Genomic DNA, 144,179 nt, shown 5'->3' on the forward strand with positions numbered 1-144,179 from the left:
AACTCAAAATGTTCCTACTGTTGTCTGAGGATTGTAATCAGTCTATTCCAAATTGCAAGAAGTCCCAGCTTCTTTACTAGTCTGGTTCTGCACTTACAATCCTTTGGTTTAAGTGGGGAGCTACGACATACACAATGATAGAGCGGAAGCCAGGTTTAAAGCTGCATACGTTGCATGTCACAGTTTTCAAGGTGTCATTAACATAGCAATCCTCTTGAAACATGTAAAGGATTTATGGAAAAATTTATTTAAGAAAACTTACAGTCAAAAAAGCAAAGACAGAAAAATACAACCCACCCTACATTTCATTATGTTTGCATCGAAAACAGTTTTAAAAATGCAATAATTTAAAGCAATATTTACAAAAGTTCATATACATAAAACATTACATTTTGTACATCATTAAATGTAGTTACCTCACTGTACCTCACTATAATAGGGTAGGTAATTACCTACGAGTAACAAGACTATTGTGACATCTACAGGTTCAGATTGCATATTATATCACATTTATACTATGCAAGGGGAAGGGTCCAGCATAATTATTGTACATCACTATACTGATTTATTCTTTATCAATATCCCCCATGGGCCCTGCTAAAACCTAAATAAAAGTTTATGTACGGAGTTGAAAGTCCAATACCGTGCTCTCTCCAGCTTCTCATTTGCGGATTTATAAAAGGGTAATCATTTGTATGCAGTAGTTTGCTGACAATCCAGGTTCAACAAAAAACTAAACAGCGGATTGGTAGAGATTGTTTCTGAAGGAAAGCAAAAAACACGCCCATGTCACTTAGATTCACCCTGAACACCAACCTCTCCCTCAAAGAACACATTGCCAAAAAAACCTTGAGGACAGCCAGGTACAAGCACTTTCTTCTAATGAAAGTAAAACTGTTTCTTTTAGAAAGCAACTTCTGAATTTCTGTTCACAAACCCGTCCCCTTGCATTTAGATGAGGGTGGTGGTTGAAAAGCCCTGCTACTAGGCCTTCCAGACTCCATATTGGCAACCCTTGAAAGCATCCTACATGCAACATCAAGTTTGACTCAGGATCGGAAATAATATGATCACATCGCCCCAATCATGTGGAACCCCATTGGCTCCGTTTGTTGGCCTGCACCATCTTCTGAAACCACTAGCATCATTTACAAAACCATCACAACCAACACCGGGCCGCATATTCTGCAGACAAGCTCACCATTGCTGGTGGTTTTCAGTACACTCACTGCAAGTACACCACCATCAGAATACAGACTTAGAATTGTAAAACAGAAACAACAAGGCAGCAGCCGTTTCAACTTATTCACCCAGAATATGAAACAAAATCATTGTGTCCATTACAACATTGCTTCAATTTAGGAAAGAGTTTAAGTTGAAGACCCATCTCCTTAAATAACATTACATAAAAATGCAGTAACGGTCTGCTTCTTCTCCCAGTCCCCAGCTACCTCTCCTTTCACACTATGACTGTATGCATGCCTTTGACCCTGTACAGCGCTTTGCTGCCTTTAGTCTAGGTTCATGCTACACAAATAATACATACATACATACAGATTGTGTCTCAGTGATAGACTTAGGATGCATCTCAGCCAATTAGTAAGCTCATTGAGCTCTCGTGTTACTGAACGCAATGCTCAACTTGGGAGTTAAAAGCAGCCAAGGAAATGGTTCATTCCAGCCCATCGTATTGAGTGGGTATAGAAAATTAGTATGTCTATTACTGGGAGGATTTGGGTGACGTAGTATATGTCTATATGAAAACTGTGTGCATTTGCTCAGGACTGCATGCGAGGCTGCTTAGCAGATGATGACTCAATCCCTTCCCCTAGAAACAGCACCCTGGTCCTCTGCTTTCTGTCCCATAGTAAAATATAGACAGATGCGTTACCATTGGAGTTAAAATAAACTGCCAGCAGTAAATGAACTACCACCTGTGGTAAGTGCCAGGTAGTTTTATTAGCAGAACAAATATATCCCTGAACTAGTGGTAATTGTTAAGAAACAATAAGATAAGTGCTGAACTGTTCTGATAAAGGGATACAATGAAAATCAGCTAATGCTACCATCAGTGTAGGTAAGGTGTGATCACCAAGTATTCAGGTAGTTGTCAGGGGTCTTTTTATAACAGGGCGCCTGTTGTTGTCCCTGCCATTAACACATGCAGCCTGATTCATCAAGGTACCGTTTTGCAAGTCTCTAATAGCGATTCATAGCGAATCGCTATTGAGGACTCGCAAAACGATATTCATGTAGGAATTGCTAAATCAATAGCGATTCCTACATATTCTCTATTTGCGAGTAGCAAATTGCTACTCGCAAATAAGGAATAATTCCCCATTCATTCCTATGGGCCAAAAGGCCCATAGGAATGAATGGGGAGTATCCCTTATTTGCGAGTAGCAATTTGCTACTCGCAAATAAGATAGCGATTTTAAGGGTGCCAGGGGTGTCCAAAGGACACCCTGTAGCACCCCTGAAATGCTAATTGAAACAGGTGTTGCGCACACACATGTCCAAGGGACATGTGTGTGTGCAACATGCAACTTAGAAAAATGCTTTTAAAAGCATTTTTCTAAGGTTTTGCTATTTACCGAGAGGTCTGACCTCTCGGTAAATAGCGGCCCAAAATTGCTAATTCGCAATTTTTAAATGTGTCATGAATAGCATTTAAGGAATCTCTAATATAGATTCCTTAAATGCTAATCCTCGCATATTTGCTAATTCTTTATTAGCGATTTTTGCATTTGGGATGATGAATCCCAAATGCAAAAATTGCACTCGCAAAGGGCCAGATTCTGAGAATCTGGCCCTTTTGCGAGCGCATTTACCTTCATGAATCAGGCTGATGGTGTTTGGCAGGCTCGTGATAAATGTTGAGCTCCAGCAATCTTTATTTAGCTTCCTGAATTTGTGGCAGTTGCACAAAACAATACTGTTCTCCTAGTGATAATTTTACCACCATCAGTATTTATCCCGGTGGTAATGCCACGCTGCTGGTCATTTTGCACATTTATACTGCCTCTTAGTGACCATCAAAGGAGAGTTATTCTCAATAAATTGATCATTTATTGACAGTGGTATAGTTTCAGTAGACCACCATTTCTGATATTTTTGGGATGTCATCAAGGCCTATCTGCCTCTTTTGATGGCAACTGGCACAGTTGGATAGAAAGTACTTCTGGGGGCTTTAATTAATTTTTATGTCGTGTATTTACTGAGGATAAATCACTGAACGATACCCTTATGTAAATGTAGATGCATGGCTTCCTGACTTTGGTGATTGTTTATCTAGCAAACTTGCTTCAAGCCTTCTACAAAAAAGTGATGAGGGGGTATACAAATGAAAAAAAAGCAGAGGTTGGGCTTTTTACATTGCATGTTTGGGTAACATTATTTCTGCAATAGAAGTGGTTTTAAATCAGTTATGACACCAAACCCATGTATTACGATAAATAATTGACGGGTCTAGTATCATTGCTGTGAATTGCTGATGTTTAGCCAAGTAAATTCCTAAAATAAAGATACAATTAGTTAAAAAATACATGGAAGCTCATGATAAAATCTCAAGATTTCAGTGACCTTTATAAATGAATCTGCCTCGCAGTTTATCATCTCTTGTGTTACCCGAACCCCTATATATATATATATATATATATATATATATATATATATATATATATATATATACGCGTTATGCCTGCAATCTTCTTGAATAAAAAGAACTTTGTCAAGTCTGATGGTGTGGTCTGTGTAGCGTGCTGAATGGCGCACGTTTCCTTGGTTGGATACATATATATATATACACATATATATATATACACACATATATATACATATATATATATACACATATATATATACACACATACATATATATATACACACACTGTTACTTATAAACGTATCCAATACATTATTGTGTGAAATAATTTGTGTGACAGCTATCTTTTGGAACAATCAGAAATAAGATGTGGATCAGTACATGATTAACTGCCCATAACTTTCTTGCTCCTGGACGGAAAAAGCATGATGCAAAACAGGCAGTGGTAGTCATCAGACCTCTGATAACACTTTCGATGCATTAGAATAATTTGGTGGGTCACTTCAGCAATAGGGTATCAATAGCTACAACTATTTCCTCATAACCATAAAGAGTTGCAGAATCATGGAGCCATTTAGTTTTGTGAAATTTCTGCTGATTAGTAAATGAAACACAAAGTGAAGTCCCATCTCCAGGTATCACACATTTAACACATGACTGTGCATTATGTTACATTTTTCTTGCTCTATCTTTAAATGGTGAGAACATATATGGAATGTTCTGGATCTCTTGTCCTTTCAACTTTCCACATGTAACTAACATTTTGGAAAGTGGCATTATTTGCAATGAATCTCTCCCCACCATAGTTGCCCCATAGTTGTCCTACTTTATCAATGACATCTGTCTTGCACCATGGCTTTTTAACCATCACTGCTCAAGATTCCGTGACTTGTAGAATTGCTTGTTATAAGTTTGGGCCGATCGGTCATTGGGTGAACACGTGTTGTAATCTCTTCAATACATTTTGGCAAGTTTAAACCCTGCATCTACTGCACTTGGCATTATACTGGTCTTTCAAGATAGTTCCATAGCCAGCAAGGTTCCCAGCTATCTAGTTTTATGGGTGCATCAAAGTACTTTCATGCTTCTTTCTTCAGTTTCCTGCTCTGATCTTGTTCCTGGTCTGCTCCGTACATCGATTAAGCAGGAGGTCTTTGCTCGGTCTGGGTGGTATGGTTGGCTGGCTCTTGGATTTATTCTCCACCTCCTTGATCATCTCTAGAAAATCAACCACAAAAGAACAATGAGGAAAAACTTTCAACCACAACAAAATATCTCAAATATGTTACTTAGGATTCACCAATGAACCTTCCTGTTAAAAAATGTACCATTAAATCCTTCTGCAAAATCAAAAGTAGATTCTAGTTTGGTGAATAATACTCACTAATAGATCATTCCATTAAAAACATTCATCAGTAGCAACAACATTTCCAAGTAAGTTATTTAGGTTTCATAGAGGGATCATTCTGTTAAAACTCACTCAAAGTATCCACTAATGGAAAAGGAGGAGAAGAGGTCGGATTTATTGTTAGAATACAGCCAATGTCTTTCTCGCGAATGGATTATTGATTTGAACAACCAAGAGAGTAAAAGCGGATTTTCACTTAGATTACTTAAAGATTTTTTTTTAATGCAGAAAATAGGAAACGCTGCAGCAATCAGCCCTTCCTTTGTAAATGTAAATGTATTGCAACTTAAATAGCGCACGTATCACCCAAAGGCATCAAGGCGCTTGCTTAGGGAACCCGTCCTGGTATTCCCCTGTGAGATACCCCGGCAGGGTATCCACAAGGTGAAAGCCAGGCATCCCACCACGAGGGGCCGTAGTGAATGTATCAGGAATTTGACCTCCACCAAGATATTCACAAAAAAATTGGATTTCAATTTTGGGAGATTAACAGAATTAAAAAGCATTGAGCTACACTTGGTAAAAGTAAAAAAATGCAGATTGCGCATGACTCGACATCACTGATATAATCTCTTGAAGATATCTAAAAGAAAAAAAACTACTTCTTTGTAAGATCTTTATCAAAGGCTCGCCCAAAGCAGACTTAACTTTCAATAAAACATTAATAGCAGAATCACATTCAGAAACCTACCAAGATTTTTGGGATTTCCATTCTCCACTTTTAAGAGGTTGTCTCGGGACTTGCGCTGCTGGAGATACCGCATGCTGTTCCTCCGGTACGTTTCTTGGTTTAACTGTTTGCGCCCTTTCATATGGATACTCTTGGCATTGCGGATGGTGGATCTGATGACAAAAATTTATATTATTTCCTTCACAAATAAAAGGAAATTGTACAGTGCTGTTGTTGAAAAAGAAAATTCATTCATTCTTGCTGTGGCTGACAACCTTTAATTAAGCCTTGAAGCACTAAGACATCTGCAGGAGAGAAACTGAAGCAAAAGATGTAACACAGATTAGCCGAAGATCATATATGTTTACATGGCTGAATATATCTCAATTCAGTACTAACATATTTTTTTCAAGTACTTTACATAGCACTAGCATATCACATTGCAACCATTTAGTGCTCTGGGTTCCATCTAAGCTCGCGCTGTGGGTTGGTTAGTCATGCTTTACAGTTGGTAAGTCGTGGTTAGGGCTAAGCCGATATCATAATTCACCCATAGTATCCATATGTGTAAGATCATTAGATGGACAGGTGGAATGTTAAAGAGGGTACAACTAATTCTTCAGGTAAAGGTAGATTAAGTCAGGTCTGGCAGGGATACGAGTCTTTTGGCTTTTTTTGATTTCCTGCATTATCAGATTTTGTGCTTCTGTTATACTATAATTAAAATCTAGCAATGGTGCAAAGTTGGCCTTGTATCCCACTAACACTACATCTCTTTGAACCTGGTGCACACGGGCAATGTAGAATGATGGACTATAATATGGGTGCGGTTGGAGTTGGTGTGCAGTTCATCCATGAGAAGTGTAAGATGGTTAAATTGTGACTGGTTCACTCTGTTGAAGACTTCCTGAACAAATCAATGGTAAAGGGTTTTGGAAGAGAAGGTGACTCGTTCTGCTCTCAGCATTGTATTGCGACTTGGCCTGTGGGCACTCAAGAGCTTTAGATGTTTTAAGCTTGGGGACCTGCCTCTGAGTTTGCCACCTAGTATTTGGTTGCCAGATTGCATATACTTCCACCACTAGGACTGGGATCCATGCGAACGCCTGAAATGTTTTATTATCAACTCCAGTGTGTTACTCTGTGAGCCTTGGGGGAGGAAAGATCTTGTTCAAATGGAAGCTCATAATTTATTTTTACAGCACCATTTTCAGAGTATGTAGGCAAAAAGCCAGTAGGTTTAAAAGCAGTGCAGAAGAGAATCTGCGGACAATAATCGGTCTCTCCCTTCCCCGTGGTACCGGAGCATACTGGGGATTGGAGCCAGCTGCCGTGTGTGGACTCCGACATCGGCCGTCGATTGCGCGGTTCAAGTCCATACGTCATACCTGGCGGGCTGCGGTGCTCCTAATCGGGACTGGCCTGCCGGGTGGTGGTCCGGGCCAGCCTGCTGTGGCACGGCTCTGTATGGGCCGTGGTGCAGACTGCGGAGGCTTCTGGGGCCTACACGTCATTCCTGGGGGCACAGGAGTGCTTCCTGTTGCGCCTGCACCCCGGCGGCTACTGGGGGCAGGCGCGTGTGGAATACCCCGCAGTGGGTGAAGATATTCGGCGCTGCCCTGTGCACCGAACGGAGGTACCTGGCGCTGCGGGCCTCTGCCCGAGGTCTCTGAAGTGTAGGGTGGGGGAGTAGTGAGGGGGGGTTTGTGAATGGTTTTCCCTGTATGTTGTTCTATTTTGCATTGGTTTCTGTTTCGGCTATCACGGAATGCCACAACTTACCGGTGGGAGGGGTGTGTGTCCCCCCACAGTAGGCAATCGCATGCATCACCTTAGGCTCCCAGGCGTGACTGTACGCTCCAAGCCATGTGCTCCGCCTAGGCCAAGAGCAGTCTACCATGACAGATAACACCTCCCCTACGGGATCTCTCCAAGTGTTGTCGTGGAATGTCAACCTTCCGCTAGACTGTCACAAACGTACAACGGTTTTAAGGTACGCGCAGCGTCTCCACGTAGACACCCTCATGCTTCAAGAAACGCACCTCCTAGGTAACTGCTGCCCCTTCTTGGCTCATTGCGGCTATGACAGGGTAGGGCACTCTGGCTTTTCCAGGGGTTCGCAAGGGGTTGCAATTCTCCTAAGGCGTACACTGCCCTTTGTCATCTCCCAAGTGGTGCATGACCCCCCCAAGGTTCATTTGTGACTGTTTGTGGGTCGTTAGCTGGTACACCCCTCACTCTCATGTCGATATATGCCCCTTCCTCCTTGCTTGCGTCCACTTTGGCACATACAGCTTCTTTGCTACACAACATGCCCACAGGCAACATGGTAATTGCGGGAGACTTCAATGCAGTCTTAGCCCCTGCCCTCGATACATCGGGAACCCTTTCGGCTGCTCGGGCGGCGAGTGCGAAACAACTGCGAAAATGGTCCGAGTCTCTGGGTATTTGTGATGGGTGGCGCACTTGGCACCCGCGCAGCATCCAATTCACGCACACATCCGTGGCCCACCACACCCAAACGCGCATAGATAAGATCTTTAACCTCGTGCCCGATTGTTCACTGATTGTCGATGTCCGTATCCTCCCCAGAGGCATTTCCAACCACTTCCCGATACTCCTCAGTTCAGGGCCCCCCCCCTCCCGTGGCCCGCCAAACATGGAGGATGAATGCCTGGTTTCTCCACGATAAAGATTTCAAGAAAGAGATAGGGGAAGAGCTTAAACGATACTTTGATACCAATGAGGGTTCAGTGGCGTCCCCGGGTAGTCTGTGGGAGGCGGGGAAGGCGACCATCAGAGGATTCGCAAAGCGGTAGCTTTAAATCCAGAGGCAAGCACAGCTGCAGGAGATCTCTTCCAAGGAGGCGCAGGCGATTCGCTTAGAACTGCTCCTATCCACGTCAGAGGATGCCGCTCAGACTCGGCAATTGGCCCTTATTCGAGACGATATTAAGCAATTATCCCTGGATGCAGCCAAGCTCTTCTGGAGGTCTTCGGTGGCAAGCGTTTACGGCTGGGTAGACAAGAACGGTACGATCTTGCACAGGTTGGCCACATGTCCCAGGGAGAACCGTATCATTCCGGAGGCGGTCGACACAGCAGAGTGGTGCACCATACTCCCATGGCATACTCCCATGGCAATACCGCACACGCTACCGGGCTGACCGTTGCTGCTCTCCTTGATCGGCGCGGGGTGCGTCTTCCTACGTTGGAACCAGCGGCCCAGAAGGATCTGGAGCGCCCCATCTCCTTGAAAGACATTGAGGAGGCGATCACTCTGGTCTCCCCGGGTAAGACTCCGGGTCCGGATGGCCTGCCACAGGAATATTATGCGGCCTACCAAGGCAATCTAGAGCCCCACCTAGCAAATTTAGTTAAGGAAGCCGTGGACAGAGGTTTGTTTCCGCGGAAATGGATATCGCCACCATTGTGGTTCTCCCGAAATCCCAGCCTCCCTCCCGATTGTGTGCAGAGTACCGCCCCATATCCCAACTTACCACCGAAATTAAACTATATGCCACCATTCTGGCCCAGCGGCTGAAACCCTATCTGGCTTCATTGGTGCACCCGGATAAATGTGGGTTCATGCCTCAGCGGGGGACCTGCCACTGCCTTCGAAGACTGCAGTTGGCTCTGGCATATCGGCAGCTGCTTACCCCTTACTTGGCACTCCTGTCCATAGACTTTGAAAAAGCCTTCGATTCTGTGGACTGGGCAAATCTACAGGGCGTGCTGGCAGAGATGAGGTTCTGGCCCCACTTCTGTTCTCTGATCCGGGTCCTGTATGCCCGCCTGAGAGCACGAGTCATGGTTAACGGAGTACTGTCGGAGGCCTTTCCCAACACCAGGGGCACTAGGCAGGGATGTCCCCTTTCTCCTTTGCTATTCGCCCTGGCGATGGAGCCCTTGGTGTCCCTGGTGCGGGCTGAGGACCCCCTCCATGGATGGGAATGGCCAAATACGGACAAGATCGCGTTATAAGCGGATGATGTGCTTGTCTTCCTGTCCGACCCCGCCTCCTCCGGGCCACAGTGCCTCCGGATGCTGCATGCTTTCGAGCAGGCCTCAGGGTTGCGGCTTAACCCCAGGAAGTCTGTGTTGGTCCCCCTTCATCTCTCTAAATAGTGCTTTGATTGGTAGTCCACCATACCGCTCCAGAGGCAGTCCTTTAAATATCTGGAAATCTGGATCGGCCTTCTTCCCGAACTGGGCTGGTCTCTCAACGTGGCCCTCTTGGTTAAGAAGGCTAAGGAGAACCTCCTCAAATGGAAAACGCTGCCTCTGAACCCCCTGGGGAGTGTAGCCCTGTTTAAAATTATGATCCTCCCCAGGTTCCTTTACGTCCTGCAGATTACCCCCTTCTGGTTTTCAAGGGCCTGGTTTAGGGAAATGGACAGTCTAATCACTAAGTTTCTCCGGAGTGGAGGACTGGCCCGGGTGGCTCGGTCTGCTTGTCAGATTCCCTCTTACGACGGCGGCATGGGGATGACGCACCTGTATCTGTATTTTCTGGCAGTAGGCCTATTAGTGGTCCACGATTGGTTTAGTAGGGGCTGGTCGGACCCAGCCTATAGGCTTGCATTGAGCGAACTGAGGATTACGGACATCTAAGCCATGCTATATGGGGAGCCCATTCCGAACCGACCACCTGATGTGACGCGATCGGTGTTGCTGGCATGGCGGGCCTCGCTCCGACACGGGGTGGTCGGGGAAGCTAACCCAGTGTACTCCCCTATGGCAGGGGGCTTGGCTTTGGGAGGTTAGTGGGTTGCGGGGATTTAAAACTTGGGACCTTATTGGTATCTCCCAGCTAGGGGACGTGTGGGCAAGGGGTCAGATGTTGTCCTTCCAGGAGCTCCAAACTCGCTACTCCCTACATTCATCCCAGTTCTATAAATATCTGCAGTTGAGACATGCCCTCCTCAAACACATCGTGAGCGATACGAGGCTCACGAATACAGCTCCACCGAGGCTAAGACGCTGTTGGAAGACTTGGGTACGGGGGGTCTCCCGAATTTACAGCACCCTAGAAAATAACACTCCCACATCCCTAGACAAGTTGAGGGACCAATGGGTGGACTGGGTGGGCGACCCCTTGATGATGTAGACTGACGCAATGCCCTTATGGCCCCCAGATTAGTCACTGTCTCCGCCAAACTCAAGCTGATTCAGTTATATTATTTACACTCTGCGTACCTCACTCCCCTGCGACTGCAGCGAGCGGGTTTGTGCCCAGACGTGTCTTGTGCAATATGTAAGCATGACCCAGCCGACTTCCTCCATATGGTTTGGTCATGCCCCCGCTTGGGGCAGTTCTGGGGATCCATTGAAGTGGAGCTAAAGGAGGTATTGGGCTGGGAGGTTCCTCACGACCCACGTCACTCCTTACTGGGGATCACTGACGGGCAGGATGGGTCCAGGAATGATAAGCTGTTCATCAACATAACTATGAGGGTGGCCAAGCGGGACATTGCGGCGGCATGGATAAGCCCTGCTCCTCCTACTCTGGAGAGGTGGCGAAGAGGGGTGGACTTGTGTGCAACCCAAGAAAAAGCCCTGTATAAAGCTAAGGGGCGTGTCAAGCAATATTGTAGAGTGTGGGGGGAAATGGCTGGGGGCTGTTGAGGGTCCTGATTAATCGGACTCAAGTTTTGCCTAGGTAATTGTATGGGGATCGTGATTGGGGGTATAGTGATGGTGTGAATGAACTTACATTTGTGATTTCCGTGCAATGGCTGATTCGTTTCTATGTTTTTAAAACAATACAAATTTGCTTATCAATAAAAAAGAACACTGGGCATGCAATTGAAATGACAGACCTCTGCCATTTGCAGCCCTGGCTGGATAGATTGGAGGAAGAGGTTTTGACATTTGGCCTCTGGAACTAGATCATGGCCCCACTAAAGTTTAAGATCTGCATTCCTCATTGCAGACAGGACTAAAATTCAGGGGAGACATCTGTAGCTCAAAAGTAGACCATTTGACCAACCCCAAACTTCAAAGGCACACTACAGTATAACTACTGGTGCCATACTTTAGCAGGGCAGTGATACTCTTGTGGGGACGTGGGACCAAGGAGCCGGGAACTGCATGGTACACACTTCCAGAGGAATTTGTTGTGCACAAGGAGGATTACTGCCATTGAAAGGGACCAGGTGCCCTTCCTAAATAGTGGCTTGTTGACTTGCCTTCTGTTCTTTCAGAGGTCTCGGGGACATCAAAGATCTCCTTCGAGGGACCCACACTGTCTACCTGTGAACCTGAAGAGTGGTGCCCTCTCAAGTGCCCCCATTGACTGCTGGATCCCAACTGGAAGTGCGGTGTGAAGCTAAGAATTCTGCATGGAGACCAGATTGCCTGGTGCAAAGCCTTGCCCGCATCTCAGGCATGTGACCACCGCATCGTGGGAACCTTAGCACACAAATGTGTCTTGTTGGTGGTGAGCGGAGTCGCTGGTTGTGGGTTCCAGCGCGTCCAACTTAGTCGATCGTGCCGCATACTTTTCATGCGACACACCAACTGCATGCGGTATCCGTTTCACAGGTTGTGACCCTCGGAGATAGGGGTGTAACCATATTAGTGCCTCATTCTACCTTGTGAGGTATTGCTGAACTTAGGTGTGTGGCCTTAACTGTCTGGTGGGCCCAATATCAACTTGCACCGGATGTGACGGGGTTTCTCCTTCTTGTGGGAAGCTCCCCTTCTTCTTTCTCCATTCATCGACTGTTCCCTTTTTGGCCCTCATGTGGCAGACAAGTGCCCTTTCCTGACGACATCGTGTTGCCAGGTAGTATTGCCCACAGCTTGGGCCTGGGTGGTGAGAGTGATTGACTGGGCTGGAGGAACGCTTCTGAGAACAATTGGAAGCGGGTCAAAAGACTGCATGACCCCCTGTGCTTCGAAGGGCCGAGCTTATGCCGGAAGGCCCTTGTGGACCCCTTTGGTATGACTGACTATTGCCCGTTTCTGCTCCGCATCCTGTAGGTGAACTTCTCGATGGCCGCCCAACCCCCTTTGACGACTGCTTTCTAGATAGTCCTGCTACAAACTCCCCACCTGCTTCCATGGAACCCTGACTCAGAGTTCAGTGACCTTGGCCGCGTATGGTCTAGTGCCTGAGGGAGGGGGTCCAGGTGGTTGACATTTTATCTCCAATCTGTGGGGGTAGGACAGTCGGGGGGAGTTGGAGTTGTGGAGGAGGGCTTGGGGCCATGGGTCTGCAGTGTTTTATCAGTTGACCTGCTGGGTATCAGTGTATCGCATTAGGGTGCTGAGTAGTGCATATGTGTGTGTGAGCACGTTCAGTACGGACCTCCCTGATATCTTTTGCACCGTGTGTCAGTGCGAAGTGTGTGTGTGTGTGTGTGTGTGTGTGTCAGTGCGAGTGCGAGTGCGTGCGTGTGTTTTACACGTTGATTTCTTGCCAGAAGATGGACATTGATTTTACCTGCACAGCCTCAGCCCGCAGTGCTGATAAAAAATGGTGTTATTCCATGTATGTACATATTTCTGATATTGTTGTGACTGAGTTGCACCCTCTGAGTGCTATTGAATTATAAGAATCGCTAGGGTGGGCCTGGAATGGACAACGTGTTGCACCACATAAAGGTGCTGGTGGGGTGTAGAATAGGATCTTTCCCAAGTGTGCATATGGCTGGAGTCATTTGAGCACGGCTAGTAATAATTCTAAATGTGATTTATGCCCAGAAGTAAATGAGGTTCAGGTTGTGTTGACTATTGTATTCAACACACAAAAGTGTGTGTTGAATACAAATGTTATCTACATACATCACGTATGAAGTCTCTTTTGTGAAGTACAAGGTATTTATCATGAGTGAGTGTTGTGCCAATGCTTTACACATTGCCTCTGCTAAGCCTGGCTGCTCAGTACCTAGTTACCCACGGGTGAGCGCAGGTTATACAGTGTGTGTAATCACCCGCGCTGACAGGAGTGGTAGGTTCTGCCTGGCTGGGGCATCACCTCAGCCAACCAGAAAATACCATTTCCAACATGAGCATATGCAAATAACTCAAACATGAAATTGGTATTATTTTGTTAAGAACGTAGAGCCGGGTTTTTGGGAAGCTCCCGAGAGATCAACGCATAGCCACACTGCTAGCCATACCTAAAGAAGGGTAACCCAAAGAGCTGTGTACATCTTATAGAACGATATCGTTATTAAATGCTGAACCCAAAATCCTCGCGAAACTCCTCGCAAATAGGATAAAGCCGATAATTACTAAACTGATCCACCCGGGCAAATCGGGATTTATGCCGCACAGAAATACTGCGCTCAACCAGCGTCGACTCCACGGAGTATTAGGACGCTGCCACACGATCCAGGAAGACGCGGTCTCGTTGGATGCCGCTATGGCATTTGACACGCTTGAATGGTCTTATATGATAGCGGTTCTTAAGAAGATGGGGTCGGTCCTAACTTTATTGGGTGGGTGCACCTTCTCCACACTGAGCCATTGGCCTAGGTGGTTGTTAACAACAAGATCTCAGAGATATTTCCACTAGAAAGAGGGTCACTACAGGGCTGCCCCCTCTCACCCCTGCTGTTCGCCCTCTCCCTGGAACCTCTTGCGGCCTGGATACGTCAAGACCGTTCATTACGGGGGCTCAAATGGGCAGAGAGGTGGGACGACCGGATTTCGCTATGATATCGTCCTGTACCTCACCTCCCCCTAAGAGTTGCCCAAGACATCCTCACCAGTTTTGGGAAAAATTCAGGCTACAGCGTCAACTGAGGGAAATCACTACTATACGTCCTACACACCGCCCCCTCCTCCCCCCGTCAATACCACGTGACTGCCCGATCGGGATCGCCACGGAGGGGTTCAAATATCTTGGAATTTTTATCTCAAGGATCGAGGCGATCGGTATGAGAAGAATCTCCTACAACCCCTGCAGAGATTCAAACGAGACACCGCCGTTTGGAAACGGCTCCCGCTGTCCCTACTGTCCCTCGGGCGGCTTTATTTAAGATGATGGCGCTTCCACGGTTTTTGTATGCCCTCCAGAACTATCCTGACTTAGTTCCCCATAAATATTTTACAGAGACTGAAGTAACTCAGAGAGGCTTGTTGTGGAATGGAACGCCGCGCATATCGCTCCAGGAACTTACCCTGGGTTGGTACGACGGGGGTATAGCACTCCCAGACATCCGAAAGTACTACTGGGCAGCACACCTCGCGGCCGTTAATCAGGGCACGTACAGTGGTGGAGACGATCCCGGTTTTGGGATGGACAGGTGGCTCCTCCCGGGAGGGAATTCAGAGTCTGCGCTCTACTCTAAATCTAACAAATATTCCCTCACAGGACCGACAAGGCACTCTGTCCAATTATGGCATATTGTCATCCATACACTGGGGTGGGCAGACAGACTCACGTTGGCTACCCCGCTCTGGGTTTCCGAAAAACTGGGCACACTGGGACGTACAAAGGGTTCCGCAAGTGGGATTTGATAGGGCTCTCCCGTATAAAAGACCTATGGGGACCCAAGGGAATGGTGACATTTGCCTCACTACAGCAAACATACGACTTAGCGCACACGGAGTACTTTCGCTATATACAGATCAGACACTCACTCCAGTCAAACATTTCAATTGGAATGACACTCCCGGAGGCCTCCCCTCTAGAGGACCGACTGCTAGATGGCAATCTGCCGGAGAGGGCTATCTCCATCACATATAAAAAACTCATACACCACACCCCTGGCCCCCTGATCACACTCAGGAGAAAGTGGGAGACTGACGGCCTGGAGATTGACGATGAGGAATGGAGAGAGGCACTTTCCTCCCCTAAGGAAGTAGCAATATCAGCAAAACTAAGGTTGATACAACGTAAAATATTGCACCGGACTTACATCTCGGGCACACGGCTAGTACTAATGGGCAGGAGCGAGGACGGGCTCTGTAGGAGACGGTGTGGGGAAGTGGGGACGTTCCTTCATATATTATGGGAATGCCCCCTGATACAACACTTTTGGAAGCAGGTACACAACTGTATGCGTACTGTCTGGGGGGGTCGAAGTTAAGAGGTGCATCTTGAACATTTGGGAGCCCACGGACTTGTCTGCAAAAGGTAGAATATCAGTGAAACTTGGACAGGTAATTGCTAAACACAGCACGTCTATGGGGAGCAGCTACGTCGCCAAAGATAAGTGCATGGAAGAACGACATGGACAGGTGCAAGTTGCAAGAGAAGACAGTCTATGTGGCCCGGGGGTGTCCTAGGAAGTGGGTGGCAATATGGTCAAAATGGAACGAATACCGTGGGAACTTGTGTGAACCCCCTGAGATCCCCTCCCATGACGAACCTCTAACGCCGTAATGATCAATGTACCACTACCACCTTATATATGATGATGTATGGGAAAGTATACTTGTATAGAAGTCTGTGAATGCAACACTGTAATGACTGTGAATCTAGATGTGTAATGGCCAACTTTTTCTTTTTTGCAAATAAAAAGAGTTAAAAAAAACAGAACGTAGAGCTAATTATGGATGATCTGATGTACAATTATGACATTATTTTAAAATGATTTGCTAAAGTGATGATTTACATAAAACAATAATATTTCACTTTATGGTTTATTTATATAGATCATACAATAAAAAACATTTTTTTTTATAAAAATACTACCAATGAGTATATATGAGTTATTTAAAGTATTTAAGGCGGTAGTGAGTGACTGACTTAGTTTATTGTCCAAGAACGGGCATGTTCCTTTTACTTAGCAGTGACATTTGATGAAAAGAATGCATCCAATATAAGGAGAGAGTTTCAGCATGTCTAAATTTCAATTTCTCCTACCTTCGAGGTGGGGCACCCTTGTTCCTCAGTTGGGATTTCTCTGTGGAGGGTTCTTCGCCAGACTTTTGTAGAAACATGGATGGGTAGTAGCCAGTCACATCACCTTTCCTGCAAAACATTAGCATTCGCTGTGATCACCTATGGTATATCATGATGCTATGTTTTTGGCTAAAGTATTCTTAAGTGTTTACAAGAAGTTTCAGAGTTGGGGCCTAATTTAGAGTTCTGCGGATAGGACACTCCATCACAAATGTAACAGCATCCCGTCTACTGTATTACAAGTTCCATAGGTGATAATACATTTGTGATACAACGAACGGGATATTCGTAACTTTTGTGATTGAGTATCCCATCTGCCAAACTCTTAATTACGCCCAGGGAGCCACATGTATAATTATTTGAAATAGCGATTACCTAATGTGATATTTTGTGAATCGCAAATTAGGTCATCACTATTTGTGAATGTGTTACCACCTACTTGAAGTAGGTGCTAAAATGCTAATGTTTTGCGACCGCATTTCGATCGCTAAACATTCTTCCATATCGCTGCGATTCGGTATCAGGAAGGGACGCCTTAAACATGTCTCTTCCTAATACCGAATCTGTATGTATTCAGCAATTCCAAATTGTGATTCGGTAAGATGTTACCTTATTGCAAATTGGAATTCATACATACCAAAATGCATTTTACGGGGTGCAAAAGGCACAATTCTGCTAATCAGACCCTTTACGACCATGAAAATGCATGATACATTAGTGTTTAAGTCTCAATCAAAGTTGTGTATTTGGTAATGTCTAGACTCCACAATTTTGAGAAGCTAATTGATTGATCATTCTTTGGTGGTAAGTAGGAGTTGTGCTCCGACATATTTTTGTGGTGATTGAAAGATCTCCTGTAAATTCTCCTAGCTTCCAATATCCTCTTAAGTGTCAGTAAAGTAGTGTTGCGCCAACATCTTCAGTATAAAACAGTACAGTACGATAGAGTTGCTTAAAAATCCCCCATTACACAGACCTCAATGTATAACGGTGAGTACTAACAAGCTGTCCCAGGGTCGGACAATATATGGATGCCCCTCTGCTCCAAATACAACGACCAACGGAACAACATCAACCAGCAGAAGGAAAGTGCACACTAGAAACCAACAAGCCACTTCCCTCCATATATCAAACAAGACTGTCCAGACACAGAGGAAAGGTGCACAACTATTCAAGAAACCTACATTTCATGATCGCTGTAAGAAACCCGATACTGAACTTTTAACTGCATTCCTGAGGCAAAGATCCACCCAAGAATATGTACCGCTGTCAGTTAAAAAAAAAAAAAAAAGCTTGATCACATGCTAGGCCATTTAATATCTTACAAGATCTTCTCCATGAGACTTTACGTTTTTGGACTTCGCTGTAGTAATATATTTTGTTTAAACAGAGGCAGGTGACCTCAGCCAACATAACATAAGTTTTCAATTTATAAAGGCCAATGTAGAGCTGTGCTAATTTAATTTATGTTTTATTTTAATGATAAAAATAAAGCTCCGCCTATTGGGACAAAAGCATCTGGTTTAAGATAAAATTAAAGGAGACAGAAATAAAAGATAAAGTCATAAACAAATACGAACAAGAGAATGCTAAAGAGAATAAACAGGTCTTTCATTGACCTGGAATAGTTGCAAATCCAGTTCACACCAAAGGTACATAACTAGAGTGCTCTACAATTCTCATATTGCACTTAAAACTGCCAATTCATCCAGGACTAGTGCAATACCCTACGCCTGTTGTGATGGACAACATCCGTAAAGAACCTAATGACGTAAGCTGAATCTCTCTAGCAAACTATGCTGGCGTATAAATAACAGTGCAAAACAATGTTTTTGTTATTTATCAAAGTGGAGGGAGGTAGAAGTTGAGATCCATTCAGCTTCCAAGCTTAATACACAAAAATATTTTTTCTGAGTTGATTCAAAGAATTTTAATTCACATTTTTTGAGCACTTTATCTATCTGGACACTACTACTTATCTAATGGTTACCTCCTGGTGGAGGCTAGCATATGACAAAAAAGACCCTATGATGATGCACTAACGCAGCGTATAGTGGCGGAGAACCAAGATATACCGCCCAAACCATCTACGTGCGTGTATGAGTGTTTTTCATGGAAGTCAATGAGTACCAAAAAAACCCTGGCTACGAAGTTTCAAGTGATCCATTCACCCCAATTGATTTTTGAGGGAAAAACAATGGACAGGTCTTCCAGGGAAACTACAGTATTTACTGGCACTGCATCAAAAACTTGACCTTCATCTAGTCCTGATTTTACAGTCAACAGCTTAAGCTTGCAGGAACTGGTAGGCCATGGGGATGAATGAAACTACAAGTCCCACCATGCTTAGTTCCGTCCACCTGAAAACTAAGGGTAGCTGACAGTCTCTTTAATGACCCTGGCTCAGTTCATTAAAAACCATTAACACGATGGCATGAACTAATGTGGTTAGGTCTAGTACCAACTGCAGAGGAGGTAATAGTATCAGCATTGTTAGTATACAATATATATAAAAGGGAACTAAATCGTATTGTTCATCATACTAAATTGTGCTGGGCACAAAATCATGTGAAAGATTGCTGCAAGAGTAGAAAGATTATGCACAAAAGTGGAGAAATGCCCACAGCAATTCCTGAATCACAAGCCATACCGTTGAGCAAATAATTTGACGTTGGAGCATTGGAAATCTTATTGCATGATTCACAGGTATTTCCCACATATAACAGTTTCACGTCCATGTGTATGGTGTTCAGATCAGTGCATGGATTTTCCCAAAGGAAGGGCAAAAACATGGTTTTGGAGATGTGCTGAATGCTAGAAAGTCGTAGCATCATGCGTTTTCAAAAACATTCCCAATATCTTTTAAAACTAAAGTTGCAACCTTGACATTAAAGGTAATAAATGCATCACCTACTGTGACGTTTTGCGTCGCCTACTGAAAACACATTTCACAGTTTAGTAACAGTATATGAATCACCTCCTCTGAAGTTGATCCTATCATACAGTCTTGTTCCTGCTTAATTTGTCCTTACTTGGAAAACTCCATGGAGCATAAAAGTGGATCTTTACGTCAGTTTATAGCAACATAGAGAAGTGGACGGTGGAATTGTTGCGCTGATGTGAGGTGCACACTGTAGGAGAAATCTATGTGCCAGATGTACCACGTGTTTTTTGCAATCTCAAAGCCAATTAACATTGTGCTAATGTGGCAATCCAAGTTTCATATGTCTTTTTTTTCTTGCAATGTCAGGATTGCATGTCCTTGCTAGCTGCAATCCAAATAGGATAGTAAATGGCATTCCCTTTCCTGGTGACTGGCAAAGAAAAGCACAAATGATTTGTGACGGTTCCTTTGGTTGCAAACCTTTTCAAACTGATTGGCTGACCAGGGCAGATACTAACTATTCACATCCATGAGATAAAGTTCTACTGTGCAAGTGGCGGCTTCAGGGATGAGAAGGAGCAACCAGCGGTCCCAAAGATCTCTCCGATGTCTCTTCCTCACTGTGTCATTGCACACTGCATCTCCAATTCCTTTATGGACCATTGCGCAGTGATTGGTAACATTAAATATTACAGAGATTTCTCTATGTGCTCTAAAAAAAAGAATGAAGGCACTACGTGAAAATGATTCAGATTGAGGTTGATGTCCTACACTTGTCATGGGACCCAAGAAAGTAAGATGGCCTGGGTTTAAGTTACACCTGCAGGTCTGAGCTAGAGGCCCCCAGAGCTCAAGCCTTTTATCCCAGGTTGGAAGTGAGGCCATCTATATCTTACTTGGGAATCAGAGTCATGTACACGATCAGGGATAATGAAGAGTTGATGATCATTTTCCCTGGTTTGTCGTCCCACACACGCATGATGACGCTTAAGCCCAGATTCTCAAAAGTGTCACCCAACGCAATGCAGCACATACTATGGTTATTGAATCTTGAGGCAACCGTTCACTATATAAAAGTTAAGAAGAATGATGTTGCCAATAATTTATCTTGTAGTACACAGGACAAAAGAAATCAGCAGTTCTCAGATTTTAGTCCTTATTCCTTTTAATCATTTGGCTTCTTCACTTTAAAGCACTGTTGGATCAATCCCTCTGAATTGGCCCAATAAATTCCCTGCTAGCTAGAACACATCTCGTCCCATCAAAATGCAATGGTTTTACAGAAGACAAGTATTCTAAGACAAAGAGACCATCACTTTAAACAGAAAGGAGCAGAGGTTCAGGAGTAGGGTAATACAATCTGTATGTAAACTGTTATAAAGACAGCAAAGGTGGTGTAGGCGCAGCTAGTACAAAATTTACCAAACTTGACGGTCGAGAATAGGACAGCCCTGGAAAAGCTAGAGCGCATGCAAGGTCTATAAGTCAAGGGTAGGCAAATTGGAAGGGACCAGCAGTTAGTGTCTACTGTCAAATTCAATATGCCCGATTCACCACACTTTTATTCCATGAGTAGATTCTTCCTACTCCTGTAAATTCAGGATTACTTTGCACCTAAAGCAGAAGTAAATGACGTTTCCAAAAGTGATCATTGTTTACGTGGGTAACGGTGAGGCAAAATAAGCTGCTGATACTCTATACATACCCAAATTGTTCCCACCCAAATGTTTGTAACTGACAGTCATGGTCTTAATATCTTCAGACATTTTAATTTCTTTTAAGAATTCAGGTTCTGTTTTTGCTGAGAATGTACTAACTCTCTTTACATGTCCTACCGTCATCCTTGCTATGACTCTCTGTCCATTTACAGTGTATTTCTTGATACAGGGAAGCATTCAGCACCGGACCCTGGAGTATGCTTGGCGTGGCTTACCTGACAACCCACCAGCCGTCAAGAAGTTTATGAATAACGTCAATGGTCTCTCCTTCATCCAAGGTCATCTCATCATCCTCGTCGGCCGTGTAGCCTTTGGTAGTGATGTACGGCTCACCTATGGAGGCAACAACAGGCAGTGGGCACTCAGGATTGAACATGCATCTTGTTAGTACTGAAGCCGGAACTGTTTGTTATGGGAAATCTAACTTAGAGATCAAGAGGCCCATATAACGGATCAAGCTATCTCTCACATGTAGTAGAGATCCTGGAAAGAAGGGTTAGGCCAATGCAGCTTGCTTCTGAATTTAGCAGTAGAGCTCAAAAGTTCACAGAGGATTTAGTCCTTCCACCAACCGAGAGTCAATGATGATGGCCATCCTGGGTAATATACATCTAGAGCCTGAAAAGGGCCACGTTGGGGCACTGAAATTATTTGATTGGTCTTTGGCCTGCAATACCATGGATCACTGTACAATGACGCCCCCACCCCCACCCTCCGAACAAACTATATGATTCAGGGCGAATCACTTTATCTCCCTTTCCTCAGTTGAAATATCTGCAGAATCTGGCGGTGCTAACATAAAAGGCCACACCCCGTGTACTGTTCTGTACGGAGTCAGTGATGGTTGACATTTCCATCCTGTCTGTTCAACTTCAGACCAAGGGACTTTTTTTCTTCTTCACTTTTGTGAGGACATTTTAAACATGTATAAATACAAATTTCATTAAAATAAGATAAAATATGCTAAAATGTCATAGTTACATTCACCAAAGGATTAGTTTTGTGGCAGCGGTAGTGTAAATTTGTTGTTTAGAAAATGTTGCTACTACAACAACCAGATTTCTCAGCAAAGTTTAAAAGTGAGCCCCATGTTTCAATATAATGTTTTTGGTCGTGTACCTTTACAATTTTAGATTTGTTTCCAAAAGGGGATATGCAACATTGAAATGCGTGTTTTCAACATGTTTTTCAACGTACCTGTGCAATCAAAGGAAGGGAAGGCTCCTCTGGATGCTGAGAAATACACCCACAAGCAGAGACAGAACTTGGTTCGTGTCAAACTAGGGCATGATTCTCCTGCTCCTTAGGATAGGATGTGAAATGCATTAGCTTCCAGCGAGCTGAAAGTTGGTCTTAAGGTCCGTGGCATGGTACGTAAAGTACTCAGATCAAATATCCATTTTAGATATGCAGCAAAATGGTTTTCTAGTTGCCTCGGACAAGGCGCAATTTTTAGTTTGCTTCTTTTATTCAAATTGCAATAATGATTTGTACACCTTAATGGGGCAGTTTACAAACTTAAGTGTCTCCAGGTGCTCAAATGCGTTACGATATTTTATGATTGTACTCAAATGTACTCCAATCACCTGCTTCAGCGACCTTGTGGTCAGTCTGTTAGTCGCTCACGCACAGACACGCCCAATCAATCAATCAGGGTTTTTGTAAAGGGCGACTAATCACCCATTAGGGTCTCAAGGGGCTGGGGGAGGAAGGTTCTGCAGTTCAGTCGAAGAGCCAGGTCTTAAGGTCCTTCCTGAATTGAAGCAGTGATGGTGATTGCCTGAGATGCAGAGAGAGAGGGAGTTCCAGGTCTTCACGGCGAGGTAGGAGGTGTCTGGTGGGAGTGTGGAAAGAAAGGCAGTGGTTGAGGTATGCAGGTCCGGTGTTGTGGAGGGCTTTGTAAGCGTGCGTGAGGAGCTTGAAGGTGGTTCTTTAGTTGATTGTAAGCCAGTGAAGGTTTCTCCGGTGACTGGAGATGGGGCTGCGGCGAGGGAAGTCCAGGATAAGTGTAGCGGAGACGTTATGCATGTGCTGCAGTTTCTTTAGGAGTTTTTGGGTGGTGCCGGCGTAGAGCATGTTGCCGTAGTCGAGCTTGTTGCTGACAAGCTCCTAGGTGACAATTCTCCTGGGTTCGGTGGGGCCCACTTGAAGTTCTTCCGATATATGCGCAGTGTGTTTAAGCAGGAGGATGAGCCGGTGTTGATTTGGCAGTTCTTTGACAGCGAGGAGTCGTGGAGGATGCCGTGGTTACATGCATAGCTGTTGGGTGTGGGGGGATCCAAGCGCTGTGGCACCAGGAGTCATCCCAGTTGGAGGGGGTGGTGCCTAGGATGAAGAATTCGTTTTTGTCGGAGTTGAGTTTGATGCAGCTCTCATTGATTCAAGCAGCTACTGTCTTCATCCCATTATCAAAGTTGTTCTTAGCTGCTGTTGGTTCGTTGGTGAGGGAGAGAATCAGCTGGGTGTCGTAGGTCATTTCTTTAGTTTCTAATTCCTTCCTCTGCGTCAGGAACAGCCCATAGGAGGCTGCTGAGTTGCCAAGGGTTAGGCATGGGGTTTATCCTGTGATGTCACTGGGTGACAAAGGGTGAGCAATGTCTATTCAACTGCCACTGGCATTTTGATGAAGTGATGTCAATGGGGGCATAGTGTGTAGATTTGTAATAATGAACCCTACAAAAAATAATCTTTCCTTAAGCATAGCATGGGTAACTTTTTTTTATTATTTAGTTTTATTAACCAGCTTGCAATATGAAATACACAACCCCAACACGGGACCCAGCAAATGAGAAATGTCAGATATTAATACAAGCATTTTCCAGTGAATTAAGAGAAGACAAAAGGAAATAACACTTCCCCCAACCCAAACACCTCTCCACCCCAAAACTCGGCACTATAAGAATGAATTGAACCAGTCATCACAGAGAATTAGAAATATGGAACAGCTTTCACTGGCTGCCTCCAACCCACCACCCTAAAACAAGTAATGCGTCAGTACGACGCCTACTGTAAATCAGGATTGCCTAGCAGATATCCAGTGAGCGGGGCCCAAAAGTCTTTGGGCCGCGAGGCTTCAGGCAGTTCTTCTACATAAATTCTCAGCTGGTCCCTGCAATATAACAAGTCTTGGTTCCACCTTTTCACTGTTGGAAGAGTTTTAGACCCACAGCATTGCACAACTGCTCGCTTAGCAAACAAAGTAGAAATAGCCACCAGCCTCCGATTGCATGGTTTGAGACTCTTTACACAACCTAGTATGCACACATCAGGCTCACACGTCACAGTCTCCAGCACCACCTCCGTAAGCACATTCGCAACCTTAATCCAGAAGGCCTGTATGCCAGCACAGCCCCACGCAAGATGTAAAAAGTCTGCATCATCCTGTCCACACCGCACACAACAAGCATTGTCCCGTAACCCGAAACAACACAGTTGAACAGGTGTGTAATATAGCTGATGCAAGAATTTGAAGTGTATGATTCGGAGGTTACAGTTTGCCGTTAGGCAACCAGTCAGTGTGCAGCAAAATTTCCAAGCATCCAGGGAAAGAGCATCCCCCAGAGCCATGTTCCATTTGTTGTATGAGGGATTGTCTAGGGGGTCCCGCTTCCTTAGGGAAGCATTATATAATTTAGTTATCAAACTCTTACGTGAGTTGTTTGCTAACACCGCCTACAGTGCCAGAAGCGTTCGCGGCTCCGTTGGATATAGCGCACGGACAGCCTGCCGCCCACGTACGTTAAGTGAAACCCAGCATCAGGTCATGTCCCCGCCCTGCCGGTACGTCTGAGAGTGGGCGGAACTAGCTCAGCCGATAGCGGTCGCCCATTTTAACCAGCCCCGCGTTTTTCAGTGTGTGTAGTGCAGCCCGCTCCTGTGTCACAGAGATGTCTGGATGTGCCGCAATCGGTAGCACTGGGACATAGAGGTACCCCAACTGTGCCTTTTCTGCAAGTGTCTTCAATGCCCATGCCGTGCAGAGAATTGGATTAATTTCAGCCATTGGTCCGCCATGGCCACTCAGCAAGGCGGCCGCCACCCGCGGTACTGGCAGTATCGAATCTGCCTCAACTGCTATATGCGGCTGGAGGGAATACCAAAAGTGCACAAACTGCGCTTGAGCACATAAATAGAGTCTCATGTCAAGGGCTTCAAAGCCATCTCTCTTGAACGGCTGCGCCAGTACCTCCCAACGACAACGGGGTTTCTTACCTCCCCACACAAAGGAGAGCAGAGCTGATTGCAGCATATTAAATAGGGCCATGTTCAGTCGAATCGGGATATTGATTAACAGATAGATAAGCTTTGGCAGAATCGTCATTTTGACGACTGCTATTTGATCTGCTAAGGAAAGCGGCAGTTTAGCCCATCTTGCTGCCTGGTCTGTGATTTTGGTGATGACATGGACGCAGTTCGTGTAGATAACCACCTCAGGGTCCCTGCGTAGCTATATGCCCAGGTAACAAAACAGGGTTAGTGGACCACACAAGGGGAAAGTCCAATTCCACCTCACGCGTGCCGGCCGTCAGTGGGAACACCGTCGACTTTGTCCAGTTAATGCCCAGGCCCGAATACCGTTCAAACTTCATGTATTCGCGGAGCAGTTCTGATAAATAAATAGCCGGTTCGCAGACATACAGTAGCATATCATCCACGTACAACAAAACCACCAACAGACGTTGGTGTAATTGCAATGCTGCTTGAGCATGCCTCTGGCGCACTTTACATGCTAAAGGTTCTAGCGCAAATGCAAAAAGTATGGGTGACAGGGGGCAACCTTACCGCGTACCTCTGTTTCGTCAGTATCGGAAAGGCTTTAGACACCCAGCCATTCACGCAAACTCGAGCCATCGGCTTAAAATAGAGCAGATGAATCCATTTAATTGAATTGGTAACTTGACCTCTAAAATTTCAGTCCTTGAACAAACACCTGTTGGTCTGGAATTGGAATTCCAAGTAACAAAGTTTACCGCACCCAGTAATTACAGTGTGCTATAAACACACCCCCCCACATTTTTTCACAAAGCAATTATGGCCAGGCAGAACTGCCTAAATTTGATAAGGGTGGGAGGTGGGGAGGAGTAATACTAGGATACGTTGATCTTTACAATATTGGGACCAAATAAGAAGACTTGGAAGTGAACCAATACATTTTTCACATGATTTTTCTGCCCATCTATGAGCATGCAACCGCAGGATGCAAAACCATGGTTAATGCTTCAAATTGCATATTTACTAACTATTCAATTCAATTCAATAAAGCTTTATTCGAGGTATATACTCATAAAAGCACAAACATGCATTTAAAATACATATTAATTAAAATCAATATTTCATACATGTAAATACTTTTAAAACAGTTGTGCAAGCTTTGACAATAAAAAGGTTAATTAAACTTTAAAACAAATATCAGGTTACATTAACAGATATAGCCCTCCGCCTGATGGACCATGCCCACCCCAAATACTTTGCTGTTCCCAAAACAATAGGCATGTCAGTGGATGTACAGATGATTCTTAGCCCCTCAACACCACTAGATGCCCCAAGGTTTCGACAAACTGGGGACAACCATACTCTCCTAGGAATAGCATAGGCCTCACACAAAAATAAAAAGTGGCCTATGCTTTCATTGGTTGCACCACACACCGGGCAGCATGAGGTATTCGAGCTCCGCCATCTACCCGTCAGGGATCTCAGGGGAAGGGAACCAGACCTTAACTGGAAAAATAACTTCCTGTCCATTGGGACAGTAATACTGTCCCAATACGGTTCTAATACAGGACTCATTTTAATTTCCAGAAATCTCCCTCCCATTGTGTCAAATTTTGTACTTCTCCAGAGTCTACCATCTGTGTATTCCCAATACCGGGTCTTAATGATGTTTTTACTTGGAAATACTTCCCCAGATGGGTTATCCCAGAGATTAGGGAGGCCAAGCTCACCCAAAACAACCCTAAGATTCATCAACCATGGTATTTTGTGGAAGGTGTCAGCTTTAATTAAGGCTAGAAACCCGTCGGCATAATGCTGAATCTCAGGGGTGGTCCAGAGGCGTCTCCAGTAAAGAATAGGCCGTAGTTGAGCTAACTATATCCTCCTTGTATCCTACTTGAAGGTCAAAAAGCTCACTGACTGCAGTCTTCTTCTTTTCCCAATAAGGATTTGTTATTTGTATATTGAATGAAATGTACTTTTACGTTTATTTTATTTGAGCCCCATATTTCCATTTTGGAGTCACTTACATTTGATATAAAAGCTTCTCACGTGTTCTTTATCTCATTTATTGATTTAAAATTTGCCAACTTGATGTGAAAGGCCACTTAAAGGGCTGCAAAATATAGTTAATGGTGAGTGTTTCCATGCAGGGAGGGTGGTGTGCATCCATCTTATCCTGCGGTCCAGTATTAGGTCTCTACAAGTAAGAGTCATCCTGAGTCTGGATAGTAGGACCATACTCCTCCTTAGGGTGATCCTGGCTCTGGAACCGAAGACCTTCCTGGACAGGGTGTTCGGTGCCAATAATCTGGGAAATGGCCTGGGTCCAAGGTCCATGTCTGTACAGAGGAGAGTGCCCTGGACTCTTAAAAGCTTCCTACCATGGCTCCTGTTTATGAATTGGGATTGGTTAAGCACACTGCATTCAGGCCCAAGGTGAACCCTAAGACTCTGCAAACAATGAGTAGAACATTAAATGTGATACTTTGCTCCATTTGGAGCCTGAGGATCTCTTGATGGGCTAGTGAGATGTGGTCTGATGGCCTCAGATGAAGGCAGAGCGTGGCCATTATGTGTCTCGTTAGACTCTGTTTCAATAGACAAGACATGACAGCACTTGAGTTATTGTGAAATCAATCCTGTCTCTAGGAGCTGATTGACTCTTCGGAGTTCCATGACATGAGCTGGTGATGCTAGTCACCACTCTTTGGAACTACTGCTTCAAACAGAGATCCAGGTGGTGTGATTTGTTTTAGTTTCCTTACTGGTGAATGGGTTGCTTCTGTTTCAAGTGGTAAATCGACTGGTGAGGTGGACACATCAGTGGTCCACTTTGTTAGAATATCGGGCTTCAGCCCTTTCAGACACATGAAGATCGTATTTATCCACAAGATTTTCCTTACTTACCCAGAAACAAGTGTGTGTGTCTGGGAGTGCCAATCTCAGCTGATAACGGGTATGAAAAAGAATACTGCCAGTGCAAATCAATCCAATAAGGAGCAATTATATGGAGTTTAACTGTTGGGTCATATAGATAACTTATGTCAACTCACCACATGCCTCAATACTCGCACCACAGCCTTCTGAGATCTATCATTGCATCATGGTGCTGTCCAGCCATCTTGTACTAGGGCAAGAGATGTAGGTGGATTCATACCCTGGCATGATCAGGGAATAGCTTTAGACTGAGCCAATTTGCTGTTTTGTCACTTTTTGAATGTGAGAGTTTGAACTAATAATATGTTTCTTCAACCTAGTGTATGTGTGGGCAAGCCACTAGCTGCCCAACAATGTCTTTGGTCTTGGACTTACGCCCTCTACGTTGTCACCATATGCGCTGCTAACTGTCCCGAAAGGGAGCATTTACAGATAAAATACTTCAATTTACAGCGCTAGTAATAACAGATCCTATAATGCATTATACATATTTCTGAAATATATAATCCATGACACAAAGAGGTGGCTACCTTCTCTAATAAGTTCGCAGGAAGGATGACATTAGTCCTTGGTCGACAGCAGGGTCGGCAAAATAAATTTAGCGAAATTAAGCTACACGAATTGTTCAAATTCACTATTCAGGCGAACCTGAGAAATGGAGGGATTTTGTGAATCTGGCAGTTCTTCGATTCTCCCTGGTAAACGTATTGCCAGACTGCCCATGAACGGTGCAGCTCATGTGGTTCCCACTGGTCTTCATTTTGCTGGTAAGAATCACTTCCACCGTCCCTAGTGGACAACAGCCTAGGCCTTGGCGTCATGATCGAACTGGTTGAAGATATCATACCAGGGGCCCAAACCTCTACTTGAGGCCTGTTTTGAGGCTCTGGCATATCATGGCCTTCTAGCACAGTGAGGAAAGAGATGGTTTGTAAATGAGGGTTAAATCTGAAATGTTCCAACACACATATATTGTATATACGGGATCAAAGGAGAAGTTTGTTAAAACCAATCTTATTGAAATATAGTATTATTTCTCACCTGCAAATTAGGAGCTTTTTATTTACCATGCAGTTTTAGACGTGGCATGGTGAGTTTGGAGGCAGTGGGCAAAATACAATAGGATACAAAAACTGTAATTGAACAACTCGAGCTGGAGATGGGATTAGTAAGGTGCTTCAAGACATGGTCAGCGGGAAGCAGGGTGGGAGGGTCACCTGAAAGTCGATAAAGTGTACAATACATGAAGCACAGTGCTGGCTACCTACTGAAGTTTAGGCAAAGTCTGAATGATTATGATAATGATCGGGTAACCCCTTATGTCAATTTTCTAATAAAAAGTTTTGATCCTAAAAGAATCCTCATTTATTGATCTTTACCTTCATAGTTAGGCTCGCCTTCTTCCGATTCATCGGCACCGTCCAGAGGTTCTAGGTAGGCAGCTGGCACCCACCCACGCCTGTTCTTTTTTTGACAGAACCACCATCCTGTTCCAAAAAAAGAAATGTTACTCAGATTGAAAAGTTCGTACAATATGAATGTTACCAACCTTTGTAATAGGCGAAAAGATGATGTGGTATAATTTCAGTTGTCATCTTGCCGGTTGAACACATTGAAAAAAGGTCTCAGTGTGACGTGGCTACAATGGCCTTAGACCCATCAGGTGTACAACAAAATCATTGGCACTTGGGACGGGGAGGGTTAACCAACCTGAAAGGTGCTGAGGTGATACGACTCAATCAGGTTGTATTGGTGGTGGACTTACGGTGAAGGGGGGAGAAATACTAGCGGTAAGTAGGACTTAGCAGAAAGGGAGAGATATGAGTGAGGCCAAAGGAGGAATACTGGGTAGGTAGAAGAGAACAAACATATTTTGGGAAATAGGATACATTGGTTGACTGAATAAAGTATTTGGGAAGTGTGAAAAGAACAATGAGAGAAAATAGTGGAAAATTAGAATTAACAGAGAGATCCAACAAAAGGGGGGTACAATATTGAACACTAGCGAGAACTGTGTAGCAAACATCTGGGCAGCTGGGAGAGGAAACATGAGAGAAATCGGGACACAACTTTGGGGTTGAGGGTTTGACAGGAAACTGATTGCATGCAGAGAAAAAACAAGTGGTAAGTTGGAAGAATACTCCTGCGCACACAGGAAACCCTGAAACAATGCAGGCTAAAACTTGGTAGAGTTGATAAGAAAAAAAGGCAGGAATTGAGCCGCACTGAATTGCAAAGTATTATCCTTATACATGGAGGATTCTAATGTTTCACCTCAGCATAGCCACTTTTACACTGAGGGGAACATAAAAGTGCTGCTTCTGTTGTATTTTATATTATTCAATGGTAAGTCAAATTGAGCCATCTAAATTTAGTAGCCAATGATTGATTTTTTCTGGTTTCCATCTAAGTTAGTATAATTTTTTTAAGTCACTACGTTTCTATACTGATTCCCTGTAGGATCTTCAAACATGTAAAGAAAAAGTCACGCATGCCATATGGTCTCTGTTCTTCGTTATATGAAACCAGATTAAGAAAGGCCAGACCACATAGTTACACTGACACCTAAATTCTGCATCCTGAGGCACTGGAGGAAACCCTGTACGAAGAATAGTTGACTGATGTGGCGAATAATTGACTGTGAACCTATTATATACAGAACCAATGATCAGCTGCCTTTTATTCCCGGACCCCAGAATTAGACCACCGCTACATCCCATCTTGACTCATGGCAGATCAGAGTGGCACACTGTGTCATCCGATTGACCTCTATACAATAAAGCGCAGGGTCCTTTGGCAGCCACAGCCGGTCCCCACATAGGGTTGCTCCCCAGTTGGATGGATAGTACAGTAAGTGATCTTGCTCAGGTGCATGGGGTTTATTGGGCGGCAATTTATTGGGATGGCTGAGAGGAGCCGTGGGTTGACACGCCTATAGATGTGCTTTTGGGGCCAATATCTGAATTGTTATTGGGGTTCCCCACCCCTGAATTTCAGTATATGTTTTCCGGAATGGGGTGCGAAGTCCTGCGTTCTGCGTTAACCCCTTACAGTGCTTTGGTGCCTTGCTGTGATGATACAGTTATACTCGTATAAAGAGGGTTATTGGTGTGGATTGTACCACACTTAAGGTTCATCTTGTCAAACCATTCTGTGCAACTGTCTGTCTTTAAAAAACAATAAGGATTTACTGCAAAAAGAGCATCAAGGAATACATTAGCAAAACATATTTTGCTCCTATACAGATTCTAGATTCATCTCATAAATATAGCAGAAATGTTCTATTGGAATATTTACTTGAATATTCTCTTTTTTTATGTATTGTTTTTATTTACCTGTAAGGTACAACCTGCACGCAGCATCAATAATTCTTATAGATAATCACATATGTCACTGTATTTCCATGTTCCTGTTTCCTTCACTGGTTGCCTTTAGAAACCTATATTTGCTTTAAAGGTACTGTAACATTTATAAGGGTGTTTTATTAAAAAGCCAGCCGCTATTCCCATTGGATGGAAACGAGGGGGACTAGACTTAATCCAGTCCTTTGAAGTACTTTACAAACTGTCTGAGCATAGATAGCTGTTTTTTTAAGTAAAACACAGTATAAGTGCTCCTCCAGGTTCCTTGTCCAAAGAGGAGTGCACAGTGACTGCATATGTCTTCTAGGCAGGTCAGCAACGTAGTGCCAAGTGCACAGCAAATATTGTCTGTCACCCAGAATGGCGCAATAAAAACCACGATCATGCCCCTATGAGTTACAGTCACTATACTGTACATTTGCATACTTAATTTAGACATGGAACCTTATGTACCCAGGGTTACCATACATCCAAAACTTTGAAATATAATCAGGAGGTCACTACAAATCTGCTTAATGTGCTGCTTAGAAGTTGATATGTACTGAGACCTCTTAACATCCTTTTCCCTAATAAACAAAATGATCAATAAACAAACCCTAGAGATGTTCTATCTATATACGTTTTAATAATTTGCTGATATTTCGAAATATAAAATAAGAGGCTATTATAATCTACTCAATGTCTCACCTAAAATATGATATGACAACCAATTTTGAAGGTCACCGAATCTGTAATAATACATTTAGTAAGAGCCAACAAAAAGAAAAATTCGTCACCATCCAATTTGGAATTCATTGATTTGGGCGTTATAGATAATAAAAAAGTATTCAACCATTATTCAGATCCAAGTAGCGAATATGTTAGATAAACATTGATCAATTTAAATATAACTTGTTAGATATCTCCTTGTTTACATTTAGAAAGGAGAAAACACACCCAGATTGTGCGTGATTTCCACCAATACCGCCTTCTGTATACATCAAAGTAACCAATAGCGTGGTCGTATTGTGCGCGATTTTCACCAATACCGCCGTGTGTATACATTGAAGTAACCAATAGTGTGGGCGCGCCAAACAAACATCCAATCATGTGTGAGCTTACAAAACTCCGCTGGCCCTAACCTTAAAACTCCTCAAACTTCGCGCCTAAGAGCCGAGAAAAAAACAAATAAAGAACAGGTGCAAGTAGTCTCAGACAATCAGGTGACTACGTGAACTCTAATATAAACGCCTACCAACGAGCAGTCGATCACCATTATTTGCCGCGCTCAGCATCCGACGAGACGTACCGCCCGCCACCGGACATAGGGAGCCCTGCTAATCGTTACCAGGTAAGACTCTGACACAAAAAAACCTCGAAAAATTCAGCATTAGGAAGCAGGACTAGTAAACTATACTATCCGCCATTTAATCATACCCTCCCTCTTATTGCAGGCAGGGAGATCTTTTAATCACTTGAACTCAGCACCATAGAGGATCAAGAAACCTTTTTCTGAAACCGGTAAAGAGAAGCACCTACATTTTAAGTAAGACCTGTGGTCATATTAGAAGAGACCGTACTTATATAAAATAATTAAGAGATAGCGGTTCGTTGAATATATGTTTGATATGTTTCCTCTAAAGGGCTCATGACGGTATCACAAAGGAAAGAATAGACCGAGAAACCACAAGTCAAATCGACCATTCTTAGAGAAACGAATAGAATACAATGGGTAAGAGTAACATAGCCACCATGAGTAATGCAGAACCCCAACCGTCCTATGTATCGTAAATGTCTTTGAACTTTTGAATCAAGAGAAGCATAAACAAATAGATATTAAACATCCCTTTACCTCTCTCCTCCCCGCCAGAACAAAGATCCTAAATCTAGATCATCAAGGACAATCCTTACCAAGCACCTACCTACGCTAAAGGGTTCCGGTTGGCGGGCGTAGATTCTTATAAACCTATACAATCAGGTAACAACAGTGACAACTGGTACTATTGATTAAAGAAATGGACAGCTATCCCTGTACACTAATAAGTACTTATGTTACTGTACCTATTTTTATCCTTAGTCGTATCATAACCGACATCGAAAGGATTCCAAAAAGAAAGAATCTGAATATCTATTTTTAAAACAACTATCTTCTGCTAACCTTCTGCTAATATTACCATTTAGTAAGTATCAGATCAATGCTAAAAGACGAATGGCTTTTGTTGTGCCAGATTGAAATATTATAACTTTATTTATAAAGACTCTTGGCCCAGAATATGCCAATGTTACCTCTTTATCCAAGTCCCCTAATCTCTTGTGGCAATTACAGTATATATCGTACATCAAAGCATGGCCAAATAATTGGAACTGGGAAACTCTTTTGATAAATTAACAGACACCTGCCCATTATTGGTACCTATTTTTGACATCATTCCCAAAGAAAAATTCGATTCTCCCTTCGCATTGAAATAAATAAATCCAATTCTCATAAGGAAATGACAATAAAATATGATAAGATAAATGCAATTCTTAATGTCACTTCTATTTATCTACAGCTGCTGCCTAAATTGTTTCTTTAATTTCATTTTTGTTAAATAAAATGCATAACAGTTAGTTACATGTTTTATGAGTAAGAATCGATATAACTGTATATATCTTCACCTTTAGATATTGTGTGGCTGCTCCAGGAAGAAGGCGCTGGCCGCCGAAACGCGCGTAGAGATCGAACTTTCATGCCACCCATCTAATATAATTTTTAATGTTCATAAAGTGTTAATTTGTGTTTTTCAATTGTACCTTATGGAACTTTTTTATTGTTATTTTAATGTGATATAATGAACCCTCATTTTTACTTGTGTTAATTAACTAATAAAAACATGTTTTTTAAGCAGCTGTAGTCCATCGCTACATATCTTTCGATTTTGTGGAGATTTATTGTGTTCAATTGCCTAGGCTGTTACTTCTCAAATAGCAATAAAAACCACTGGCACTTCACATTGAACCCTACAGTAATGTCAAATGTAATGTGACTGCTTGATAGGAACCCTACTGGAAAACATTGTGCCCATCTAGAGGGACTGCATTGTACTGCATCCTGCTTAACAGTAAAAATGTTTCAGAGTTAAGAACAAACCAGTCCTTACCATTTTCGCTTTTCTCCACCACATCTACTATGTCACTTATGCTGAGGGACAGTTCGGTTTTGGAGTTAGTCTCGTAGTCGGCGATAGCCCGGTAGGTCTGTAAGATGATGGGTCCAGTGATATCTGGTGTAAACAAAGAAAATTATGTTGCTATGAAAACATTTACTGCTTTTTCTTTGTGGCTGTACACAGTAGCAGTCTTTTTCTAATTAGGATATATCTAATTTTCTAATGGAGGCTGTAGGAAGCTGACTCGTTGTATGGTATACCAAAAAGAAGTATACAGTGAAAAGAGTCCAGGTATTTCCATACTAGAAAACAGGGGCTTGTTCTACCCATCCCATGCTCTTTTAGAAGGAAGTGTGGTCGAGCTGCCTTAGGCTTATTAGAGAGGAGTGTTAGACATCTGCTAATACACACAAAAGTAATTAAATTATAAACACGACTCAATAAGGAGATCCACACCAATTTATAAAAATAACACGCATCTTCATATTACTCTAGCCACCAAGATCATCAAAATCAGGTAAGCAATTTTTAGAATAGCAGGGTTTGAAGAAAACAGTTTTTTGATAAATGCTGCATACAGTCACTTAACAACGACTTATGACACCCTCCCCCGGGACTTAAGGTGAGTATGGGGCAACGTCCAAGGCCAATGGGCATCTTACCACCGGGGTCACAATACCCCCGGGGGTATATTCTGGGGAAAGTGGGCATAACACTTCCCAGAGATCCTAAATAGCCATCACCAAGATGGTCACTTCTGAAAAGTCACATCCACTTCAGATAGCCCAGTTTAGGGGTTGTACTCGTCTGAGGGTAGACACACTCGTCTTGCGTAACTAATTTTCCCGCCTGTCTAGATGCCAAAGGGTTCTGGACAAAAGGGGGTTGGTTTCCTTTCCTATTAGATAAGCCAGATTCGCATAGGAAGAGGTGTGGGGCAACGGCCAGGGCGGCTGACGCCGGAACACAGGAGCTCAAGGTTCGATTCCCGGCGCCGGTGGCAGGTTAGTCCAGCACCATGCAACTCTGGGCAATAGCTCGCTTAATGTCCCCGACGGCCCTCAGCGCCGGGACACCTCGCCGAAGGTAGCTGCGCACTCTACAAATGCTTGCTATTATTATTAGTGCTTGCACAAAAAAAATTGATTTTGTGCGATGCTATGTGTTGCAAAACATCACAAAGGCAGGCAAGCAAGCAATGTCTCTGTGTCCTCGACACTCTCCAGTTCAAATAACTATTTGCAAACAAGTGTCTATGGGGAGAACATCTAATCACATAATACGTTTAGTATCTTGGAAATTACAATTGCAGTTAAATAACACAATTTTGATTTTGCCTACCTTTGCTCTTACTTTCATTTGGTGCTACAACTTCATGCAAAGTGAAGTCCTGCAACTTAATAGGTCTGGCTCTGCGATAACTCTACAGTGGGTTTGTGGTGATCCCACCCATACAGAATGTCCACTTTGCACACATTAACAAGGGTTGCGCGATATCTTCAGAGCAAAAACTCTTGTGCCTTCAAAGGTTGACTGACGCTCCTGCGGCTTTGCCTGGCCCAAAATAATTCTAAATATTGCTGCAGATTTCAAGCCCGAGTTTTCCCTTTACTAATCATTACTTTCAAGGGTGTTCTTCTGATCGGTTGAATTGCCAAATGAAAATCTAGGACTGGAAACATGGTTGCCTGCTGACCTTGAGGTATTGGCAACTTCACAATGTTGGCTATAAACAGTTAACTAAGACTGACGCAGTCACATGCTTGATCATCCAGACACAGTGAGATGGGAACACAATGACAGAACCCCTACTCTACTCAACCAAGTCCCCGGTGGTTGGACATGCAACGGTGGAAAATCAGAAAAGCAGCACCTCAACAGTGGCACATGCCCTGGGGCCAAACATACAGCTCTACAGACAGGCGACAACAAGCACATTTTGGCCACAGGATGTGGACATGTCATGTGGTCTATTCCCTGGAAGCAAGGACTAGGGCTGACCATGGCACCCAAGAGATGGGAAGTGGTGGGGACTGGGTTGATGCTGTCATTTTTATGGTGCAACTCCATGCCAACTGCGGTAGGCCGTGCGGAGCATTGGTGCAGTCCATGCTCACCTGTGAGGGCAAGGGCATTGTCAACCACCCGCTATACCAGCTTAAGAGGGTGGGGGTGCTACTGAGGCAGATTAATTTGTTTTATGGCTCTTCTTAGCATCTATCTTTTGCTCACAGATCATCCCAAGTCACAAGTTAAAACTAATAAACTCCACAAAAATAAACTATTATAACACAGGTATGGGGGGGGGCAAAAGAAAACCTTAAAGCAGCCTAAAACGGGGACATCGAGAAAGACAAACTATTAAAATGACAAAAAAAGAAAGTTAGATGCAGGAATATATAGGAGGAATATGGCGTAGAAAAAAGAAAAGCAAAGATCAAAGAAGTAATAGAGAAAAAAATGAAACTAACGAGGTAAAGCAGAAAAAATGTATGAAACAACAAAGATGAAATGTGAGATGAAAGAAGGGGTGAGTGGAGGAAAGAAGAGAAAAAAGAATTAACCGATGGAAAGAATACAAAAAGAAAAGATGCAAAGAATGTCTGAAAGAAAGCCAGGAGATAAATAAGATTAAAAAGCTAGAAAGCAGGATAGAAAGCTAGAAAAAAAAGACTGATGGAATGAGAGTAGACTAGACAGAAGGAGAGAACGAATGGAATGCACATAAAAGAAAATAAGATGGTGGAAAGAAGCATACACATAAAGAAAGAAGAGGAACATGATAAATACTAGAAATAGGTGAATACAGGTATATGTGTAGTTTTTGGGCAAATTCCTTGAATATCATGCTATAATATTCATCATTTTGCATCATTTTCTATCAAGTTTCCCGAGGACTACAATTCACATGCACTTTATAGGAAGGATTGGAATTGCTCACTTTACTAATGCACTTACATGGGTGAAAATGGGGCGTATTTTGTTTTTCTAGCTACTCCCTTGTGTGAGGACATTTCTTGATTCACAGATATTTTCATCTTGATTGTGGAGATCAATTATGCCATGATGGCCAAATTGAGTTTAATTATGGGTGCATTCGCTGCTGACGTCAGTGAATTTCCTTGTGCAATTTGTGACTAATTGTACAAGTTTACTGCACAATCAAAAGCTTTCTTGAAGCACTAATATGAATCCATCTTCAGTGAGGCACTCTTGCTCCTATAATGCATAGTTCTCGTCTCGCTCCTATAATGCATAGTACTCGTCTTGCTCCTAGAATGCAGTTCTCGTCAATCTTTACCATTTTCCAGAAGAAAAAAATGCCTGATTCTGTTGCTTTTCTCGTTAATATATCTCATTGTCTTAAAAATTAAAAACATAATTTTGTTGCATGTCTCAGTAAAACATGAGGGTAACAAAGCCACCAGTTTGCTTCAGTCATGTTTATGCATTTCTTTCTTATGAGGTACCTGCTCAGAAACCTTGTGTGCCTCAACTCCTACGAAGAAAGATGGAAGTAACTACGAAGAGCATTTCACATTGCTATTGGGTAAGACAGCATTTCACAGCGGCTGCAAGCTTCTGCCAATAGTTTCCCATCAGCACAGGACATGTTGCCCAACCATATTGCACCACATACCGGCCCACGAGGAATCAGAGACCAAATGCCAGCAGCAGGAGCGTTGAGGGTTGTGACAATAGCCTTACTTCCCCCTTCCCTTGGTTTCTGTCCTTCCTGCCACATGGGGGCACTATGATGTGCTTCTACAAACGAAGCTGTACGTGATCTTTCGGGCGTGTGTGTTAAACGTTTTTCCTACTCTGTCTCTGAGTGGAAATGTGGTGATACATGAGGGCCAGTCTTCTTTGACGGAAAGCCACTGTAGCCTGGCGTGGCAAAAAAGGGACCTACTAAGCCATGTTTCATCCTGCCCATCCGACTGGAGATCAGTCGTTTCAGACCGCTGATTATCAAGACAGTGACCCTTTTAGATATATAATCAACAATATATCAGAACAATCTTAAAAAACTCATTAACACCGGCGCGGTGGGTGACAAACGTGCCGCCACCCCTCAAGGATGCATCCTTCCTTTGTCCTATTTTTGTATCCATGCTCCATGTAAGCATCTGGTTATTAGTGCGCATTCTACAGCCCAGTGACCCGGACACACCCTTCGCGGTGACACTGCTCACCTGGCCAAATCTTTTTCCTTGCTTTGGCGCTACCTCTATCGTGCCTTGCGGAGACCAAATTTTGGCCCAATTAGTATGGCACTTGAGAGGGTGCTCGCTTACCTTCAGCAATGTACAGTTTCAACCGATCTGCCATCGAGCAGCTTTTCAGCTCATTAAAGTAAACGAGTTTATTTTGTTTACTCCCTTATGAACATGTTTCCCAGGGTCTCATTTCCACTTTTTTCTTAGACATCACGGGACAGATTTATGAGAGGCTTGCGTCGCATTTGCACCATGCATAGTGGCACATGCGTGATGCATGCCTCTAAGTCAGATTTATAGTCACTAAAAGCTACTTTGCATGGCTTTGAATGACTTCTCAAATCTGGAGTGAGGCAACTCAGTGCAAATCACTAAGTTGCCTCACTGTGCAAAGGAGGCATTCCATGGGTGTTCCCAACCAACTTCCATGGTTTTTGACACATTCCCAGAATTAAGAGGACTTGTAAACCTGGGAATCCGCCAAAAAGATACACCTTCCCAGGAAAGGCATAACAAGGAGAAATAGCTTTATTTATCCTCTCTTTTTCCTTGATTCTGTGTGCTGCATTCTGCACCAATAAAAGCTTTGAAGGGCAAGAGAGCATATCCATAAATCAGAAGATTTGGAATGCTTCTTTTCAGGTCGCCTAAAAAAATGCACACAGCAATTGACAGGTCAAAACATTGGAGGGCTGCTCACCAAATGTCCTAGGGCAAATTTGGTCCCAACTACCCCGACTGTGGGAATTCAATTATAAGTCAAACCGATCCCTTGTACTTCAGCCCGCTTCAGACCCGGTCAGCTATAGAGATCTTGTCATTTTCAGGTCACACACTTGTTTATATCCACCCCAGGAATGCCTTCATGAGGAATTGTAAGGATCTGGAAGTTCGTCAACTGTCTATGCGAACAAATTGCTTATTTGACTGTTGCTGCAAGGTGTTGAATGCCCACTTCACTCATACTCCTTTGTCATTAGCTCACCTATCGGCATAACACATTTGCAAAGAAGCGGCCCACTCTCCCCACAGAGTTAAGTCGAGGCAGCGTGGTTAATAGTGCTATCAAGTTCTATAAAACGTTAGTTTTGTGTGTTCAATCCAGCACCTTTAATGAGCACCACATTCCCAACAGCCAATGGGGGCAGTGCAGATCTCCTCAATAATATGAGATACAGACAGACCCTTAGATACAGCACACAGCTGGCTCTTATTTCTATTTCACAAGCGCCTTTCCAGCCACATCTTGAATGCACCTTAGGACGACAACTATACAAAACACTGCTGCAACTGCCACTAGCAAATGTTGAGAGTATTTAAAAGCACCTGCTTCATTCTTGGGGGCAAAGTGCAGAACTTACCTGCTGCATTTTTGGTGGAGTTGTCCTTTGGCAACAAAAATGTTTCAGGTTTTCTAATTCTATAATAAAGAAAGAACAATACTAGTTAGTAAATATTACATTCCTTTCTACACTTGTATATATGAGTGCTAGATCAATACTTTATGGGAGAAGTAGCGGTGACCTTCTCAGGTTTTACTTGTCAACTTGCTTTGGTCACGCAATAAAGTATGCAAATCATTGGGAATGGCCGAATTACTCATAGAATACCAACTGTGTGAAATGGAGGGTTATTGGCATTCAATCCATAGTGGAAAATATGTATTTACTCTTGGATTTAGTGTCTATTATTATTTTTTTTGTATTGTATATACACCTGTAGCGCTCCGGTGCAGACAATCTGATGTAAAGTTTAGTAAGAGACACCTGTTCATAATTGTTTTTGAATTTTTTATATCTGTATTTTGATTTTCTGTTAACTTTTTTCTGTGAGACAGTCCCTGACTTTCTCCTGATCCAGACTAAGTCAGGCATGGCCAATAGAATTATCAGCTTAGCCACATTGGTCGGTAAATACACTGTAATCTCATAAAGTTCAGAAGCACAGAAGAGAGAGGACCCTTCACACCAAGTCATTGTTGCAGAGGCATGTCTCAAATGTTTAGTGATTCCCTGCAAAGTACTGTGTGAGACCACGTGATCCCAGACACCTGTGACCTAACATATGGCTCAACACCACAAAAACATAAAACACTTTGCTTTAACAACTGTGGCTTTACCAATAAATAATTTGTTTTCAAATGTCATTAATACATTTGCAATAAGGTTTAGCAGCTGCCATTTGCCAGGCCACGTTGATAAAGGTTGATAAGATTTAAAGACCACTTTCCTAAAGCGGTGGTTCTCTTCCTGAGGGTGGCGTGGAAGGATTAGTAGTGACATGGAACAATAAGGGTACTCTAAAAGATGATTTTTAGAAAATGATTGCAAAAGAGTGCTCTGTGAAGCACATTTGGGAGCAACATTAGTAAAAATATGACAGGATTTAGAGAGCACTTTACAGAACTGATTGGAAGTCATCACATGGTTCGGTAAAGTATATACTGCCAGTCTCCTCGGGCCCAGAAATAGGTAAAGCAAAATTCTACATGCCCGCAAGAGCCGGTAGTACCATTGCCCACATGCTTCCATGAAGAGGCATTGCTAGACTTCATAAGCCTGCAATAATAATAACTATCCTATCACATCAGCTCTTACCTGCTGTGGCATCTGGTGGCTGACTGGCAATGGGGTGTGGCATGTTTAGTGCCTTGGGTCTCCCAGCTTCTAAGAACTGTTTACAGAAGTGAGGATGTTGCTGCTTTTGTTGATACCATCACACTCTGCAGGTAGCCAACACCATTTGAGGTCTGTGCAGCAGCCAACTAAACTGCCACTAAAACCAAGAATGATGGGCGACTATTGGTTCCATTCTCAAACCCAACAGCAGGTGCCTCTGACCGAAAAAGGCAAGGAGGCAGGGACAGGTAAATGCAGCAGCAGCAGAGGTAAGAAACGTTAGCACTTCTGCTTCCGAGAATCTGAAACATTAAGTATCAGATACTGGCCCAGCTCTTGAGGTGGCGCCGAGCTTCCAGGTGCTGCCTGAACCCATAAGGAAAAGGAACCCGTATTACTGACATTGGCATTACAAATGTATCAGAATTTCTTAAGGCTCAACAAGGTGCAGAAACTGTTTTCAGTGAGGTTAAAAATGAAAAACTCATTTATAATAATTCAGAACTATGAAAAATTGAAAATTTGTGAAGCTACTTAAGGTGTATGAGTTGTGATTCCGTTTAATGTGGATGAATTGGTCCCACCATGGAAGGCAACAGAAGAGCAGCTCCAACCATTCATCTCCAAGTCTTCAGGACACCCGAGGAAGACAAAGACCCCTATCCTGGTGCCTTTAACGTTTTAGGTGGCAATACATTCATATACACATAAGCAATGGTTTAGAAGCAGCTGTTCAATACTCACTGGCTGTCGAGGGCCAGGTTGAGGTCATCAGATCTAACTTTGAAGAAGGTCAGAACATGAGAGCAGCGGGATATCTTGTTGGGGAGATTCAACAAGGTATGGCAGTAATCGGCCAACGTGCTTTGCCTGTTCTCTGTAGATTTGAGGCCATCGAACCACTTTGGTGCTGAAAGAAGAACATCAACAAAGTAAAGTTAGATTTTGTACAATAGCTGTTGCTCGTTATGATCTAATTTTTAGTCAGTGGTAGTGATTTGAAGCTGTTAGAGTGGTGATTTTAAAATGTACAAACCCACTATAAATAATGTGAAAGCTTAAGTTCATAAAAAGAAAAGTCAAGTAGTACGTTTCCCCAGCACTATTAGGTTAACACGCCTCTGCTTTTCTGGAAGACATCAACCCAGTGATGGACCCAGAAAATGTGAAAGAAAGAAGCATGTTTGGAGAGAAGGGGGTTTCCCTTTTATCGGCCACTTCCAGTTTACTGCAAGGTCTTCACAGGTGACGACTGTGTTTTTTAGCAGGAAGGAGATATCAAGTGGAGTTAGATTGCATTTTTGGTTCAGGTTTCTATTCGACGAGTAAGGACTGAGTTGAAAGAAGGAACGAGGAGGCATAGGTCTATGATTAGCATAGTGAGGAAACAAATGACTAAATTCTGAAACTCTTTTTGAATATGAATCTTAGGATTATTACAATGCTCATTGTAGTAGGACATGTTGAGCAAGCAAGGCCTTTAACAGGTCGATCCCTAAGGAATTCTAGTGCTGAGGCGGGATTTCAACTAGGAAGAATAGGTTTCTCCTCCTTACACCACTTTGAAAACGGCGTCACCCACAGATCCTTATGGTCGGTGGGTAGCGACTCTGCTGTATACAGTGGACTAGTTTCTTTGAAATGCTTTTCTTCTGCGAGAACAACCCTACGGTCCAGGAAAGACCTGGCCTGGCAGTTCAGGCTGGACTGTTCCCATGAGAGGCAGGGTCAAGACGGATTTCCATAATGCTGTGTACAAACTGAGGTGACATCGTGAGCAAAAGAACGATGGATTAAACCCAGATCTCTTGACGGGGGGTGAGTGCTTGAAAGGTTTAAGCACCCCATCCGTCATCTTGTTGTATTTGCTAAGTTTGCCCTAAGTGGCCAAGGTATGCCCAGACATGGGTCCCTTGCTCACTGTGTCACTGGAGTCAAGTTAGCCTGGCTGATGACGGGTGATACCGCGAACCCAGGATGCTTGTTTCCGGTCCAGGGACGACCTGGCCTGGCAGTTCCGTCTGGACTGTCCCATGAGGAACAGGGTCGAGACTGATTTGCATATGGCTGGGTCCACACTGGAGTGGCAGAGTGAGCAAAACAACCATGGATTAAACCCAGATCTCTTGACTGTGGGTGAGTGGTTGGAAGAGTTTCACTCCGACCACCATCTTGTGGTGTTTGCTAAAGTCAAAGAGACTCTGTTTTTTGCGCCAATATCCATCTGTACGTCATTCCTCTGTGGGATCATTTTCAATATATACTTTTAAGTGTTCTTCTGTGCTACTTTAACATCTACATAGATTGGATACAATTGGTAAAATTTGTTGGAGCTTTCTGATGGTTAAGCACCCTCTGAAAAGGATTTTTATTAAGCGTCAAAATGATTGTAAAAATCTAGTAATCGGTGTTAAAAAAGATCCGTTGGACTAAATAACGTGTACATTTGTGTGCTGGCTCAGGCATTGATTTCGAGGCTTTCCTTGACTTGATCTATGAGTTCCATAATAATTACTGCCATCAGAGGCCTTCAAGATTTTCTCAGTAGAGAAACTAATTTCGGTTTTCTTTCTGGCTGTTTGAATTTTCATCATGCCCTCCAGCCCCCCTCCACGGTTACACAGGTGCTGACCTGTACCTGTAGGATTGACTGATGAACACACAGTCATGGTCTCCATCCTAACGCATGAAGTCCATTGGGATCCAATGTGCATTTGGACCAACAGTTTCAGCTCTAGAATGGGGGGGGAGTAAGGCGCAGTGGATCTTCAGCCGTACTAGCTGTGAGGAGCTTGCCAATTTTTTCATAGAAAAAACTAAAAACATCGAATACGAAATACAATCTAGGAATTCCCCTCCTCTAACTACCCACCATTAACCTACATTTTACTCCGAGATCAAGAATCAGGATAGTACACCAACATGAACCCCAAAGAACAGCGCCTCTTTTTCTTTCATTTTAATTATTGCTTGTCTCTTCGACACTCATGGTTTGACATTTTTGGCAAATTGCACTTTCAAGACTATTCTACAGAATCCCAACACAATGTTTCCATTTTGTGGGGACAATAGCGGATTTCCCCTGTTTTAATTGCTGGTTTTCATTGCACATTTACATTTTCAGTTTTTCTTCCTTCGCTCTTTAGCTATAACATTCTCAGAATAAAAGCGGCCCGCGCCGAGAAACGGATTACTTTATTTAAACTGAAGCACTTATTGATCTGTCGTTCTGCACGTCCCCATCCCTTTTCATGGAGAAGGGGAGGTGTACAGCGAAACATCGTGTTTAACACACAAGGAGGCACATGCATCAATATTGCATTTTGCGATTCCTTAAATGCGAAAAATAAGGAATCGCAATTAAGGAATTGCAAACTGCAATGCATCAAGAAATTGCTAAAAAAAATAGCGATTTCTTAAAATTCCTTAATTGCGATTCTCTAATTGAGAATCGCAATTAAGGAATACCTCCCCATCCATTCCTATGGGCCTAAAGGCCCATAGGAATGAATGGAAAGACATTCTTAATTTGCAATTCACCATTAGAAATTCGCAAATTAAGAATACAATTTCAAGGGTGCAGGGGTGTCCAAAGGACACCCTGTTGCACCCCTGAAATCTGCTTAGAAGTACATTTTGCACACTCACATGCCCCAAGGGCATGTGTGTGTGTAAAATGGAACTTTGAAAAAAGCACTTTAGTGCATTTTTCAAAGTTTTCGCAAATTACCATGAAGGACAACTTCATGGTAATTTGCTCCCCTTATTTGGGAATTCGCAAATTTTTAAAGTTTGCTGCATTGCATTTAAGGAATCTCAATTTGAGATTCCTTAAATGCAATCGCAATTTAAGAAATCGCAATTTTGCGATTTCTTAAATTGCGAAAATTAAAAAAATATTAATGCATCCCAAAAAAGGGAATTGCTTTCGCAAACGGCCGAATTTTGCGATTCGCACCATTTGCGAATGCAATTTCCATTGATGCATGTGCCCCTACGTGCACTCAAGGTGAACAGGGGCAGTGTACTCAAGGTGCACCGGGGCAGTGTACTCAAGGTGCACAGGGGCAGTGTACTCAAGGTGCACAGGGGCAGTGTACTCAAGGTGCACAGGGGCAGTGTACTCAAGGTGCACAGGGGCAGTGTACTCAAGGTGCACAGGGGCAGTGTACTCAAGGTGCACAGGGACAGTGTACTCAAGGTGCACAGGGACAGTGTACTCAAGGTGCACAGGGGCAGTGTACTCTAGGTGCACCAGGGCAGTGTACTCACGGTGCACAGGGGCAGTGTACTCACGGTGCACAGGGGCAGTGTACTCAAGGTGCACAGGGGCAGTGTACTCAAGGAGCACCGAGTCATTTGCCCAGAATCCCAAGATGCTGAGCCAACACAGAGGCTCGAACCCGGTTCCACAGCTTCAAGTTTGGCAGCTCTATCCGTAGGCTAGATCCTCTCCCTGCTTTCTGCCTTTGTCGCCGTTTTCCTTCTTTCCCCTTTTTGATTTTTTTCTCTCCCTCAACGTTTGCGGAGGAAAAATATGTGGTGGTTCCCAAAAATGAGTGCCTTTGGGCGCCATCACAAACAAGCATTTACAATGCAATGGTTTCGCCTTTGGAAAAGTTAGAGCTATTGGCATTGCTCATGACATTTTTTATTTTTTTTACTTATAAATAAATGGCATTGTTATTTACATTGCCAACAGCTCTCTCAGCCCACACAGCTCTCTCAGCCCACACAGCTCTCTCAGCCCTCACAGCCCACACAGCCCACACAGCCCACACAGCCCACACAGCTCTCACAGCCCTCACAGTCCACACAGCTCTCACAGCCCACACAGCTCTCACAGCCCACACAGCCCACACAGCTCTCACAGCCCACACAGCTCTCACAGCCCACACAGCTCTCACAGCCCATACAGCTCTCACAGCCGACACAGCTCTCACAGCCGACACAGCTCTCACAGCTCTCACAGCCCACACAGCTCTCACAGCCCACACAGCTCTCACAGCCCACACAGCTCTCACAGCCCACACAGCTCTCACAGCCCACACAGCTCTCACAGCCCACACAGCCCACACAGCCCACACAGCCCACACAGCTCTCACAGCCCACACAGCTCTCACAGCCCACACAGCTCTCACAGCCCACACAGCTCTCACAGCCCTCACAGCCCACACAGCTCTCACAGCCCACACAGCTCTCACAGCCCGCACAGCTCTCACAGCCCTTACGGTACCTGTCAATCAATGTCCAATAGCTTAACAGGAGCACTCAAAGCAAAACTCTTCTTAAAGCACCAGGAGAAATTCGGTTTCAAGTGGCCCTCTGCAGGAGGTGTGTGCAGGTTAAATGGATAGGTCAATAGTATATATATCAGCATGAATACTAATCAACAAAAAGCGAGAGTTGACTTCGGCCTCAGCTACCTTTTAGATACAATATATCAAAACATGTCACTTCATCATACAGCCCGAAAACCAGATAAACCATTTCATCGTACGTAATGCAGAAAAAGTCGAATTTATGGGCTAGAAACTCATCTCTCTTTTCAACTGCCTACAAAAAAGATTAAAGTCCCAAACGCTTGGCAGGGCAGTATAACAAGACCTGCGTATAAGACAGCGCGAAAAAACCTCCCCAGCGATCACAAAACCATGCTCCTCGGTACTGCTGTGGAAATATTTACAAAACACAGTCTTTGTAGCTCGCGGGACTGAGCACACAGAAATCTCCTGCCCTCACTTCACTATGTGGTAAGAGTGGATTTGACACTGCATTCAACAGACAGAATAGAGTGGCCAAAGTTAAAGAAACAAATTCGGACACTGAAGCCTTTCCAACCGCTTTAAAAAGATTATGATTCAACAACACATAGGTACTTGGGGAGTACGAGCAAGTTAGTGCTTGAAATCAGGGCAATTAAATGCCTAGCCTATTGCTCTATGCAGGAGAATGTTTGTAAATGTGCCGTCATAACCGTTTTATGTTATTATGACAACGATTTCACATGTCAAGTCTTAAAGGTTATGGAAAGTAAACTACGGAAATGTTTCAGCAAAAATGTCATTGTTGGCGGTTGTAGTTACTAAGGCTTGAATTTGGTTTTGAAAGACTAGTTCGTAAAATTAAAGAAGCTTTTTTTAGACTGTGATAAGGATTTAGGAAAGGTGAACCTCTCACCTGCTTCATCTTTTGTTAACGTAAGCTAACAACATCCTAGCAGACACAGGCCAAGCACGCTCCGTTATCAGTGGGGTAAATATCAGTGAAAATAAACTGCTTAGCCATAAACTATCCCCGCTCTCTCCACTTTCCCTGGAGGGGTCCGCTCTGAATTCTGCCCATTCAGTTAATAACTCTCTACGAAAACATGGCTAGTGAATTGTGCCGAAGGGAGCATAAGGGGAACAAAGCGGGCATGGACTGCTAGACAGATGGGTGAGGGGTGTACACAGTGTAGGAGAGAGAGTACAGGAAGATAGTGTGAAAAGGAAGAGTGAGTGAGAGCCACAATGGTGGTGGGACTGATTCATTAGATGCATTGTGTGTGCCTATGTTGGCTATTTGACTACGTTCTGCGACCTCGCGGCTGTGTGAGATGCAACGGCAAAATAAAGAACAAATGGGGCCGGGGCCGGAGACACGGACAGCGGGAGGGGGGTGGGGCGGGAACGGGCATAAGGACAGCGGGAGGGGAGCTGGAACGGGCATACGGTACAGGAAGAGAGTGTGAAAAGGAAGAGTGAGTGAGAGCCACAATGGCGGTAGGACTGATTAATTAGATGCATTGTGTGTGCCTATGTTGGCTATTTGACTACGTTCTGCGACCTCGCGGCTGTGTGAAATGAATAAGTAGGAAATAGACAATGACAGGATAAACTCACCATGTCTCAGGCGTGTGAGATGCAACAGCAAAATAAAGAACAAGTGGGGCTGGGGCCGGAGACACAGACAGCGGGAGGGGGGTGGGGCGGGAACGGGCATAAGGACAGCGGGAGGGGGGCTGGAACGGGCATACGGACAGCAGGAGGGGGGGCGGGAACGGGCACACGGACAGCGGGAGGGGAGCACTCACCAGGACTTCTTCCGGTGGCGGTCGGCCGCGGAATGAGCAAATGCAACCTCGACGACCCAAAAAATAAACCCCGCCCACCGCCGCACTGACATCCTAAAAGGGGCTGGATGAGAAAAACATCCCAGGAACGCCCACGAATCGCCTCCCTGAATGACGGACACCTCTGTCTTCCAATGGCTAGCCTCCATTTATGGAGCTAGCCAATGGAAGAAGGGGCGGATTCAAGTCCCCCATACTGTAAACAAAAGTTTTCGCCTGGGCGGAGCACTGCTTTGTAGTGCTACGGCCCAGGCAAAACCTAAAAACTTGCTCAAATTAAGCACTCCATAGCTCATACATACTCCACCTGTCCTTCTTTTCGGGGAAGGGAAACCGAATTTAAAACAAGTTTAGCGCTTTCTTTTGTTGTTTTCAGTCATTATTGATATATTCTTTTGCCGCATCCACCTTGCATTTAGCAGGAAGTGGGCGCAGATCCGAATTTGCGATTGTAAAGTCTGGATCCCCACTCCCCAGTGCACAGGCACCCAATTACACCGCACTCTGCATTGTGACAGGCGAGGGTGGCAGAGTAGCGCACCCCCATCTCTGCGTCTCACAATGGACTGCTCTTCCTGCCCTGTGTATGGAATAGAATGTACCCATCTGTTGAGTATAAGCGGTCACTCTCGAGCACCTCACACTCTGCTTGTGCAGTCTGACGGCTGCAGGAATAGCAGGCAGGGCCAGGGTCCCATTGGATGACGCAGGCTTACGAGCTGCCTGTGTGTGTCCCATTAATGCGCGGGGCTTGCAAAGACGACACATTGCAGATTGAAATGCTCAGGCAGAGGCGAGCTGTGCCAGCCAGGCCCGCCGTTGGCTGGTGAGTGCTTATGAGGAGCAAAGACAATACCCACCATAGTGATATTAACGAGGTGGGAAGGGTGTGCCTCCTGCGCACAGTACCTTTCCATAGGCAAATAAGTGAATCCTTCGATGTGCAAGGCTTGAGCTGCACAGCAGAATCAGTATCAACATGTATTGCTTAGTTAATTAAAACCATAACAATCATTTATCTCAATAAAACATAAAACACGATAAAAGGAATTCATTATCACTAGAAGGTTAGCAATATTAAAACCATGTGCGAGAGTAGTCCAGACAATATGTAAGTGACTTGAAGCTGATAGTGGTTAAATCAGCTAGCTTCATTATCAGCAATGAATACAACTTTAAACAGGAAATTAAGAGTGTCAGCTCAGATTGGTTCCTTTTTTTTTTTTTTTGGAGTGTCTCTTTATCAGATCCTTATGGCAAAAAGGATGATGTGATTATTTGATTAGCCAGTCTAGTTGTTCTGTCCATCCGAATGGCTTGTGCAAACAGAAATAATAGGCTCAAGTATAAAGCGTTTAAAATCTGTGCTGGTTTGTTAGTGTTTGAGATCCAGAGACCTGCACTGCGATAAGCCCAGTGCTTACTTTGAGCCGGTGGTTTCCGGTGCTCGCACCAGCACTTAATTTTAACACTGGCACTTATGACAGTCTGCCACATGGTGGCGCAGCCTATCTGATTTAGAAACGAGGACAACAGTTGTTTATTCATTCAATATACATTAAAAACACTAATACCTGTCGCCCAAGCCATTGTTATAGCTTTGGGGGCCTGGCATAGTCTGAATTCTCACACATCTGGGAGTGTGTTGGTTAGTAATTGTGTTTGTGGTGTCATTAGTAGCACTGGTAGAGGGCCCTGGCATTTTAAAAATTAAGCACTGGACCAGCCTCTTCTAAACTCTCACTGTGAAGCAAAAGCCTGGTCTCTCTATGATGAAAAGTTATTTTTACTTTTCAAGCATCAAATATTACTCATATATAAATGCAGAAGTGTGAGCAGAAAGGTCTGGGGTTTGGGAAATTCCCAGCTAGATGGCGCCTCCTCTGCACCTGCACAAGTCAAATGACTTCTGCAGATGGACTTTCCTACATTCTATGGTAAAATATCAGATGTGCAACACAACAGTGTTGCTTAATGTCACTATTTACATCACTTTTTTTAAACCTCTGTTTTTGAAAGGCTAGAGACCCACCCACTTCACCCAATCACGAACTTTTCTGTCGTAATTGCTTCTGGCCCTAAGTCTCTATTCCCCTTGTTTACTTGTTTTTGTGTGTTTTTTTCAACTTCTATCCCAGCATAGTTATGCTGGATAAAAGTTTATTTTAATTAAGAAAACTGCCTGACACCAAGGCCAGACAGTAAATGAACCAGCTTGTTCTGTAAAATATATTCAACCCAACCCACACTGCAGGAGGCCACCACTGGAATGGGGCAAAGGGCTCTTGATTGGTACATGGCAGCCTACCCTGCCCCAAGAGGAGCCTTCTCTTAGCATGCAGCCAGTTGCATATCAAAATGTCAATGCCAACAAATATTGCGGGATCAAGATACTGAGGCCCCAAAATCGAGGACCAAAATATCATGAAGATATGTATATTTACATAAGCATAGGTGTACTGTACTTGACTTCTCATCTATGGTCTTTGAAGATATATATCATTAGGGTACATGTAAGTGCAGTCAGGTATAGTACACCTATACTTACTTATACATTCTTAACTTTAACAATAATTAGGCGTCAACCTTTTTGCCCTACAATATTTTTGCAGTTGATATTCTGATGAAATACCCCGTGCCCTCCCAGGAAAATGTCAGAGTGGCCAGTCCGGCCGTTCTGTACACGCCAATTTCAGTTTTCACTTTCAATGTTTTTCATAATCAATGTTTTTTCCCTTCAATGTTTTAAGATTTTGCAGGGTTCCACGTGAAGAATCTGGGAGCATAATCATGGATGCAAACAGAGAAGTGCCATTCCAAGAGGGGACATCATGTAGGAATTAATATTTTGGAAGTTAATAGCGTGGCTGTGTGCTGGCAGTGATGTCAGTTGTTACCAGAAATGTTGCTTTCCTGTCTCCAACTTCATGCATGTTTTGCAGCCTGGTGAGCAAACTACTGCTGCCTGACACTGTAAACTAGAGCCAATGCAGAGCCCTTGCCTCAACCTATTGTTATCAATTGTTTGTCCCTCAAGGTTGCGCGGTTCCTCTGGGAATCCCTAATCATGACCATGGACATGATTAGGGATTCCCAGAGGCACCCGCGCAACCCCGGGCTTACTAATGGTACCCCTGGCACTGCCCTTACTACCCCTGCTGCCATGGGTCATGAAGGCCTCCACTATGAGTGCTCTTCTTACTTCCCGTGCCTATCACTTATTGCTCACCCCCAAGCAACAAACAGTAAGCTGTTGAGTAGTTGCGGGTGGGACAAAGGGGTCACCTGGAGGTCAAAGGGTGTGTGATGCCACTTCCACCACTCCTGGCCTTTTAGTCACTCACCGTCCACGTGACAGCATCTTCAGTGCCAGAACTTGTGTGCACAAGCCTTACCGAGGAGGCCATCATGATGTCAGAGCCCGCGATCTTCTTTTCATAAAGAAAATGAGTTTTTTTCAGTCCACAAACAGCTCAATATGTATATTGTCTAGTGAGTTTGTTGCTTGGTAACATTTTGTGGGGTCTACTGTGCAGATTTCAAAAGCTTACAAATCACCTTTCAGTTTTAAATTATGCTATCGTTGGCACTGAATTCAACAACTGTGTACAGCGGATACTAGAATCAGACGTTTGCATTTTTCTGAGCTCTTAGGAAGTACAAGAGAGGAGGTCCTTCTCTTTTTCTCTTTCCTGTGGTCGCCAGCAGACCTACTTCCACAGTCTGCTGCTTGGGGAATACCCATATTTTCAATGAGCTGTGGAAGTACAGATGAGCAAAATCGGGGTCTTGCGTAGGAGAAAGAAATGAAACCACACATTCGACGTTTGACAGTTTTCATTCTAAGCCGCAGCGAAAGATTCTTAGTTCGCCTCGTGTAGGTTATAGAACCCTTTCCTTTAAGGAAAACGGGCTGCAATTCAAAATTAAAAAAACAAAACATTTATTTAAAAAGCAGTCCCAGACATGGTGGTCTGCTGACCCCAGCAGGCCACCATCCCTGTGAGTGATAACCATTCCCAATGAGTCGCAAATTGCGACCTGCCTCGTGAATATTAATGAGGCCGGTCCCTTGCGACCCATTGGGAATCGCAAACAGTTAAAAACACACTGCTGTACATAGCTGTTTGCGATTTCCTAATACGATTCGCAAAAAAACACTATTAGGAAATCTCAAACAGAAGCCTTTGTACATCAGGCCCTTGTTTTCTCTAGAGGTATCTTTATTACATTAGATACTCAAATGTCAGGATTACAGAACAGAGTTATGACGTCAATCGGTCACATCACAACCCTGGAAATTCACAGATGGCTTTTCAATGTCAAAGAAGGCAGAACTTACAATTGGCTGTCGGTGGTATGAGGATTGATAACTGGTTGGCACAGATGTGAACAAGGCAAGACCATCAAGTGGTGCACTGGGATAGGTATGACCAAGAATGACAACAACGATGGCCAAACTAGTGGGGGGCAGAAAAAGAGGAAGGACCGCCCTGGGGCCAAAGGCTGAGGGCTGTGGTAGAACAGTCAATATGCCAATAAGAAGGGGTGTAGCAATCAATGGCGCAGCAGGAGAAGTGACACAAGGCATACGTTTTTGAAGGAAGCCACTGCACTCTTACAGCCATGTTTTACTACCAAATAAGGAGTGGAGGCTAATTTTCCTTTCTTGTAATAGGGCACGTGGCACCTTTGATATGTCAGAGAACCATTGACCGCCTTCCGAACAGCACAATGAAAGCTATTTTGAATGATATACATGTGGACACATTTTGCAAAGGATGAAAAAAAAAGACATAAAATGACCACTAGGAAATAAAAAATGGAACAGAGGAAGAAAATCCGTAAAATAGCATTGATATTGCAATGGCTTTGCAGAATTAGCCCAAAGGGGGTACATTTTAGTTGCTCCTCGTTGTTACATTCTTGCGCTCACATGTTCAACGAAGATGCACAGAATGCACCTTCCATATTGTTTATGATTACCCATAAAGGAAAGGTCTGAGTTTGCTGGTATTCACCAGATTTTCAATGTACACACCAGGACCCCTCCACTATAAATAGATAGGCTCCTTCCCAAAGTCTTAATCTGCAAAAGGCCCTCCATACTAGTGAATTTCTCGAGGTCCTAGGTTTCAGGACTGGGTACAAATTTCCATAGATACTGGTTTACAAATCATGCTCTGATTTTGCACCTATACATTGACACTCCGACACCATCACTTTGTAATGAAAGAATTTGAGAATCGGACCTTAAATGTGTAAGATGCAGAGTATGCTACTTTACGCCACTGCCCCAAATACACACTGCTGATGGAACAGGCATCTTATTTGTTTTTGCATGGACACCACAGCCCACATTTTGTACCTGTGCAGGAATCGTGTATTAGGGTAATCTTTATAAGCCTTGTTCTACCACAATTCACTGCTTGTGACCTCACACATGGCAACCCAGATTATGTCAGAGATAACACTAAGAGTGGCATCCCTAATGATATTAAATCCTAATATTTTTAAGTCTATTTCTTGTCTGTGAATACACTACAGCCAGGCGCGGTATTAGAGAACGGGCAAGATACAATTGCTGAATCCTTACTGGCAGTTTTATTATGTGGACAAATTGTTCTCTTTAAAATGTTTACTCTAAAAATTCTGAAGATGAACATTGGTTCTAATCTTTGGTTGGTCAGGATAGTGTTGCTCAAGGAGCCCCATAAGAGAACTATGAGAACTCTTATTAAGAGTAAGATACAGCATTCCATCTTTCAATGAAAACTGGCTGTGATAGTTGTATGCTTTAGTGAATTGGACGAGGGGTGTTTAACAGGACTGAGACATGAAATACTGGTCACATTCCAGGATGTCACCCCTCTTTTGCACTTGCAACAGAATGTTTTAGGGCTGTGCTACAGATGGTTAAAAATGTGCTTTTGCATGCAACATAAGGTAACGAGGTGATCCAAACTGAAAAACATTTAACAAAATAATTTAGAGTAAGGCCAAGTACTAAAGCAGGGTTCTCCAAAAAAGGTTCTAGAGGGCCGGCTCCCTGCCTAATTTTTAAGACAAATACATATATCTAAATGGGGATATGCTAAACATCTGCCATGGATCCAGCCCTCCAGGATCGACTATGGAGAACCCTGTACTGAAGTACAATAAAAATTCTAATTGTCAATGTACAAGTTCCTCAAGAGGGATAGTAGGCGGTATAAATACTTGACAATATCAGTTTGCTATCTCTTGATTAGAAAGAACTTTGTCCACATAGTCACGCACCTGGAAGATAAGGGATGATCCTGTTTTCAACGCTGATCTCTCCGGCTTCAATCGGGAACATCTCTTTCAGAGTTTTCTGTAGCAACAAAAAAACAAAGTGCACCATAAACCAACTCAACATATAGATAGGGGTCTGACTTTTAGATTATACATTACGTTTTATACAGTAGCAAGAACAGTATAGGTTTTCAGAAATCAATGAAGCCTATGGTACAGAATGTGTCACAAACAAATAGTGTAATAGGGGTCGCAGAGATAGATGTATAATGCTTGCCACTAGGTACCCATATGGACTTGGACCTTTAGCTGACTTGCTTATTTTGAAGTAGAGGGAAGAGTTATCCTCAGTCCCTGCACCTTTGAGTAACTGGGATCGAAAGTAGTTCAATATTCTTGGAGCTGATCTATGAAAACCATGGACACATGAATCTAAAGTTCATAAGAGCCTTATATCTACCCAAGAGTGAGGCCTCGTTGATATTTCTTCTAGGTTGTTTCTCACACTGACTCCAACCAAGACTGAAACTAAAGTGGGCCAATTTGTCATTCCATGTTGTAATGATGCCCTATTTGATAGAACATGGCAGAGATGTGGGCCATTGACTGGATAGTTATCTGCGTAGCCACAAGACCACAGTTCTAGCCCCAAGTTTTCCTACCAGACCATATCTCAGCCATAGCAATTTATCTTCCCGTACCACTGTTCCAATTGTTGGAAAAATATAGAGTGTCTAGAAGCAAGATGACCGCAATTATTTTGACATTATATCAAATAGATACTGACTTCCTTCCCCACCAGAAGCATTTCTTCTGGTGGGGAATTTTCTTTCCCTTCTTTGCTCTTTTCTGCTTTGCTCTTCTCCTCTTCTTAACCACCCCCTTAGCATCTGTTTCTATGTCCTGTTTAAAGACTGCCACTCCTCCCCCAGGTTTGTTTTGAAGGTTGCACCCAATATAATGATGGCCTTTCTTCTCATCATTTAGAGTGATACTTCCTATACATACATTCCGGTGAAACGTAGACACTCAGACAAATACAATATGATGATTTTAGTGAGGTGTAAATGGATCAATAGGATTTCCCATCCCAAGACCATACGACTCATTAACCACTAGTTTAAAGACAGGAGTTGATGTTCTATTAACGCCTTAAGAACTCTTCCTAATGTATATATCACTATGAACAAGTTCATTCAAAATGAAATAAATCTGACATGCAGGATTACTCACATGGAATTCATAGATCTCTGTAAATTTTCTGTAAACCACCTTTTCTGTTAAATCTTGCCATTTCACCAGTAACATGTAAACCTAAATAAAACAGAACACACACATGAGGCAATTGGAAAACAAATAAATTGGTCTTGCATTGCAAGTTCGACACAAGCATTTGTGTGCCATGTTTTAGCTAGAGGAGTGTTGTGAATGTGTGCAATCTACAGACAGACGGTACTTTTCTTTTTCTCTTTCCATTGGCCTTCTGCTAACTAATTTCCACAGTCTACTGCTTGGGAAATACACTTTTTCTATGAGCTGCGGAAATACAGTTGGGTAAACTCAGGGTGTTGCATAAGAAGAAAGAAATGAAACCACACATTCAGCGTTAGAGCGTTTCCACACTAAGCCACAGTAAATGCTTCTTTGTTCCTCTTGTGCATGCTACAGAACAGTTGCCAAGAAGATTTGGGTTCTACAAGATTATCTTTATTAGATTAAGAAGCTGCCAATGTGGGGTTTATAAAGAGTGCAATTATGTCACCAAGGGCCAGATGTAGGTAGGCTATTACCGGTCGGTAACGGCCGAATTCAGCAGTTACCGACCGGTAATAGACTTTTCCTATGTAGGGGCCAGATATAGGAGCCCTAATACCGGTCGGAAACGGCAGATTTTGGCCGTTTCCGACCGGTATTAGGGTTTTCAGATGTAGGGCATGCATTTACAGAATCGGTATTTTACCGATTCTGTATTTACCGATTCGGTAAAATTACCGAATCGGTAAATACAGACTCGGTAAAATACCGATTCTGTAAATGCAGATGTAGCTGGCACATGTCAGAGTGCCACAGGGCATTAAGAATCGGTATTTTACCACCCAATCCAATTGGGTGGTAAAATACCGAATCCAGGTGTGCATGCACATGTGTGCATGCACACCTGTGCCATGTGACACACAGACATGCCCTTAGGGCATGTCTGTGTGCCACATGGCGCACATGCCTATTTTTGGGGTGCCAGAGGGTGTCAAAGTGACACCCCCTGCACCCTTGCTGAAATCGGTATTTACCGAATCTGTAAATACCGATTCGGTAATGCCCATTGATTCCTATGGGCTTCAATGCCCATAGGAATCAATGGGCATTACCGAATCGGTATTTACAGAATCGGTAAATACCGAATCTTAACGATTCGGTATTTACCGAATCTGAAATACCTACATCTCCCCTCCTCTTTTTTACCACTTCTTAAATACCGATTCGGTATGAATCGGTAGTTAAGAAGTGGTAAAAAAGATTTACCTACATCGGGCCCTAGGAGGCTTTTTTACCGATTCGGTAAATAACGAATCGGTATTTACCGATTACGTATTTACGGAATCATCATAATGAGATGTAGGAAGTACTGTAAACAGTGCTTCTGGGCTTTAAGGATTCGTTATTTACCACCAACTATTTGTTGGTGGTACATAACAAATTCCTATGTAAATGCAAATATGTGCATTTACACCTGTGCCATGTGACAGACATACATGCCCTTAGGGCATGTATGTGTGCCACATATGCACACAAGCACTAATCAGGGGTGCAGCAGGGTGTCAAAGTGACACCCTGCCACCCTTGACTTTTTTCCAATTTTACCGAATCGGTAATTACCGATTCGTTAATTGACATTCATTCCTATGGGCCTCCAGGCCCATAGGAATGAATGGCAAATACCGAATCGGTAATTACCGATTCAGTAAATACCGAATCTTAACGATTCGGTATTTTTTACCGAATAATTACCTACATTGCATTTACCGATTCGAAAATACCGAATCGGTATTTTTCTGTATTTTCGAATTGGTAAATCTAAATTACCTACATCTAGCCCCAAGTCACATCACAGAACAGTATTCAGCTCTCGTAATTCATAGGCTGTAGTTCCAATCATTGATTCAATTTATGAAGACATGGAATTCTTACATGCCTTTTCAAAGACATAGAACTTACAGTTGGCAAAGGGTTGCATGAAAGCGGATTGTTAAGTAGTCGGCATATGTCTGGACTTGGCAAGACTGTCAAGTGGCAGAGCGCGAGGTGTGAAGTATAAGAGCTACGCAATCTCCTACATCTGGAAACCCAACTGGTTCGTAGAATACAGCAATCACCTGTTGACCTATCCTTCTCTTCCCTTGTCTCGTCTTCCAACCTTTCCTTCCCTTGGGAATAATGTAGTATACCGTTCTGCCCTTTGTATCATGATGTGCCACAACACAGTGTGTACTTTCCACAAAGATGCCAGCCACTGCCACTGACCACTGCAGAGGCACAACAATGTAAATTAGGCAGAAGCTGAACTGCACCTGTGGTTATGGGACTGGGTATTTTTTAAGCACAGTTATTGCCACAGCATGGCTTCTTGGCACAAGAAGGACTACTTGTGACAGGGAATAATCTGCAAGAGTAGAAGATTAGATCAATGATTGGTTAAAAGACGAGATATTTCTTGGACTGATAACAGTCTTCAATATAGCACAAAGTGGGATGAAGAGCATTCAAGCGATGAGGCACCAGGACCTGCAGCAGGTGGTCACGTAAGCAAGACTAATGGAATTTAGACAGGATGGGCTATAATGGATCCCATTGATGTAAGAATCCTGGCTGTTGGCAGTTTTCCTGTAAGACATTCTGAAGATTGCTGATGAAAGTCGTGAAAAACAGCCTCTTTCTACTGGAAGGTAATGCAGGGAATATGGTGGCAAGAAAATATGGGCTCAGGGCTTACAACTTCAGAGTAGGGGAGACCGCTGCTTTCTGAAGCCACTGCAGGCATGTTAGCAGATACCCTGTTAGATCTGCACAGAGGTCCTCATGCTGCTGAAGCCTAAATAGCATCGCGGCTGCCCCTTGGTGGAATGCACAATACCGAAAGATAAACCACAGCATCACGAGATCACAACTCTCTCTTTCATCGTGTGGAATCACAATGAAGTGATGTTCATGGGGAACAACAAGTACTGAGAGGACGGAGTCCCAGTGTGTGTGAAAATTATTATTATACAATCAAAACAAATAATCAGCAACACATTGACTGCGTCCACATTGTTTTAATCACAACGGGACTGGGTATATTAAATATACACAAGAATAAATCAATAGGTACAATTGGTTGTACAGTGCCCCGGGAAGGATAGGGAGAGGTGGTGGTGAGTGATCAGGTGAGGATGAGGTAGTGAGGAAAATTAAGTGACAATAAAATCAATGAATCAAGGAGACTGTATTTGTAAGTCGTATACAGTACAATAGACAATTAGTTCATGACAATTGGTTCAGGGAATCATACTTCACATTGAACAGTAAATGAAACAAATGATGGCGTGAAGTTGAAAAACAAATGGACGGTTGTCGACGTTTCGACCCTCTAAAGAATGGCGGGGTTAGTTGATCCCTCGCTGTAGGGTCTTCATCAGGACAAGAGATCGGGGCAGGCAACCTTGGTATATGGTATGGAATTACGAGGTCTCAAGCCATCAATCGGTTAGATCCTGTCTTGCAGGTGAAATCCTATGGTAATTGTTGGAACCTTCACTAGGTTGGAGCGAAGGGATAATGAGGAGACTGTGGTTCCCGGTAATGGGAGAACGCGGCGGAGAACAACAGCATTTTTCACAGCGACTATTAGTTCTAGGTAAAGGTCAAGTGCTTAATCGAAGACCACGGATCCCAGAATTTTTCCATTGCTCATTTTTTGAGCTATTGATGGGAAAATGATGATTATATACAAGTCAAGTGCATTTTGATAGCAGATGCAACCAGCCGACTTAGTAAGAGGCTCTAAATGGGACATGAAAACAAAAGAGTGATATCACTGTTGTGGTAACAAAGACTGGCTTGACTTCTCTTTCACCTCTACATATGTACTCTAATGGTTGGTGATGTGGGCGACAAACGTCCACTTCTTGCATGTTGGAAGAGTGTACTTGGTTCCTATTTGTGTGCAGTTAGGTTATGGGCCTCCTGCCCCACCTTTATATCCATCTTCTGTAATGCCATTATCTAGTTGAGGCTCTTTGCCAACATCACCACATTCCTCTACTTCTGGCTGTGTGGGGTGTTCTTTTGGGGGACTTTATGTCTCTCTGAGGTGGTTATGGACTGTTTTCAGTTACAGACTTTCACAACTATTTGCAGCTTTACACAGAGAGTAAACGCATACTCCAAATAATTAACTGCCTAATACTCTTTTGAATTTTACATTCTGCTCTAAACTAGCATAGAGCTAATAACACATCTTTAGCCAATCCCGGTACAGTATAAGGCCAGAATCTGTTGCAGAGTTAATATGTATCTGCATTGATTGTTCAACATATCATGGTTACACCCTCTCTGAACAATTTCACAAACTCAGAATCAGATGTTGGATGTCAGCAGATCAAGGTGTAAGATCAGACCCTTGCAGCACAAACATTACTCTGCCTAAATCTCTCAAGCTAACTAGACCAATAGTTGAAAGAATGCAGTAAGAGACTAGACAAAGGGCCAGATGTACTATAATGTCAGTTTGCGCTTTCCTAATTCCGAATTTTTGCGATTTGCAATTTAGAAATTGCAAACACCCGTGTACAAATGTGTATAGGACAGATTTTGAGATTCCTAGTGGGTCGCAAAGAGACCTACATCACTAATATTCATGAAGTAGGTCTTGCTTTGAAACACATTGGGAATGGCCTGTACTCACAGGGATGGTGGCCTGCTGGGGACAGCAGACCACCATACCTGAGATTGCTTTTAAATTAAGCATTTATTTTGTAATGCAGCCCGTTTTCCTTAAAGAGATCCATTTAAAAAATGAAAATAATAAGCTACCTTTTCATTTTTTAAGAGTAGGCAGTGGTCCTTGGGACCAGTGTTTTCTCTTAAAAAATGTTGGTGCCCACATTCACAAAGGGTAAGGGGTCCCTTGGGGACCCCTTGTCGTTTGCGAATGGGTTACCACCAACTTGAAGTTGGTGGGAACTGTGAATGTTTTGCGATCTCATTCCCAGTCGCAAAACATTCCTACATATCAGTACGACTCGCTATCCCAAAGGGATGCTCTCGCAAACCCTATTTGAGAGTTGGTAATAGGTTACTGACTCGCAAAATAGGGCTAGTACACAGCATAAAATATTTTACCGGTCTCAAACGGCCCGATGGGTTGTTTGCGAACGGTAAAAAGCTTTGTACATCTGGCACAAAAACTTTTAAGTTGTACAATACCTTATGATAACTTGCATACCTGCCACCTTTACCCTGCTAACTCTAGCACAATTCTAAACTTTGTGTATAATGCATTTTGAAGTCTCTTAGTTCGTTTAATGTTGTTTAGCTTTTGTAGCTTGGCGATCATGTTGTGGTCTAGTTTTATTCAAGGCATCATAAGTGAATACTTCTCTCTCTGGACTCATATGCATCCCCCTGCAGTGAGTGAACTTGCTCATTCATGCTGCAGAGGGAGGAAATGAGAGTACATTGGCATCAGATGAGCACAACCAGGCGGACCGACTGTTGACTTACTTGGAGACCACAAGAATGCAAATATGGTGAAACAAGTCATCAAAATATACTCCACATCATATTCAGGTTTGACGTTTATGATCTGTGTCCCATTCATGGCGACTATGATATATTCTATACTTACTTGGTCGTGTTTTGCTTCGGAGCCTTCAGCTCTGAGCTTGACACATTATCAATCACATCTACGATCAGCCCACACAAATGTTTTTCTACTGACTGTTTGGATATTTCTTTCCACCTCCACTGAAATACACGAGGGACTGTCTTACATCTGAATTCAGTCAGTGAGCAGCTCAGTAGCACTGGGGGGCGAGTGCTACAGAAAATAAAGCAACCTTTTTTCAGTAGCAACCTTTTTTCAGGTGCTTTTGTCTATGCTTTAGTACAACAGGATTAATGTACATATGGCGTGATTTGCACACTATGAACAAGTCAAACCCATTGGCTTTGCAAATGCTTGTTAAATTTGACGTAATTAATACATGCTTACTCTTTTCTGAGAAAAAAAATAGTCTGTGGAGCAGCTTGTGCATGGGGAACCACCATGTCACTTTATACAGTACAGAGTGTTTCCAGCATGTGCACAAGTAGTACTACCATGCCATCTCATCGGTATACACCTGTTACAACGCAATTTTTACTCCGCACTACCACTACAACGCGACCATTACTCCGCATACCATTACAACGCATTGCGCTGGGGGGCGCTCTTGGATAGGGAATAAGTTTAATTTTCTATCCAACACCTTCCCTAGTGTCCACGGGGACTGGAGTTGGAATAGAAAATTATACTTACCACTATCCAGCACCTCTAAGCGCTATGCGTTGTAACGGTATTCGTTGTAAATACCGCGTTGTAATGGTATGCGGAGTAAAAGTATGCGTTGTAACGTCATACATCCAATCTCATCCGGTACAGTGTTTTTGTAGCATGTGCCCCTGGGGTACCGCCTTATAACTTCATCCAGTACACAGTGTTTGCAGCATGTGAACACACTGTACCACCTTCATTCATCCAGTACTGAGTGAAGGTAACACGTACAGATAGTGTACAGATAGGGTACACTCCCACTTACATGTGCCAGGATTGTATTAAAGCCTGCCATTGGACCATCGCTATTCCAACATTTTTTTTTAAGACTTAATGTGTACATGCCTTTATATTTATATTTATCTTTACTGTGCTCCTAAAGCAAGCACACATACCTTTTCACAACTCATGAAATGCAAGCAACTCACCACGGAGACTGTGCACGTATTAGTTCTTGTCAAAGTAACACCACAAACTCCTCCAATATAATTTGTCCAATAAACAAGTGTACCAACGACAAGGTCCACATAATCGGTGACATTGTCGTCCAGTTTTGCACCTTCATTTAACAACCCACTGCATTCTGTGAGTTGGAGTCATATAGAGCCACAATTGGAAAATATTAGTAAATTAAGTTGTCTGTAAAAGGAAATGAAATGCCATATCGTCCCTGATGACATAGAGCCATGTGTTAACCATCTTCAGAATGTTATATAAAATGCGAAACATAATATAAATAAATAATATCACCTATAAAGAGCAGGACATTGATGTATTTTACGGAGTAGGATATTAACACACAATTAAGTGACTAGCCATAGCAGTTGTGTACGTTGCCATGTGTGTGGCTGATTACATACCTCAGTTACTGTTGCACAATATAGAAGTACACTTTCTTTTTAAGGGAGAACCAAATAATACTAAAAGTCTGTTCTTAAGATAGCATTTTCGCCAAAGCGCCTTAGATAGAACAATGTTATCCAATCGAAATAAGTACTCCATCTCTTAACCTCGGAAAGGTGAAAGGCTGAGTCAACCTTGACCCCTGAGCTACAGATCACACTGAGGGGTCCGACACAAACACTTACCTTGCTGAGCTTTCTTATAGGTAGGACACTCAGGGGGATATTTACAAGCCCCTATCGCCACAGGACCGTCACTTTTTGTGGCCTAACGCTGACTTGTAAATAAGGCGATGTCCCTATCGCCTTATTTACCAGGCAGCGTTAAACCACTTAACGTGGCTTAACACTGCCTTGTAAATGACGCACTCTTTCATGCTGTACTTAGCGTGAAAGGGAAGTGAAATAGGTGTTGCGGTGGGCGATCCACCGCAACACCCATTGATTTTGACTCTGCCCCCTATTTACAAGGGCAGCGTAAATATGAGGCAGCACCAATATTAAGACCAGGGAAAACCTGGTTTAAAATAGGCAAAACGAGGAGAAATGCTTTATTTCTTCTTGCTTTTGCTGTTACCATGTGTGCTGTGTTGTGCAGCACACATAGTAACAGCAAAAGCCCATTGATTGTTTATGTGCGGGAAGCGTCACCTTCCTGCACATAATTTACCCATCAATGCAGACACCCTTGTACTATGGCTGCAAAATTTAGCACCAGTCCAGGGGGAAACACACGGCAGCACCATGTTGTTGTAAATATGGGGCAGCCCTGTATATTAGAAGTTGCGGAGCGTGGCGGTAAGCCAAGTAGGCTAACACCATGCTCTGCAACATTGTTGTGAATATGCCCCTCAGTCTCTCAAAAGTGGGGCTAATCCTATTTCTGTTGCCTAGACGTGGAGAGCAGGCTTCCTTCCCACTGCTCTCTAGAGTAGGATAGAGCAGTGGTAACAAATGATCTTTGAAAGTGGTGAAGCCTAAAACTTGCCTGGAACTGCAGCAAGAGAGTCAACAAGACCTCTTCTAGGGAGGATTAAGGGGTTTGCCCCCTGGCCTGGCAAAAGTCATAAAAAATTGGGGTGAAATTGGGCATTTTAAACCAAGTTCTCTCATGGTGTATCAAACCAATGAAACTGGATTTTCTCTATGAGTAGGCCCATTTTTTCAAACTGTGCTATGGATTGCGACCAAGTGTCAAAAAGTACCTGTGCCATGGCCAGCATTTTGACTAGGGTTCCTTCATATGCCATTGGCCAAAAATTACATAAAATATGCAAGTGCCAGAATGTTGCCATTTGTACAATCCATTGACAATAGGTGACCCTTAAGTCACAAATTACACCTACTATGTCTGAGGCATCATTTTGTCATGGTTGTTATCTCCCATATGCCATAGTTGTTCACCCTTAGCCAAGAATGTTCTCATATGTGACTGAAGGAGTCTTTTAAAAAGGTTGCCACCTAGGCCAATAATTCCCTTCAGGATGTCAGAGTCAGCACTTTTTTATCTGTGCCTCTATGCCAAGAATTACCACAAGTGTGCCAGCACCAGCATTTTGCCATGGGTGTTCCATGTGCCAAGTATTGTCTACAGTGTCCTAACACCAACATTTTGGCATGGATATTTCTGAAAGCCAGGAATTATGTTCAGTATGGTAGAGCTAAAGGAAGACTTGCAAGCATAAAACCACATTCTCACTCATGCTCCCCTACATTCACTCATACTCATTTTCATTTACACTCTCTCGCAGTCACTCTTTCACTCACTCAGTCTGACTCACTCATACTCACTAACACTCAGTCTCACTTATTTTAACTAACTGTTACTCACTTTCTCTCACGCACACTCACACATACAGACAACCAACGCTCACACATCTGTCGCACGCATGCAGACAATATACATTTGAAAGCATTCTATTTTACTTACCCCAGCTGCCAGTGAAGACCCCTTTCCAGCTTCAGATATTTTACTTTTTATTATACTAATAGTGAATAATAACCTACTATTTACAATTAGTGTAATAAATATTGGGCAGAAATCAAGGAGGATGGAGACTGATGCACATAAGGATGAACTACCCTCATATTCCTGCTACTTATTTGCCCCCTTAGAGGCCAGGGGTGGCAAAGGCAGAGGCACGTGTCCCAAAGAGTGAGACCCCTGGCCACCCCTAAATTACGTCCATGCTGGCATGCACTTCTCTCAGACACTCAGTGAATAGCTATATAATGACAGGGTGTATGGGTTTAATTTCATAATAAGGACACCTTTGATGTCACGTCAGGATATCCAGACGTTTTAATATGTGACAACAGGTCACGTGACACTCGGGTTTCTCTTGTTCTTTGACATGCCATACTATTTCTACCCAGGGCCACTTTTCTTAGTGTTAATTGTTATCAATTTCTTTGTCTTTTCACTTTTTGGTTCGTAATTGATATAACGTCAACCTCCACCGTGGAAACATGCAATGTAATATAAAAATCATCTCATACATGAAGTTCTGTACACAAAAGCAGGGTGTGTGGGACCAGATTGTGAAGAAAATACAGAAAACAAGACGAGAGGCTGATGGAGTGTAAGAACACTTCGTTAGCAGGGTAGTAGACAATACTTTTTTGTTACATTTTAAATCACATCTGTGTCTGTTGCATGTTTTATATTTATATATATGTGCAACTTAAGGTACAGTTATACACCTGTACAAAGCAAACACAAAGTTGTGAACCCTGCTTGATTAAGAGCTATAGTTCAGTTGCCAGCACATTAAAACTGTGAAGCACGCTGTGGTTGTGCAGACTGACAGCTAAACATTTGGGGCCATATTTATGGCAAAGTCAAGCAGCGCACAGCGCAGCAAGTCACAGGGAAATGGACTACTTTGGTAAAGTAAAGTCCACATTTGTAAAGCGCACAATCACCCGTAAGGGTCTCTAGGCGCTGGGGGGCCGTCGGGAAGATTAAGCGAGCTATTGCCCAGAGTCACATGGTGCTGGGCTGACCTGCCGCCGGAGCCGGGGATCGAACCGTGGTCCCCAGATTCCAGCGTCAGTCGCCCTGGCCGCGACGCCACACCTGGTCCCTGCACTTGTGCAGTTGTGGCTGCCTAGTGCCAAGGCAGGCACCCTTGCACCATGGTGACAGGATGCCTGCATTGTAAGGAGGCAGAAAGGGGCACCTTATCACACAAAACAATCTTCTGAGACATTTTCCTATTTCTATGTGTGGTGCAGAATGCACGAGGAGAAATAAAGTTCTTTCTCCTCATTACACCTCAACTGGGAAGGCATAGCATTTTGGCATATTCACAGCCCTTACGCGCACACAGCCACTTACTGAAGTGAAATTGACAGCAAGCCTTTGAGGGACAGGAAAACACGGTCACCTGAATTTTTTTAATAAATCTGTGATTTGCAATGTAACCACAGTGTGACATGGCTGCAGTAAATTGTAGCGTAGGATATCTTCCAATGATCTCCTAAATAGGTTGGAGTAGAATTCCTTTCTCTGCTCCTCAAGTATGGTCTAGTAGGGATTCTTACACAGCTCTCGAAAATATGGAAGAGCAGGGTACCTTCTACTGTTCTCTAAAGTATGTTAGAATAGGGTACCTTCCACTGCTATCTAAAGGATAGTAGAGCACCTTACACGGATCTCAAAACTATGGTAGAGCAGGGTACCTGCTACTGTCCTCTTTGGGAGTATGGGTGAGCAGGGAACCTTCCACTACTCTCTAAAGTATGTAAGAATAGGGTACCATCCACTGCTATCTAAAGGATAGCAGAGTAGGGTATGCTGCACAGCTCTCTAAAGTATAGGAGAGTAGGGTACCTTCCACTGTCCTCTTAAATAGGGTGGAGTAGAATACTTCCCAATGCTGTCTAGAGTATGGCAGAGTAGGGAACCTCCCACTGTACTCTAGAGTATAGTAGAGTAGGGAACTTCCCACTGCTCTGTGGAGTATGGTAGAGTAGGGATACTTCCACTGCTCTCTAGAGTATGGTAGAGTAGGGATACTTCCACTGTAGAGTATGGTAGAGTAGGGTACCTTCCACTACTCTCTAAAGTATGTTACAATGGGTACTGTCCACTGCTCTCTAAAGGATAGTAGAGTAGGGTATGTTATACAGCTCACTAAAGTATGGTAGAGTAATGTACCTTCCACTATTCGCTTAAATAGGGTGGGATAGAATACCTCCCACTGCTCTCTAGAGTATGGTAAAGTAGGGTACATTCCAGTGCTCTTTAGAGTATGGCAGAGTAGGGTACCTTCCACTGTTCTCTTAAGTAGGTTGAAGTAGAATATCTGCCAATGCTCTATAAAGTATGTTGGAGCAGGGTGCCCTCCATTGCTCTATAGAGTAGGGCACCAACCTTTTCTGTAATAAGAGCTAAGTATGTTCCATGAAAGTCATTGAGTGCTAAAAATATTATTAGCACTGTAACAGTGTTCACGTCAGACAATATTCCATTAGTGGCCACGATATGTAAGGATACTACCAGCGATCACCACAGTGTATTGTCATGGTTGCCAATATGGAATGCCTCTACATGGGTAATACATAACAGTCATAGCTACAACGCCTCTGGTCCCAAGGTAATATTTGTTAAAAGTCTCCTCATGCCACATGATTTATCACTCACATATCAGCTTTGAATGTATTTTTGAAATTTGCCTCTTTTCCTGAAAAGTTCGGCTGAGTTCTGAAAATAAACACATTTTCATCTTGATTACACTCTCAATTCAACCAAGAAAAAGCTTCTGATTTAGTATGGTTGGCTGCACACAGGAGAGCTTCTTTTACCAGTAGCTCCCGAGCTACTCACTAGAGAAGCCTGCTCCAGAACATGATAAAGTATCTTCCAGTGCTCTCTAGAGTGTGGTAGAGTAGGTTACCTTCCAGTGCTCTCTAGAGCATGGTAGAGTAGGAAACCAGCCACTGCTCACTAGAGTATGGTAGATTAGGTTACCTTCCACTGCTCTCTAAAGTATGGTACACTAGGGTACCCTTCCCTGTTCTCTTAAGTAGGGTGGAGTAGAATACCTTCCCCAACTCTCTGGATTATGGTAAAGTAGTATACCTTCTACTGCTCTTTAGAGTATGTTACACTAAGGTACTTTCAACTGTTCTTTTAAATAGTGTGTAGTAGAATACCTTTCACAACACTAGGGTATGGTAGAGTAAGGTACCTTCCACAGCTCTCTAGAGTTTGGTAGAGTAGGTTTCCTTCCACTACTCTTTAGAGCATGGTAGAGTAGGGTACCGTCCATTGCTCTCTGGAGTTTGATAGAGTAGGTTACCTTCCACTGTTTTCTACAGCATAGTAGAGAAGGGTACCTTAAACTGTTCTCTTAAATAGAGTGAAGTAAAATACCTTTCACATCTCTCTAGAGTATGGTAGAGTAGGTTACCTTCCACTGTACTCTAGAGTATGGTAGAGTAGTGTACTTTCAACTGCTCTCTAAGATATGGTAGAGTAGAGAACCTTCTACTGCTCTCTAGCGAGTGGTAGAGTAGGGTTCCTTCCACTGTTTACTTAAGTAGGCTGAAGTAGAATATCTTCCAATGTTCTACAAAGTATATTAGCGTTGGGTGCCCTTCACTGCTATCTAGAGCAGGGGTCTCCAACCTTTTCTGAAAGGAGAGCTACTTATGTTCTATGAAACTCATCAAGTGATATTAATATTATTAGTATTGTAACAGTGTCCACATCAGACAATATTCCATTTGTGGCAATCATATGCAAGGTTCCTACCAGCCATCACCACAGTGCATCAGTCATGGTTGCCAGCAGTAATGTAAAAATGCTTTGTCAATATGGAATGCCTCTACATGGGTAATACATAATAGCCATAGCTACAATGCCTCTAGTACCAAGGTAATAACATTTGCAAAAAGTCTCCTCCATGCCACATGATTTATCACTCAAATATCAGCTTTAAATATATTTTGAAAATTGCCCCATTTTCCTTCAAATATCAGCTCATCAGTTCAGAAAATAAACAAATTTTTATCGTGATACCATTCTCTTAATTGTGGTATACATGTTAATTCAAGCAAGCAAAAGCTCCTAATTTAGTAGGGTTGGCTGCACATGGGATAGCTACTTTTACCAGTAGCTCCCGAGCTACTCATTGGAGAAGCCTGCCCTACAGCATGGTAGAGTAGGGTGCAGCCGACTGCTCTCCTAAATACGTTGGAGTAGAATACCCTCCACTGCTCTGCAGAGCCTGATAAGAGTAGGGAACCTTCCACTGCTCTCCAGAGTATGGTAGAGTAAGGAACCTTCTACTGCTCTCTAGAGTATGGTAGTATAGGGTTCCTCCCTAAGGTAAAGTATGGTAGTAAAGTATGGTACCTTCCACTGATCTCCTGAGTAAGGTGGAGTAGGAATATAAAAACAAACAAGGGCCTGTTCTTTAGCGTGGTGGAAGCACTGAGGAGAAGCACACTGGTGAGTGCAAGAGAGGACAGGGAGAAGCAGCGACAGAGAAACACAGAGCAGGAGAGATATATACACAAGGGAGATGGTTCGAGAAAACACACACACACTCATAGAGCGCTTAACAAAAAACAAAAATGTCTGGCTTGAAAGGCAAATAAAGGAATGGCAAACTCCATGGAAGGTTCAAACACAATATTGACAACCTGGAAATAAAAACAGGCAAATGAGAGTGAAAGGGAAATCCAAAAGTGCAGGCCCCCTACCATTCTCTGCTCTTGATAAGCCACAATATGTCTCGCAATAGTGCCCGCGTTGTCTGGTAGGCTCGACCAAAAAATGCCCAACTTTGGGACTCTCAAAAAAAGATTGTTCACATAAACTTTTTGATGCAAGCTTTCATTAATTAACAGTCACTTATTACCCTGAGTGTGTTCTCAATACTGTGATATCTGATACAGGTTTTGCTATTTTATGAATGCATTATGACTGCAATCAATACCACTGACGAACTACTGCTAACTTTGGGAAATAAAGACAATTGATCTAAAAAAGTAAGAAATGTTAGATAGATAGATAGATAGATAGATAGATAGATAGATAGATAGATAGATAGATAGATAGATAGATAGATAGATAGATAGATAGATAGATAGATAGATAGATAGATAGATAGATAGATAGATAGATAGGATATATATGTAGTCTGGGAGAAATCCCTGATGCTTACATAATGCTGGCTGGGAAAATATCGCTTCTCGAAGCCCAGCAGCTCGATGTGCCTGATGTGGGGGTCTGACATGGTGCCGGCTTCCTTCCCTTTCCCGCCGACGATGCTGTCGGTGCCTGAGTCCGGGGTTGCCCTGTAGTCGGTGGCTGTGCCGCTCAGTTCCTCCTCGGTGCGTGGACTGTGGCGTCTGCTCTTACCAGCCTGGTGTGTTTAGCCTTCGCCGACAAACTCTGGCTATGTAGCCCTTCGAAAGAGGAAGTGACACCAGTACTTCCTGTCACTCTGCGCTCGTGGCTGGGCCTCGTGAGGCTCTCTCGGCGTTACCTCAGACAGGTGCCTGAGTGAACGTTTGCTCAAAATCCATCGAAACCCCATCGTACACACTCTGAGCACGCAGGAGATGCCAGTTGTTCACATTCAAATGAAGACTGCGGTGTAATCATTTTTTTTTTAATTTGCCAAGTCGTAAATGCGTTATTTCAGTATCTTTCCTGTTTCTCTTAAATAATAACCGAATAAATCTAACTAAAATAGATCTTTACAAACAAGCTACCGAACGTTCCGCCGAGTAACTAAAGTTTCTAGTTACTCTTGCAGGCCAAAAATTTTATTTTTTTAATTAATCTTGGCTACCCCGGCTGAACATGTTGTGGTCTTAATTTATCCGCAAATGCCTTAGTTGGATTTCTCATCTGGTGAACTTGTGAGTGTTCAAAGTAAGCCTAGAGCACTCTACATTCAGAAAAATATATATGTAAACATATTGTTATAAAATATAAGCCTAAATATATATGACCAATGTTTTAAGGGGGTTACTGCTACCCAACAGAGTGTCGCTCATTTCATTGACCTCAGAAGAATGAAAGGTTAAGCAAGTCCTCTTAGAATGGTTAATACTGGTGACCTTGGAGGTGCAGATAGAGCTCTGCAGCAAGCGCATTAACTCGGCGGGCTATCTTACTAAGTAAACAGAGTGAGATAAGCACTATCTATGGCAGCTTTTCACAATCACTGGGACCATATCTAAGAGCGTCACTGTGGACTGGTGAAGAGAAAAACATTTAAATGCTACTGGGGGTCAGGAAGATGCGATCGAAATGTGTTGTAAGCTAACTGGAGGCCTCCCATTTAGTTATTCTTTGGCATTTAAAAACACGAGAATTATTACTGGGACTCAAAGCTGAAAATAACTCGCCCCTGTCTGAACTTCTCACATGGGCAGAATTCAATAATGCAAGTTATGAAGTGATTTGAAAACCCCAAAATACAACATACATGGATCGGGCAGTGAGTTAGAAAGCAACAACGTGAGAACCCACGTGTTTCATGCAGGAACGTGGGGGCTGTGAGACAAGGAGGGGGAGTTAGGAAGTGGCCGGAGCAGGCACATATAATGGGCGGCGATGGAAATCTAACGGGGGGCGGTGATTGAGGGAGGTCGGTCGTTCTGCGTAAGCTGTAGGAGTTGGGTATGGAGAGTGTCCCATTCCTGAGAGAGTAGATGTTTGCGGAGGTGTCAAGCTTTTCTATAGCGTAGGGCTTACTACTTTGCTTTCCCCCATTTTCACATTGTTCCATGCCACGCCGTCACCAGCAGCACTGATGACGCCATCCACTGCAGGGTAAGAGTTCTCTTAGCCAGTAAAAGAGCCACGCCTGCAAAGCCTGTCCTCACCCTTAGCGCTTCCTACATTTAAAGATGTTTAAGGCACAGACCTCCCAAGAGCAAATGTCAGTGAGTGCTGTGATCTCATGCAGAAAGTTATGGGCTGCTTGTCAATACACCTTAAGAGGCGTGCAAAACCATAACATATGATACAAGTCAGCAGTTTCTAAGTAGCAACGGAAGCAGCATAGGTGTGCTGTCGTTAAGTAGCTGTTGAGCTGCTCAGGGGTCAGATAGGCACGTGGGGGGTACAGAACTCTATGTATAGAGAACTGTATGTTCAGGCATTTATGGATACCCACTGGAGGAACTCCAAGGCCTGCTCCCACTCTGTTTTGTGCAATGCCCTCCCAAATTTGCCCTCCCACTTGCTGGCAGGGGGGGAGTCAGGGGAGCACAAGCGCCCTTCGGTAGCGCCTTAAAATTTCATGTAAACAGGTATTGGCCCTCCCCTATGTGAAGCAGAGTTTGTATGACAGTGTGGTTCTTGGGCTATTCATCAGCTGCACCCAGTCATGTGACCCAGGTACAGACTACAGGCAGCAAAGGACTAAGGCAGGAAAATGCCAAATTTCTAAAATTGTAATTTTGAAAATTGTAATAAAAAAATCTACTTCACCATAAAATAGGATTTTTATTTGCAATTCCATAGACCCCAAACATGAAGGTGTTACCTGGTCCCATTTGGAAATTACAGCTCATTAAATGTAATACTGTAACTCTAATGTTATACTACGGGAGATCTAGGCCTCACAGTAGTAAAAAACGAATTTGGGAGTTTTCTGCTATGAAGGCACATAAAGCTTAAAAATACATGCCCCACTTTTTAAATACATGGAATCCCTCTGGGCTGTTCATTGCCTACTCTAGGGGTGAATTTATGTATTAGCCTGGCAAAAAGTTTATTTTAACAAGGTCGAAATGGCAGTTTAAAACTAGACACAGGCTCTGCATGGCAGGTCTGAGACATGTTGGAAGGGCGACTTAAGTGAGTGGCACAATCAGTGCTGCAGGGCCACTAATTGCAAAAAACACAGTTGATGGACAGAATGTAGAACAATGTCATACATTCACCCCAGTACAAGGATCTGGGCCTAAATCCATCGTTTTTTTGCACCCCACACCACCCTGGGTTAGACACTGGCTATATGCAAATCAGATCTGACCCTGTGCCTCATGGGAACAGTCCAGTCCGAACTACCAAGCCATGTCTTTCCCAGACCGGAATCAAGCATCCAAGGACCGGTTTCTGGCTATCAGCCTTCATCAGCCTGGATAGCTTGACTCCAGTGGTGTGGAGAGCCTGGGACTCACGTCTGAGCATACCCAGCCCACTCGGGGTGAAAATTGCAAAAAACACAGTTGATGGACAGAATGTAGAACAATGTCATACATTCACCCCAGTACAATGATCTGGGCCGAAATCCATCGTTTTTTTGCACTCCACACCACCCTGGGTTAGACACTGGCTATATGCAAATTAGCTCTGACCCTGTGCCTCATGGGAACAGTCCAGTCCGAACTACCAAGCCATGTCTTTCCCAGACCGGAATCAAGCATCCAAGGACCGGTTTCTGGCTATCAGCCTTCATCAGCCTGGATAGCTTGACTCCAGTGGTGTGGAGAGCCTGGGACTCACGTCTGAGCATACCCAGCCCACTCGGGGTGAAAATTGCAAAAAACACAGTTGATGGACAGAATGTAGAACAATGTCATACATTCACCCCAGTACAAGGATCTGGGCCTAAATCCATCGTTTTTTTGCACTCCACACCTGTCATGCCTCGGGACTCCCCTACATTGTCCCTTTAAGAAGTGTGCTATTTAAAGCATCGGGAAACAAGGAGCGACGCTTCACGTTCTTGCGTCAAGCTCCCTTCGTTTCCGCATCCGACCCGTTTCCTGTGCCTGACTTCCGTTTTTGCCTTGAGTTCCTGTTGTGTGCGCTTTGCTAGGAGAGTTTCCGTCTCTCCACTTTCCCAAGCGGTTCCTGGATTACGCTTCTAATTGCTCCGCATTTCTGGTTCCAGGCGCTTGTCTTGGGCGCCTGCATGTACGAGTGCTACCGGTTCACGACACTCTACGTGAACCCTCCGAATCACCTTTCCCTTGAGTCCCGCCCGGCGGCCGGGCTTCGCTCCGCCATCCGGCTGGGCTCGACACTCTACGTGAACCTTCCGAATCACCTTTCCCTTGAGTCCTGCCCGGCGGCCGGGCTTCGCTCCGCCATCCGGCTGGGCTCGACACTCTACGTGAATCTTCCACTCACCTTTCCCTTGAGTCCCGCCCGGCGGCCGGGCTTCGCTCCGCCATCCGGCTGGGCTCAGCTTTGTGTTTTCCTTCGAGGGTGTTTCCCCAGACAGCCGGGCTTGGTCTCCGCTGCCTGGTGTTTGTTTCCACATATCCCTTCCTTTTTTCCCCTTAGGTAGTTTAGCTAGTTTTCCTTCTTCCCGTCCTCTAAATTATTCCTTTACTGGATTCATCATTCTGGAATTCTACGCCCTGCATTTGGAGTGATTCTTGCGTGGACCATAGAGGGTACTGCTTTCAGCTTCACTACAGGGAATCACGGTAACAGCGCTTTTGCGCTACTTCATACTTTTATTGAGATTTGTAGTATTCATGATTATAATATGTTATGTTGATTTTCATAGAGGGTCAAGTCATCATAAGAAGAGTTGGGCTAAAGGTTCCTTATATACCACTCGCTAGTGAATGGTTCTTCAAGACTCCTACAAGACTACTGAAGTGAGAATTGTACCAATCAAACTGTAGTATCTCTACTATATTTAGTACACGCCCATTAACACATTATGTCATCTTTGTCACAGCTCCAGATGAAGTTCCTTATATAATCTCTACATGTACATTCTACAACACGATAGGAACCAGGGGTATGTGCTGTTTCTATTTGTAGGTATCATAGTGTTTTCTTTTAGTGTGCAAATAGATTGTTACTTACTTACCTTTCTTTGCAGCCCACCAGCTTACCAGTTCCCCAATTGATGTACCACACATAGAATCCAGAAGATCACCATCGAGCACCACTATTTCCATTCCCTCCTTTCCTAGTTTTGTTTCCCTGTTTTCCCCTGGCGTGTCTCTCGTACTCTAGTGCTTGATAGAGTCGGAAGGCCGTAGGGGAAGGCTGTGGACTATTCTTCGGATTCCTGACGCTCCTGCGGAACCAACCTGCAACCCTTACAATACCACCCTGGGTTAGACACTGGCTATATGCAAATCAGCTCTGACCCTGTGCCTCATGGGAACAGTCCAGTCCGAACTACCAAGCCATGTCTTTCCCAGACCGGAATCAAGCATCCAAGGACCGGTTTCTGGCTATCAGCCTTCATCAGCCTGGATAGCTTGACTCCAGTGGTGTGGAGAGCCTGGGACTCACGTCTGAGCATACCCAGCCCACTCGGGGTGAAAATTGCAAAAAACACAGTTGATGGACAGAATGTAGAACAATGTCATACATTCACCCCAGTACAAGGATCTGGACCTAAATCCATCGTTTTTTTGCACTCCACACCACCCTGGGTTAGACACTGGCTATATGCAAATCAGCTCTGACCCTGTGCCTCATGGGAACAGTCCAGTCCAAACTACCGTTGCTCGTAGCTTTGCCTTGCTCTGTGTGTTTTATTGAGAGACTGGTGTTTAAACAGCTCCTTCGCCTATCTGCCGACCCCAGGGACCAAGATCAATTTGGAACTGCGTGTGAGGCTGCTCGACAACAGGGGCTGGGACTGCGAGACCCAGGCTGCAGCGCAGGACCATCAGAGCGCACCTGGAGTCTCTTCCCGCCCCTGCTCCGCTTCGATTGGCTGCTCGCTTGTAAGTGGCCTGTGATTGGCTGCCTGCCCTTTAACTGCTCGCGGCCCCCGCTCTGCGGGTGCCGCTCGTAGCTTTGCCTTGCTCTGTGTGTTTTATTGAGAGACTGGTGTTTAAACAGCTCCTTCGCCTATCTGCCGACCCCAGGGACCAAGATCAATTTGGAACTGCGTGTGAGGCTGCTCGACAACAGGGGCTGGGACTGCGAGACCCAGGCTGCAGCGCAGGACCATCAGAGCGCACCTGGAGTCTCTTCCCGCCCCTTGCTCCTCCTATAAATATAATCAGTTGACGCTTAGCGGGACGCGTGCGGGACGCCGGGCTAAGCCCGGGCAAAGGGCGGGCCCTCTGTGGCCCTCAGTGGCCGAGGTAGGCTGGGCTGGGGCCGGTTATTTTCATTGACTGCCTCTATTTTAAATTGCGTTTTCTCTAGACTATATGATATACGTCGGACTGTCTGAAGAATATTTATCTATCAAAATTGCTCCGTATTTTCCTAGGTCCTTTCATCTGGTCAGTCTTCAGTGCATCTCCTGGACTATATATATTTTATAGGAGCATTACTTTTTTATTTCGGTTATCATTCTTCTGGAAGTAAAGTACTTTTGTATCATAATCTTGTGGATTAAAGTGCATAAAAGATGTCTAAAAAATTGCGCTCAGGAAGGGAAGTGGGAGGCACACCGGGCTTACAAAATGAACTTGTGCGTACAAGAAATAAATCTGTTAATAACCCCCCTTTGAAGGGTCAATGTCAATTGTTTGATCTGTGGGATTTGCCTCCCCCTATGAATGTTAATGTGTCTATGATAAAAGCCCCCGTTGTTATGGTTCAGGAGTCCCATACTCAAGTCACTAAATCTCCCCTAGTAATTTCTGTGCAGTCCGCAGCTCAACAATCTGTACTTGTGGTGCCCTCTCCCCTTGTTCACTCTGAAGGGAAGTGTGAGAGTAAGGTTGATCTACCTGGACCTGTTGGGGAATCTATGACTCATCCACTTTTGCTTCATACTCCGCAGAATGATAGGTTGGGTGGTGACGCATTATCACTTTCCCTAGACCCTGAACTCTGCGGTCAATATGTAAACATAGCTAAAGTGGAGACCCAGGCCCCTATTACACCTTCGGGGGGTGCGACCCCGTCGGGGTTTATGTTGTATAGTAGTACCCCCTCGTTAAATGGTCAGGACATGTCTGATCAGCTAGTTGCTTCTGGGTCTCTGGGTCTTAACCTATCGGGTATTTGCCATCCATTGGAGGCGTGTGAAAAACCTATCTCTGAATCCATGATTGCTTTGGAACAATTATTAGCCTCGATTTTATCTCTTTTGGGGAAATTTGTTGGCAGCTCAGATTGTATCTTGGATTCAGTTACCGAAATTTTGAAGGCTTTGCTACAAAAATCTTCTGATACGAGATGTGTTTTACCTCCCATGACTGAACATAGCCTGCCAGTGGGGGAAATAAATGTGCCTCCACAGGTCTCTAATACGAAGGCTGTGACAGCGGTTCTGAAAACACACGCTGTAGCTATTCCCTTAACGGCAGTGCCGAACTGTATTAAGAACTCAGTTTTAGAGATTGAGGAGGAAAACAAATCCATCTCTGGCCTAAAGGGGGTCAGGACCTATTCCCCATCTTTATGTCCGAGAATAAAAAAGAAGCTAATGATTCTCAACCTGTGGTAAAGGTAAAAACTGGTAAATATGGAAACAATAAAGGGAATAAAAGGAAACCAATTCGAAAACATAGGAAGAAAAGGCAGCGGCGGATAATTTTTCAAAATTGTTCGGCGGAAGTGGAGAATGATGATGTTGAATTGGAACCCGCCTCTTTATTTGTAAAGGCGGATGCTGAATTGAATTCATTCATTCCTACTCCCTTAAAGGTCGAAAGTGAATTGTGTCCTCCAACATCTCTGGAAGTCCTGTCACAAATAGGGGGTCATTTTCCTAGTCTCCCTTTACCATCTGCGAGTGGAATTCCAGCTATTTATCAATCTGGGTCTCTTAACCCCTTGGCTCCTCCTTTCTCTACAGCTTTAGAGATTGGTGACCGCCATCTATTGGATCGCACCCAAACAATATTAAAAGCTCCAGTGGACACTCTTGTATTAGACTTTTTTCCCTTATTCGATGTTGACCTTCCCTTAAACAGAGCCTGGCTACTTAAGCGTTTTAGTGAGAGTGAAAGTCTCCACCATATCCAAACTAGGGACATTGAGTTAGTTACCCTGTTTGGTGAAGTCAAGGTTTCTAGTATAAGGGCTACATTTTATTCGCCTATTATTGTAAACTTGATACTGCAGCAAGCCGAGATTTTTCAACGCACAGGTATTGATATTCTCCCGATTTTTAACCTCAGTAATATAAACCATTCCTCTGGGGAGGTATTTGGAAGAGATGAGATTAAGGGGGTAGCCTCTTCCCTTGGGGATCTGAAGATTCGGGTCTCTAAAGGAAAACGCTCGGTTATGCAAGTGAAGCCACTTCCGCTAACGCAGACTGCCTCTCTTATAGAGGATAATGATCGGTGGAACTGGCTGCATAGTGCCTTATCCTCAAAAACTAAAGATAACCCCAGACTGTTTCAGCATCTTTAACACTTCTCTTAAAATTATTTCCTGGAATGCAGCAGGGATCCATAGTAGCCCAGAGAAATTTGATTTTCTATTTTCTCTAGGAGCTAATGTGATTTGTTTACAGGAAACCTGGTGTGTCAATATGCTGAATGTCTTTAAGGATTACTATGTCTTGGAAGTGCCTGCTGCCCCTTCCAAGAAAGGGCACGCCAGGGGGGGGGATCGCCTGCTTATTATCAAATAAATTGCAATGGAAATTCTCCCATTACATTGATTCCAGTAAACTTTTCCATGCTATAACTATTGAAAACCTGTTTAATAATAGCATAAAGTCCCCCATCGTGATTTTAAATGTGTATATTCCTCCAGAAGAGTGTTTTAATGTGTTATTGAAGCAGGTACTTTGTTATATAGATCAAATTAAAAATGTCCCATCCCCTCCAGAAATTTTGCTTGTGGGTGACTTGAATTGCAAAATTTCTAATGCTAGTTTGGAACTTTTTAGGAATAAGACTAAGGAAGAGGCATACTTCGTCCCCCAAGCTCTTTTTCCTGATAAGTTAGTGACAAATAAAAGAGGGAAGATCTTGTTAAAAGAACTAGTGGCCGTCGACGGACTTATATTAAATGGGAGATTCCCGTCGGACGTGCCTGCAAATTTTACCCATAAGTCTCCCTTTGGGTCTTCCATCTTGGATTATGCAATCGCTGACTATGGCCTGTTACCTTCTATTCAGGACCTTAAGATTATACCTACTCCTCTGAGTGATCATAGTATATTATCTGTAACTATCTCCTTAAATCCCCCGTCCACTGTGCCTTGGTCTCTTAACGGCAGTGACGTTGCCTTCCACGCTTCTTCGGGAAGGTGTTTTTGGAATCCCTCGGCCATTAAGGGGGTGCAGGACTTTATATCCGATACCCTTTTAGTTTTAAATGAGTGGCGTGGGAACGAAATAGTATACTTTGAAGAATTCGTGCGTAAAATCATCTCTTATGCTAATAAATCTTCCCGACCTAGAAGAGGGGTAGAGGTTCCCAGTATACTGCGTACCTTGAATAAGGAAATCAATAATCTAATCCGTGAACAATATCTAGATAGAGGTACAGAACGTGGAAAAGAAATTTCCAGGCTAAAAAGAAAGAGAACTAGACTTAAGCTAAAAATAAAAAAGGTTAAGGAAGACAACGCCTGGATCAATTTAAGGGAATCTGTTGTTCACGGTAGAATCAGAGATTTTTGGGCAATAATTGGTAAGGAGTGTGGGTCTAGACTTAGCCCCTCCCCTATCCCTATAGCAGAAGAGGTATGGAGCACTTATATTCGGGACCTTTATGCAGGGAATGGTACGTCTGGTGCTATTGCCACTGTTGATATTCCTGGTGATGATACCATCATTGGTCCCACCCTGGAAGGTCTTATTAACTATCCAACAGAAAAAGAAATTGAGACGGCCATAAAAAATATGCGTGTCTCTGGGGCAATGGGCCCAGATGAACTCCCCATGACGGTCCTGAAACAGGATCCTGCAAGTTGTAGCAAAATTTTGTACCCCTTGTATAAAGCCTGTTTTGTGTCTAAAATGGTGCCTGCCTCTTGGAAGGGGAGTATCCTGGTCCCCATTTTTAAGAAGGGAACTAGGGATAGCCCCAGTAATTATCGTCTGATTGCTCTCCTTGACTCAATCGGAAAGGTCTTTGCGAAATGTCTTTTAGGATCTCTCTCCGCTTGGGTTGAGGAGAATAACATCCTGCCGTTTGAACAGACTGGCTTCCGTAGGGACCACGGAACGCTAGATAACCTCACCGCTCTTCACGTGGTCACAGATAAATATGTACAGGTGAGAGGAGGGGTAGTGTATGCTGCTTTTATAGATTTCTCCACGGCGTTCGACAAAGTCGACCGTGGAACGCTGTGGAGAAAATTGGCTGCGCTTGGTCTCCCATCTTATCTGTTGGAGTTGGTGCGGGCTCTCCATACAGAGACCTGGTGTAGGGTCCTGCTGGGGGGTGAAAGGGGGCTATCTGATCCAATTCCATCTGGTAATGGCCTTAAACAAGGCTGTCTATTGGCTCCCCTTTTGTTCTCCTTATATACGGCTGACCTACCCGCTGCTTTGTCTGCCACAGAGGGCATCGCCCCGGTGGTGGGGGGGACCCCTTTATCCTGCCTGATGTATGCCGATGATGTCCTTATACTTGATCTAACCCCGAAGGGTCTTGCAAATCGGCTACGTGCTCTTCATATTTTTGCTGTGGCCCATTGCATGAAGATTAACATAACAAAAAGTAAAGTCATGTGTATAGCTGGCAAGAAGAGGTGTCGATCTGCAGATTCTGGTTGGTTTATCGGGGGTCAAAAACTGGAGGTTGTAAAGTCCTATACTTTTTTGGGGAAAATTATTACGGCTAATCTGAGTGAGAAGCTTCATATAGAGCATTGCTCTCGCAAAGCTCTTGCCCATGGCAAAGGTTTAAATGCTCTATACCATGCAACGGGGAAACGGCACTTTCCAATCTTATTGGAAGTATACAGATCTAAAATCCCCGCAACAATACTATATGGTATTGAATTAATAGAGGTCAAAAAGTGGGATTTTTGCCATAAGATTGAGGGGAAACTTTTAAGATCTCTCTCTTCCCTTAATACTGCTTGCTCTTTGGCCGCTTGCAGACTCGATTTCGGTCTAAGGAGCAGTTGGGTGCAGGGACTATGTGCCCTAGTAAGATGGGTGGCCTGTCTTGCGAGAGCGGAAGTTGGGACAATGAGAGCCCTCCTCAAAAGTGAATTATTGGGTAATTTTAATGAGTTCTCTCAGCTTGTTCATAACTTCAGAAATGCCGTAACTCTTTTAAAATTGGATGAAACCACCCTCTTTTTGTATTCCCCTTTACAGTTAAGACTTGTTTTAAAAGCAGCCTCTTGGGACCTAAGTTTTCAATCGGATAAAAAGTTAATGTGTGAAAAAAGGAATGTAGTTTTCCTCCTGGATTCCTATCTGATGAAACTTCCACAACCCTATGTCTCATGGTCCCTTCCCCATGGTATTGGTAGATTTTGGTTTCTTCTACGTTACGACTTAATACCCTTAAATCTTCTGCTCTCTAAATGGTATGGTTCCTCTTCATTGTGTAATTTATGTAATTTGAATATCCAGGACTGTATGCATGTTCTACTGATTTGCCCGGCGCTCCGCAAATTGCGCTCTAGATGGTTAAAAGTTATCTGTCTCCGTCTTGGCATTGTCACTTTGAATGATTTTCTTCATGCACTTTATTTCCCTCCTAATGAAATGTTCTGCTTCTACATTTTTAAATTTTTTAAAGGTTTTTTAGCTATTTAATAATATTTCATGGAGATGCAATGACTTGCCAATTTTTCACAGTTCCGTCTTGTATGTCACTTTTGTATCTAACTTAGTTATCTTATATGGCAGATTTTGTTTGTGTATGGTATGCGTTTTGTTCTTAACTCTGTACATTTTATGTGGCCCTCGGCCGAGAGCCAAAACATAATAAATAAAATTGAATTGAAAATTGAATACCAAGCCATGTCTTTCCCAGACCGGAATCAAGCATCCAAGGACCGGTTTCTGGCTATCAGCCTTCATCAGCCTGGTTAGCTTGACTCCAGTGGTGTGGAGAGCCTGGGACTCACGTCTGAGCATACCCAGCCCACTCGGGGTGAAAATTGCAAAAAACACAGTTGATGGACAGAATGTAGAACAATGTCATACATTCACCCCAGTACAAGGATCTGGGCCTAAATCCATCGTTTTTTGCACTCCACACCACCCTGGGTTAGACACTGGCTATATGCAAATCAGCTCTGACCCTGTGCCTCATGGGAACAGTCCAGTCCGAACTACCAAGCCATGTCTTTCCCAGACCGGAATCAAGCATCCAAGGACCGGTTTCTGGCTATCAGCCTTCATCCGCCTGGATAGCTTGACTCCAGTGGTGTGGAGAGCCTGGGACTCACGTCTGAGCATACCCAGCCCACTCGGGGTGAAAATTGCAAAAAACACAGTTGATGGACAGAATGTAGAACAATGTCATACATTCACCCCAGTACAAGGATCTGGGCCTAAATCCATCGTTTTTTTGCACTCCACACCACCCTGGGTTAGACACTGGCTATATGCAAATCAGCTCTGACCCTGTGCCTCATGGGAACAGTCCAGTCCGAACTACCAAGCCATGTCTTTCCCAGACCGGAATCAAGCATCCAAGGACCGGTTTCTGGCTATCAGCCTTCATCAGCCTGGATAGCTTGACTCCAGTGGTGTGGAGAGCCTGGGACTCACGTCTGAGCATACCCAGCCCACTCGGGGTGAAAATTGCAAAAAACACAGTTGATGGACAGAATGTAGAACAATGTCATACATTCACCCCAGTACAAGGATCTGGGCCTAAATCCATCGTTTTTTTGCACTCCACACCACCCTGGGTTAGACACTGGCTATATGCAAATCAGCTCTGACCCTGTGCCTCATGGGAACAGTCCAGTCCGAACTACCAAGCCATGTCTTTCCCAGACCGGAATCAAGCATCCAAGGACCGGTTTCTGGCTATCAGCCTTCATCAGCCTGGATAGCTTGACTCCAGTGGTGTGTAGAGCCTGGGACTCACGTCTGAGCATACCCAGCCCACTCGGGGTGAAAATTGCAAAAAACACAGTTGATGGACAGAATGTAGAACAATGTCATACATTCACCCCAGTACAAGGATCTGGGCCTAAATCCATCGTTTTTTTGCACTCCACACCACCCTGGGTTAGACACTGGCTATATGCAAATCAGCTCTGACCCTGTGCCTCATGGGAACAGTCCAGTCCGAACTACCAAGCCATGCCTTTCCCAGACCGGAATCAAGCATCCAAGGACCGGTTTCTGGCTATCAGCCTTCATCCGCCTGGATAGCTTGACTCCAGTGGTGTGGAGAGCCTGGGACTCACGTCTGAGCATACCCAGCCCACTCGGTGTGAAAATTGCAAAAAACACAGTTGATGGACAGAATGTAGAACAATGTCATACATTCACCCCAGTACAAGGATCTGGGCCTAAATCCATCGTTTTTTTGCACTCCACACCACCCTGGGTTAGACACTGGCTATATGCAAATCAGCTCTGACCCTGTGCCTCATGGGAACAGTCCAGTCCGAACTACCAAGCCATGTCTTTCCCAGACCGGAATCAAGCATCCAAGGACCGGTTTCTGGCTATCAGCCTTCATCAGCCTGGATAGCTTGACTCCAGTGGTGTGGAGAGCCTGGGACTCACGTCTGAGCATACCCAGCCCACTCGGGGTGAAAATTGCAAAAAACACAGTTGATGGAAAGAATGTAGAACAATGTCATACATTCACCCCAGTACAAGGATCTGGGCCTAAATCCATCGTTTTTTTGCACTCCACACCACCCTGGGTTAGACACTGGCTATATGCAAATCAGCTCTGACCCTGTGCCTCATGGGAACAGTCCAGTCCGAACTACCAAGCCATGTCTTTCCCAGACCGGAATCAAGCATCCAAGGACCGGTTTCTGGCTATCAGCCTTCATCAGCCTGGATAGCTTGACTCCAGTGGTGTGGAGAGCCTGGGACTCACGTCTGAGCATACCCAGCCCACTCGGGGTGAAAATTGCAAAAAACACAGTTGATGGACAGAAGGTAGAACAGTGTCATACATTCACCCCAGTACAAGGATCTGGGCCTAAATCCATTGTTTTTTTGCACTCCACACCACCCTGGGTTAGACACTGGCTATATGCAAATCAGCTCTGACCCTGTGCCTCATGGGAACAGTCCAGTCCGAACTACCAAGCCATGTCTTTCCCAGACCGGAATCAAGCATCCAAGGACCGGTTTCTGGCTATCAGCCTTCATCAGCCTGGATCCTGGATAGCTTGACTCCAGTGGTGTGGAGAGCCTGGGACTCACGTCTGAGCATACCCAGCCCACTCGGGGTGAAAATTGCAAAAAACACAGTTGATGGACAGAATGTAGAACAATGTCATACATTCACCCCAGTACAAGGATCTGGGCCTAAATCCATCGTTTTTTTGCACTCCACACCACCCTGGGTTAGACACTGGCTATATGCAAATCAGCTCTGACCCTGTGCCTCATGGGAACAGTCCAGTCCGAACTACCAAGCCATGTCTTTCCCAGACCGGAATCAAGCATCCAAGGACCGGTTTCTGGCTATCAGCCTTCATCAGCCTGGATAGCTTGACTCCAGTGGTGTGGAGAGCCTGGGACTCACGTCTGAGCATACCCAGCCCACTCGGGGTGAAAATTGCAAAAAACACAGTTGATGGACAGAATGTAGAACAATGTCATACATTCACCCCAGTACAAGGATCTGGGCCTAATCCATCGTTTTTTTGCACTCCACACCACCCTGGGTTAGGCACTGGCTATATGCAAATAAGCTCTGACCCTGTGCCTCATGGGAACAGTCCAGTCCGAACTACCAAGCCATGTCTTTCCCAGACCGGAATCAAGCATCCAAGGACCGGTTTCTGGCTATCAGCCTTCATCAGCCTGGTTAGCTTGACTCCAGTGGTGTGGAGAGCCTGGGACTCACGTCTGAGCATACCCAGCCCACTCGGGGTGAAAATTGCAAAAACCACAGTTGATGGACAGAATGTAGAACAATGTCATACATTCACCCCAGTACAAGGATCTGGGCCTAAATCCATCGTTTTTTTGCACTCCACACCACCCTGGGTTAGACACTGGCTATATTCAAATCAGCTCTGACCCTGTACCTCATGGGAACAGTCCAGTCCGAACTACCACGCCATGTCTTTCCCAGACCGGAATCAAGCATCCAAGGACCGGTTTCTGGCTATCAGCCTTCATCCGCCTGGATAGCTTGACTCCAGTGGTGTGGAGAGCCTGGGACTCACGTCTGAGCATACCCAGCCCACTCGGGGTGAAAATTGCAAAAAACACAGTTGATGTGCAGAATGTAGAACAATGTCATACATTCACCCCAGTACAAGGATCTGGGCCTAAATCCATCGTTTTTTTGCACTCCACACCACCCTGGGTTAGACACTGGCTATATGCAAATCAGCTCTGACCCTGTGCCTCATGGGAACAGTCCAGTCCGAACTACCAAGCCATGTCTTTCCCAGACCGGAATCAAGCATCCAAGGACCGGTTCCTGGCTATCAGCCTTCATCAGCCTGGATAGCTTGACTCCAGTGGTGTGGAGAGCCTGGGTCTCACGTCTGAGCATACCCAGCCCACTCGGGGTGAAAATTGCAAAAAACACAGTTGATGGACAGAATGAAGAACAATGTCATACATTCACCCCAGTACAAGGATCTGGGCCTAAATCCATCGTTTTTTTGCACTCCACACCACCCTGGGTTAGACACTGGCTATATGCAAATCAGCTCTGACCCTGTGCCTCATGGGAACAGTCCAGTCCGAAATACCAAGCCATGTCTTTCCCAGACCGGAATCAAGCATCCAAGGACCGGTTTCTGGCTATCAGCCTTCATCAGCCTGGATAGCTTGACTCCAGTGGTGTGGAGAGCCTGGGACTCACGTCTGAGCATACCCAGCCCACTCGGGGTGAAAATTGCAAAAAACACAGTTGATGGACAGAATGTAGAACAGTGTCATACATTCACCCCAGTACAAGGATCTGGGCCTAAATCCATCGTTTTTTTGCACTCCACACCACCCTGGGTTAGACACTGGCTATATGCAAATCAGCTCTGACCCTGTACCTCATGGGAACAGTCCAGTCCGAACTACCAAGCCATGTCTTTCCCAGACCGGAATCAAGCATCCAAGGACCGGTTTCTGGCTATCAGCCTTCATCAGCCTGGTTAGCTTGACTCCAGTGGTGTGGAGAGCCTGGGACTCACGTCTGAGCATACCCAGCCCACTCGGGGTGAAAATTGCAAAAACCACAGTTGATGGACAGAATGTAGAACAATGTCATACATTCACCCCAGTACAAGGATCTGGGCCTAAATCCATCGTTTTTTTGCACTCCACACCACCCTGGGTTAGACACTGGCTATATTCAAATCAGCTCTGACCCTGTACCTCATGGGAACAGTCCAGTCCGAACTACCACGCCATGTCTTTCCCAGACCGGAATCAAGCATCCAAGGACCGGTTTCTGGCTATCAGCCTTCATCCGCCTGGATAGCTTGACTCCAGTGGTGTGGAGAGCCTGGGACTCACGTCTGAGCATACCCAGCCCACTCGGGGTGAAAATTGCAAAAAACACAGTTGATGTGCAGAATGTAGAACAATGTCATACATTCACCCCAGTACAAGGATCTGGGCCTAAATCCATCGTTTTTTTGCACTCCACACCACCCTGGGTTAGACACTGGCTATATGCAAATCAGCTCTGACCCTGTGCCTCATGGGAACAGTCCAGTCCGAACTACCAAGCCATGTCTTTCCCAGACCGGAATCAAGCATCCAAGGACCGGTTCCTGGCTATCAGCCTTCATCAGCCTGGATAGCTTGACTCCAGTGGTGTGGAGAGCCTGGGTCTCACGTCTGAGCATACCCAGCCCACTCGGGGTGAAAATTGCAAAAAACACAGTTGATGGACAGAATGAAGAACAATGTCATACATTCACCCCAGTACAAGGATCTGGGCCTAAATCCATCGTTTTTTTGCACTCCACACCACCCTGGGTTAGACACTGGCTATATGCAAATCAGCTCTGACCCTGTGCCTCATGGGAACAGTCCAGTCCGAAATACCAAGCCATGTCTTTCCCAGACCGGAATCAAGCATCCAAGGACCGGTTTCTGGCTATCAGCCTTCATCAGCCTGGATAGCTTGACTCCAGTGGTGTGGAGAGCCTGGGACTCACGTCTGAGCATACCCAGCCCACTCGGGGTGAAAATTGCAAAAAACACAGTTGATGGACAGAATGTAGAACAGTGTCATACATTCACCCCAGTACAAGGATCTGGGCCTAAATCCATCGTTTTTTTGCACTCCACACCACCCTGGGTTAGACACTGGCTATATGCAAATCAGCTCTGACCCTGTACCTCATGGGAACAGTCCAGTCCGAACTACCAAGCCATGTCTTTCCCAGACCGGAATCAAGCATCCAAGGACCGGTTTCTGGCTATCAGCCTTCATCAGCCTGGATAGCTTGACTCCAGTGGTGTGGAGAGCCTGGGACTCACGTCTGAACATACCCAGCCCACTCGGGGTGAAAATTGCAAAAAACACAGTTGATGGACAGAATGTAGAACAATGTCATACATTCACCCCAGTACAAGGATCTGGGCCTAAATCCATCGTTTTTTTGCACTCCACACCACCCTGGGTTAGACACTGGCTATATGCAAATCAGCTCTGACCCTGTGCCTCATGGGAACAGTCCAGTCCGAACTACCAAGCCATGTCTTTCCCAGACCGGAATCAAGCATCCAAGGACCGGTTTCTGGCTATCAGCCTTCATCAGCCTGGATAGCTTGACTCCAGTGGTGTGGAGAGCCTGGGACTCACGTCTGAGCATACCCAGCCCACTCGGGGTGAAAATTGCAAAAAACACAGTTGATGGACAGAATGTAGAACAATGTCATACATTCACCCCAGTACAAGGATCTGGGCCTAATCCATCGTTTTTTTGCACTCCACACCACCCTGGGTTAGACACTGGCTATATGCAAATCAGCTCTGACCCTGTGCCTCATGGGAACAGTCCAGTCCGAACTACCAAGCCATGTCTTTCCCAGACCGGAATCAAGCATCCAAGGACCGGTTTCTGGCTATCAGCCTTCATCAGCCTGGATCCTGGATAGCTTGACTCCAGTGGTGTGGAGAGCCTGGGACTCACGTCTGAGCATACCCAGCCCACTCGGGGTGAAAATTGCAAAAAACACAGTTGATGGACAGAATGTAGAACAATGTCATACATTCACCCCAGTACAAGGATCTGGGCCTAAATCCATCGTTTTTTTGCACTCCACACCACCCTGGGTTAGACACTGGCTATATGCAAATCAGCTCTGACCCTGTGCCTCATGGGAACAGTCCAGTCCGAACTACCAAGCCATGTCTTTCCCAGACCGGAATCAAGCATCCAAGGACCGGTTTCTGGCTATCAGCCTTCATCAGCCTGGATAGCTTGACTCCAGTGGTGTGGAGAGCCTGGGACTCACGTCTGAGCATACCCAGCCCACTCGGGGTGAAAATTGCAAAAAACACAGTTGATGGACAGAATGTAGAACAATGTCATACATTCACCCCAGTACAAGGATCTGGGCCTAATCCATCGTTTTTTTGCACTCCACACCACCCTGGGTTAGGCACTGGCTATATGCAAATAAGCTCTGACCCTGTGCCTCATGGGAACAGTCCAGTCCGAACTACCAAGCCATGTCTTTCCCAGACCGGAATCAAGCATCCAAGGAGCGGTTTCTGGCTATCAGCCTTCATCAGCCTGGTTAGCTAGACTCCAGTGGTGTGGAGAGCCTGGGACTCACGTCTGAGCATACCCAGCCCACTCGGGGTGAAAATTGCAAAAACCACAGTTGATGGACAGAATGTAGAACAATGTCATACATTCACCCCAGTACAAGGATCTGGGCCTAAATCCATCGTTTTTTTGCACTCCACACCACCCTGGGTTAGACACTGGCTATATTCAAATCAGCTCTGACCCTGTACCTCATGGGAACAGTCCAGTCCGAACTACCACGCCATGTCTTTCCCAGACCGGAATCAAGCATCCAAGGACCGGTTTCTGGCTATCAGCCTTCATCCGCCTGGATAGCTTGACTCCAGTGGTGTGGAGAGCCTGGGACTCACGTCTGAGCATACCCAGCCCACTCGGGGTGAAAATTGCAAAAAACACAGTTGATGTGCAGAATGTAGAACAATGTCATACATTCACCCCAGTACAAGGATCTGGGCCTAAATCCATCGTTTTTTTGCACTCCACACCACCCTGGGTTAGACACTGGCTATATGCAAATCAGCTCTGACCCTGTGCCTCATGGGAACAGTCCAGTCCGAACTACCAAGCCATGTCTTTCCCAGACCGGAATCAAGCATCCAAGGACCGGTTCCTGGCTATCAGCCTTCATCAGCCTGGATAGCTTGACTCCAGTGGTGTGGAGAGCCTGGGTCTCACGTCTGAGCATACCCAGCCCACTCGGGGTGAAAATTGCAAAAAACACAGTTGATGGACAGAATGAAGAACAATGTCATACATTCACCCCAGTACAAGGATCTGGGCCTAAATCCATCGTTTTTTTGCACTCCACACCACCCTGGGTTAGACACTGGCTATATGCAAATCAGCTCTGACCCTGTGCCTCATGGGAACAGTCCAGTCCGAACTACCAAGCCATGTCTTTCCCAGACCGGAATCAAGCATCCAAGGACCGGTTTCTGGCTATCAGCCTTCATCAGCCTGGATAGCTTGACTCCAGTGGTGTGGAGAGCCTGGGACTCACGTCTGAGCATACCCAGCCCACTCGGGGTGAAAATTGCAAAAAACACAGTAGATGGACAGAATGTAGAACAGTGTCATACATTCACCCCAGTACAAGGATCTGGGCCTAAATCCATCGTTTTTTTGCACTCCACACCACCCTGGGTTAGACACTGGCTATATGCAAATCAGCTCTGACCCTGTGCCTCATGGGAACAGTCCAGTCCGAACTACCAAGCCATGTCTTTCCCAGACCGGAATCAAGCATCCAAGGACCGGTTTCTGGCTATCAGCCTTCATCAGCCTGGATAGCTTGACTCCAGTGGTGTGGAGAGCCTGGGACTCACGTCTGAGCATACCCAGCCCACTCGGGGTGAAAATTGCAAAAAACACAGTTGATGGACAGAATGTAGAACAGTGTCATACATTCACCCCAGTACAAGGATCTGGGCCTAAATCCATCGTTTTTTTGCACTCCACACCACCCTGGGTTAGACACTGGCTATATGCAAATCAGCTCTGACCCTGTACCTCATGGGAACAGTCCAGTCCGAACTACCAAGCCATGTCTTTCCCAGACCGGAATCAAGCATCCAAGGACCGGTTTCTGGCTATCAGCCTTCATCAGCCTGGATAGCTTGACTCCAGTGGTGTGGAGAGCCTGGGACTCACGTCTGAACATACCCAGCCCACTCGGGGTGAAAATTGCAAAAAACACAGTTGATGGACAGAATGTAGAACAATGTCATACATTCACCCCAGTACAAGGATCTGGGCCTAAATCCATCGTTTTTTTGCACTCCACACCACCCTGGGTTAGACACTGGCTATATGCAAATCAGCTCTGACCCTGTGCCTCATGGGAACAGTCCAGTCCGAACTACCAAGCCATGTCTTTCCCAGACCGGAATCAAGCATCCAAGGACTGGTTTCTGGCTATCAGCCTTCATCAGCCTGGATAGCTTGACTCCAGTGGTGTGGAGAGCCTGGGACTCACGTCTGAGCATACCCAGCCCACTCGGGGTGAAAATTGCAAAAAACACAGTTGATGGACAGAATGTAGAACAATGTCATACATTCACCCCAGTACAAGGATCTGGGCCTAATCCATCGTTTTTTTGCACTCCACACCACCCTGGGTTAGACACTGGCTATATGCAAATCAGCTCTGACCCTGTGCCTCATGGGAACAGTCCAGTCCGAACTACCAAGCCATGTCTTTCCCAGACCGGAATCAAGCATCCAAGGACCGGTTTCTGGCTATCAGCCTTCATCAGCCTGGATCCTGGATAGCTTGACTCCAGTGGTGTGGAGAGCCTGGGACTCACGTCTGAGCATACCCAGCCCACTCGGGGTGAAAATTGCAAAAAACACAGTTGATGGACAGAATGTAGAACAATGTCATACATTCACCCCAGTACAAGGATCTGGGCCTAAATCCATCGTTTTTTTGCACTCCACACCACCCTGGGTTAGACACTGGCTATATGCAAATCAGCTCTGACCCTGTGCCTCATGGGAACAGTCCAGTCCGAACTACCAAGCCATGTCTTTCCCAGACCGGAATCAAGCATCCAAGGACCGGTTTCTGGCTATCAGCCTTCATCAGCCTGGATAGCTTGACTCCAGTGGTGTGGAGAGCCTGGGACTCACGTCTGAGCATACCCAGCCCACTCGGGGTGAAAATTGCAAAAAACACAGTTGATGGACAGAATGTAGAACAATGTCATACATTCACCCCAGTACAAGGATCTGGGCCTAATCCATCGTTTTTTTGCACTCCACACCACCCTGGGTTAGGCACTGGCTATATGCAAATAAGCTCTGACCCTGTGCCTCATGGGAACAGTCCAGTCCGAACTACCAAGCCATGTCTTTCCCAGACCGGAATCAAGCATCCAAGGACCGGTTTCTGGCTATCAGCCTTCATCAGCCTGGTTAGCTAGACTCCAGTGGTGTGGAGAGCCTGGGACTCACGTCTGAGCATACCCAGCCCACTCGGGGTGAAAATTGCAAAAACCACAGTTGATGGACAGAATGTAGAACAATGTCATACATTCACCCCAGTACAAGGATCTGGGCCTAAATCCATCGTTTTTTTGCACTCCACACCACCCTGGGTTAGACACTGGCTATATTCAAATCAGCTCTGACCCTGTACCTCATGGGAACAGTCCAGTCCGAACTACCACGCCATGTCTTTCCCAGACCGGAATCAAGCATCCAAGGACCGGTTTCTGGCTATCAGCCTTCATCCGCCTGGATAGCTTGACTCCAGTGGTGTGGAGAGCCTGGGACTCACGTCTGAGCATACCCAGCCCACTCGGGGTGAAAATTGCAAAAAACACAGTTGATGTGCAGAATGTAGAACAATGTCATACATTCACCCCAGTACAAGGATCTGGGCCTAAATCCATCGTTTTTTTGCACTCCACACCACCCTGGGTTAGACACTGGCTATATGCAAATCAGCTCTGACCCTGTGCCTCATGGGAACAGTCCAGTCCGAACTACCAAGCCATGTCTTTCCCAGACCGGAATCAAGCATCCAAGGACCGGTTCCTGGCTATCAGCCTTCATCAGCCTGGATAGCTTGACTCCAGTGGTGTGGAGAGCCTGGGTCTCACGTCTGAGCATACCCAGCCCACTCGGGGTGAAAATTGCAAAAAACACAGTTGATGGACAGAATGAAGAACAATGTCATACATTCACCCCAGTACAAGGATCTGGGCCTAAATCCATCGTTTTTTTGCACTCCACACCACCCTGGGTTAGACACTGGCTATATGCAAATCAGCTCTGACCCTGTGCCTCATGGGAACAGTCCAGTCCGAACTACCAAGCCATGTCTTTCCCAGACCGGAATCAAGCATCCAAGGACCGGTTTCTGGCTATCAGCCTTCATCAGCCTGGATAGCTTGACTCCAGTGGTGTGGAGAGCCTGGGACTCACGTCTGAGCATACCCAGCCCACTCGGGGTGAAAATTGCAAAAAACACAGTAGATGGACAGAATGTAGAACAGTGTCATACATTCACCCCAGTACAAGGATCTGGGCCTAAATCCATCGTTTTTTTGCACTCCACACCACCCTGGGTTAGACACTGGCTATATGCAAATCAGCTCTGACCCTGTACCTCATGGGAACAGTCCAGTCCGAACTACCAAGCCATGTCTTTCCCAGACCGGAATCAAGCATCCAAGGACCGGTTTCTGGCTATCAGCCTTCATCAGCCTGGATAGCTTGACTCCAGTGGTGTGGAGAGCCTGGGACTCACGTCTGAACATACCCAGCCCACTGGGGGTGAAAATTGCAAAAAACACAGTTGATGGACAGAATGTAGAACAATGTCATACATTCACCCCAGTACAAGGATCTGGGCCTAAATCCATCGTTTTTTTGCACTCCACACCACCCTGGGTTAGACACTGGCTATATGCAAATCAGCTCTGACCCTGTGCCTCATGGGAACAGTCCAGTCCGAACTACCAAGCCATGTCTTTCCCAGACCGGAATCAAGCATCCAAGGACCGGTTTCTGGCTATCAGCCTTCATCAGCCTGGATAGCTTGACTCCAGTGGTGTGGAGAGCCTGGGACTCACGTCTGAGCATACCCAGCCCACTCGGGGTGAAAATTGCAAAAAACACAGTTGATGGACAGAATGTAGAACAATGTCATACATTCACCCCAGTACAAGGATCTGGGCCTAATCCATCGTTTTTTTGCACTCCACACCACCCTGGGTTAGACACTGGCTATATGCAAATAAGCTCTGACCCTGTGCCTCATGGGAACAGTCCAGTCCGAACTACCAAGCCATGTCTTTCCCAGACCGGAATCAAGCATCCAAGGACCGGTTTCTGGCTATCAGCCTTCATCAGCCTGGTTAGCTTGACTCCAGTGGTGTGGAGAGCCTGGGACTCACGTCTGAGCATACCCAGCCCACTCGGGGTGAAAATTGCAAAAACCACAGTTGATGGACAGAATGTAGAACAATGTCATACATTCACCCCAGTACAAGGATCTGGGCCTAAATCCATCGTTTTTTTGCACTCCACACCACCCTGGGTTAGACACTGGCTATATGCAAATCAGCTCTGACCCTGTGCCTCATGGGAACAGTCCAGTCCGAACTACCAAGCCATGTCTTTCCCAGACCGGAATCAAGCATCCAAGGACCGGTTTCTGGCTATCAGCCTTCATCAGCCTGGATAGCTTGACTCCAGTGGTGTGGAGAGCCTGGGACTCACGTCTGAGCATACCCAGCCCACTCGGGGTGAAAATTGCAAAAAACACAGTTGATGGGCAGAATGTAGAACAATGTCATACATTCACCCCAGTACAAGGATCTGGGCCTAAATCCATCGTTTTTTTGCACTCCACACCACCCTGGGTTAGACACTGGCTATATGCAAATCAGCTCTGACCCTGTGCCTCATGGGAACAGTCCAGTCCGAACTACCAAGCCATGTCTTTCCCAGACCGGAATCAAGAATCCAAGGACCGGTTTCTGGCTATCAGCCTTCATCAGCCTGGATAGCTTGACTCCAGTGGTGTGGAGAGCCTGGGACTCACGTCTGAGCATACCCAGCCCACTCGGGGTGAAAATTGCAAAAAACACAGTTGATGGAAAGAATGTAGAACAATGTCATACATTCACCCCAGTACAAGGATCTGGGCCTAAATCCATCGTTTGTTTGCACTCCACACCACCCTGGGTTAGACACTGGCTATATGCAAATCAGCTCTGACCCTGTGCCTCATGGGAACAGTCCAGTCCGAACTACCAAGCCATGTCTTTCCCAGACCGGAATCAAGCATCCAAGGACCGGTGTCTGGCTATCAGCCTTCATCAGCCTGGATAGCTTGACTCCAGTGGTGTGGAGAGCCTGGGACTCACGTCTGAGCATACCCAGCCCACTCGGGGTGAAAATTGCAAAAAACACAGTTGATGGACAGAATGTAGAACAGTGTCATACATTCACCCCAGTACAAGGATCTGGGCCTAAATCCATCGTTTTTTTGCACTCCACACCACCCTGGGTTAGACACTGGCTATATGCAAATCAGCTCTGACCCTGTGCCTCATGGGAACAGTCCAGTCCGAACTACCAAGCCATGTCTTTCCCAGACCGGAATCAAGCATCCAAGGACCGGTTTCTGGCTATCAGCCTTCATCAGCCTGGATAGCTTGACTCCAGTGGTGTGGAGAGCCTGGGACTCACGTCTGAGCATACCCAGCCCACTCGGGGTGAAAATTGCAAAAAACACAGTTGATGGACAGAATGTAGAACAATGTCATACATTCACCCCAGTACAAGGATCTGGGCCTAAATCCATCGTTTTTTTGCACTCCACACCACCCTGGGTTAGACACTGGCTATATGCAAATCAGCTCTGACCCTGTGCCTCATGGGAACAGTCCAGTCCGAACTACCAAGCCATGTCTTTCCCAGACCGGAATCAAGCATCCAAGGACCGGTTTCTGGCTATCAGCCTTCATCAGCCTGGATAGCTTGACTCCAGTGGTGTGGAGAGCCTGGGACTCACGTCTGAGCATACCCAGCCCACTCGGGGTGAAAATTGCAAAAAACACAGTTGATGGACAGAATGTAGAACAATGTCATACATTCACCCCAGTACAAGGATCTGGGCCTAATCCATCGTTTTTTTGCACTCCACACCACCCTGGGTTAGACACTGGCTATATGCAAATAACCTCTGACCCTGTGCCTCATGGGAACAGTCCAGTCCGAACTACCAAGCCATGTCTTTCCCAGACCGGAATCAAGCATCCAAGGACCGGTTTCTGGCTAACAGCCTTCATCAGCCTGGTTAGCTTGACTCCAGTGGTGTGGAGAGCCTGGGACTCACGTCTGAGCATACCCAGCCCACTCGGGGTGAAAATTGCAAAAACCACAGTTGATGGACAGAATGTAGAACAATGTCATACATTCACCCCAGTACAAGGATCTGGGCCTAAATCCATCGTTTTTTTGCACTCCACACCACCCTGGGTTAGACACTGGCTATATTCAAATCAGCTCTGACCCTGTGCCTCATGGGAACAGTCCAGTCCGAACTACCAAGCCATGTCTTTCCCAGACCGGAATCAAGCATCCAAGGACCGGTTTCTGGCTATCAGCCTTCATCCGCCTGGATAGCTTGACTCCAGTGGTGTGGAGAGCCTGGGACTCACGTCTGAGCATACCCAGCCCACTCGGGGTGAAAATTGCAAAAAACACAGTTGATGGGCAGAATGTAGAACAATGTCATACATTCACCCCAGTACAAGGATCTGGGCCTAAATCCATCGTTTTTTTGCACTCCACACCACCCTGGGTTAGACACTGGCTATATGCAAATCAGCTCTGACCCTGTGCCTCATGGGAACAGTCCAGTCCGAACTACCAAGCCATGTCTTTCCCAGACCGGAATCAAGCATCCAAGGACCGGTTTCTGGCTATCAGCCTTCATCAGCCTGGATAGCTTGACTCCAGTGGTGTGGAGAGCCTGGGACTCACGTCTGAGCATACCCAGCCCACTCGGGGTGAAAATTGCAAAAAACACAGTTGATGGAAAGAATGTAGAACAATGTCATACATTCACCCCAGTACAAGGATCTGGGCCTAAATCCATCGTTTGTTTGCACTCCACACCACCCTGGGTTAGACACTGGCTATATGCAAATCAGCTCTGACCCTGTGCCTCATGGGAACAGTCCAGTCCGAACTACCAAGCCATGTCTTTCCCAGACCGGAATCGAGCATCCAAGGACCGGTGTCTGGCTATCAGCCTTCATCAGCCTGGATAGCTTGACTCCAGTGGTGTGGAGAGCCTGGGACTCACGTCTGAGCATACCCAGCCCACTCGGGGTGAAAATTGCAAAAAACACAGTTGATGGACAGAATGTAGAACAGTGTCATACATTCACCCCAGTACAAGGATCTGGGCCTAAATCCATCGTTTTTTTGCACTCCACACCACCCTGGGTTAGACACTGGCTATATGCAAATCAGCTCTGACCCTGTGCCTCATGGGAACAGTCCAGTCCGAACTACCAAGCCATGTCTTTCCCAGACCGGAATCAAGCATCCAAGGACCGGTTTCTGGCTATCAGCCTTCATCAGCCTGGATAGCTTGACTCCAGTGGTGTGGAGAGCCTGGGACTCACGTCTGAGCATACCCAGCCCACTCGGGGTGAAAATTGCAAAAAACACAGTTGATGGACAGAATGTAGAACAATGTCATACATTCACCCCAGTACAAGGATCTGGGCCTAAATCCATCGTTTTTTTGCACTCCACACCACCCTGGGTTAGACACTGGCTATATGCAAATCAGCTCTGACCCTGTGCCTCATGGGAACAGTCCAGTCCGAACTACCAAGCCATGTCTTTCCCAGACCGGAATCAAGCATCCAAGGACCGGTTTCTGGCTATCAGCCTTCATCAGCCTGGATAGCTTGACTCCAGTGGTGTGGAGAGCCTGGGACTCACGTCTGAGCATACCCAGCCCACTCGGGGTGAAAATTGCAAAAAACACAGTTGATGGACAGAATGTAGAACAATGTCATACATTCACCCCAGTACAAGGATCTGGGCCTAATCCATCGTTTTTTTGCACTCCACACCACCCTGGGTTAGACACTGGCTATATGCAAATAAGCTCTGACCCTGTGCCTCATGGGAACAGTCCAGTCCGAACTACCAAGCCATGTCTTTCCCAGACCGGAATCAAGCATCCAAGGACCGGTTTCTGGCTAACAGCCTTCATCAGCCTGGTTAGCTTGACTCCAGTGGTGTGGAGAGCCTGGGACTCACGTCTGAGCATACCCAGCCCACTCGGGGTGAAAATTGCAAAAACCACAGTTGATGGACAGAATGTAGAACAATGTCATACATTCACCCCAGTACAAGGATCTGGGCCTAAATCCATCGTTTTTTTGCACTCCACACCACCCTGGGTTAGACACTGGCTATATTCAAATCAGCTCTGACCCTGTGCCTCATGGGAACAGTCCAGTCCGAACTACCAAGCCATGTCTTTCCCAGACCGGAATCAAGCATCCAAGGACCGGTTTCTGGCTATCAGCCTTCATCCGCCTGGATAGCTTGACTCCAGTGGTGTGGAGAGCCTGGGACTCACGTCTGAGCATACCCAGCCCACTCGGGGTGAAAATTGCAAAAAACACAGTTGATGGACAGAATGTAGAACAATGTCATACATTCACCCCAGTACAAGGATCTGGGCCTAAATCCATCGTTTCTTTGCACGCCACACCACCCTGGGTTAGACACTGGCTATATGCAAATCAGCTCTGACCCTGTGCCTCATGGGAACAGTCCAGTCCGAACTACCAAGCCATGTCTTTCCCAGACCGGAATCAAGCATCCAAGGACCAGTTTCTGGCTATCAGCCTTCATCAGCCTGGACAGCTTGACTCCAGTGGTGTGGAGAGCCTGGGACTCACGTCTGAGCATACCCAGCCCACTCGGGGTGAAAATTGCAAAAAACACAGTTGATGGACAGAATGTAGAACAATGTCATACATTCACCCCAGTACAAGGATCTGGGCCTAAATCCATCGTTTTTTTGCACTCCACACCACCCTGGGTTAGGCACTGGCTATATGCAAATCAGCTCTGACCCTGTGCCTCATGGTAACAGTCCAGTCCGAACTACCAAGCCATGTCTTTCCCAGACCGGAATCAAGCATCCAAGGACCGGTTTCTGGCTATCAGCCTTCATCAGCCTGGATAGCTTGACTCCAGTGGTGTGGAGAGCCTGGGACTCACGTCTGAGCATACCCAGCCCACTCGGGGTGAAAATTGCAAAAAACACAGTTGATGGACAGAATGTAGAACAATGTCATACATTCACCCCAGTACAAGGATCTGGGCCTAAATCCATCGTTTTTTTGCACTCCACACCACCCTGGGTTAGACACTGGCTATATGCAAATCAGCTCTGACCCTGTGCCTCATGGGAACAGTCCAGTCCGAACTACCAAGCCATGTCTTTGGAGTGCAAAAAAACGATGGATTTAGGCCCAGATCCTTGTACTGGGGTGAATGTATGACATTGTTCTACATTTTGTCCATCAACTGTGTTTTTTGCAGGGCCACTAATAGCATTTAATTTACAGGCCCTGGCCATAGGCAGTGCTACTTTTCTAGGTACTTACAAGCAAATTAAATATGCGAATTGGGTATTGGCTGAGGTCAACATGTTTTAAGAGGATAGCACAAGCAGTTTAGCACTGGTTAGCAGTGCTAAAGCGCACAAAACCAGCAAAAACGAGTTCGGCAAAAGTGGAGGGTAAAGACAAAAACGTTTGTGGGTGACCCTGCAGAGAAAGCCAGATCCAACATGCCCACTCCCAAGATGTCAATACCTCTCTTTTGGTGTGTGGAGCTCATTTGGCCGCACTAGAGATGTGGCTACCTGTGGGTTATGCACCCATGCAATAACTGGTATGGCCAACTTTTCCCCCTCTTTGACCCCAGCGCCTACCTGTCTCCCAAAACAAAAAAGCAGCCCCTCTCCAGTGTGTTCACCATACTCCCTTTAAAGGCAGCTTCCCCGTTAAAATTTGCCTTTTGGGGCAGCACCCCATTTGACTTCCTGCCTGAAGGAGGTTGACATGTCTATCAAGGCGGGCAGAAAGCTGTCTTGTCGCCGGCCTCAGCAAATAGCCACTCAAAAACTGGGCAAAAGAGTAACAACTTTCTAAAAGTTGCATGTGGCAACATGTTTCATTTATTTTGAGTTGGGCATCAATACGGGCTTAATGTAACAAGCTGTTTGATACCTCGAACTACTAACTTAGTTAGTCCCATTCAGAAGTTGGCAGAACTGAGTTGTCTGAAGTCACCAATGGGGCTACCAATCTCTCCCACAGTAAAAACAACACTGGCAGGTTTTTACTGTCAGAACATGTTAAACCCATGTTTAATATGTTGCACCATGCCTTATGGCTTGCTAGGCCTACTGTAGGGGTGACTTACACATATTAAAAAGGAAGTTTGGGCAATGCCATTGCTTAAAATGACAAAGTCAAGTTAGCAGTTTTAAGGTGCTAAACCAGCCTAGGTCACGTTTTACCTTGTCCCATTCAGGGTGGCACAACAAGTGCTGCAGTCCCTGAGGAGGACACTCTTACACGCACTTATATGGTACCAGGAAACCTCTGGTACCATATGCTCAGTTCTTGGAGACAAGTTTGCTTATGCCAATTGGGTATAGGCCAATTAAACATAAACATTAAAGGACCAGCGCACTGTGGTCTGCTTAACAGGTCCAGGTTGCCTAAGGCTAATATCACAATGAAATTCATGAACCTGCTTTTGCTCCTGGCCAAACACAGTATAACTGTGTGCTGGAGATCTGCGTGCCCCCTAACGGGGGTACCTGGAAAGCTGATGCACTCTTCTGGGCAGAAGCAGAGAGCAGGACCCTCCACAGGGAAAAGAGACATGACCTGCAACGTCAAATAATTGTATCCCTATGGGACAGCCTGGTGCTAGATCTGAAGTACTACATAGAGGAGGCCAATAGACCTCCACAAACCCACTCCATGCATTTTATAGATTAGGCCGCTGGATTGGATGACCCTCTCTAAGTGACTAGCCACAAACACCGTGCAATACACTGTCGACTCTCTTCTCCTGCTTCTCTACAGGTACTCCTCACTCCTGGGACATCAGAGAGGTTCCACCCTCTGCACATTGGATAATTTCTACCACACTATCTGCCCAGTGTTTGTCGAGGGTTCGCCATAGATCTGATGTGACCTCATTTTCTAAGACATTCCAGGTAGGGTGGGTGGCATGAGATATGCTATCGAATGCCTTGTTTAGGTTTTGCTATCCTATCAAGTCTTGATATCAGGTGCAAGAGAATGCATGTATGCTTATTCTTTCAGAGCACTACATAACACTGGTATAGCATACCTCAACAATCGCATCTGCTTTTACAAACCTTGCAGACACCTCAGCTCATCGGGACTCCTACTTGCACAAATCCCAAGCATACAGAAAACCAGATCCCGCGGCAGAGCCATCTCCTGCATTACTCCTAATGCATTGAATGACATGCCTCTACATATAAGAGTCTCTTCCTCACATCTTAATTTCCTCAAGAGTTGAAAACCTGGCTTTTTGAGGAGTCCCAATAGGCCCGCGAGGTGCCTAGACACACACACACCTGCTCAGCACCAGGATACCCTCACGGATGATAGTGTGCTCTACAAATCTGCAAAACATATAATGTTTGCAAGTATAGACACTATGTGTCTCCACCACCTTTTAACACTCTAACCCCTAGATTCATCATTGTCCAGTTTTGCGAGTCCTTAATAGCGATTATTAAGGAATCGCTATTAAGGACTTGCAAAACGGGATTCATGTAGAAATCGCAATTTTAATTGCGATTTCTACAGCTTCCTTATTTGCGATTAGCAAATTATTAGAAATTTGCTAATCGTAAATAAGGATGCGATTTCAAGGGTGCCAGGGGTGTCCAAGCACCCCTGAAATGTAAATGTAGCCAGATGTTGCGCACACACATGTCCAAAGGACATGTGTGTGTGTGTAACATACCACTTAGAAAAATGCACTAAAGTGCATTTTTCTGAGTTTTCGCTATTTACCACGAAGTCTGACTTCGTGGTAAATAGCGGCCAGAAATAGCGAATTCGCAAATAGAAAATGGTTAATGAATTGCATTTATGGAATCTCAAATAGAGATTCCTTAAATGCAATTCCTCGCAAATATGCGATTTCGCAATTAGCGATTTTTCCATTTGGGATGATGAATCCCAAATGCAAAAATTGCACTCGCAAAGGGCCAGATTCTGAGAATCTGGCCCTTTGTGAGCCGATTTAACAATGATGAATCTAGCTGATTGTCTTTTGTAATATTTCCTGTACATTAAATTACACACTTGTATAATTTATTGTCTCTGTGTGTGATGTAAAAAGCTCTGACACCCTACACTGGGTTGAATAGTGCAATGAATGAAAGAAATAGAAAAAATAAATTGGTGTCATTTAAATGATTATTTGTGTAATTATTCATACACACAGATGCAACTGACATTCTTATAGTGCATGCACATGTCTTACATGGGGGGCGGGGGGTGTTTGAACAAAGTCAGACACCTGGATCCAAATCATAGTTTCTCTCAAGTACTCTGTGTGCCCTTGTTTCCTTACATTGCGTTGGCGTCTAGGTGTTAAGCTCCACCTTATTTGAAAATCTGTTCTAAGAAAGGATTTCTAGCTCACCATGTGATAGTGCTTCTTCAGCAGGTCACATTGTGATGAGGTGTGAGACTGTGTATGTCACAGTAGCACTATGCCAGTTGGTCAGCCTGTTATTTATTTAATTGTGATGTATTTGAATCTCTACAGAGATTTTAATCAAAGCACTTTACAAAAATGTATGAAATAGTAGAAAAAATGGATGAAAAGTAAGCACAAGACTACATTAGTTAAATAAAAGACTTTAAGTAAAAACTGAGCTTAGAGACAAGAAGAAAAGTAACTAATGACGTATAAGCCAAAGTCTCAAAAACTCTTGTCTGTTATGGAGAGGATACTTCACATCCCAGCATCATGCAGACATTCAATGAAAGGGAAATGGCCGAGGAGTAAGCACAAGTCATAGCCCAATAAAGGCCACTGTCTGTAGGCAGATGATCCAGGACCACAGACTGCCACCAGCCACAGACTGTGTGCAAGGGTGTAAAGGAGCCCTCCGCAGCCCCCACGGTTTATTGTTTTGGTTGGGTCCCCTTCACCCTCTAAGCCGTGCCATTGCATGCCTTGCAGAATGCATTCAATGGCACCAAATAAGAAATAGTTAAACGCTCAGGAAAGCCACTGCCTTACAGAGCAGGCCTCAGCAGTGTAGGGGGGCTCAACTATTCAGGAGTCCCCCATTGAGCCCAAGACCAATGAATATCTGAGTAATCTGTGAGACGCCGGGTCCCTCATCACATTCTCCAGGGCAGCACCATCATTGTGCGTTACGTCACTGCTCTGTGCTCCACTTCCCCAGCAATACCTCAGTCCCAAACAGAAGGCAAACAGCTGAGCAACAAAAGGAGAAAAGGGAGGAGGAGGGAAGCAGTATTGACACATGCTGGAAAATGGCTCTGAAAGAAAAGGTTTCAAGTCCGCGGGGGTGGTCTCTACTCCATACAGAACAGATTCATTGTAAAAAGCCCAGAAATATTATCAATAATGATGGCCCTCATTAGGAGTGAGGGCCTCTCAACAAGGAAGAGGGGGGTGATAGATTCCAGTAAACACAAAGAAAATGAGAAATGATTGAGGAATAAGGCATGGTATTCCCGAGTCCCATGGAAACGTCTAATAGTTATTTATTAGTGGACTCTCACGGTTGAACTCGTAATGGCCTGGACCCTTCCAGTGATACAGGAGCCCTGTATCAGTAACTCCAGGTAGGCCAATCATTGTGTGAGCATCTGAGGAGCTGTGGTCTAGTGGCCACGGTTCCCTAACCGTGGGAGTGATCGGAAATGGGCTTAAGGGGTATTTATAAAAAACATTTTTTACATATTATTTCAAAGTCAAAGTCAAAGTCAAAAAGCTTTATTTCGATAAAATGTCATTATCATAAAAGCAGTTTAAAAGTAATAATAAAATTAATGATACATATCCAGTTGATAACAAGAAGTACAGCATTTACTAGAATAAATATTGTTTAAGAAAAAATTAAACAGAATATTTAAGCTTTCTGGCTTGAATAGCCCAAGCCCAAAATAGAAATTTTGCTAGGGCACAAGCATAGGGTACATAACTATCCGAAACAAGTATCCTGGTTGCCTCAACATGGCTCCTAGTTCCAAGTTGCCGACACAAGTTCTTCAGCCACACCCTTCTTGGATTGGCATATTCCTTGCAGACAAATAAAAAATGAGCTAATGTCTCTGGGTGGGCTGAACATGATGGACACAGGTCAGTTTTGTCTGTACAGGATTTCCATGTTTTGGTAAAAGTGTTCAGTGGAAGAGTACCCGTTCTGAATTTAAAATACAAAGACCGGGCAAAAGGTTTCCCGATTATATCTAAATAGGGTTCTCGCCTGGGACAGTCTTTAAACATCAAAAAATCCTCTGTGAGTCTGCCAATGGATGGACTAGAATGCCTTTGGGAGCAAGCCCAATCCCGAAAGAGGTTTTTAAGAACTTGTTTTGGAGGAGAGGTTCTGCTGGACCAAGAGTCTGATAGGCCCAAGTTTGACAATAGATTTTTCATATCAGTTAACCATTTGACTCTGGCCCAGTGTGGTGACTCCATTATTTCTTCCAAACTTCTGGCGTAGGCACTAAGTTCCTCTACCCGCCAAATGCGGGCCCATAATAGGAGAGGGCGAAATTTCGCAATTTCGCCGATCTGGGTACAGCCAAGGTCCATAAATAAGGGCAAAAGGGGGGTACTTTGAGGGAGGGACATTATTTGCCTACAGAATTTATTCTCAGATTTTTGCAGTGCTTGAGAAGATGCGAAGCCCCAAAGTTCAGCTCCATAAAGCGCAGAGCTGACACCTTTGGCGGCATAGATCTCTAGGACTGTTCCTATTGGTTTGAACGAACTGGAACGTTGCTCCCTTAATAGGGCACCTGTGATCCTTTTATGATTCAGCAGCATCTTATCTAGATGGGGAGTCCAATCCATTGTGTCAGAAATGCGTATCCCTAAATAATCAAATTCTTTCACCCTTTCCAGGGATTCGGTGTTTAAAGTAGGGGGGCGCACTTTCTGTTTAGGGGGATTAAGGACGAGGTATTTTGTTTTATTGGTGTTCATGACCAAGCCTCGGTCGGTACAAAAGGATTGGAAGTTATCCAAGAGTTTCTGTAGTCCCATAGGGGTTTTGGAGATTAGGAGCGTGTCGTCCGCGAAGAGGAGGGTCGGTATACGTACCCCCCCCAGGGATGGTTCGTCAGATGGAGATTTAAGTAAGTGCTCCACCACCCCATTGATGTACAGGGAGAAAAGGGTGGGAGCCAGAACACATCCCTGGCGGACCCCTCTCTCGACCGGAATACAGCCTGTTTTCTCCCCTCCGGAACCCCACCTGATTTGGGCAAAGCTGTCTTGATGGAGCCTAACTAATAGGGACAATAAGTACTGTGGGAGCCCCATGTTGGCCAGAACCCTCCATAGCGAGTCCCTGGGGACGAGGTCAAAGGCAGTCTTTAAATCGATAAATGCGAGATAAAGACTGCCCTTGCCTATCACTACCACCTTCCAATATTATTTCTATTATACACTATTTTATTGGTAATATCTTGGGGCCACCAATATTTGTGTGTTTTTTTTTGTAAAGGTTTTAAATGTCTGAAAAAGCACACGCTACCACTAAAAACGACAGGACATGGTTTACATGCAGAATAGTTCTTACTATAGCTGTCAGTTTGAAACGGAGGATGATAATGTCAGATATCATGTTTTGCAAGATCCAGGACATAGCAGCCACCAAGATGGGTGCTGATTGGTTACGTTCCACCACACCGGAGAACGAAGCTGTCTGGCGAGACATGCTTCCATACAGCTGGATAGGGAGGAGGCTTAGCGCGGACCAGAGGTCTACTTCATATCTGAGAACTGAACACTACAGGAGGAACAAGTAAGTAGCACCGCTTGGGTTACCACTACAGATACTCTTGAATGCAATCACCACTCCTTAGTGGTAGTATTGTTCCACAGCAGTTTCATGACTGAAACTCTGCAGTATTCCTTACCGAAAACCCAACAATTTGGTATCACGGAGGAGAGTCCCTCTTGATCTAGGAAGATCCTTTGGCTCTGGACACTCTACAAAAGACTATGATACAAATCACTTTGAACGTCTTCTATCTCCATGATGGACCCCACCCAAACATGCTCAAATTTGGTAAATGTAACCCGCCAGTAGCTCACCATACATTTAAGTATCCAGGTATCAAGATATACAGAGCGCAAGCAGACCAACTTGATGGCAATTTGTCAAGGGCAATCATTGCAATATGATTGAGTGTATCCTTTTGGATATCTCTGTCATCGTCAGTGATGGGGCGGGTTGCCATCTCCAAAATGGTGGTACTCCCCAGCTCCTATATTTTTTTTGAAAACGTACCTTTAGTCGTTCCTCAATCCATCTTTTGCACACTTGATGCAATACTACCAGAGCTTATCTGAGGGACTGGCTGCCGTAGGGTGAGCCTCAAGAAATTGGAGTTGGAACCTCACAAGGGCAGATTAGGGGTAGCCGACTTTAGGGCCTACTATTATGCTTGTCAGCTTCAATGGTTATCTTATTGGACTGCAGGCAGGAACCTGCAGGAAATAGGTTATAAGACCCAAGACTTAGAGCGAGGATCCCTACATACTCTACTGTTACCGAAAGTAAAAATCCCCCTGATGTGCCACCGCTACTTAAGACAGCACTCCACTGCTGGAAGAAGGCTCTGCTTTACACCTCAGGTGCGATCCCAAACGCAGGTAATATCCCATTATTGGGACTACCAACCACTGGTGGCAGGCTCACGAAGGCTCGGCTACATGCCTGGTAGGAAGCGGGCGTAGATGAGGTTGGGTCTTTGATTTGGCGATGGAACCCTCCTTGATTATGAAACCTTTGTACAGACCACTGGCGTGCCGGATCGACTTTACTTAACTCATGCAGCAGTATCTCACTACGTTAGGAAGACATGGGCACCTCAATGCAATGAGCCTCCACAACAAGAATTGGTCCGATCACTCTATTATATGGGGGAGGGTCGCCATCTTATTAAATGGTTGTACGTTGGTATTCGGGTGCAGGCATTCATTCCACTCACTGACTTCAGAACGAAATGGACGGAGTCAACTGAAGTTGCACCAACTGATAAAGCATGGGCGAGTATCCTAGAGCACCCCAAGCGAGTATCCCGCAACGCCAAATTTAAATTCATACAATGTATTGTGTTACACAGATCCTATGTAACCCCAAAGAGACTACATCACGTTCCCAGATGCCCAACACTGCTGCCCATGTTGCATGTCCGAGGAGGCGGGCTTTATTCACATGCTATGGGCTTGCCCTCAACTTTGTGATTATTGGGATGGGGTCCGAACCACCCTTGGGTAGATTACACATTTGCAGATTAAGAATGACATGATGGAGTCTTTATTGGGTCTCCGCAAACGCTCAAGTACTTTGAAAGTTCAACTGCGCTTCCTTGATCTTGCCCTCATATTGGCCGTACAAATGATCACCATGAGATGGAAATCCCCAGGATGCCCCACCTTACTTACATGGCAGGAAGAGGTGGTACGCTGGTACGGTGCCGAAAGCACGGCAATTAGGCACGAAGAGGCACGGAGATTATGAAAACACCCCATCTCCATGGAATGGGATTTCATGATGGAAGGTATTAAAACATTAGATCTTCTCCCAAAACATATCAATTCTACACCACAGTGACACCCGTTGTATGCGGTTCAACGTTCAAATAATGGTTAATTGTCCAAATCGCATTATCGTCCGCACACCAGCAGTAGGTTGTAAGTTGTATATAAACAAGTACACAAGGTTGAGTGGCACGTAGAAACCGACAGGCCAGGAGGGGGGTGGAGGGTGTGGGGTTATATGTTAATGGGATTGTTTGGAAATACGTTGCATATTGAACCAAATGTTATTTTTTCATATTGTCTGTATGTATGTCATCATAGATACGCAGAATACCTTATTTTTACCCTGGCTTAAGCAAGCAGATCATAGTATGCACATAGGAAACATTTGTACATGATAAGAAAATAGAAAATGTCACAATGTACTTGATATGACAACTCGAAATCATTCTGTGGTGCTCAATAAAGTTTGTTTACAAAAAAGATTATACAAATAACTGAGACCTGTCTCAAAACCTGAAAATACGATGGTGTCCACAACATAATGAAAGCCCTACACCAGAACCAGCTGGGTTACCTGAGACTGGGACAGGATGCTAGTATTTCTGTAACTGGAGGGTAAATCTTCTCGGTAACATAACTCAGAACAACTAGAAAGTACTTCCACTAGTATAGGGCAATGACTCAAGCTTAAACTAGGTATTGACTTTGGAAGACCACCTACATCTGAATCAAAGGCGTCCTGCCAACTGCTTTTCGCAAAGCACTGTCAGGAACTACAAAAAACCCTGACTGGCAGTTACATTAGAGTCTTTGATGGCGTAACTGAAAGATATTGCATTGTCCATAAACACATCAGAACAATCCATGGCCAAGACAAATGTAGATGTCAAACCTGTGTGCAAAGTGCTGGCATCTTTTAAAGTGAGGATTGATGATGCTGACAAGAGACTTGCGAAGATGGAAAACCAACTAATCAGTTGCCCTGATAGGTGTGACGATATCTGGAACCTGCTCAAAAAGTTACAGACCTAGTATACCAAAGCTGTAGAGAATCTTCAGAGTTCCTGAGAGGAGAGAAGCTGATTATATGTTCGCCTTTTTGGGATACTACATTCCAACATTGTTCAATATAATTTTGACAAGTCTTTAAAATTCCAGACGGCACATAAGTAATGCCCGCAACATCAGAAAGATCCCAACAAAATCTGAGAAATTATAGCCTACTTTCTGAAATACAACCAAGCTAGATGCATCCTGTCTACAGCTAAAAGACAGAACACTTATCATACTAAAGATCACACAATATGTATAGCTGTAGGTATACGTATGAAACTAATATTATCATGACAAAATTCCTAGCACTGAAGCCAGCACTCAAAAATTAGATATAAAATATATCCTGTAGGGACTGGTGACCATATTTATCAATTTAGATAGGCACCCACAAGAATATTACAACCTAGGAGACCTTAGGTAATTTGTGGAATCCTTGGAATCCATAACAATACAGGTTTCACAAAATTAGATCAATGGACATATAAAAAGTCTGCCAGAAGCCACAGCAACAGGTCCTTAAGAAGACCATATGATATCAAAAACACACCATAATTCAGAGAAGATGGGACTCTTCAAAATAATGTCTACAGCAGGCCATCCCTTAATGACTTTGTGACAGAGATAAATCTAGGTCACTCACCACTAAAACTGAAAGATGACTGTCAATCCCAAAACAGCAATGCATGATAGCCCTAAATACTGCTACAATGTAAAAGTTAATACCCAGATTGTTTATCCTATGCTTTCTATGCGGGATGCGGCAACACAATATAATTTCCATGGAGCAGTGGTAAGGCTCTTCACTATTTAGCCCTCCCTTTTAAAGTTGAGATAGCTCACATTGCTTTGAGGTGATTCATACACCATCCACATCTTGTAGATACATTTTATAACCATCCTTCTCCACAAATCATTATCATCAATAGGTCCATATGTATTTGCAAAGATACAAATAAAATGTTCTAGACTAATTGTGGGCTCTCTATATGCACAAAATGACTCTAAACTAATATTTTTCTCAAAATTAACCAGACTGTACTAAGAATTTGGCATAACCCAAATAGTGAGTGGGAGAGGCTGGAATACTTTCCCAGATAGCATTCTGGATCCATCTCGGTGACCTAAGTTCAGGAACGTATGGCACCACCTAAAAGACTAAGGCCCTCATGCCCGGTTACTCACCGGTAATCTTCATTACTCCGAGTCCTGGTCTTTCCGTTCCATTCCTGTGCCCGTCCCTCTCTCCCTGTTTCTGTTTATTGAGATTGATTTGTGTTTGTCTTTTTCGTTTGTTTGGTATTCTCAGGGTATGTGGGTGACGCTGAGGAAAAGTGTTCTTCTGATCGGCATCATTTGTACCGGGACTCCATTGCTTTTTCATTGCCTTCTCGTCTCAAACACTTCCACACGACCCACCTGGTCATTTCTGCTGATGCCTGAGGAAATTCTAACTGACACGACAAAAACCATCTTGCAGCCTGCATTTCTGCCTAAGAACTATCGTCCACCCAACCCCCCCTGTTCTTTGCAGTTCAACTAAGCCACGAGACACTTACACCCTGAGTAAAGGATTTATTTTCCATCTCCTGCTCCCAGCCTGGTAAACATCCTTGACACCGTGATCAGGTTATCTGGACAATGGTCTGACTGCTGGCCCTTGGTCAGGGTGTTTAAACAATGACTTGACAGACCAGGCTTTGATCAGGGCAATTGAACAATGACCTGAAAGACTGAGCCTTGATCAAAGCCGAGTGAACAATGATTTGTGTACCAAGCCTTGACCAGGTCACCATCTACAAACATCATCTGGATCTGGTTATCAACTGCAAACACTGCCCTGATTAAACAATGAACTAACAGCCAAAGACTGGGATGAAAAAGTATAAAAGGCTTGTAAGCTGCAGAGTGAAGCAGCAGCCTCCTATGTCTTGTCTCTGACTAGCTTGGGACTCTGTTCCATAGCCCGAGCTATTGAATAAATCTGGGTTCCTCCTGCAGACGAAGGCTCCTGTGTCTCCTTTTACTAAGTATGGATGGTATGGAGGATTTGGGCGGTTCCCCCGCCGCCAAGACCCAGTAAGGGGGTTTAACTGGTTCTTCAATGCAAAAAACACAGTTGATGGACAGAATGTAGAACAGTGTCATACATTCACCCCAGTACAAGGATCTGGGCCTAAATCCATCGTTTTTTTGCACTCCACACCACCCTGGGTTAGACACTGGCTATATGCAAATCAGCTCTGACCCTGTGCCTCATGGGAACAGTCCAGTCCGAACTACCAAGCCATGTCTTTCCCAGACCGGAATCAAGCATCCAAGGACCGGTTTCTGGCTATCAGCCTTCATCAGCCTGGATAGCTTGACTCCAGTGGTGTGGAGAGCCTGGGACTCACGTCTGAGCATACCCAGCCCACTCGGGGTGAAAATTGCAAAAAACACAGTTGATGGACAGAATGTAGAACAATGTCATACATTCACCCCAGTACAAGGATCTGGGCCTAAATCCATCGTTTTTTTGCACTCCACACCACCCTGGGTTAGACACTGGCTATATGCAAATCAGCTCTGACCCTGTGCCTCATGGGAACAGTCCAGTCCGAACTACCAAGCCATGTCTTTCCCAGACCGGAATCAAGCATCCAAGGACCGGTTTCTGGCTATCAGCCTTCATCAGCCTGGATAGCTTGACTCCAGTGGTGTGGAGAGCCTGGGACTCACGTCTGAGCATACCCAGCCCACTCGGGGTGAAAATTGCAAAAAACACAGTTGATGGACAGAATGTAGAACAATGTCATACATTCACCCCAGTACAAGGATCTGGGCCTAATCCATCGTTTTTTTGCACTCCACACCACCCTGGGTTAGACACTGGCTATATGCAAATAAGCTTTGACCCTGTGCCTCATGGGAACAGTCCAGTCCGAACTACCAAGCCATGTCTTTCCCAGACCGGAATCAAGCATCCAAGGACCGGTTTCTGGCTAACAGCCTTCATCAGCCTGGTTAGCTTGACTCCAGTGGTGTGGAGAGCCTGGGACTCACGTCTGAGCATACCCAGCCCACTCGGGGTGAAAATTGCAAAAACCACAGTTGATGGACAGAATGTAGAACAATGTCATACATTCACCCCAGTACAAGGATCTGGGCCTAAATCCATCGTTTTTTTGCACTCCACACCACCCTGGGTTAGACACTGGCTATATTCAAATCAGCTCTGACCCTGTGCCTCATGGGAACAGTCCAGTCCGAACTACCAAGCCATGTCTTTCCCAGACCGGAATCAAGCATCCAAGGACCGGTTTCTGGCTATCAGCCTTCATCCGCCTGGATAGCTTGACTCCAGTGGTGTGGAGAGCCTGGGACTCACATCTGAGCATACCCAGCCCACTCGGGGTGAAAATTGCAAAAAACACAGTTGATGGACAGAATGTAGAACAATGTCATACATTCACCCCAGTACAAGGATCTGGGCCTAAATCCATCGTTTCTTTGCACGCCACACCACCCTGGGTTAGACACTGGCTATATGCAAATCAGCTCTGACCCTGTGCCTCATGGGAACAGTCCAGTCCGAACTACCAAGCCATGTCTTTCCCAGACCGGAATCAAGCATCCAAGGACCAGTTTCTGGCTATCAGCCTTCATCAGCCTGGACAGCTTGACTCCAGTGGTGTGGAGAGCCTGGGACTCACGTCTGAGCATACCCAGCCCACTCGGGGTGAAAATTGCAAAAAACACAGTTGATGGACAGAATGTAGAACAATGTCATACATTCACCCCAGTACAAGGATCTGGGCCTAAATCCATCGTTTTTTTGCACTCCACACCACCCTGGGTTAGGCACTGGCTATATGCAAATCAGCTCTGACCATGTGCCTCATGGTAACAGTCCAGTCCGAACTACCAAGCCATGTCTTTCCCAGACCGGAATCAAGCATCCAAGGACCGGTTTCTGGCTATCAGCCTTCATCAGCCTGGATAGCTTGACTCCAGTGGTGTGGAGAGCCTGGGACTCACGTCTGAGCATACCCAGCCCACTCGGGGTGAAAATTGCAAAAAACACAGTTGATGGACAGAATGTAGAACAATGTCATACATTCACCCCAGTACAAGGATCTGGGCCTAAATCCATCGTTTTTTTGCACTCCACACCACCCTGGGTTAGACACTGGCTATATGCAAATCAGCTCTGACCCTGTGCCTCATGGGAACAGTCCAGTCCGAACTACCAAGCCATGTCTTTGGAGTGCAAAAAAACGATGGATTTAGGCCCAGATCCTTGTACTGGGGTGAATGTATGACATTGTTCTACATTTTGTCCATCAACTGTGTTTTTTGCAGGGCCACTAATAGCATTTAATTTACAGGCCCTGGCCATAGGCAGTGCTACTTTTCTAGGTACTTACAAGCAAATTAAATATGCGAATTGGGTATTGGCTGAGGTCAACATGTTTTAAGAGGATAGCACAAGCAGTTTAGCACTGGTTAGCAGTGCTAAAGCGCACAAAACCAGCAAAAACGAGTTCGGCAAAAGTGGAGGGTAAAGACAAAAACGTTTGTGGGTGACCCTGCAGAGAAAGCCAGATCCAACATGCCCACTCCCAAGATGTCAATACCTCTCTTTTGGTGTGTGGAGCTCATTTGGCCGCACTAGAGATGTGGCTACCTGTGGGTTATGCACCCATGCAATAACTGGTTTGGCCAACTTTTCCCCCTCTTTGACCCCAGCGCCTACCTGTCTCCCAAAACAAAAAAGCAGCCCCTCTCCAGTGTGTTCACCATACTCCCTTTAAAGGCAGCTTCCCCGTTAAAATTTGCCTTTTGGGGCAGCACCCCATTTGACTTCCTGCCTGAAGGAGGTTGACATGTCTATCAAGGCGGGCAGAAAGCTGTCTTGTCGCCGGCCTCAGCAAATAGCCACTCAAAAACTGGGCAAAAGAGTAACAACTTTCTAAAAGTTGCATGTGGCAACATGTTTCATTTATTTTGAGTTGGGCATCAATACGGGCTTAATGTAACAAGCTGTTTGATACCTCGAACTACTAACTTAGTTAGTCCCATTCAGAAGTTGGCAGAACTGAGTTGTCTGAAGTCACCAATGGGGCTACCAATCTCTCCCACAGTAAAAACAACACTGGCAGGTTTTTACTGTCAGAACATGTTAAACCCATGTTTAATATGTTGCACCATGCCTTATGGCTTGCTAGGCCTACTGTAGGGGTGACTTACACATATTAAAAAGGAAGTTTGGGCAATGCCATTGCTTAAAATGACAAAGTCAAGTTAGCAGTTTTAAGGTGCTAAACCAGCCTAGGTCACGTTTTACCTTGTCCCATTCAGGGTGGCACAACAAGTGCTGCAGTCCCTGAGGAGGACACTCTTACACGCACTTATATGGTACCAGGAAACCTCTGGTACCATATGCTCAGTTCTTGGAGACAAGTTTGCTTATGCCAATTGGGTATAGGCCAATTAAACATAAACATTAAAGGACCAGCGCACTGTGGTCTGCTTAACAGGTCCAGGTTGCCTAAGGCTAATATCACAATGAAATTCATGAACCTGCTTTTGCTCCTGGCCAAACACAGTATAACTGTGTGCTGGAGATCTGCGTGCCCCCTAACGGGGGTACCTGGAAAGCTGATGCACTCTTCTGGGCAGAAGCAGAGAGCAGGACCCTCCACAGGGAAAAGAGACATGACCTGCAACGTCAAATAATTGTATCCCTATGGGACAGCCTGGTGCTAGATCTGAAGTACTACATAGAGGAGGGCAATAGACCTCCACAAACCCACTCCATGCATTTTATAGATTAGGCCGCTGGATTGGATGACCCTCTCTAAGTGACTAGCCACAAACACCGTGCAATACACTGTCGACTCTCTTCTCCTGCTTCTCTACAGGTACTCCTCACTCCTGGGACATCAGAGAGGTTCCACCCTCTGCACATTGGATAATTTCTACCACACCATCTGCCCAGTGTTTGTCGAGGGTTCGCCATAGATCTGATGTGACCTCATTTTCTAAGACATTCCAGGTAGGGTGGGTGGCATGAGATATGCTATCGAATGCCTTGTTTAGGTTTTGCTATCCTATCAAGTCTTGATATCAGGTGCAAGAGAATGCATGTATGCTTATTCTTTCAGAGCACTACATAACACTGGTATAGCATACCTCAACAATCGCATCTGCTTTTACAAACCTTGCAGACACCTCAGCTCATCGGGACTCCTACTTGCACAAATCCCAAGCATACAGAAAACCAGATCCCGCGGCAGAGCCATCTCCTGCATTACTCCTAATGCATTGAATGACATGCCTCTACATATAAGAGTCTCTTCCTCACATCTTAATTTCCTCAAGAGTTGAAAACCTGGCTTTTTGAGGAGTCCCAATAGGCCCGCGAGGTGCCTAGACACACACACACCTGCTCAGCACCAGGATACCCTCACGGATGATAGTGTGCTCTACAAATCTGCAAAACATATAATGTTTGCAAGTATAGACACTATGTGTCTCCACCACCTTTTAACACTCTAACCCCTAGATTCATCATTGTCCAGTTTTGCGAGTCCTTAATAGCGATTATTAAGGAATCGCTATTAAGGACTTGCAAAACGGGATTCATGTAGAAATCGCAATTTTAATTGCGATTTCTACAGCTTCCTTATTTGCGATTAGCAAATTATTAGAAATTTGCTAATCGTAAATAAGGATGCGATTTCAAGGGTGCCAGGGGTGTCCAAGCACCCCTGAAATGTAAATGTAGCCAGATGTTGCGCACACACATGTCCAAAGGACATGTGTGTGTGTGTAACATACCACTTAGAAAAATGCACTAAAGTGCATTTTTCTGAGTTTTCGCTATTTACCACGAAGTCTGACTTCGTGGTAAATAGCGGCCAGAAATAGCGAATTCGCAAATAGAAAATGGTTAATGAATTGCATTTATGGAATCTCAAATAGAGATTCCTTAAATGCAATTCCTCGCAAATATGCGATTTCGCAATTAGCGATTTTTCCATTTGGGATGATGAATCCCAAATGCAAAAATTGCACTCGCAAAGGGCCAGATTCTGAGAATCTGGCCCTTTGTGAGCCGATTTAACAATGATGAATCTAGCTGATTGTCTTTTGTAATATTTCCTGTACATTAAATTACACACTTGTATAATTTATTGTCTCTGTGTGTGATGTAAAAAGCTCTGACACCCTACACTGGGTTGAATAGTGCAATGAATGAAAGAAATAGAAAAAATAAATTGGTGTCATTTAAATGATTATTTGTGTAATTATTCATACACACAGATGCAACTGACATTCTTATAGTGCATGCACATGTCTTACATGGGGGGCGGGGGGTGTTTGAACAAAGTCAGACACCTGGATCCAAATCATAGTTTCTCTCAAGTACTCTGTGTGCCCTTGTTTCCTTACATTGCGTTGGCGTCTAGGTGTTAAGCTCCACCTTATTTGAAAATCTGTTCTAAGAAAGGATTTCTAGCTCACCATGTGATAGTGCTTCTTCAGCAGGTCACATTGTGATGAGGTGTGAGACTGTGTATGTCACAGTAGCACTATGCCAGTTGGTCAGCCTGTTATTTATTTAATTGTGATGTATTTGAATCTCTACAGAGATTTTAATCAAAGCACTTTACAAAAATGTATGAAATAGTAGAAAAAATGGATGAAAAGTAAGCACAAGACTACATTAGTTAAATAAAAGACTTTAAGTAAAAACTGAGCTTAGAGACAAGAAGAAAAGTAACTAATGACGTATAAGCCAAAGTCTCAAAAACTCTTGTCTGTTATGGAGAGGATACTTCACATCCCAGCATCATGCAGACATTCAATGAAAGGGAAATGGCCGAGGAGTAAGCACAAGTCATAGCCCAATAAAGGCCACTGTCTGTAGGCAGATGATCCAGGACCACAGACTGCCACCAGCCACAGACTGTGTGCAAGGGTGTAAAGGAGCCCTCCGCAGCCCCCACGGTTTATTGTTTTGGTTGGGTCCCCTTCACCCTCTAAGCCGTGCCATTGCATGCCTTGCAGAATGCATTCAATGGCACCAAATAAGAAATAGTTAAACGCTCAGGAAAGCCACTGCCTTACAGAGCAGGCCTCAGCAGTGTAGGGGGGCTCAACTATTCAGGAGTCCCCCATTGAGCCCAAGACCAATGAATATCTGAGTAATCTGTGAGACGCCGGGTCCCTCATCACATTCTCCAGGGCAGCACCATCATTGTGCGTTACGTCACTGCTCTGTGCTCCACTTCCCCAGCAATACCTCAGTCCCAAACAGAAGGCAAACAGCTGAGCAACAAAAGGAGAAAAGGGAGGAGGAGGGAAGCAGTATTGACACATGCTGGAAAATGGCTCTGAAAGAAAAGGTTTCAAGTCCGCGGGGGTGGTCTCTACTCCATACAGAACAGATTCATTGTAAAAAGCCCAGAAATATTATCAATAATGATGGCCCTCATTAGGAGTGAGGGCCTCTCAACAAGGAAGAGGGGGGTGATAGATTCCAGTAAACACAAAGAAAATGAGAAATGATTGAGGAATAAGGCATGGTATTCCCGAGTCCCATGGAAACGTCTAATAGTTATTTATTAGTGGACTCTCACGGTTGAACTCGTAATGGCCTGGACCCTTCCAGTGATACAGGAGCCCTGTATCAGTAACTCCAGGTAGGCCAATCATTGTGTGAGCATCTGAGGAGCTGTGGTCTAGTGGCCACGGTTCCCTAACCGTGGGAGTGATCGGAAATGGGCTTAAGGGCTATTTATAAAAAACATTTTTTACATATTATTTCAAAGTCAAAGTCAAAGTCAAAAAGCTTTATTTCGATAAAATGTCATTATCATAAAAGCAGTTTAAAAGTAATAATAAAATTTATGATACATATCCAGTTGATAACAAGAAGTACAGCATTTACTAGAATAAATATTGTTTAAGAAAAAATTAAACAGAATATTTAAGCTTTCTGGCTCGAATAGCCCAAGCCCAAAATAGAAATTTTGCTAGGGCACAAGCATAGGGTACATAACTATCCGAAACAAGTATCCTGGTTGCCTCAACATGGCTCCTAGTTCCAAGTTGCCGACACAAGTTCTTCAGCCACACCCTTCTTGGATTGGCATATTCCTTGCAGACAAATAAAAAATGAGCTAATGTCTCTGGGTGGGCTGAACATGATGGACACAGGTCAGTTTTGTCTGTACAGGATTTCCATGTTTTGGTAAAAGTGTTCAGTGGAAGAGTACCCGTTCTGAATTTAAAATACAAAGACCGGGCAAAAGGTTTCCCGATTATATCTAAATAGGGTTCTCGCCTGGGACAGTCTTTAAACATCAAAAAATCCTCTGTGAGTCTGCCAATGGATGGACTAGAATGCCTTTGGGAGCAAGCCCAATCCCGAAAGAGGTTTTTAAGAACTTGTTTTGGAGGAGAGGTTCTGCTGGACCAAGAGTCTGATAGGCCCAAGTTTGACAATAGATTTTTCATATCAGTTAACCATTTGACTCTGGCCCAGTGTGGTGACTCCATTATTTCTTCCAAACTTCTGGCGTAGGCACTAAATTCCTCTACCCGCCAAATGCGGGCCCATAATAGGAGAGGGCGAAATTTCGCAATTTCGCCGATCTGGGTACAGCCAAGGTCCATAAATAAGGGCAAAAGGGGGGTACTTTGAGGGAGGGACATTATTTGCCTACAGAATTTATTCTCAGATTTTTGCAGTGCTTGAGAAGATGCGAAGCCCCAAAGTTCAGCTCCATAAAGCGCAGAGCTGACACCTTTGGCGGCATAGATCTCTAGGACTGTTCCTATTGGTTTGAACGAACTGGAACGTTGCTCCCTTAATAGGGCACCTGTGATCCTTTTATGATTCAGCAGCATCTTATCTAGATGGGGAGTCCAATCCATTGTGTCAGAAATGCGTATCCCTAAATAATCAAATTCTTTCACCCTTTCCAGGGATTCGGTGTTTAAAGTAGGGGGGCGCACTTTCTGTTTAGGGGGATTAAGGACGAGGTATTTTGTTTTATTGGTGTTTATGACCAAGCCTCGGTCGGTACAAAAGGATTGGAAGTTATCCAAGAGTTTCTGTAGTCCCATAGGGGTTTTGGAGATTAGGAGCGTGTCGTCCGCGAAGAGGAGGGTCGGTATACGTACCCCCCCCAGGGATGGTTCGTCAGATGGAGATTTAAGTAAGTGCTCCACCACCCCATTGATGTACAGGGAGAAAAGGGTGGGAGCCAGAACACATCCCTGGCGGACCCCTCTCTCGACCGGAATACAGCCTGTTTTCTCCCCTCCGGAACCCCACCTGATTTGGGCAAAGCTGTCTTGATGGAGCCTAACTAATAGGGACAATAAGTACTGTGGGAGCCCCATGTTGGCCAGAACCCTCCATAGCGAGTCCCTGGGGACGAGGTCAAAGGCAGTCTTTAAATCGATAAATGCGAGATAAAGACTGCCCTTGCCTATCACTACCACCTTCCAATATTATTTCTATTATACACAATTTTATTGGTAATATCTTGGGGCCACCAATATTTGTGTGTTTTTTTTTGTAAAGGTTTTAAATGTCTGAAAAAGCACACGCTACCACTAAAAACGACAGGACATGGTTTACATGCAGAATAGTTCTTACTATAGCTGTCAGTTTGAAACGGAGGATGATAATGTCAGATATCATGTTTTGCAAGATCCAGGACATAGCAGCCACCAAGATGGGTGCTGATTGGTTACGTTCCACCACACCGGAGAACGAAGCTGTCTGGCGAGACATGCTTCCATACAGCTGGATAGGGAGGAGGCTTAGCGCGGACCAGAGGTCTACTTCATATCTGAGAACTGAACACTACAGGAGGAACAAGTAAGTAGCACCGCTTGGGTTACCACTACAGATACTCTTGAATGCAATCACCACTCCTTAGTGGTAGTATTGTTCCACAGCAGTTTCATGACTGAAACTCTGCAGTATTCCTTACCGAAAACCCAACAATTTGGTATCACGGAGGAGAGTCCCTCTTGATCTAGGATGATCCTTTGGCTCTGGACACTCTACAAAAGACTATGATACAAATCACTTTGAACGTCTTCTATCTCCATGATGGACCCCACCCAAACATGCTCAAATTTGGTAAATGTAAACCGCCAGTAGCTCACCATACATTTAAGTATCCAGGTATCAAGATATACAGAGCGCAAGCAGACCAACTTGATGGCAATTTGTCAAGGGCAATCATTGCAATATGATTGAGTGTATCCTTTTGGATATCTCTGTCATCGTCAGTGATGGGGCGGGTTGCCATCTCCAAAATGGTGGTACTCCCCAGCTCCTATTTTTTTTTGAAAACGTACCTTTAGTCGTTCCTCAATCCATCTTTTGCACACTTGATGCAATACTACCAGAGCTTATCTGAGGGACTGGCTGCCGTAGGGTGAGCCTCAAGAAATTGGAGTTGGAACCTCACAAGGGCAGATTAGGGGTAGCCGACTTTAGGGCCTACTATTATGCTTGTCAGCTTCAATGGTTATCTTATTGGACTGCAGGCAGGAACCTGAAGGAAATAGGTTATAAGACCCAAGACTTAGAGCGAGGATCCCTACATACTCTACTGTTACCGAAAGTAAAAATCCCCCTGATGTGCCACCGCTACTTAAGACAGCACTCCACTGCTGGAAGAAGGCTCTGCTTTACACCTCAGGTGCGATCCCAAACGCAGGTAATATCCCATTATTGGGACTACCAACCACTGGTGGCAGGCTCACGAAGGCTCGGCTACATGCCTGGTAGGAAGCGGGCGTAGATGAGGTTGGGTCTTTGATTTGGCGATGGAACCCTCCTTGATTATGAAACCTTTGTACAGACCACTGGCGTGCCGGATCGACTTTACTTAACTCATGCAGCAGTATCTCACTACGTTAGGAAGACATGGGCACCTCAATGCAATGAGCCTCCACAACAAGAATTGGTCCGATCACTCTATTATATGGGGGAGGGTCGCCATCTTATTAAATGGTTGTACGTTGGTATTCGGGTGCAGGCATTCATTCCACTCACTGACTTCAGAACGAAATGGACGGAGTCAACTGAAGTTGCACCAACTGATAAAGCATGGGCGAGTATCCTAGAGCACCCCAAGCGAGTATCCCGCAACGCCAAATTTAAATTCATACAATGTATTGTGTTACACAGATCCTATGTAACCCCAAAGAGACTACATCACGTTCCCAGATGCCCAACACTGCTGCCCATGTTGCATGTCCGAGGAGGCGGGCTTTATTCACATGCTATGGGCTTGCCCTCAACTTTGTGATTATTGGGATGGGGTCCGAACCACCCTTGGGTAGATTACACATTTGCAGATTAAGAATGACATGATGGAGTCTTTATTGGGTCTCCGCAAACGCTCAAGTACTTTGAAAGTTCAACTGCGCTTCCTTGATCTTGCCCTCATATTGGCCGTACAAATGATCACCATGAGATGGAAATCCCCAGGATGCCCCACCTTACTTACATGGCAGGAAGAGGTGGTACGCTGGTACGGTGCCGAAAGCACGGCAATTAGGCACGAAGAGGCACGCAGATTATGAAAACACCCCATCTCCATGGAATGGGATTTCATGATGGAAGGTATTAAAACATTAGATCTTCTCCCAAAACATATCAATTCTACACCACAGTGACACCCGTTGTATGCGGTTCAACGTTCAAATAATGGTTAATTGTCCAAATCGCATTATCGTCCGCACACCAGCAGTAGGTTGTAAGTTGTATATAAACAAGTACACAAGGTTGAGTGGCACGTAGAAACCGACAGGCCAGGAGGGGGGTGGAGGGTGTGGGGTTATATGTTAATGGGATTGTTTGGAAATACGTTGCATATTGAACCAAATGTTATTTTTTCATATTGTCTGTATGTATGTCATCATAGATACGCAGAATACCTTATTTTTACCCTGGCTTAAGCAAGCAGATCATAGTGTGCACATAGGAAACATTTGTACATGATAAGAAAATAGAAAATGTCACAATGTACTTGATATGACAACTCGAAATCATTCTGTGGTGCTCAATAAAGTTTGTTTACAAAAAAGATTATACAAATAACTGAGACCTGTCTCAAAACCTGAAAATACGATGGTGTCCACAACATAATGAAAGCCCTACACCAGAACCAGCTGGGTTACCTGAGACTGGGACAGGATGCTAGTATTTCTGTAACTGGAGGGTAAATCTTCTCGGTAACATAACTCAGAACAACTAGAAAGTACTTCCACTAGTATAGGGCAATGACTCAAGCTTAAACTAGGTATTGACTTTGGAAGACCACCTACATCTGAATCAAAGGCGTCCTGCCAACTGCTTTTCGCAAAGCACTGTCAGGAACTACAAAAAACCCTGACTGGCAGTTACATTAGAGTCTTTGATGGCGTAACTGAAAGATATTGCATTGTCCATAAACACATCAGAACAATCCATGGCCAAAACAAATGTAGATGTCAAACCTGTGTGCAAAGTGCTGGCATCTTTTAAAGTGAGGATTGATGATGCTGACAAGAGACTTGCGAAGATGGAAAACCAACTAATCAGTTGCCCTGATAGGTGTGACGATATCTGGAACCTGCTCAAAAAGTTACAGACCTAGTATACCAAAGCTGTAGAGAATCTTCAGAGTTCCTGAGAGGAGAGAAGCTGATTATATGTTCGCCTTTTTGGGATACTACATTCCAACATTGTTCAATATAATTTTGACAAGTCTTTAAAATTCTAGACGGCACATAAGTAATGCCCGCAACATCAGAAAGATCCCAACAAAATCTGAGAAATTATAGCCTACTTTCTGAAATACAACCAAGCTAGATGCATCCTGTCTACAGCTAAAAGACAGAACACTTATCATACTAAAGATCACACAATATGTATAGCTGTAGGTATACGTATGAAACTAATATTATCATGACAAAATTCCTAGCACTGAAGCCAGCACTCAAAAATTAGATATAAAATATATCCTGTAGGGACTGGTGACCATATTTATCAATTTAGATAGGCACCCACAAGAATATTACAACCTAGGAGACCTTAGGTAATTTGTGGAATCCTTGGAATCCATAACAATACAGGTTTCACAAAATTAGATCAATGGACATATAAAAAGTCTGCCAGAAGCCACAGCAACAGGTCCTTAAGAAGACCATATGATATCAAAAACACACCATAATTCAGAGAAGATGGGACTCTTCAAAATAATGTCTACAGCAGGCCATCCCTTAATGACTTTGTGAAAGAGATAAATCTAGGTCACTCACCACTAAAACTGAAAGATGACTGTCAATCCCAAAACAGCAATGCATGATAGCCCTAAATACTGCTACAATGTAAAAGTTAATACCCAGATTGTTTATCCTATGCTTTCTATGCGGGATGCGGCAACACAATATAATTTCCATGGAGCAGTGGTAAGGCTCTTCACTATTTAGCCCTCCCTTTTAAAGTTGAGATAGCTCACATTGCTTTGAGGTGATTCATACACCATCCACATCTTGTAGATACATTTTATAACCATCCTTCTCCACAAATCATTATCATCAATAGGTCCATATGTATTTGCAAAGATACAAATAAAATGTTCTAGACTAATTGTGGGCTCTCTATATGCACAAAATGACTCTAAACTAATATTTTTCTCAAAATTAACCAGACTGTACTAAGAATTTGGCATAACCCAAATAGTGAGTGGGAGAGGCTGGAATACTTTCCCAGATAGCATTCTGGATCCATCTCGGTGACCTAAGTTCAGGAACGTATGGCACCACCTAAAAGACTAAGGCCCTCATGCCCGGTTACTCACCGGTAATCTTCATTACTCCGAGTCCTGGTCTTTCCGTTCCATTCCTGTGCCCGTCCCTCTCTCCCTGTTTCTGTTTATTGAGATTGATTTGTGTTTGTCTTTTTCGTTTGTTTGGTATTCTCAGGGTATGTGGGTGACGCTGAGGAAAAGTGTTCTTCTGATCGGCATCATTTGTACCGGGACTCCATTGCTTTTTCATTGCCTTCTCGTCTCAAACACTTCCACACGACCCACCTGGTCATTTCTGCTGATGCCTGAGGAAATTCTAACTGACACGACAAAAACCATCTTGCAGCCTGCATTTCTGCCCAAGAACTATCGTCCACCCAACCCCCCCTGTTCTTTGCAGTTCAACTAAGCCACGAGACACTCACACCCTGAGTAAAGGATTTATTTTCCATCTCCTGCTCCCAGCCTGGTAAACATCCTTGACACCGTGATCAGGTTATCTGGACAATGGTCTGACTGCTGGCCCTTGGTCAGGGTGTTTAAACAATGACTTGACAGACCAGGCTTTGATCAGGGCAATTGAACAATGACCTGAAAGACTGAGCCTTGATCAAAGCCGAGTGAACAATGATTTGTGTACCAAGCCTTGACCAGGTCACCATCTACAAACATCATCTGGATCTGGTTATCAACTGCAAACACTGCCCTGATTAAACAATGAACTAACAGCCAAAGACTGGGATGAAAAAGTATAAAAGGCTTGTAAGCTGCAGAGTGAAGCAGCAGCCTCCTATGTCTTGTCTCTGACTAGCTTGGGACTCTGTTCCATAGCCCGAGCTATTGAATAAATCTGGGTTCCTCCTGCAGACGAAGGCTCCTGTGTCTCCTTTTACTAAGTATGGATGGTATGGAGGATTTGGGCGGTTCCCCCGCCGCCAAGACCCAGTAAGGGGGTTTAACTGGTTCTTCAATGCACTTACACCTTTATGCATGCCAGGCCAGGTTGGCGGCGCCATATTGAAGGTAGTGTTTGACTATGCTAGGTAATAGGTTTCTGTAGAGCAGACAAGCTGCTCCTTGGAAAGAAATGGGACGGGAATGTGGAATAGGAGGTAACTACGGGTTGGCTACAATTGTGCAGGATAACTATTGCATCCAGGAAAAACCGCCAATGAGGTGTTTGGTATTTATTCTGAGCAATATTTATCACCTATTCGTGTTTTGGGAGACTAACATGTGGATTTTGATGCTTACCGCACCAACATCCACTCATACAGTTAAATCATGGGCATTTACACAGATAAATAGGTTTGACCTGCTGGTATTTACCAGAAAACGTATAATTCTGGTATGTGTGATGAAAGGAGGTACCACACATATTGGGATTTATTCGTCCACTGTAATTACTGTCTTAATGTTAGATCATTCATTCCAGTACACCTAACACCTTACTCACGGTAGACAAGGAAATACACATTTTTGTTGCGTGTCTGGGGCACCAATTCCAGAATTGATCACTTTCTTATTGGTAGTGATCTACTCCCACAACTGTTGTATAACCATATTTAGAGAACTGCTGCAGAGCTCAACATCTGTAGCAATAAGCCTACCATACAGTCATAAACTGCAAATCCCAGAATTAGTGTTATAAGAATATGCTATATGAGAAGGACTGACATATAGCCTGACCAATAAAAGGCTGCAACAAACTCTAAGAACACAATACTAGAAGACACAAAAGAAATATGGAGGTCAACTCACAAAGCGCTGCAGTGAAACATACTCTAATTTATGCAACTCACATCTCCAGATAAATAGGAGCGTTTTCAGTGGCCAGAATGGTTTATGGGGAGAATATCGTTCATTAAGCAAATGACCATAGACGCCTTAATTAGGCCCTCTGAATCTCTGCAAGATGAATTCCGTCTCGTAGTAAAACCCAAATGGAAATATGTGCAACCAACTCAATGTATACGTAAGATTTACATGGACGCAACTTGAGTAAGGTCTCATGGATTTCTTCCATCTCAGAGTGAAACGTCGACAACCTTCCCTCCTCAGCCATGAAATGTTCATTTAATGCTTCATATTTGGCATCACAGACACTTGGGCTAAGAGGTTGACACACCTTCTAAGGCCTCGTCCATGGGTTATTGCATTAGAACAACTGTTTTATCATTTTGTGGTCTGTGATATCTGTTCTGACTGTTCATACTTCGGTGAAAAATATTTCATGTTTTTCAATTTAGTGTTGAAAAACCTAAACTGTAATGACTATGGATTAATAAATCATCCAATATTATGTGATTTCATACTGAAAAAAACGTATGTGTGCTAAATAAACGACAGTACTTATTTTATACGCCAACAGAGAATATGCATTTTCATAGATATTTCATTAATTGTATGGCCAAAATGTCACCGTATACAATTTAGTTGAACGTGGAGTGCATTCTGCGCGACTAATCCATTGAATTACAGAATCAATCACACAAAATAATTCCTTGAGGAGTTCCGTTTTTTCTATTTAAACTTCTAAGAACAAAGGGCCCGATGTAGGTAGGCAAATACCGGTCGGAAACGGCCGAAAATACCGATTTTCGGCCGTTTCCGACCGGTATTTGGATATTGAGATGTAGGGGCACTGAAAACATACAGATTCTGTAATTTTACCGAATCGGTAATTTTACCAGATCGGTAAAATTACCGATTCTGTAACATTACAGAATCGGTAAATTTTACCGATTCGGCAAATTTACCGATCGGTAAAAATACGGAATCTGTATTTTCCTATGTAGGTAGCACTTCTAACATTGCAACAGGGCCTTTAGGATTCGTTATTTACCATGCAATACAATTGCATGGTAAATTACGAATTCTTGTGTACATGCACATCTGTGCATGTACACCTGTGCCATGTGGCCAGGTGCCCTAAAGGGCATGTCTGTGTGCCACATGGCGCACAAGCCAGTTACAGGGGTGCAACAGGGTGTCAAAGTGACACCCTGTCCCCCTTTGCAATTCGGTATTTTTACCGATTCGGTAAATACCGAATCAGTATTTGCTATTGAATCCTATGGGCTTCAAGACCCATAGGATTCAATAGCAAATACCGATTCGGTATTTACCGAATCGGTAAATACCGAATCTTACCGAATTGGTAAAAATTACCGATTTTTTATCTACATCTAAGTTACCGATTCATAAATACCGAATCGGTAAAATTCGGTATTTATGAGTCTGTAAATTAGATTTACCTACATCTAGCCCGTAGTCTTATATTTATTGAAAGATGTGCATGCCCTGGTGTGGTACTGCCTAATTTTCTACTGTGCATGCAGGCCTCTTTGTTGGTAAGCAAATGCATACTTGGGTATAAAGATGTTATCTGAGAAATGGAAAGTAGTAGGGCCTGACAACACTTCTGCGGAGACACTGAAGGCAGACATTGGAACATCAGTAGACATGCTTTAGCTCATGTTTGGAAGGATCTGGGACGATTGACTACTCCTGGAGTCAGATTAAAAGAAAACCCCAGGACAAAGATGGCGGGAGAGTCCTGGTTGATCGGCCACACCCCAGGAGGAGCACCAGTCATAGGTAAGTTAGTAAATGCACACTGTTTTGCACCACACAAGCAATGCAACGAAAAACCTTGTAAATAACCTCTCCCCAGCACTCTCTTTCTGGATCAAATCAGGTATGTTTATGGTAACGCTGCCTCAGAACAGTTTGTCTCTGTATGGAGGCTTAAAAAATCTTTATAGCCATTCTGTGCACGTGCTGGTCCTCTGTACTCACACTGTCAGAAACAAGAGTCCCAACAAGCAAGATCTATGTAGTCTATCTATCCCCTGAAACTTTCAGAATGATATGATAGTGCACGGTGATTGTCGGGTACGTATGACAACCTCTAAGAGGGCCATAAACGAATGGTCATTAATGGTCGTTATTGGCCAGTTAAGACCCAGCTGGATAATAGAAAATGTTTTTCTTCAAGATACAATGTAGAAAAGTATTTTAGAACCCAGCCAATTTAGAACCATTCACAACAACTACAATAAATTACTCGTTAGTATTTCTGTTCTATAAAAACAAGAATATTTCGTTTATGCAAGGAAAATTAAATCATGCACCAAAATTCGCAATAAGAACGCAAGTTGAGCATTTGGGAAAGACTTATCGGTATAATGTTTACTTCATTAGCTGTTGTTAAAATCTAAGTTCACACTGCAATCCTCAAAGTCACACAGTTGTCTAAAAAAAGTTCCTCAAAGTCACACAGTTGTTTAAAAAAAGAGCAAATAAAGATAAAGGAAATCAAGATAAAATAAAGTAGGCTTTTGTCTTAAATGATCATATCTAGCGATACCGAGAAAGTCCCGATTTCAGAAAACTTTCCTCTACAACAGTCCATTCAGGAAGTGGTTACCACTTTAAAGGAAGGAGTTTGTGTTTTGGAGAAGTGTAACCAAGGCTCTATTGTTGACTTGTTAAGTCAAGCACCATAAAAAAGAGGTAGCAGCAAAGGAAAGCAGAGTTTCAGTTTCAAAAAAGATGAACAGCATCATATGGCAAGAACGTGGACTCAGCAGTGAGGTCATTGGCGTGTGATACTTCACATACAGGTCAGCACTCCCACTTTAGGCGGGAGACGTTTTCTAAGCTAAAAGATCCAATTGTGTGTTCTCTTGTTTAAAACGTCCTCCACTCCTGTGTAAATTGAAAGGAAATTACATTTCCGTATTCCCCACCACCCCCTCCCCGAGGTTTCCATTGTCTATTCAGCCGGCTGCCGGATAAACAGCAGAAAAAAAACGCCACTATCTCCCCTGACTTGGGCTAAACAGTACTTTGCACTATTTACCCAGCGGTTGGATTCACAGTGTGGAAGAGATATTTGATTACTTGCACCAATCTTAGGTTGAGTAATATACTGACAGTGGCTTTGCCACAAAAATTCATGAAATTCATGAATGAAGGCGACATTTGTCCTCATGTCCCAACCCCACGGTACTACTACTTAAGGAAGCTTGAAAATAGATGTATTTCAGAAGCTCAATGATTGTGTTTATGAATGTTTTAAGAGTTATATGAAGGCGCAACTGATTCTGAGAGAATCGTTGCTTATGTTCCTAAGTGTGTAAAAGGATGCATGGTGTTGTGACTGTGTGTAGAGTGACACAATAGAGCATTGTCCACGGTGATTGTGTGAATGCGCGATGGACGGGAAGGGGAGTAAGTGTATTGTGGTTGTAGTTTGTTTGTATGCAGGTAGGTGCTTTGGGGTGTGAAGGTGGCTGTGTGGGTGTATGATGGTGGCTGTTTAGGCATTTGATGGGGGTGGGTGTGGCCATTTGAATACAATGCTAATCTTTTGTAGCAAGTGTGTAAGCACATACTAATGATTGTAGGGACATATTATGGCAGATGTGTAGTCATATTTGATGTTGGATGGATTTCTCTACGCTGGGGGGGGGCGTGGTTAATTTGTGCTCGTGTGTGGAAGCAGGCCCCACTGGCACTTATTTGTGGGGGACCAAGACTCTTTCTATCCCTCACATGGGTAGCGGTCCTGTATCAGGACTGGATGCCCTTCTAGCCATCACTTGTCCCACCTGTCCCTCTCTTCAGCTTTCTTGCAGTTGCACTTGTGATTGTGGTGTCTGTGACAGTCATGCTGGAACACTTTTCAGACTGCGGGGGCCATCAATGGTACAAGATACACAAATTATGGACGGAACGCAGAGCAAATCAAACATTCACCCCCAGTCAAGAGATCTGGGTTAAATCCATTGTTCTTTAGCTCACTTCGCCACCCCAGTTTGGACCAAGCCATATGCACATCAGTCTTGACCCTATGCCTCATGTGAACAGTCCAGCCCAAACTGCCAAGCCAGGTCCTCTCTGGAACGGAAACAAGCATCCTGGGACCGGTTTTGGGGCATCACACCTCATCAGCCAAGCTAGCTTGAATCCAGTGGCACAGTGAGCCCGGGACCCACGTCTGGGCATACCCGGCGCACTTAGGGCGAGAAAGCCAACGATACATGGATGATGGAACATCACTGAAGTCATAGGGATTATGATAAATGCAAGTGTCACACAAAGAAAAAATATAGCAAATGAGTCACGGTCATTCAGCAGGAAAGTGGTAAGGGTGTGGTATGTAGCGCTTTGTGCAGTTTGGAGCACAAAGCACATGTTAGAGCATGGTGTGGTAGTGCACCATCATTTACAGACTGAACATTTTCCACAAATTTCACACTGGCTTTCACTTTTACTGATAAAACTATCTAGTGCACAATTCATATTGTGGAAATCATTTTTCAGCAAATATATATAATTTGGGCATCACCAAGTAAAGTCTCTTGATTTGTTTTGAGCCTATTAAAAGTGTTGTTTGCATCACACTTTAGAATTACTGATAAAATGTGCTACAATTGTGCTTTTATTATTGCTGATATATTGTGAAATATGTGTACAGTTGTTTTACAGGATTTTAAATGTTATTGGTTAGAAACCATTGACATCCAACAGCCTTTCCTTTCACACTCCTGGTACCCGAGCAAGACTGTCAGATAGCTCACTTTAAAATCCTCTAACTTTGCCCCAGAGAAAAAAATAGAAACACCAATCTCCATATTAAAAGAATAAGCAACAATGTGTCAGAAGTTACAACCTGACATTTGACCACAGTCTCAGATCGTACAGGTGATCTGACCAGATAAGAACAACATTTAAAGCGATCTGTAATGTTCACTTACCTTCTGAACTCCAGTATGTTTATTTTGAGGGTCCTGCAGCATTCCCTCCTCCCACCTCTACTTCCAGCGCATATGGTCTGTGAAATCATACACTGCATACTATGGGATCCATTCATGCTGCAGCCAGGTCCACACACACCCTTATATCGGCCGCTCCTATTGGATGACAGAATCCACTAGGTGGTTCGCGCATGCGCTGATGTTTCTGTGCAAGTGGTTGCCTGCCAGTCCATGGATTATGCTTTATTAGAAGATTGGAATGTTTGGAGCTCCATTGAAGATAACGGAGTAGCTCTGCGCTTATAATGGCTGGTATAAGCTCGGAGAGCCAATAATCCAATTATTGTGTTCACGTTTTTCTCTTTTTTTGATTTAGAACATTCTACCCAGAGTGGATGGAATGTTCTAAAAGACTTATAGACTTTCTGCTTGTAAAAGGCACTGTCCTGCAGTTCAGGCCTATATTTCGGGTTCAGGGCTTTAAACAACCGATATAACCTTCAGCAGCGGGCTATAAGGCTATAGTAGACATTGTAGGGTACGTTTAGAGACTATTCTGTCACCAAGAAAAGGGACAGAATATTCATGTGAAGATTGTTTTTTACTTTTTTTCCACAGCTAGCAGCAAATGCCATATTCAATTTGTGATAACTCCAGGGTGTGATGGACAGGCCTTTGCAACTTACTTTCCTTGACTCATCTGACTCGACTTTGGCTGTGGCAGTGTGGGAGACATGAATCTGTTGAGCCTCAGAAACGCATTTGACTTCACACTTGTATTATCCTTAGCAACAGAGCCGCATTGACTCTCTGTTTGCTTTCACACCAAATATTTATTGACCTTTTCTTCTGTCTTAGCAACCAGACTACATTTTTTTTTGTTGAAAAATTTGTTTATTTGCAGAGTAGTGAAAGCACTTCATAGCATCGCCAACATATAGGGAAAAGGACAGTGATAAGTTCTATACATCATGTTGAAGGCATAAGGAGCATACATTTTCTGCTTTGTTGTAACCGGAGACATTTAAACAAACCCCCCCCCCTCCCAACTCTCCCCCCACCCCTACCCTTGGCATCGCTCCCTATGATATTCTTTAATAACAATTAGTATGTACATCAGCATGGTTACTTCCTAAAACAGCAGTAGTGAATTACAGTAGTCATGTCAGTCAACTAGAGGCATTATCGACATTGTGCAAAGATATCCCTGGTGAGCAGTGTCGTGATGCACCATGGACGTCCGAGACAAGTGGCCATGCATTGGAAACCGGTTATAGCTCAAATGGCAGGGGATAGGATATTAGAATCATCATTTCCCCCTGTCTCGAAAGCCCCCAGCAATGCGAACCAGTCTAGTGATATTAATGTCTTCCTATGGCCTCTGCGTTCCTCACGCTGTAGCGTTGCCCCCTCCGCTCTGCTCCAACGCACAACTTCAGTTCTCCACATGTCAGGGTCAGGTGGTTTGGGCGATTTCCATCGCATTGTTATAGCACGTTTCGCAAATAGCTAAGTCAGCGAAGCGTGTCGACACACTCCTTTTGTGCGCTGCTGATCCCAGCCCCAAGAGTGCATGTTCCGGAGTGCTCGGCAGCAGCGGCGCGCCCGCTGCGGCGAGCCCCTCCTGGACAGCAGACCAGAAGTAGCCCAGCTTCGGACAGTTCCAGAGCATGTGCAATAGTGAGGCATCATCCGTGCCACATCGAGGACAGGAATCCGACGCGTCAGGTAACATAGCGTGGATACGGTGAGGAGTGAGATACGCCCTGTGCATTATCATCAATTGAATAAACTTGAATTTCGGGTTCCTAGCCACTTTCTTAGGAAATCGCAGGATACGCTCCCATTCCTTGTCGGTGATCGGCCGTCCAGTGTCAGCCTCCCATCTAGCCTTTAGATGCAATAGGGACGTCGCTCTCCCTGTTCTGATGCCAGTGGTAAGCCACCTAGTCAGGTGGCTACCCGTCCCCATTAGGTATTGCATTGACAGCAGCGGGCTAACTGTGGGCTCATCACCATTTCGTGTCCACATCACTGTCACGAAATGATGTAGACCAGCATGTAGGAGGAAAGAGCCTCCAGGTACATGATGTGCGGTCCTGAAGTCCTCAAAGGACAGCAGGTGCCCCTCAGCAAAAAGGTCCCCAACATGCATGACCCCTGCGTCGTGCCACGGTGCTAGCCTCTGCGCCGAGAGCGTTCCGGAGTTTAGGGGGACACCCAATAATGGGATCGTGGGGGCGTAAGTAGACTCTGGGGAGGTATACTTGACCGCCTTCTGCCAGTAGCGTACTGCAAGCCGGAGGAGAGGGGGGGGTGTCCCTAGGGAAGTCCGACCTGGGCAAGAGTAGTGCATGGATCCTCCCTTTGGAGCGATCCTCTTCCGTCATGTCTATCTCATGTAGGTTCCGGCCTGCCAGCCAGTACGCCAGCCACTGGAGTTGGCAAGCGAAATTATATGCTCTGAAGTCCGGTACCCCTAGTCCTCCTGTCTCAGTAGTCAGCTGCAATTTGGCAAGTCCTAGGCGTCTCCGCCCCGACCCCCAAATCAGTTCCGTCAGCAGCGTGTCCAGTGTCCTAAAAGTCATTGCTGGGATCAGGAACGGTAGGTTAGTGAAGAAATACATGAGTCTGGGGAGCACCACCATCTTGGAGATCGCTACCCTACCCATCACTGATAGAGGCAGCGACGTCCAAAATTGACTAATAATATCGTAGCGCTGCGCTTGGTAGCAAGTAGGACTGCTACAAGCGCTCTTCTTGTATTCCTACTTGTGCTTTGCTTGTAACTGCTTTTAAAAACTGTTTTACTGTTTTACTCTGTGCACATTACCTGATCTTGGTCCGCTCTCTCCCCGTTCCACCGCAGCAACCAGTGCTGTTTGTTGTGGAGGGAGGCAAGCGGCACCACTTCCTGGTTGCTCCCTCTGAGGCGGCCATCTTCGGTGGGTTGACGCGCTAGTCTCCCACTCCGCCCTGATTACTTAAGGGCTGGGCAGCTTCGCGCTCGAGATTGACTAATAATATCGTAGCGCTGCGCTTGGTAGCAAGTAGGACTGCTACAAGCGCTCTTCTTGTATTCCTACTTGTGCTTTGCTTGTAACTGCTTTTAAAAACTGTTTTACTGTTTTACTCTGTGCACATTACCTGATCTTGGTCCGCTCTCTCCCCGTTCCACCGCAGCAACCAGTGCTGTTTGTTGTGGAGGGAGGCAAGCGGCACCACTTCCTGGTTGCTCCCTCTGAGGCGGCCATCTTCGGTGGGTTGACGCGCTAGTCTCCCACTCCGCCCTGATTACTTAAGGGCTGGGCAGCTTCGCGCTCGAGATTGACTAATAATATCGTAGCGCTGCGCTTGGTAGCAAGTAGGACTGCTACATGCGCTCTTCTTGTATTCCTACTTGTGCTTTGCTTGTAACTGCTTTTAAAAACTGTTTTACTGTTTTACTCTGTGCACATTACCTGATCTTGGTCCGCTCTCTCCCCGTTCCACCGCAGCAACCAGTGCTGTTTGTTGTGGAGGGAGGCAAGCGGCACCACTTCCTGGTTGCTCCCTCTGAGGCGGCCATCTTCGGTGGGTTGACGCGCTAGTCTCCCACTCCGCCTAACCTTCTTAGCTTGCTCCCGTTCGCGCAGCGGTGACGCGCAGCGGTAGCGCCGTAGACGCGCCGAAGAGGCGCCAAAGAGAAGCCAGTCTGCGCCAGTCCGCGTCCAGACGCTTCCTGCTGACTGGTGCCTGGCTTTGCCCGTCATGGTAGGCCCTCCGCTGTCCTATGACTCATTATCCCTGCATGCCCTCCGTTCGCCCCTTATTCTGACATGTGCTCATACTTTTTCTCCTTCCCAAATGGATTATATCTGTCCAAACTGCAATTGGTGCCCTTCCATCCCCCCGTCCTGTCCGCCACCTCCCATTCAGGAATGGAAAATGTTCCTCCTCAATTGTAGGTCTATGTGTAAACATCACACCGAGCTCCATTCTTTGATTGAAGATCTCAATCCTCATGCACTTTTTTTAACCGAAACATGGCTCCATATGGATAACGATCCAGCTATTGTTTGGGCCATTCCCCAAGGATTCACATTAAAGAGACTAGATCGCCAGACTGGGAGAGGTGGAGGAGTGGCCATTGTTTATCGTGACAGTTACAAATGCCGAACCACCCCCACTACCTCGCCAACCTGCGAAAGTCTACACTTTTCGCTAGAGTTGTCACCAACCACTACTTTCTCTGGCATTCTAGCCTATCGCCCCCCAGGTGCTCCTAATAATTTTATTAGTAAAATTACGGATCTCGCTGCAAGTAACGTGCTATCCTCTCCCAACTTCACCGTGTTGGGTGATCTTAACCTGCATTTAGATGACCCTCACGATACCGCAGCCAATACCCTTTGCTCTAACTTTCAAGCGCTGGATCTACAGCAGAAGGGGTTTCATGTAACCCACAACAGAGGCCACCTGCTAGACCATATCTACAGTAACATCGATGATCTCATAGTAAAACCCCCGGTTCCGCTACCTTGGACGGATCATTTTTTGATTCCTTTCTCTTGGCGCACTAATCCTTCCCCCTCCACTAGCGGTCTCATTAAAAACCGAGGTAGGAAATGGCCCTTGCTTCCCCTCCCTGCCTGGGAAACTGCCCTGGCCAAAGATATACCCAGGAAGGTGCTGAACTCCAATACAGCAGCCAACAATTTTGATGACTGGATCTCATCTACACTCAACATGGTCCTCCCCGTACAGGCTAGTAGCTCTATGAAAAGACCTAGAGCTGCTCCATGGTACACCCCTGCCCTTAAGGCCATGAAACTAACCTGTCGGAAACACGAAAGGGCCTGGAGACAGGACTATTCCGAAATTAGGAAGGAGGATTATAGAGCCGCCATTAGGCTCTATAAACAGGAGATAAAATCGGCACAAGCTTCCTTTTATTGCAGCAAAATCGATGAAGCTGCCAATGCTCCAAGGGAAATTTTTAAAATTGTTAAAACACTTATTTCACCCCCTACTGAACTTCCTTCTGCAGACAGTGCCCAAAACCGCTGCAATGAACTAGCTGTTTTCTTCTCTGAAAAAATTCAGACTATATACTCCTCTTTTGGGGATGCTGACAGTGATTTAGACCTTCCTATGCCTACCACCTCTGAAGCCCCCGTCCAGTGTATGCTTGATGCAATCCCCCCATTAGACACACTGGCACTGGATAGACTCATCTCTAAAGTCACCACAGGCTCCCCTAATGACCCAGCTCCCCCTCAGACCCTTGTTAAGGCAATAGACATAATTCGCCCGGTCATATTGGACGTTCTCAACACTTCCATCTCCTCAAGAACCGTACCTCCCTCCTGGAAGTGCGCGATGGTGAGGGCCCTGTTGAAGAAGCCCAACCTTGACCAATCCAACCTGGCGAATTATCGTCCTATTTCCTTACTCCCCTGGCTGAGTAAACTACTCGAGAGGCACGTGAACAACATCTTGATGAACTTTTTGGAGTCAAATGGTCTCCTACGTGCCTCTCAGACCGGGTTTCGGCCCCTACATGGGACCGAAACAGCCCTCTTGGCCGTAACTGAGGAAGCTAGAGCAGTGTTGGACCGGGGTGGCAAAGTGGCAATCATCTTGTTAGACCTCAGCGCCGCGTTCGACACGGTGAACCATGTCATGCTATTACAACGTCTGGCAGACATGGGCGTGTCGGGCCCGGCGCTGGACTGGTTGACATCCTTTCTGGCTGACCGCTTCTTTCAGGTCTTTGAGGGCGAGGCAGTGTCACCCAAACATCCTCTTAGGTGTGGGGTTCCTCAGGGCTCATCCCTGAGCCCCACCCTGTTCAATGCTTACATGGAACCTCTAGACAGGATTGTCCAGCCCTTCGGTGTGCGTATTGTCACCTACGCGGACGATACCCAACTGGTGGTCTCTTTGGACCACTCAGAGGTATCGTCCAACACCCTAGGTCCCTGTCTAGAGGCTGTTGCCAGATGGATGCAATCCTCCCGTTTAAAACTCAACGGGGAGAAGACAGATGTCATCTTATTGGGCAACCCCTCGCCCTCTGTCTTTTCATCCATCTGGCCTCCATGTTTGGGCCCGCCTCCCGCTCCCAAACCTCAAATAAAAAGCTTGGGGGTTTGGCTTGACACCGCATTGAACTTCTCAGCCCAAGCCACAAAGACCGCAGCCACCTGTTTCGGCCTGATGAGGATGCTACGGAAGGTGCTCCCTCTGCTTCCATTCCAGGCTAGGAGGATTCTAGTCCAGGCCCTTATACTATCTCGCCTGGACTATGGCAATGTCCTCTATATGGGAGCCCCTTCCTATGTCATTCAGAAACTCCAAGTCACCCAAAACAGTGCGGCCCGTCTGCTTTACAATCTCCCCCGCTGGGAGTCAGCAAGGACCGCCATTGAGGAACTCCATTGGCTCCCCATAGCGGCCAGAGTACAATTTAAAGCTATGTGTACTCTACATAAAGCCTTCCACCACCTTGGTCCCGCAATTCTGCAACCCCTGATCACCCCCTATGTCCCCTCACGTTCCCTTCGTTCCAGTACCCTCCAGCTGGCCTCCTCTATCAGAGTGAGGAAAGCCCGTTGGGGAGGTCGTTCCTTTTCATACACCGCTGCCAAGTTCTGGAACACCCTCCCCCTTTCCCTTCGAGGAACCACCGATCATCTTTCCTTCAGAAAAGCCTTGAAAACTCACTTGTTTGCCAAATCCCGCTAATCTGCCCGAGCCTGTGCTAAGTTAGCTTTAGTCATAAGCGCTACGAGGCCTCCGGGTAGATGGCGCTATACAAGTGCAATTTCAATTCAATTTCAATTCAAATTCACTTGTGACTTTAATGCCCGTATTGCTCTGCCCAGATTGCCGTCTATCATCTCGTCCGCACCTCTGTAGATTTGAATTCCAAGATAGCGGATAGTAGTGTCCGCCATTTGAAAAGTGTATGGCGGGAAAAACAGTGGATCAGACGGACCGGCGGCATTAAAGCAGAACCCGTACGATTTGGGCCCGCTAATCGTTAGGCCCGATAATTGACGGTATTCCTCGAAGAGCGCGGGTATGGGGTCTATGTCACCTCGCATATCACGGAGATATAGTATTATATCATCCGCGTACGCGGACACCACATGAGTCTTCTCTCCTCTCCGAATGCCCCGGTGGGAAGCTTCCCCTCGTAGCCGGCAGAGAAGTGGCTCAAGCGCCAGAACAAATAAAAGTGGAGAACGCGGGCACCCCTGTCTGGTGCCCTTGTGAATCGCCATGGAATCAGAGATACATCTAGACGTGCGCACCCGTGCCGTGGGTCGGGTGTACAGCGGTCGGACCCATGCAATATATTCCGGGGGTAGCCCGAATTTAGCAAACACTGCAAACATAAAGTCCCATCTAAGGCTTGTTTCAGGTCTAGGGAAATACAACCCTCCATGCTCATGTCGTCTCGTTCATGTGACATTAATTGTGCCAGTCTACGAAGGTTCATGGCTGTACTCCTACCAGGCACAAACCTGCATTGGTCGGGATGTATCAGCTGGGGGATGTATTGCGCTAATCTAGTGGCCAAAATCTTGCTCAGTATTTTATAATCAGTGTTAAGTAGAGACAAGGGCCTGTAGTTAGCTAGTTGCATCAGCAACCAGACTACATTGCTTCATGTTTCCACTTTAGCAATAAACTTGCCTCGTGTCAAATACTAGTTCCATGCCACCATTGGATCTACGATCACAGGAGAGGTAAAAAGCACAGAGTTTCTAACATAGCAAGCCATGGATCACCCATTATTAATAAAGGTGAAATGCAGGGGATTTACTATCTATGTGGGAATCACCACGCAACTACTAAACAAACTCCAGACCGTTCCGAATGTAGCAGCCAGACTCGTATTCGACCTTCCGAGGTGGGCCCACATCTCCCACCACCTCAAAGCTCTACACTAGCTTCCCGTCAGCAAACTGTACCAGTTCAAACTGCTCTGCCATGCCTACAAGGTCCTTCACAACAAGGGACCAGCCTACTTCAACCACAGGGTGAACTTTTACCAACCTACCCACAAACCTCTCTCCTCGACTGTCTCCTTGAACCACACACCCCGCATCCAGAGAAGCAGGAGCTGTGGCGGTGCCCTCTCACAACTGGCAGCCAGGTCCTGAAATGGCCTCCCTCTTCACATCTGCACAGCCCCCACCCTGCAGGAGTTCAAGAGGACCTGAAGACCTGGCTCTTCAACTAATGCATCTCAGCAGGGAGTTTCCTACCTCCCCATCCCCTGGATACCTTCACGGGTGATAAGCAGCACTTCACAAATCCTGATTTATTAATAGATTCACCTCAATCCAAGCACTTTATTTAAACTCAGATCCATTGATACACTTTTATTAAAATGTAGAATAGGAGATTTCATTAAAAAAACATTTATTTGTTTCTTTCTCCCACTAGTATTTATAAGTGTTGTATGAATGAGGTGGATTCAGAATGGAAATGGGCCGTATGGGACGGGGCAGCATTATCCTCTGTCGAATTTCTGATCCCAACAACCTTGCATCACCTTGATGACATCAGACTGGGTTGGGATGGAGGGTGGAAGATTCTGCTTGTGAACAGGTTATGTGATAAGGGGCTGGAAGTCGACTACTGTTACAGGCCATTCTTTCTGCCCTTGGGCAGAGAGTCTGAAGATTGCAAATGTTGTCAGGGGAGTCATCAAACATCAATACCCAATCAGAGCTGGTTGTCATCTCTCCCAGGTTCATGTGTTCTTGAGGCAGGAAAGATAGTTGCGCAATATCCCACTTAGTGGATTGGTGGGAGGAGGTGGGGTGTACCTTGATGATGACTATATCTGCATTCACTTGTGTCGGGCTCATTTTACAACTCACCCTTTAGACCATATAGAAACGTCTTACTTGCCTGTCAATGTTTTGCAGTAATTCCAAGGACTGTGTGAGCACATGCACTCTTTGGACCCGATTCACAAAGCTCCTCTACAGTCATGGCAGAGGCTCTTCCGTTGTGACGGAGTGTCTGCACTTGTGGCAGAATCTCCACAGTGAGAATTCTCATTGCAGAGTCTCCGCCATGACTGCAGAGGCTCTTTGTGATTCGGGTCCTCAGTATTAATGATGGGGCACGTGGACAGAAAAAGAAAGCAAGCAATACTATAAGTTTAGAATTTCATGCTCATGCCCATCTGAACTGGGGTGACGTGGTGAGCAAAATAACGATGGATTAAACCCAGATCTGTGACTGGGGGTGACTGTTTTGCCAATGTGCAACATTCTGTCCATCATCTTGTGTTTTTTGCTGTTCACCCTATGTGGGAAGGGTATGCCCAGACGTGGGTCCCGTGCTCACTACGCCACTGGAGTAAAGCTATCCTGGCTGAAAACGGCTGATAGCCAGAAACCGGTCCTAGGATTCTTGATTCCGGACCAGGGAAGACATGGCTTGGCAGTTCGGGCTGGACTGTTCCCATGAGGCACAGGGTCAAGACTGATTTGCATATGGCCATGTCTGAACTGGGGTGGCTTGGTGAGCAAAATAACGATGGATTAAACCCAGATCTGTGACTGGAGGTGAATGTTTTGCCAATGTGCAACATTCTGTACATCATCTTGTGTGTTTTGCTGTTCACCCTATGTGGGAAGGGTATGCCCAGACGTGGGTCCCGTGCTCATTACGCCACTGGAGTAAAGCTATCATGGCTGAAGACGGCTGATAGCCAGAAACCGGTCCTAGGATGCTTGATTTCGGTCCAGGGGTGACTGTTTTGCCAATGTGCAACATTCTGTCCATCATCTTGTGTTTTTTGCTGTTCACCCTATGTGGGAAGGGTATGCCCAGACGTGGGTCCCGTGCTCACTACGCCACTGGAGTAAAGCTATCCTGGCTGAAAACGGCTGATAGCCAGAAACCGGTCCTAGGATTCTTGATTCCGGACCAGGGAAGACGTGGCTTGGCAGTTCGGGCTTGACTGTTCCAATGAGGCACAGGGTCAAGATTGATTTGCATATGGCCATGTCTGAACTGGGGTGGCGTGGTGAGCAAATTAACAATGCATTAAACCCAGATCTGTGACTGGGGTGAATGTTTTGCCAATGTGCAACATTCCGTACATCATCTTGTGTGTTTTGGTATGTAACTTAAGGCTGCATCATTGCACTTGCTGCCGAGAATGATTGGCAAATAAATGTAGGAAAAGATAGGTAAGCGGGCAACATGGGTAGGGGGGATTGGGGAAGGAGAGAAGGGGATATGTCATGGACAACTAAGATATTAAAGACTTGGGTCCACAATACATTACTAAAATTATGTAGGTCAGAGATTTGAGTACCTTAGGGTTCTGGGTCAGCTTTTAATCTGGGTTGGGTGTGAATTAGAAATCAAGGGCCTCATTTATGTGTTTTTGCCGCAGGGCAGCGCAGCAGGCGTACCTGCTGCGCTGCCCTATGGCAAAAGAAAAGGTCAGCAATGCGCCGTATCTATGAAATACAACACATTCCTGTCCTTTTTTCCTGCGCCGGTGCACAATAGGCTGCCGTGCACCAACACAGGCACCTTTCCACCATAGTGCAAGGGTGCCTGTATTGTGGGGAAGATTGTTTTTGTGCAGGAAGGAAACCTTTTTCCTTTTTTCTATGCGTGCTGCAGCACACATAGAAAAAGGAAAAATGAAGAGAAATAAAGATATTTCTTCTCGTTATGCCTCCCTACGTACGTTTTTGGCGCCTCCTCAGATTTGCGATTTCTCGAAAATCTGAGGCAGTGTCAAAATGCCATTGATGTTGCTGGGAACGTCCCCAGCAACAGTTAAAGGGGACAATATTTACGATGCAGCATTGAGCCAAAAAAAAAGGCTTAGTGCTCCCTTGTATATATGTAGCAGGCTCCTGCGCCACTGAATGTCACAAAAGTGACATTCCGATGGCGTAAGGGGCCTCATAAATGAAGCACCGGGATTCTAATACAGAAACAGTGTTGGCAAGCCTTTTATAAGTACACACAAGAAAAATGGTGAACAAACACAAAGGGGCATATTTATGGGGATTTGGTGCAGGGCAGATAAGCAAAGTACCTTGCTGCGATGTCCTGCGTCAAAGGACAGGAATGTGCTGTATCGATGGCATACAGTGCATTTCTGTCCTTTCCCTCTGAGCTGGCGCAGTTTCCGCAGTCAAGAACCAATGCAGGCACCCTTGCACCATGGTGCAAGGGTGCCTGTGTTGCATGCAGGATTATTTTTGTGCAGGAATGAGTACCTGTCTGCACAAAAACAATCCTGGGAGGCATTTTCCTCTTTCTACGTATGCTGAAGAATGAAGCACACATAAAAAGAGAAAATAGAGGAGAATTAAAGCTATTTATCCTCGTTGCATCATCCGTAGGGAGGTGTAAGGTTTTGGAGAATCCCGAGGGTTACATGGGCTTGTTAATCTGGGGATTCGTCAAAATCCATACGTTTTGCGTGGTAACACTCATTGCAACGCCCAGGGAGTGCCTTCCTAGCACAGAGTATGGCAACACAGCGATTTGAGTGCCTTTCCTTACTCCATATCTATGAGGCCATTCAAAGCCACTCACAGTGGATTTGTGTGGACTTATAAATATGATTTGATGGTTTGCACTGCCACTGCGTCACAAACTGTGACGCAACGGCAGTGCAAAGGGTTCGTAAATATACCCTCAAATATCGATAATAGGCCTTATACAGATTTCAACGATTGCTTAGGATAGAATATTTTAAAATTAATTCAGTACTCATTATAAGATCTTAGCCTGAAACTGGCAAAGCAAAGACAAGTTTATGAAACAGACTGACAGTGACAATAAAGTAATTACAGAAAGTGATTCTCAACAAATCACTACATGATTTTGTGAAGACCCTATTAGAGTGCACTCGGGGTTGGCAGAAGGGCTTGATTAATGAGAAATTGCAACTCCGTAAGGTGCTTGGCCGGAGATGTCCATTTCAGTGCCCTTACGCCTACATCATGGGTGTGCCTTCCCCTTGCCTGCCCAAAACACCTCCAGTCTTTCTAGATACTGATCGTTTAAAAGATGAATTGTAGTGGCATGGCCCTTTTGGTAAATATTATTATTGCAGTTGGCAGATACTATTTACTTTGACAAATGCGGCCTGGCCACCTCAGTGCTCAGAATTAAATACCGATTGAGCAAACTTGTTATAGGAAAACATGCATGCTTCCAAATATATATTTCCACGAGACTTATTAGGCCCTGGGGACTTCATACCTCAGGGTCTTTTTTTTGTTTTAAAAGGAGGGGGCTGCGTGGCTCCCCTCCCCTAGCCTCATTAGTCCCTTGGGACCCCATCTTTTGGGCCGGTTTGTTTTATTTAAAGGGGAGGGGGCCACGTGGACCCCTCCCCCAACCTTATTAGGCCCTGGAACCCCCATCCTCCAGGGCCTTTTTTTTAATTAAAGCAGAGGAGGGACGTGTGGCCCCCCTACACGACCCATCTTACGCCCTGGGAACCTCACCCCCATCACCACTGCTAAAATTAAAGAGAAGAAGGTAACGCCCCCTCCTCCCTGAGCCTTGTTAGACATGGAAAATCCCATTCCCCAGGGCCATTAATAAAGGGGAGGTGGGCATGCGGCCCTTCTCACTGAGCCTTGTTAGGCCCTGGGGAACCCATCCTTCAGGACCATCTCTAAAAAAGGGGACCCTCCTTACCCAAGCCTCAAAAAGGCCAGGGGACTCCACCCCGTAGGGATGTGTACTTTTTAAGTTAAGCGAGGCTGCACATCCTCCTCCCAGAGCTGCTATTGGCCCAGGGGACCCCATCCCCGGGGTCTCACATTTTTTTAAATGTCAGTGCAGTGGTGCCCACCCCAGGCACCCACCATATACTTGTTAGGGACCGCGGAGTACCTCAAGGCCTCGCAGCCCCAGGCGGCTCGCCACATTTAGTCGTACCTGGCATTACCCCCACCTGGGTGAAGCAGCTACTAATGCTGCTCCCTCCGGGTGGGAACAACATTTTGACCTGTTTCCCTGCCTGCTTCAGTCCGGGCAGGGAAACATATCACAGCAGGAGGGAGCATTTTCAAAGATCCCGCCAGCTGGGAGTAGGCTTGGTATTTGGTCCCACTTGGCGCGAGTTTTGAAAATGCTCCTGCCAAGCAAGAGCAAACACAGGTTTCCCTGCCCACGCCGGTGCGGGCAGGGCAACCACTATGTCCTGGGTGGGAGCTCCCCAGGACATAGCTTGTGAGCTGTGCCCGGGGGTGGGATCCCTGGCCAGGGGAGGAGGGCTGAATGCCCCCTCCCCAGTTTATTGAATTTTGACCCCATGGGTGGGCTCACCAGGGCCTTTTGAGGCTCAGGAGGGGGGCGGCTCTGCAGCCCCCTCCCCATATAAACTAATTTGGGCCCTGGGAGTGGGCTCCCCGGGGCCTCTGGAGGCTCAGGGAGGAAGGTCATGCAGCCCCTCTCCCCTTAATGAATAGAGCCCAGGGGGAGGGCTTCCTGGGACATAAACACAGTAAATGCAGCCCAGTCGCCATTTCTTTTTTTTTATCCTGTGGGAGTCCCGTGGGATTGCAGCATTTTTTGATGAATATTTTCTTGTTTGGCCCTGGGTGGTCCCTCAGGGTCTCACCATGGGGCCTAGGGGACTGGGTATCCCTACCATACCTCCTAACACTATTTTCCTTTTTTAATCTAAGGACAGCGACTAAGTCCCGAGTACTGTAATGGATGGCAGCCACATTTTTCTCATGTTGCTGGCAGTCAGTCAGAGCACTCGCTCCTACGGGAGTCTTGGGAGTCCAGTGAAAGCAAGATGGCGCAAGCTAAATAAAGCTCCCTGGGCCAAACAGAACACTCCATTTTTAAATTGGATTGGCACTAGACTCTCGCGGACCCAACTGTCCAGATATACAATTATGATTTAACCCTAATT

The 144,179-nt window shown here is 45.0% G+C and overlaps 1 protein-coding gene across 1 annotated transcript; it reads right to left on the reverse strand.

Annotated features, from left to right (window-relative positions):
* Positions 1 to 226: 226 nt before the first annotated feature.
* Positions 227 to 70,874, reverse strand: NCF1 (neutrophil cytosolic factor 1). The gene is made up of 12 exons (XM_078679419.1): positions 70,669 to 70,874; positions 56,252 to 56,332; positions 55,022 to 55,097; positions 42,373 to 42,538; positions 40,372 to 40,430; positions 34,782 to 34,904; positions 29,680 to 29,787; positions 21,364 to 21,481; positions 16,508 to 16,615; positions 5,704 to 5,855; positions 3,827 to 4,822; positions 227 to 3,480 (listed from the first exon to the last, which is right to left on the reverse strand). Exons 1-11 carry the CDS (start codon positions 70,738 to 70,740, stop codon positions 4,698 to 4,700), a joined length of 1,188 nt encoding a protein of 395 aa, XP_078535545.1. The 5' UTR covers positions 70,741 to 70,874; the 3' UTR covers positions 227 to 3,480; positions 3,827 to 4,697.
* Between the last annotated feature and the right edge of the window lie 73,305 nt (positions 70,875 to 144,179).

This window comes from Lissotriton helveticus, chromosome 3_1 (assembly GCF_964261635.1).
Source record: "Lissotriton helveticus chromosome 3_1, aLisHel1.1, whole genome shotgun sequence".
Taxonomy (NCBI): domain Eukaryota; kingdom Metazoa; phylum Chordata; class Amphibia; order Caudata; family Salamandridae; genus Lissotriton; species Lissotriton helveticus.

What these genes read in the sequence shown, in the direction of transcription:
- NCF1 (XM_078679419.1), bottom strand. Translation starts at nt 70,740, where the DNA reads ATGTCAGACCCCCACATCAGGCACATCGAGCTGCTGGGCTTCGAGAAG. An exon ending in CTCCACCAAAAATGCAGCAG is followed by an intron (nt 34,905 to 40,371) that starts GTAAGTTCTGCA and finishes TGTTTACACCAG; the next exon opens with ATATCACTGGACCCATCATC. An exon ending in GGTGGAGAAAAGCGAAAATG is followed by an intron (nt 29,788 to 34,781) that starts GTAAGGACTGGT and finishes TTTTTGGAACAG; the next exon opens with GATGGTGGTTCTGTCAAAAA.